The sequence below is a fragment of the Podarcis muralis genome, chromosome 12 (assembly GCF_964188315.1).
Source record: "Podarcis muralis chromosome 12, rPodMur119.hap1.1, whole genome shotgun sequence".
NCBI classification, from domain to species: Eukaryota; Metazoa; Chordata; class Lepidosauria; order Squamata; family Lacertidae; genus Podarcis; species Podarcis muralis.
In genome coordinates this window covers 51,222,135-51,366,313 of record NC_135666.1, presented here as the reverse complement: position 1 = coordinate 51,366,313, position 144,179 = coordinate 51,222,135, and the positions used below count along the sequence as shown (strand labels likewise).

Here is a 144,179-nt window from a genome sequence, read left to right as displayed (position 1 = left end):
CAGGACTAGAAATCAGCCCTCAACAACTTAACTGGCGAAAATTTTTTTTTTGAAAAAATCCCTAAGCCCCGGGGTCAGAATTTCAGCAAAAATCTGACTTTTGGCAATTCACTCAAAAATGATGCCAGAAGCTTGGAAATGCTCCCTTGAAAGCTTTGGCGATGGAAACAGAAGGCTTTTTATCACAGGACAAGAAATCAGCCCTCAACAACTTAACCGGCGGAAAATATTTTTTTGAAAGAATCCCTAAGCCCCGGGGTCAGAATTTCAGCAAAAATCTGACTTTTGGCAATTCACTCAAAAATGATGCCAGAAGCTTGCAAATGCTCCCCTGAAAGGTTTGGCAGTCGAAACAGAAGGCTTTTTATCACAGGACAAAGAAATCAGCCCTCAACAACTTAACGGGCGGAAAATTTTTTTTTGAAAAAATCCCTAAGCCCCGGGGTCACAATTTCAGCAAAAATCTGACTTTTGGCAATTCACTCAAAAATGATGCCAGAAGCTTGCAAATGCTCCCCTGAAAGGTTTGGAAGTTGAAGCAGAAGGCTTCTTATAACAAGCAAAGAAATCAGCCCTCAACAACTTAACCGGCGGAAAATATTTTTTTGAAAAAATCCCTAAGCAAAAATCTGACTTTTGGCAATTCACTCAAAAATGATGCCAGAAGCTTGCAAATGCTCCCCTGAAAGGTTTGGCAGTCGAAAAGAAAGGCTTTTTATCACAGGACTAGAAATCAGCCCTGAATAACTTAACCGGCGGAAAATATTTTTTTGATAAAATCCCTAAGCCCCGGGGTCAGAATTTCAGCAAAAATCTGACTTTTCGCAATTCACTCAAAAATGATGTCAGAAGCTTGCAAATGCTCCCCTGAAAGCTTTAGCGATGGAAACAGAAGGCTTTTTATCACAGGACAAGAAATCAGCCTTCAACAACTTAACCGGCGGAAAATATTTTTTTGAAAAAATCCCTAAGCCCCGGGGTCAGAGTTTCAGCAAAAATCTGACTTTTGGCAATTCACTCAAAAATGATGCCAGAAGCTTGCAAATGCTCCCCTGAAAGGTTTGGCAGTCGAAATAGAAGGCTTTAAATCACAGGAAAAGAAATCAGCCCTCAACAACTTAACGGGCGGAAAATATTTTTTTGAAAAAATCCCTAAGCCCCGGGGTCACAATTTCAGCAAAAATCTGACTTTTGGCAATTCACTCAAAAATGATGCCAGAAGATTGGAAATGCTCCCCTGAAAGTTTTGGCGATGGAAACAGAAGGCTTTTTATCACAGGACAAGAAATCAGCCCTCAACAATTTAAACTGCGGAAAATATTTTTTTGAAAAAATCCCTAAGTCCCGGGGTCAGAATTCCAGCAAAAATCTGACTTTTGGCAATTCACTCAAAAATGATGCCAGAAGCTTGCAAATGCTCCCCTGAAAGGTTTGGCAGTCGAAACAGAAGGCTTTAAATCACAGGACTAGAAATCAGCCCTCAACAATTTAAACTGCGGAAAATATTTTTTTGAAAAAATCCCTAAGCCCCGGGGTCAGAGTTTCAGCAAAAATCTGACTTTTGGCAATTCACTCAAAAATGATGCCAGAAGCTTGGAAATGCTCCCCTGAAACCTTTAGCGATGGAAACAGAAGGCTTTTTATCACAGGACAAGAAATCAGCCTTGAACAACTTAACCGGCGGAAAACATTTTTTTGAAAAAATCCCTAAGCCCCGGGGTCAGAGTTTCAGCAAAAATCTGACTTTTGGCAATTCACTCAAAAATGATGCCAGAACCTTCAAATGCTCCCCTGAAAGGTTTGGCAGTCGAAACAGAAGGCTTTAAATCACAAGAAAAGAAATCAGCCCTCAACAACTTAACGGGCGGAAAATATTTTTTTGAAAAAATCCCTAAGCCCCGGGGTCAGAGTTTCAGCAAAAATCTGACTTTTGGCAATTCACTCAGAAATGATGCCAGAAGCTTGCAAATGCTCCCCTGAAAGGTTTGGCAGTCAAACAGAAGGCTTTAAATCACAGGAAAAGAAATCAGCCCTCAACAACTTAACCGGTGGAAAATATTTTTTTGAAAAAATCCCTAAGCCCCGGGGTCAGAGTTTCAGCAAAAATCTGACTTTTGGCAATTCACTCAAAAATGATGCCAGAATGTTGCAAATGCTCCCCTGAAAGGTTTGGCAGTCGAAACAGAAGGCTTTTTATCACAGGACTAGAAATCAGCCCTCAACAATTTAAACTGCGGAAAATATTTTTTTGAAAAAATCCCTAAGCCCCGGGGTCAGAGTTTCAGCAAAAATCTGACTTTTGGCAATTCACTCAAAAATGATGCCAGAAGCTTGCAAATGCTCCCCTGAAAGGTTTGGCAGTCGAAACAGAAGGCTTTAAATCACAGGAAAAGAAATCAGCCCTCAACAACTTAACCGGCAGAAAATATTTTTTTGAAAAAATCCCTAAGCCCCGGGGTCAGAGTTTCAGCAAAAATCTGACTTTTGGCAATTCACTCAAAAATGATGCCAGAACCTTCAAATGCTCCCCTGAAAGGTTTGGCAGTCGAAACAGAAGGCTTTTTATCACAGGACTAGAAATCAGCCTTCAACAACTTAAATGGCAGAAAATATTTTTTTTAAAAAATCCCTAAGCCCCGGGGTCAGAATTTCAGCAAAAATCTGACTTTTGGCAATTCACTCAAAAATGATGCCAGAAGCTTGCAAATGCTCCCCTGAAAGGTTTGGCAGTCGAAACAGAAGGCTTTTTATCACAGGACTAGAAATCAGCCCTCAACAATTTAAACTGTGGAAAATATTTTTTTGAAAAAATCCCTAAGCTCCGGGGTCAGAGTTTCAGCAAAAATCTGACTTTTGGCAATTCACTCAAAAATGATGCCAGAAGCTTGGAAGTGCTCCCCTGAAAGCTTTGGCGATGGAAACAGAAGGCTTTTTATCACAGGACAAGAAATCAGCCCTCAACAACTTAACCGGCGGAAAATATTTTTTTGAAAGAATCCCTAAGCCCCGGGGTCAGAATTTCAGCAAAAATCTGACTTTTGGCAATTCACTGAAAAATGATGCCAGAAGCTTGCAAATGCTCCCCTGAAAGGTTTGGCAGTCGAAAAAGAAGGCTTTTTATCACAGGACAAAGAAATCAGCCCTCAACAACTTAACGGGCGGAAAATATTTTTTTGAAAAAATCCCTAAGCCCCGGGGTCACAATTTCAGCAAAAATCTGACTTTTGGCAATTCACTCAAAAATGATGCCAGAAGCTTGCAAATGCTCCCCTGAAAGGTTTGGCAGTCGAAACAGAAGGCTTTTTATCACAGGACTAGAAATCAGCCCTCAACAATTTAAACTGCGGAAAATATTTTTTGAAAAAATCCCTAAGCCCCGGGGTCAGAATTTCAGCAAAAATCTGACTTTTGTCAATTCACTCAAAAATGATGCCAGAAGCTTGCAAATGCTCCCCTGAAAGGTTTGGCAGTCGAAACAGAAGGCTTTTTATCACAGGACTAGAAATCAGCCCTCAACAACTTAACTGGCGAAAATTTTTTTTTTGAAAAAATCCCTAAGCCCCGGGGTCAGAATTTCAGCAAAAATCTGACTTTTGGCAATTCACTCAAAAATGATGCCAGAAGCTTGGAAATGCTCCCTTGAAAGCTTTGGCGATGGAAACAGAAGGCTTTTTATCACAGGACAAGAAATCAGCCCTCAACAACTTAACCGGCGGAAAATATTTTTTTGAAAGAATCCCTAAGCCCCGGGGTCAGAATTTCAGCAAAAATCTGACTTTTGGCAATTCACTGAAAAATGATGCCAGAAGCTTGCAAATGCTCCCCTGAAAGGTTTGGCAGTCGAAAAAGAAGGCTTTTTATCACAGGACAAAGAAATCAGCCCTCAACAACTTAACGGGCGGAAAATATTTTTTTGAAAAAATCCCTAAGCCCCGGGGTCACAATTTCAGCAAAAATCTGACTTTTGGCAATTCACTCAAAAATGATGCCAGAAGCTTGCAAATGCTCCCCTGAAAGGTTTGGCAGTCGAAACAGAAGGCTTTTTATCACAGGACTAGAAATCAGCCCTCAACAATTTAAACTGCGGAAAATATTTTTTGAAAAAATCCCTAAGCCCCGGGGTCAGAATTTCAGCAAAAATCTGACTTTTGTCAATTCACTCAAAAATGATGCCAGAAGCTTGCAAATGCTCCCCTGAAAGGTTTGGCAGTCGAAACAGAAGGCTTTTTATCACAGGACTAGAAATCAGCCCTCAACAACTTAACTGGCGAAAATTTTTTTTTTGAAAAAATCCCTAAGCCCCGGGGTCAGAATTTCAGCAAAAATCTGACTTTTGGCAATTCACTCAAAAATGATGCCAGAAGCTTGGAAATGCTCCCTTGAAAGCTTTGGCGATGGAAACAGAAGGCTTTTTATCACAGGACAAGAAATCAGCCCTCAACAACTTAACCGGCGGAAAATATTTTTTTGAAAGAATCCCTAAGCCCCGGGGTCAGAATTTCAGCAAAAATCTGACTTTTGGCAATTCACTCAAAAATGATGCCAGAAGCTTGCAAATGCTCCCCTGAAAGGTTTGGCAGTCGAAACAGAAGGCTTTTTATCACAGGACAAAGAAATCAGCCCTCAACAACTTAACGGGCGGAAAATTTTTTTTTGAAAAAATCCCTAAGCCCCGGGGTCACAATTTCAGCAAAAATCTGACTTTTGGCAATTCACTCAAAAATGATGCCAGAAGCTTGCAAATGCTCCCCTGAAAGGTTTGGAAGTTGAAGCAGAAGGCTTCTTATAACAAGCAAAGAAATCAGCCCTCAACAACTTAACCGGCGGAAAATATTTTTTTGAAAAAATCCCTAAGCAAAAATCTGACTTTTGGCAATTCACTCAAAAATGATGCCAGAAGCTTGCAAATGCTCCCCTGAAAGGTTTGGCAGTCGAAAAGAAAGGCTTTTTATCACAGGACTAGAAATCAGCCCTGAATAACTTAACCGGCGGAAAATATTTTTTTGATAAAATCCCTAAGCCCCGGGGTCAGAATTTCAGCAAAAATCTGACTTTTCGCAATTCACTCAAAAATGATGTCAGAAGCTTGCAAATGCTCCCCTGAAAGCTTTAGCGATGGAAACAGAAGGCTTTTTATCACAGGACAAGAAATCAGCCTTCAACAACTTAACCGGCGGAAAATATTTTTTTGAAAAAATCCCTAAGCCCCGGGGTCAGAGTTTCAGCAAAAATCTGACTTTTGGCAATTCACTCAAAAATGATGCCAGAAGCTTGCAAATGCTCCCCTGAAAGGTTTGGCAGTCGAAACAGAAGGCTTTAAATCACAGGAAAAGAAATCAGCCCTCAACAACTTAACGGGCGGAAAATATTTTTTTGAAAAAATCCCTAAGCCCCGGGGTCACAATTTCAGCAAAAATCTGACTTTTAGCAATTCACTCAAAAATGATGCCAGAAGATTGGAAATGCTCCCCTGAAAGTTTTGGCGATGGAAACAGAAGGCTTTTTATCACAGGACAAGAAATCAGCCCTCAACAATTTAAACTGCGGAAAATATTTTTTTGAAAAAATCCCTAAGTCCCGGGGTCAGAATTCCAGCAAAAATCTGACTTTTGGCAATTCACTCAAAAATGATGCCAGAAGCTTGCAAATGCTCCCCTGAAAGGTTTGGCAGTCGAAACAGAAGGCTTTAAATCACAGGACTAGAAATCAGCCCTCAACAATTTAAACTGCGGAAAATATTTTTTTGAAAAAATCCCTAAGCCCCGGGGTCAGAGTTTCAGCAAAAATCTGACTTTTGGCAATTCACTCAAAAATGATGCCAGAAGCTTGCAAATGCTCCCCTGAAAGGTTTGGCAGTCGAAACAGAAGGCTTTAAATCACAGGAAAAGAAATCAGCCCTCAACAATTAACGGGCGGAAAATATTTTTTTGAAAATATCCCTAAGCCCCGGGGTCAGAATTTCAGCAAAAATCTGACTTTTGGCAATTCACTCAAAAATGATGCCAGAAGCTTGCAAATGCTCCCCTGAAAGGTTTGGCAGTCGAAGCAGAAGGCTTTTTATCACAGGACTAGAAATCAGCCCTCAACAATTTAAACTGCGGAAAATATTTTTTTGAAAAAATCCTTAAGCCCCGGGGTCAGAGTTTCAGCAACAATCTGACTTTTGGCAATTCACTCAAAAATGATGCCAGAAGCTTGCAAATGCTCCCCTGAAAGGTTTGGCAGTCAAACAGAAGGCTTTAAATCACAGGAAAAGAAATCAGCCCTCAACAACTTAACCGGTGGAAAATATTTTTTTGAAAAATCCCGGGGTCAGAGTTTCAGCAAAAATCTGACTTTTGGCAATTCACTCAAAAATGATGCCAGAATCTTGCAAATGCTCCCCTGAAAGGTTTGGCAGTCGAAACAGAAGGCTTTAAATCACAGGAAAAGAAATCAGCCCTCAACAACTTAACGGGCGGAAAATATTTTTTTGAAAAAATCCCTAAGCCCCGGGGTCACAATTTCAGCAAAAATCTGACTTTTAGCAATTCACTCAAAAATGATGCCAGAAGATTGGAAATGCTCCCCTGAAAGTTTTGGCGATGGAAACAGAAGGCTTTTTATCACAGGACAAGAAATCAGCCCTCAACAATTTAAACTGCGGAAAATATTTTTTTGAAAAAATCCCTAAGTCCCGGGGTCAGAATTCCAGCAAAAATCTGACTTTTGGCAATTCACTCAAAAATGATGCCAGAAGCTTGCAAATGCTCCCCTGAAAGGTTTGGCAGTCGAAACAGAAGGCTTTAAATCACAGGACTAGAAATCAGCCCTCAACAATTTAAACTGCGGAAAATATTTTTTTGAAAAAATCCCTAAGCCCCGGGGTCAGAGTTTCAGCAAAAATCTGACTTTTGGCAATTCACTCAAAAATGATGCCAGAAGCTTGCAAATGCTCCCCTGAAAGGTTTGGCAGTCGAAACAGAAGGCTTTAAATCACAGGAAAAGAAATCAGCCCTCAACAATTAACGGGCGGAAAATATTTTTTTGAAAATATCCCTAAGCCCCGGGGTCAGAATTTCAGCAAAAATCTGACTTTTGGCAATTCACTCAAAAATGATGCCAGAAGCTTGCAAATGCTCCCCTGAAAGGTTTGGCAGTCGAAGCAGAAGGCTTTTTATCACAGGACTAGAAATCAGCCTTCAACAACTTAACCGGCGGAAAATATTTTTTTGAAAAAATCCCTAAGCCCCGGGGTCAGAGTTTCAGCAAAAATCTGACTTTTGGCAATTCACTCAAAAATGATGCCAGAAGCTTGCAAATGCTCCCCTGAAAGGTTTGGCAGTCGAAACAGAAGGCTTTAAATCACAGGAAAAGAAATCAGCCCTCAACAACTTAACGGGCGGAAAATATTTTTTTGAAAAAATCCCTAAGCCCCGGGGTCACAATTTCAGCAAAAATCTGACTTTTAGCAATTCACTCAAAAATGATGCCAGAAGATTGGAAATGCTCCCCTGAAAGTTTTGGCGATGGAAACAGAAGGCTTTTTATCACAGGACAAGAAATCAGCCCTCAACAATTTAAACTGCGGAAAATATTTTTTTGAAAAAATCCCTAAGTCCCGGGGTCAGAATTCCAGCAAAAATCTGACTTTTGGCAATTCACTCAAAAATGATGCCAGAAGCTTGCAAATGCTCCCCTGAAAGGTTTGGCAGTCGAAACAGAAGGCTTTAAATCACAGGACTAGAAATCAGCCCTCAACAATTTAAACTGCGGAAAATATTTTTTTGAAAAAATCCCTAAGCCCCGGGGTCAGAGTTTCAGCAAAAATCTGACTTTTGGCAATTCACTCAAAAATGATGCCAGAAGCTTGCAAATGCTCCCCTGAAAGGTTTGGCAGTCGAAACAGAAGGCTTTAAATCACAGGAAAAGAAATCAGCCCTCAACAATTAACGGGCGGAAAATATTTTTTTGAAAATATCCCTAAGCCCCGGGGTCAGAATTTCAGCAAAAATCTGACTTTTGGCAATTCACTCAAAAATGATGCCAGAAGCTTGCAAATGCTCCCCTGAAAGGTTTGGCAGTCGAAGCAGAAGGCTTTTTATCACAGGACTAGAAATCAGCCCTCAACAATTTAAACTGCGGAAAATATTTTTTTGAAAAAATCCTTAAGCCCCGGGGTCAGAGTTTCAGCAACAATCTGACTTTTGGCAATTCACTCAAAAATGATGCCAGAAGCTTGCAAATGCTCCCCTGAAAGGTTTGGCAGTCAAACAGAAGGCTTTAAATCACAGGAAAAGAAATCAGCCCTCAACAACTTAACCGGTGGAAAATATTTTTTTGAAAAATCCCGGGGTCAGAGTTTCAGCAAAAATCTGACTTTTGGCAATTCACTCAAAAATGATGCCAGAATCTTGCAAATGCTCCCCTGAAAGGTTTGGCAGTCGAAACAGAAGGCTTTTTATCACAGGACTAGAAATCAGCCCTCAACAATTTAAACTGCGGAAAATATTTTTTTGAAAAAATCCCTAAGCCCCGGGCTCAGAGTTTCAGCAAAAATCTGACTTTTGGCAATTCACTCAAAAATGATGCCAGAAGCTTGCAAATGCTCCCCTGAAAGGTTTGGCAGTCGAAACAGAAGGCTTTAAATCACAGGAAAAGAAATCAGCCCTCAACAACTTAACCGGCGGAAAATATTTTTTTGAAAAAATCCCTAAGCCCCGGGGTCAGAATTTCAGCAAAAATCTGACTTTTGGCAATTCACTCAAAAATGATGCAGAAGCTTGCAAATGCTCCCCTGAAAGGTTTGGCAGTCGAAACAGAAGGCTTTTTATCACAGGACTAGAAATCAGCCCTCAACAACTTAACCGGCGAAAATTTTTTTTTGAAAAAATCCCTAAGCCCCGGGGTCAGAATTTCAGTAAAAATCTGACTTTTGGCAATTCACTCAAAAATGATGCCAGAAGCTTGGAAATGCTCCCCTGAAAGCTTTGGCGATGGAAACAGAAGGCTTTTTATCACAGGACAAGAAATCAGCCCTCAACAATTTAAACTGCGGAAAATATTTTTTTGAAAAAATCTCTAACCCCCGGGGTCAGAGTTTCAGCAAAAATCTGACTTTTGGCAATTCACTCAAAAATTATGCCAGAATCTTCGAAATGCTCCCCTGAAAGCTTTGGCGATGGAAACAGAAGGCTTTTTATCACAGGAAAAGAAATCAGCCCTCAACAACTTAACCGGCGGAAAATATTTTTTTGAAAAAATCCCTAAGCCCCGGGGTCAGAATTTCAGCAAAAATCTGACTTTTGGCAATTCACTCAAAAATGATGCCAGAAGCTTGCAAATGCTCCCCTGAAAGGTTTGGCAGTCGAAACAGAAGGCTTTTTATCACAGGACTAGAAATCAGCCTTCAACAACTTAACTGGCGGAAAATATTTTTTTGAAAAAATCCCTAAGTCCCGGGGTCAGAATTTCAGTAAAAATCTGACTTTTGGCAATTCACTCAAAAATGAAGCCAGAAGCTTGCAAATGCTCCCCTAAAAGGTTTGGCACTCGAAACAGAAGGCTTTAAATCACAGGAAAAGAAATCAGCCCTCAACAACTTAACCGGCGGAAAATATTTTTTTGAAAAAATCCCTAAGCCCCGGGGTCAGAATTTCAGTAAAAATCTGACTTTTGGCAATTCACTCAAAAATGATGCCAGAAGCTTGCAAATGCTCCCCTGAAAGGTTTGGCAGTCGAAACAGAAGGCTTTTTATCACAGGACTAGAAATCAGCCCTCAACAACTTAACCGGCGAAAATTTTTTTTTGAAAAAATCCCTAAGCCCCGGGGTCAGAATTTCAGTAAAAATCTGACTTTTGGCAATTCACTCAAAAATGATGCCAGAAGCTTGCAAATGCTCCCCTGAAAGCTTTGGCAGTCGAAACAGAAGGCTTTAAATCGCAGGAAAAGAAATCAGCCCTCAACAACTTAACGGGCGGAAAATATTTTTTTGAAAAAATCCCTAAGCCCCGGGGTCACAATTTCAGCAAAAATCTGACTTTTGGCAATTCACTCAAAAATGATGTCAGAAGCTTGCAAATGCTCCTCTGAAAGGTTAGCGATGGAAACAGAAGGCTTTTTATCACAGGACAAGAAATCAGCCTTCAACAACTTAACCGGCGGAAAACTTTTTTTTGAAAAAAATCCCTAAGCCCCGGGGTCAGAGTTTCAACAAAAATCTGACTTTTCGCAATTCACTCAAAAATGGTGCCAACCTTTTGCAAATGCTCCCCTGAAAGGTTTTGCAGTCGAAACAGAAGGCTTTTTATCACAGGAAAAGAAATCAGCCCTCAATAACTTAACCGGCGAAAATTTTTTTTTGAAAAAATCCCTAAGCCCCGGAGTCAGAATTTCAGCAAAAATCTGACTTTTGGCAATTCACTCAAAAATGATGCCAGAAGCTTGCAAATGCTCCCCTGAAAGCTTTGGCAGTCGAAACAGAAGGCTTTAAATCGCAGGAAAAGAAATCAGCCCTCAACAACTTAACGGGCGGAAAATATTTTTTTGAAAAAATCCCTAAGCCCCGGGGTCACAATTTCAGCAAAAATCTGACTTTTGGCAATTCACTCAAAAATGATGTCAGAAGCTTGCAAATGCTCCTCTGAAAGGTTAGCGATGGAAACAGAAGGCTTTTTATCACAGGACAAGAAATCAGCCTTCAACAACTTAACCGGCGGAAAACTTTTTTTTCAAAAAAAAACCCTAAGCCCCGGGGTCTGAGTTTCAACAAAAATCTGACTTTTCGCAATTCACTCAAAAATGGTGCCAACCTTTTGCAAATGCTCCCCTGAAAGGTTTTGCAGTCGAAACAGAAGGCTTTTTATCACAGGAAAAGAAATCAGCCCTCAATAACTTAACGGGCAGAAAATATTTTTTTGAAAAAATCCCTAAGCCCCAGGGTTAGAATTTCAGCAAAAATCTGACTTTTGGCAATTCACTCAAAAATGATGCCAGAAGCTTGCAAATGCTCCCCTGAAAGGTTTGGCAGTCGAAACAGAAGGCTTTTTATCACAGGACTAGAAATCAGCCCTCAACAATTTAAACTGCGGAAAATATTTTTTTGAAAAAATCCCTAAGCCCCGGGGTCAGAGTTTCAGCAAAAATCTGACTTTTGGCAATTCCCTCAAAAATGATGCCAGAATCTTGCAAATGCTCCCCTGAAAGGTTTGGCAGTCGAAACAGAAGGCTTTTTATCACAGGACAAGAAATCAGCCTTTAACAACTTAACCGGCGGAAAATATTTTTTTGAAAAAATCCCTAAGCCCCGGGGTCAGAGTTTCAGCAAAAATCTGACTTTTGGCAATTCACTCAAAAATGATGCCAGAAGCTTGCAAATGCTCCCCTGAAAGGTTTGGCAGTCGAAACAGAAGGCTTTAAATCACAGGAAAAGAAATCAGCCCTCAACAACTTAACGGGCGGAAAATATTTTTTTGAAAAAATCCCTAAGCCCCGGGGTCAGAATTTCAGCAAAAATCTGACTTTTGGCAATTCACTCAAAAATGATGCCAGAAGCTTGCAAATGCTCCCCTGAAAGGTTTGGCAGTCGAAACAGAAGGCTTTTTATCACAGGACTAGAAATCAGCCCTCAACAATTTAAACCGCGAAAAATATTTTTTGAAAAAATCCCTAAGCCCCGGGGTCAGAATTTCAGCAAAAATCTGACTTTTGGCAATTCACTCAAAAATGATGCCAGAAGCTTGCAAATGCTCCCCTGAAAGGTTTGGCAGTCGAAACAGAAGGCTTTTTATCACAGGACTAGAAATCAGCCTTCAACAACTTAACCGGCGAAAATTTCTTTTTTGAACAAATCCCTAAGCCCCGGGGTCAGAATTTCAGCAAAAATCTGACTTTTGGCAATTCACTCAAAAATGATGCCAGAAGCTTGGAAATGCTCCCCTGAAAGCTTTGGCGATGGAAACAGAAGGCTTTTTATCACAGGACAAGAAATCAGCCCTCAACAATTTAAACTGCGGAAAATATTTTTTTGAAAAAATCCCTAAGCCCCGGGGTCAGAGTTTCAGCAAAAATCTGACTTTTGGCAATTCACTCAAAAATTATGCCAGAATCTTCGAAATGCTCCCCTGAAAGCTTTGGCGATGGAAACAGAAGGCTTTTTATCACAGGACAAGAAATCAGCCCTCAACAACTTAACCGGCGGAAAATATTTTTTTGAAAGAATCCCTAAGCCCCGGGGCGAGAATTTCAGCAAAAATCTGACTTTTGGCAATTCACTCAAAAATGATACCAGAAGCTTGCAAATCCTGCCCTGAAAGGTTTGGCAGTCGAAAAGAAAGGCTTTTTATCACAGGACTAGAAATCAGCCCTGAATAACTTAACCGGCGGAAAATATTTTTTTGAAAAAATCCCTAAGCCCCGGGGTCACAATTTCAGCAAAAATCTGACTTTTGGCAATTCACTCAAAAATGATGCCAGAAGCTTGGAAATGCTCCCCTGAAAGCTTTGGCGATGGAAACAGAAGGCTTTTTATCACAGGACAAGAAATCAGCCCTCAACAATTTAAACTGCGGAAAATATTTTTTTGAAAAAATCCCTAAGCCCCAGGGTCAGAATTTCAGCAAAAATCTGACTTTTGGCAATTCACTCAAAAATGATGCCAGAAGCTTGTAAATGCTCCCCTGAAAGGTTTGGCAGTCGAAACAGAAGGCTTTAAATCACAGGAAAAAAAATCAGCCCTCAAGAACTTAACGGGCGGAAAATATTTTTTTGATAAAATCCCTAAGCCCCGGGGTCAGAATTTCAGCAAAAATCTGACTTTTGGTAATTCACTCAAAAATGATGCCAGAAGCTTGCAAATGCTCCCCTGAAAGGTTTGGCAGTCGAAACAGAAGGCTTTTTATCACAGGACTAGAAATCAGCCCTCAACAATTTAAACTGCGGAAAATATTTTTTTGAAAAAATCCCTAAGCCCCGGGGTCAGAGTTTCAGCAAAAATCTGACTTTTGGCAATTCCCTCAAAAATGATGCCAGAATCTTGCAAATGCTCCCCTGAAAGGTTTGGCAGTCGAAACAGAAGGCTTTTTATCACAGGACAAGAAATCAGCCTTTAACAACTTAACCGGCGGAAAATATTTTTTTGAAAAAATCCCTAAGCCCCGGGGTCAGAGTTTCAGCAAAAATCTGACTTTTGGCAATTCACTCAAAAATGATGCCAGAAGCTTGCAAATGCTCCCCTGAAAGGTTTGGCCGTCGAAACAGAAGGCTTTAAATCACAGGAAAAGAAATCAGCCCTCAACAACTTTACGGGCGGAAAATATTTTTTTGAAAAAATCCCTAAGCCCCGGGGTCAGAATTTCAGCAAAAATCTGACTTTTGGCAATTCACTCAAAAATGGTGCCAACATTTTGCAAATGCTCCCCTGAAAGGTTTTGCAGTCGAAACAGAAGGCTTTTTATCACAGGAAAAGAAATCAGCCCTCAATAACTTAACGGGCAGAAAATATTTTTTTGAAAAAATCCCTAAGCCCCAGGGTTAGAATTTCAGCAAAAATCTGACTTTTGACAATTCACTCAAAAATGATGCCAGAAGCTTGCAAATGCTCCCCTGAAAGGTTTGGCAGTTGAAACAGAAGGCTTCTTATAACAAGAAAAGAAATCAGCCCTCAACAACTTAACGGGCGGAAAATATTTTTTTGAAAAAATCCCTAAGCCCCGGAGTCAGAATTTCAGCAAAAATCTGACTTTTGGCAATTCACTCAAAAATGATGCCAGAAGCTTGCAAATGCTCCCCTGAAAGGTTTGGCAGTCGAAACAGAAGGCTTTAAATAACAGGAAAAGAAATCAGCCCTCAACAACTTAACGGGCGGAAAATATTTTTTTGAAAAAATCCCTAAGCCCCGGGGTCACAATTTCAGCAAAAATCTGACTTTTGGCAATTCACTCAAAAATGATGTCAGAAGCTTGCAAATGCTCCCCTGAAAGGTTAGCGATGGAAACAGAAGGCTTTTTATCACAGGACAAGAAATCAGCCTTCAACAACTTAACCGGCGGAAAACTTTTTTTTGAAAAAAATCCCTAAGCCCCGGGGTCACAATTTCAGCAAAAATCTGACTTTTGGCAATTCACTCAAAAATGATGCCAGAAGCTTGGAAATGCTCCCCTGAAAGCTTTGGCGATGGAAACAGAAGGCTTTTTATCACAGGACAAGAAATCAGCCCTCAACAATTTAAACTGCGGAAAATATTTTTTTGAAAAAATCCCTAAGCCCCGGGGTCAGAATTTCAGTAAAAATCTGACTTTTGCCAATTCACTCAAAAATGATGCCAGAAGCTTGCAAATGCTCCCCTGAAAGGTTTGGCAGTCGAAACAGAAGGCTTTAAATCACAGGACTAGAAATCAGCCCTCAACAATTTAAACTGCGGAAAATATTTTTTTGAAAAAATCCCTAAGCCCCGGGGTCAGAATTTCAGCAAAATTCTGACTTTTGGCAATTCACTCAAAAATGATGCCAGAAGCTTGCAAATGCTCCCCTGAAAGGTTTGGCAGTCGAAACAGAAGGCTTTTTATCACAGGACAAGAAATCAGCCCTCAAGAATTTAAACTGCGGAAAATATTTTTTTGAAAAAATCCCTAAGCCCCGGGGTCAGAATTTCAGCAAAAATCTGACTTTTGGCAATTCACTCAAAAATGATGCCAGAAGCTTGCAAATGCTCCCCTGAAAGGTTTGGCAGTCGAAACAGAAGGCTTTAAATCACAGGAAAAGAAATCAGCCCTCAACAACTTAAAGGGCGGAAAATATTTTTTTGAAAAAATCCCTAAGCCCCGGGGTCAGAATTTCAGCAAAAATCTGACTTTTGGCAATTCACTCAAAAATGATGCCAGAAGCTTGCAAATGCTCCCCTGAAAGGTTTGGCAGTCAAAACAGAAGGCTTTTTATCACAGGACTAGAAATCAGCCCTCAACAATTTAAACTGCGGAAAATATTTTTTTGAAAACATCCCTAAGCCCCGGGGTCAGAGTTTCAGCAAAAATCTGACTTTTGGCAATTCACTCAAAAATGATGCCAGAAGCTTGCAAATGCTCCCCTGAAAGGTTTGGCAGTCAAACAGAAGGCTTTAAATCACAGGAAAAGAAATCAGCCCTCAACAACTTAACCGGTGGAAAATATTTTTTTGAAAAAATCCCTAAGCCCCGGGGTCAGAGTTTCAGCAAAAATCTGACTTTTGGCAATTCAGTCAAAAATGATGCCAGAATCTTGCAAATGCTCCCCTTAAAGCTTTAGCGATGGAAACAGAAGGCTTTTTATCACAGGACAAGAAATCAGCCTTCAACAACTTAACCGGCGGAAAATATTTTTTTGAAAAAATCCCTAAGCCCCGGGGTCAGAATTTCAGCAAAAATCTGACTTTTGGCAATTCACTCAAAAATGATGCCAGAAGCTTGCAAATGCTCCCCTGAAAGGTTTGGAAGTCGAAACAGAAGGCTTTTTATCACAAGACTAGAAATCAGCCCTCAACAATTTAAAGTGCGGAAAATATTTTTTTGAAAAAATCCCTAAGCCCCGGGGTCAGAGTTTCAGCAAAAATCTGACTTTTGGCAATTCACTCAAAAATGATGCCAGAAGCTTGCAAATGCTCCCCTGAAAGGTTTGGCAGTCGAAACAGAAGGCTTTAAATCACAGGACTAGAAATCAGCCCTCAACAATTTAAACTGCGGAAAATATTTTTTTGAAAAAATCCCTAAGCCCCTGGGTCAGAGTTTCAGCAAAAATCTGACTTTTGGCAATTCACTCAAAAATGATGCCAGAATCCTGGAAATGCTCCCCTGAAAGCTTTGGCGATGGAAACAGAAGGCTTTTTGTCACAGGACAAGAAATCAGCCCTCAACAACTTAACCGGCGGAAAATATTTTTTTGAAAAAATCCCTATGCCCCGGGGTCAGAATTTCAGCAAAAATCTGACTTTTGCCAATTCACTCAAAAATGATGCCAGAAGCTTGCAAATGCTCCCCTGAAAGGTTTGGCAGTCGAAACAGAAGGCTTTAAATCACAGGAAAAGAAATCAGCCCTCAACAACTTAACGGGCGGAAAATATTTTTTTGAAAAAATCCCTAAGCCCCGGGGTCAGAATTTCAGCAAAAATCTGACTTTTGGCAATTCACTCAAAAATGATGCCAGAAGCTTGCAAATGCTCCCCTGAAAGGTTTGGCAGTCGAAACAGAAGGCTTTTTATCACAGGACTAGAAATCAGCCCTCAACAATTTAAACTGCGGAAAATATTTTTTTGAAAAAATCCCTGAGCCCCGGGGTCAGAGTTTCAGCAAAAATCTGACTTTTGGCAATTCACTCAAAAATGATGCCAGAAGCTTGCAAATGCTCCCCTGAAAGGTTTGGCAGTCAAACAGAAGGCTTTAAATCACAGGAAAAGAAATCAGCCCTCAACAACTTAACCGGTGGAAAATATTTTTTTGAAAAAATCCCTAAGCCCCGGGGTCAGAATTTCAGCAAAAATCTGACTTTTGGCAATTCACTCAAAAATGATGCCAGAAGCTTGCAAATGCTCCCCTGAAAGGTTTGGCAGTCGAAACAGAAGGCTTTATATCACAGGACTAGAAATCAGCCTTCAACAACTTAACTGGCGGAAAATATTTTTTTGAAAAAATCCCTAAGCCCCGGGGTCAGAATTTCAGCAAAAATCTGACTTTTGGCAATTCACTCAAAAATGATGCCAGAAGCTTGGAAATGCTCCCCTGAAAGCTTTGGCGATGGAAACAGAAGGCTTTTTATCACAGGACAAGAAATCAGCCCTCAACAATTTAAACTGCGGAAAATATTTTTTTGAAAAAATCCCTAAGCCCCGGGGTCAGAATTTCAGTAAAAATCTGACTTTTGCCAATTCACTCAAAAATGATGCCAGAAGCTTGCAAATGCTCCCCTGAAAGGTTTGGCAGTCGAAACAGAAGGCTTTAAATCACAGGACTAGAAATCAGCCCTCAACAATTTAAACTGCGGAAAATATTTTTTTGAAAAAATCCCTAAGCCCCGGGGTCAGAATTTCAGCAAAATTCTGACTTTTGGCAATTCACTCAAAAATGATGCCAGAAGCTTGCAAATGCTCCCCTGAAAGGTTTGGCAGTCGAAACAGAAGGCTTTTTATCACAGGACAAGAAATCAGCCCTCAACAATTTAAACTGCGGAAAATATTTTTTTGAAAAAATCCCTAAGCCCCGGGGTCAGAATTTCAGCAAAAATCTGACTTTTGGCAATTCACTCAAAAATGATGCCAGAAGCTTGCAAATGCTCCCCTGAAAGGTTTGGCAGTCGAAACAGAAGGCTTTAAATCACAGGAAAAGAAATCAGCCCTCAACAACTTAAAGGGCGGAAAATATTTTTTTGAAAAAATCCCTAAGCCCCGGGGTCAGAATTTCAGCAAAAATCTGACTTTTGGCAATTCACTCAAAAATGATGCCAGAAGCTTGCAAATGCTCCCCTGAAAGGTTTGGCAGTCAAAACAGAAGGCTTTTTATCACAGGACTAGAAATCAGCCCTCAACAATTTAAACTGCGGAAAATATTTTTTTGAAAACATCCCTAAGCCCCGGGGTCAGAGTTTCAGCAAAAATCTGACTTTTGGCAATTCACTCAAAAATGATGCCAGAAGCTTGCAAATGCTCCCCTGAAAGGTTTGGCAGTCAAACAGAAGGCTTTAAATCACAGGAAAAGAAATCAGCCCTCAACAACTTAACCGGTGGAAAATATTTTTTTGAAAAAATCCCTAAGCCCCGGGGTCAGAGTTTCAGCAAAAATCTGACTTTTGGCAATTCAGTCAAAAATGATGCCAGAATCTTGCAAATGCTCCCCTTAAAGCTTTAGCGATGGAAACAGAAGGCTTTTTATCACAGGACAAGAAATCAGCCTTCAACAACTTAACCGGCGGAAAATATTTTTTTGAAAAAATCCCTAAGCCCCGGGGTCAGAATTTCAGCAAAAATCTGACTTTTGGCAATTCACTCAAAAATGATGCCAGAAGCTTGCAAATGCTCCCCTGAAAGGTTTGGAAGTCGAAACAGAAGGCTTTTTATCACAAGACTAGAAATCAGCCCTCAACAATTTAAAGTGCGGAAAATATTTTTTTGAAAAAATCCCTAAGCCCCGGGGTCAGAGTTTCAGCAAAAATCTGACTTTTGGCAATTCACTCAAAAATGATGCCAGAAGCTTGCAAATGCTCCCCTGAAAGGTTTGGCAGTCGAAACAGAAGGCTTTAAATCACAGGACTAGAAATCAGCCCTCAACAATTTAAACTGCGGAAAATATTTTTTTGAAAAAATCCCTAAGCCCCTGGGTCAGAGTTTCAGCAAAAATCTGACTTTTGGCAATTCACTCAAAAATGATGCCAGAATCCTGGAAATGCTCCCCTGAAAGCTTTGGCGATGGAAACAGAAGGCTTTTTGTCACAGGACAAGAAATCAGCCCTCAACAACTTAACCGGCGGAAAATATTTTTTTGAAAAAATCCCTATGCCCCGGGGTCAGAATTTCAGCAAAAATCTGACTTTTGCCAATTCACTCAAAAATGATGCCAGAAGCTTGCAAATGCTCCCCTGAAAGGTTTGGCAGTCGAAACAGAAGGCTTTAAATCACAGGAAAAGAAATCAGCCCTCAACAACTTAACGGGCGGAAAATATTTTTTTGAAAAAATCCCTAAGCCCCGGGGTCAGAATTTCAGCAAAAATCTGACTTTTGGCAATTCACTCAAAAATGATGCCAGAAGCTTGCAAATGCTCCCCTGAAAGGTTTGGCAGTCGAAACAGAAGGCTTTTTATCACAGGACTAGAAATCAGCCCTCAACAATTTAAACTGCGGAAAATATTTTTTTGAAAAAATCCCTGAGCCCCGGGGTCAGAGTTTCAGCAAAAATCTGACTTTTGGCAATTCACTCAAAAATGATGCCAGAAGCTTGCAAATGCTCCCCTGAAAGGTTTGGCAGTCAAACAGAAGGCTTTAAATCACAGGAAAAGAAATCAGCCCTCAACAACTTAACCGGTGGAAAATATTTTTTTGAAAAAATCCCTAAGCCCCGGGGTCAGAATTTCAGCAAAAATCTGACTTTTGGCAATTCACTCAAAAATGATGCCAGAAGCTTGCAAATGCTCCCCTGAAAGGTTTGGCAGTCGAAACAGAAGGCTTTATATCACAGGACTAGAAATCAGCCTTCAACAACTTAACTGGCGGAAAATATTTTTTTGAAAAAATCCCTAAGCCCCGGGGTCAGAATTTCAGCAAAAATCTGACTTTTGGCAATTCACTCAAAAATGATGCCAGAAGCTTGCAAATGCTCCCCTAAAAGGTTTGGCAGTCGAAACAGAAGGCTTTAAATCACAGGAAAAGAAATCAGCCCTCAACAACTTAACCGGCGGAAAAATTTTTTTTGAAAAAATCCCTAAGCCCCGGGGTCACAATTTCAGCAAAAATCTGACTTTTGGCAATTCACTCAAAAATGATGCCAGAAGCTTGCAAATGCTCCCCTGAAAGGTTTGGCAGTCGAAACAGAAGGCTTTTTATCACAGGACTAGAAATCAGCCCTCAACAATTTAAACCGCGGAAAATATTTTTTGAAAAAATCCCTAAGCCCCGGGGTCAGAATTTCAGCAAAATCTGACTTTTGGCAATTCACTCAAAAATGATGCCAGAAGCTTGCAAATGCTCCCCTGAAAGGTTTGGCAGTCGAAACAGAAGGCTTTTTATCACAGGACTAGAAATCAGCCCTCAACAACTTAACTGGCGAAAATTTCTTTTTTGAAAAAATCCCTAAGCCCCGGGGTCAGAATTTCAGCAAAAATCTGACTTTTGGCAATTCACTCAAAAATGATGCCAGAAGCTTGGAAATGCTCCCCTGAAAGGTTTGGCGATGGAAACAGAAGGCTTTTTATCACAGGACAAGAAATCAGCCCTCAACAATTTAAACTGCGGAAAATATTTTTTTGAAAAAATCCCTAAGCCCCGGGGTCAGACTTTCAGCAAAAATCTGACTTTTGGCAATTCACTCAAAAATTATGCCAGAATCTTCGAAATGCTCCCCTGAAAGCTTTGGCGATGGAAACAGAAGGCTTTTTATCACAGGACAAGAAATCAGCCCTCAACAACTTAACCGGCGGAAAATATTTTTTTGAAAGAATCCCTAAGCCCCGGGGTCAGAATTTCAGCAAAAATCTGACTTTTGGCAATTCACTCAAAAATGATGCCAGAAGCTTGCAAATGCTCCCCTGAAAGCTTTGGCAGTCGAAACAGAAGGCTTTTTATCACAGGACAAAGAAATCAGCCCTCAACAACTTAACGGGCGGAAAATATTTTTTTGAAAAAATCCCTAAGCCCCGGGGTCACAATTTCAGCAAAAATCTGACTTTTGGCAATTAACTCAAAAATGATGCCAGAAGCTTGCAAATGGTCCCCTCAAAGGTTTGGAAGTTGAAACAGAAGGCTTCTTATAACAAGCAAAGAAATCAGCCCTCAACAACTTAACCGGCGGAAAATATTTTTTTGAAAAAATCCCTAAGCCCCGGGGTCAGAATTTCAGCAAAAATCTGACTTTTGGCAATTCACTCAAAAATGATACCAGAAGCTTGCAAATCCTCCCCTGAAAGGTTTGGCAGTCGAAAATAAAGGCTTTTTATCACAGGACTAGAAATCAGCCCTCAATAACTTAACCGGCGGAAAATATTTTTTTGAAAAAATCCCTAAGCCCCTGGGTCAGAGTTTCAGCAAAAATCTGACTTTTGGCAATTCACTCAAAAATGATGCCAGAATCCTGGAAATGCTCCCCTGAAAGCTTTGGCGATGGAAACAGAAGGCTTTTTGTCACAGGACAAGAAATCAGCCCTCAACAACTTAACCGGCGGAAAATATTTTTTTGAAAAAATCCCTATGCCACGGGGTCAGAATTTCAGCAAAAATCTGACTTTTGGCAATTCACTCAAAAATGATGTCAGAAGCTTGCAAATGCTCCCCTGAAAGCTTTAGCGATGGAAACAGAAGGCTTTTTATCACAGGACAAGAAATCAGCCTTCAACAACTTAACCGGCGGAATTTTTTTTTTTGAAAAAATCCCTAAGCCCCAGGGTCACAGTTTCAGCAAAAATCTGACTTTTGGCAATTCACTCAAAAATGATGCCAGAAGCTTGCAAATGCTCCCCTGAAAGGTTTGGCAGTCGAAACAGAAGGCTTTAAATCACAGGAAAAGAAATCAGCCCTCAACAACTTAACGGGCGGAAAATATTTTTTTGAAAAAATCCCTAAGCCCCGGGGTCAGAATTTCAGCAAAAATCTGACTTTTGGCAATTCACTCAAAAATGATGCCAGAAGCTTGCAAGTGCTCCCCTGAAAGGTTTGGCAGTCGAAACAGAAGGCTTTTTATCACAGGACTAGAAATCAGCCCTGAATAACTTAACCGGCGGAAAATATTCTTTTGAAAAAATCCCTAAGCCCCGGGGTCAGAATTTCAGCAAAAATCTGACTTTTGGCAATTCACTCAAAAATGATGCCAGAAGCTTGCAAATGCTCCCCTGAAAGGTTTGGCAGTTGAAACAGAAGGCTTCTTATAACAAGAAAAGAAATCAGCCCTCAACAACTTAACGGGCGGAAAATATTTTTTTGAAAAAATCCCTAAGCCCCGGAGTCAGAATTTCAGCAAAAAATCTGACTTTTGGCAATTCACTCAAAAATGATGCCAGAAGCTTGCAAATGCTCCCCTGAAAGGTTTGGCAGTCGAAACAGAAGGCTTTAAATAACAGGAAAAGAAATCAGCCCTCAACAACTTAACGGGCGGAAAATATTTTTTTGAAAAAATCCCTAAGCCCCGGGGTCACAATTTCAGCAAAAATCTGACTTTTGGCAATTCACTCAAAAATGATGTCAGAAGCTTGCAAATGCTCCCCTGAAAGGTTAGCGATGGAAACAGAAGGCTTTTTATCACAGGACAAGAAATCAGCCTTCAACAACTTAACCGGCGGAAAACTTTTTTTTGAAAAAAATCCCTAAGCCCCGGGGTCACAATTTCAGCAAAAATCTGACTTTTGGCAATTCACTCAAAAATGATGCCAGAAGCTTGGAAATGCTCCCCTGAAAGCTTTGGCGATGGAAACAGAAGGCTTTTTATCACAGGACAAGAAATCAGCCCTCAACAATTTAAACTGCGGAAAATATTTTTTTGAAAAAATCCCTAAGCCCCGGGGTCAGAATTTCAGTAAAAATCTGACTTTTGCCAATTCACTCAAAAATGATGCCAGAAGCTTGCAAATGCTCCCCTGAAAGGTTTGGCAGTCGAAACAGAAGGCTTTAAATCACAGGACTAGAAATCAGCCCTCAACAATTTAAACTGCGGAAAATATTTTTTTGAAAAAATCCCTAAGCCCCGGGGTCAGAATTTCAGCAAAATTCTGACTTTTGGCAATTCACTCAAAAATGATGCCAGAAGCTTGCAAATGCTCCCCTGAAAGGTTTGGCAGTCGAAACAGAAGGCTTTTTATCACAGGACAAGAAATCAGCCCTCAAGAATTTAAACTGCGGAAAATATTTTTTTGAAAAAATCCCTAAGCCCCGGGGTCAGAATTTCAGCAAAAATCTGACTTTTGGCAATTCACTCAAAAATGATGCCAGAAGCTTGCAAATGCTCCCCTGAAAGGTTTGGCAGTCGAAACAGAAGGCTTTAAATCACAGGAAAAGAAATCAGCCCTCAACAACTTAAAGGGCGGAAAATATTTTTTTGAAAAAATCCCTAAGCCCCGGGGTCAGAATTTCAGCAAAAATCTGACTTTTGGCAATTCACTCAAAAATGATGCCAGAAGCTTGCAAATGCTCCCCTGAAAGGTTTGGCAGTCAAAACAGAAGGCTTTTTATCACAGGACTAGAAATCAGCCCTCAACAATTTAAACTGCGGAAAATATTTTTTTGAAAACATCCCTAAGCCCCGGGGTCAGAGTTTCAGCAAAAATCTGACTTTTGGCAATTCACTCAAAAATGATGCCAGAAGCTTGCAAATGCTCCCCTGAAAGGTTTGGCAGTCAAACAGAAGGCTTTAAATCACAGGAAAAGAAATCAGCCCTCAACAACTTAACCGGTGGAAAATATTTTTTTGAAAAAATCCCTAAGCCCCGGGGTCAGAGTTTCAGCAAAAATCTGACTTTTGGCAATTCAGTCAAAAATGATGCCAGAATCTTGCAAATGCTCCCCTTAAAGCTTTAGCGATGGAAACAGAAGGCTTTTTATCACAGGACAAGAAATCAGCCTTCAACAACTTAACCGGCGGAAAATATTTTTTTGAAAAAATCCCTAAGCCCCGGGGTCAGAATTTCAGCAAAAATCTGACTTTTGGCAATTCACTCAAAAATGATGCCAGAAGCTTGCAAATGCTCCCCTGAAAGGATTGGCGGTCGAAACAGAAGGCTTTTTATCACAGCACAAGAAATCAGCCCTCGACAACTTAACCAGCAGAATTTTTTTTTTTTTTTTTTAAATCCCTAAGCCCCGGGGTCACAATTTCATAAAAAATATGACTTTTGGCAATTCACTCAAAACTGGTGAGCAACGGTTGCAAATGCTCCCCTGAAAGTTTTGGCGGTCGAAACAGAAAGCTTTTTATCACAGGACAAGAAATCAGACCTCGACAACTTAACCGGCAGAAGAAATTTTTTTTAAAAAAAAATCCCTTAGCCCCAGAGTCACAGTTTCAGAAAAAATCTGACTTTCGGCAATTCACTCAAAACTGGGGCCCAACGGTTGCAAATGCTCCCCTGAAAGGTTTGGCGGTCGAAACAGAAGGGTTTTTGTCACAGGACAAGAAATCAGCCCTTGATAACTTAACCAGCAGAAAAATATTTTTTTGAAAAAATCCCTAAGCCCCGGGGTCACAATTTCATTAAAAATTCTGAATTTCGGCCATTGACTCAAAAATGGTGCCCAACGGTTTCAAATGCTCCCTTGAAAGTTTTGGCGGTCGAAACAGAAGGCTTTTTATCAAAGGACAAGAAATCAGACCTCGACAACTTAACCGGCAGAAAATTTTTTTTTAAAAAAAATCCCTAAGCCCCGGAGTCACAGTTTCAGAAAAAATCTGACTTTCGGCAATTCACTCAAAACTGGTGCCCAACGGTTGCAAATGCTCCCCTGAAAGTTTTGGCGGTCGTAACAGAAGCCTTTTTATCACAGGACAAGAAATCAGCCCTCGACATGTTAACCGGCAGAATATTTTTTTTGAAAAAATCCCTAAACCCCGGGGTCACAGTTTCAGAAAAAATCTGAATTTCAGCAATTCACTCAAAAATGGTGCCCAACGGTTGCAAATGCTCCCCTGAAAGTTTTGGCAGTCGAAACAGAAGGCTTTTTATCACAGGAATAGAAACCAGCCCTCGATAACTTAACCAGCAGAAAAATATTTTTTTGAAAAAATCCCTAAGCCCCGGGGTCACAATTTCAGAAAGAATATGACTTTCAGCAATTCACTCAAAAATGGTGCCCAACGGTTGCAAATGCTCCCCTGAAAGGATTGGCGGTCGAAACAGAAGGCTTTTTATCACAGCACAAGAAATCAGCCCTCGACAACTTAACCAGCAGAAATTTTTTTTTTTGAAAAAATCCCTAAGCCCCGGGGTCACAATTTCATAAAAAATATGACTTTCGGCAATTCACTCAAAACTGGTGAGCAACGGTTGCAAATGCTCCCCTGAAAGTTTTGGCGGTCGAAACAGAAGGCTTTTTATCACAGGACAAGAAGTCAGACCTCGACAACTTAACAGGCAGAATTTTTTCCCCCCCAAAAAATCCCTAAGCCCTGGGGTTACAATTTCAGAAAAAATCTGACTTTCGGCAATGCACAAAAAAATGGTGCCCCATGGTTGCAAATGCTCCCCTGAATGGTTTGGCGGTCGAAACAGAAGGCTTTTTATCACAGGACAAGAAGTCAGACCTCGACAACTTAACAGGCAGAATTTTTTTCCCCAAAAAAATCCCTAAGCCCTGGGGTTACAAAAATGGTGCCCAACGGTTTCAAATGCTCCCTTGAAAGTTTTGGCGGTCGAAACAGAAGGCTTTTTATCAAAGGACAAGAAATTAGACCTCGACAACTTAACCGGCAGAATTTTTTTTTTTTGAAAAAATCCCTAAGCCCCGGGGTCACAATTTCATTAAAAATTCTGACTTTCGGCAATTCACTCAAAAATGGTGCCCAAGGTTGCAAATGCTCACTTGAAAGTTTTGGCGGTCGAAACAGAAGGCTTTTTATCACAAGACAAGAAATCAGCCCTCGACAACTTAACAAGGAGGAAAAGATTTTTTTGAAAAAATCCCTAAGCCCCAGGGTCACAATTTCATTAAAAATTCTGAATTTCGGCAATTCACGCAAAAATGGTGCCCAACGGTTTCAAATGCTCCCTTGAAAGTTTTGGCGGTCGAAACAGAAGGCTTTTTATCAAAGGACAAGAAATCAGACCTCAACAACTTAACCGGCAGAAATTATTTTTTTTTTGAAAAAATCCCTAAGCCCCAGGGTCACAGTTTCAGAAAAAATCTGACTTTCGGCAATTCACTCAAAACTGGTGAGCAACGGTTGCAAATGCTCCCCTGAAAGCTTGGGCGATGGAAACAGAAGGCTTTTTATCAAAGGACAAGAAATCAGACCTCAACAACTTAACCGGCAGAAATTTTTCTTTTGAAAAAATCCCTAAGCCCCGGGGTCACAATTTCAGAAAAAATCTGACTTTCGGCAATTCACTCAAAAATTGTGCCCAATGGTTGCAAATGCTCCCCTGAAAGGTTTGGCGGTCGAAACAGAAGGCTTTTTATCACAGCACAAGAAATCAGCCCTCAACATGTTAACCAGCAGAATTATTTTTTTTTTTGAAAAAATCCCTAAGCCCCGGGGTCACAATTTCAGAAAAAATTCTGACTTTTGGCAATTCACTCAAAAATGGTGCCCAACGGTTGCAAATGAAAGTTTTGGCAGTCGAAACAGAAGGCTTTTTTATCACAGGACAAGAAATCAGACCTCGACAACTTAACCGGCACAAAAATATTTTTTTGAAAAAATCCCTAAGCCCTGGGGTCACAATTTCATTAAAAATTCTGACTTTCGGCAATTCACTCAAAAAGGGTGCCCAAGGTTGCAAATGCTCCCTTGAAAGTTTTGGCGGTCGAAACAGAAGGCTTTTTATCACAGGACAAGAAATCAGACCTCGACAACTTAACCGGCAGAATTTTTTTTTTTGAAAAAATCCCTAAGCCCCGGAGTTTCAGAAAAAATCTGACTTTCGGCAATTCACTCAAAACTGGTGAGCAACGGTTGCAAATGCTCCCCTGAAAGGTTTGGTGGTCGAAACAGAAGGCTTTCTTTCAGAGGACAAGAAATCAGACCTCGACAACTTAACCGGCAGAATTTTTTTTTCCCAAAAAATCCCTAAGCCCCGGGGTCACAGTTTCAGAAAAAATCTGACTTTCAGCAATTCTCTCAAAAGCATTTGCAACCGTTGGGCACCATTTTTGAGTGAATTGCCGAAAGTCAGATTTTTTCTGAAATTGTGACCCCGGGGCTTAGGGATTTTTCTGTTTCGACTGCCATTGGAGAGGAGGCAAGAAGCTGGGACTCTGCCTGATCCATACTAGATAAGACCTTTATTAGGCTTTCTGGTGACTTTTTGACAAGTAATGCTATCTAGAGGTTCAGGCAGGGTAGACGAATGATTCTTCCCCATGGTATGGAGGCAAAAGACCCAACCCAAGCTCTCCAGTAAGAAGCATCCCTTTACTAGGAATGTCTTTCATCAATATTTGGCAAAACTTCAGGGTTTTTTCTAAAGTTAATTATAGCTCTATGCCACTTCTTTTACACAAACATGCATATAATTCACACATACTTTCACTAATGGGATAATCTGAGTCCTAGCAATAGCTAAATATCAGCCGTGGTTTGGAAAATAAACGCAAGGACATACTATAATATACAAATTCCAAGGATCTGTTACTACAACATCATTGTTTATTTGTATGCCACCTTTTCATAGTTAAGCCATGCTGAAGGCGGCTTACGATGTGAAAAGATTTACAAAATACAACAAAAGTCATAAGCAATAAAAGTCAAAGGCCACAAAACACACCTGTTCTTAATCAAACCTGCCACAGTGAGGTTTGGGGGGGGGGAATCCTATGGGAGCCAGCAGGATGCTTTTTTCAAGCCAAAATATGTGGGGGCATTTTTGCTGAAGAGGGCTTCAAGTGCACAGGGAGGGAAGATTTGCATCAATTCACATATTTTGCTAGCATTTGAACCCACCATGAAAGGTAGGTTAGAAGTAATGTTCTCATATTGCAGATAGATCATGGTGAGAATGCAGGGAGTGGGATCCTTTGAGCTGGGAGTAAGAAGTTTTGAAGCAGTGGCTTTTACGTCACTTCTTTTGCTCTTAACAGTTCTTAAAATGTAGCTGCTTTTGCATTGGAAAACTTTTATAACCTTTAAAGAGACATTCAGGGTTTCTCCTGTAAATGCATCTAAAGATAACCTCTTAAAAGCCAGGAAGTGAATGAAAACGTTATCATTTGCAACCTTATTTTTCTTTTTTCTTTTTTTTAAATAATTTTTATTAACCGGCCAATCAAATCACATCACATAAATTCCGAATTACAAAGCCGAATTTTAAATTTTGTTGAGGGGACCCATATTTCAAGATCCGAAGGGGGATTCTGATCATCTTGCTACTGCTTTAATGTCCAAATCAGTCCAAAGTTCATAATTCTATCCAGTCTTATCTTGCTGTTTCCACATCACCTCTTGTTCATATATTTTCTCTTTTTTCTTTATGATCTCTTCTGATAGTCTCCTTAAGCCGATAAACACCAATAATAATCCTGTGTGAATTTTTCCGTTCTTCCAATCCTCAAATCGAGATGGTTTCCATATATCATCGCCTTCATAGATAACATCACTTTTCCCATCTTTAATTACAGAACTGTTGTTCTTAAGTCCCTCTGAGGAGTTTCACCCACAATATAAAAACAGCTCTATTTCTCCTCCCAGACTTAAGTCCTCCGACAGAACTTCCCAATATGGCGACGGCACTTTTAACTGCGTCATTCCAAAGCAAGCCCTTATACATTCCATGCTCTTTGCAAAACATGCTTTGGTTCGAAAGTTTATCTCCACACAGCCTTAAATCCACAGCTTAAGTCCTTAAAACGACATTTCTGACTTGTGGGGGGGGGTTCTTGTTTAATCACATAAAAGAAAGAAAGGAAGGTTTTTTCCCCCTCCCCCATCAGTCCCTTTGCCATACCGAGTCTTGGTGTATCTTCTCGTGATTTATACTTGCTCCTTCGACTCTTCTTGTTTTATCAGAGATCTCTTCTGTTAGCAGTCTTTACTCCCCCTTCTTCCTTGAAATATGTGCATTCGCGTCATCCAAATTGTTTCTTTTGAAGTTCTTGCAGCTAGTGGCGCGGATCAGAGACGGGGCCCAGGAGCACCGAAATCCCACAGGAGGGCATTGTGCCTAGTGCCCCCATCCCCACAAATTCGGGGGTGGTATAGGGCACAGCAGGCAAGGGCAGTCCCACCCCACAATCCTGGGGGGGGGGGGTAGGGAGGCTATTTACTCCCATCACAGCCTCCAAATTACCTTGTGTGGGTCAGAGAGATGTTATTATCAGCCATCTTCTGATGGCCCCTCCCATTTGCAACCTTATTTTTCATGCTTCTTGCCTTCATTCCTAGGTCTATATTTTCAAATAATAATAATAAATTTTTATTTATACCCCGCCCTTCCCAGTTCAGAAAACGGCTCAGGGCAGCTAACAACAAATTTAAAACAACTGATGCAACAAAAAACAGCATAAAATACAATATAAAACGTGAATAACAATTCAGAATTCAAAAATCAATTTAGGGGGAAAATCCATCCAATAAACATTAGATAATCACCAGGGCTAGCTGGCTAAATTAGTCCTATTTGGGCCAGCGAGGAGACCAGGGGAGAATTAGCTGTGGGATCCCAGAGCGGGTAATCTTCATAAAAAGGGGGAAGGAAGGAAGGGGAATAAAAGAATAAATGGGGCACCTGTTGTCTTAGCATTGCTCATTCTGAACCCACCTCAAAAAAGACATGTTCCTGATGGTTTAAGCACTGCATATGCTCAAAAGGAAAAGGGTTTGGAGACGTGACCACAGAAGGCTGTTTTTATATGATGGACTTTTGACAGTGACGTACTTTAGACCTCAAATGTGGAGGTGTAAAATTTCTACTTGCAGGAATTGATGTGCAGCATACATTTCCAGTGCACGTAGATGAATTGTATTTTAATGGTAGTCAATGAGTCTTACCCCTTCCCATTCCAGGGGGTGGTCCCCTAGGTTGTGGCATCTTTGGATTTGCTCTTGGTTGGTTAGGCAGCCCGCCTCTTGGGCTTGGTGGCCGAGTCACTACAACAGCAGGCTGGAGTGTGGCTCCTCTTGCAGGGTTCTCAGGATTACTGTTTCTGGTGGTGCTTGCCTCTTCCTTCATTGCAGGAGTGTTTTTAATGTTGGCAGACTCAGGCTTGTTATCTTGTAAAAGGAATGGAACATTCAGTGCTTTTTCGCATATGAACTAACCCATCCATCCATCCATCCTTCAAATCCCATTTAGCTGTTATTTTTGTGCACAGAAAAGCCACTGAGGCAAGCAGTGAAATTCCCCTTGATATCTCTATTAGTTGTTGCATTAGCCAAACTTCTATAATAGTTCAACATCAACCTCCAGAGGGACTGCAGTCCACCTTACCAGATGCATGGAGGGACATCCTCATGAATACACAGGATTTGGGTAAGTATCAGTGAGGTCAGAGGGCAATGAAATGCTAACAAGTAACACCTGAGAATTACATAATCAACTGTGATATTTTACCTAATTGGTGGGCGTAACAGACAGCCTGGCACTGGCAGCTAATACAATGCTAAAAATCCTTTGTTTAGTCCAGAAATGATAGCATTGAAGTTGTCACCTGATGTCATAATGATGTTTAAAATGATCTATGTCAAGTGAGCCAGACTATAAGGTAAAAAGGGTAAAGGACACCTGGAGGGTTAAGTCCAGTCAAAGTCGACAGTTTGCAGTGCTATTCTTGCTTTTCATGCCAAGGGAGCCAGCGTTTGTCCGCGGGCAGCTTTCTGGGTCATGTGGCCAGCAGGACTAAACCGCTACTGGCACACGGAGGACCGTGACGGAAGTCAGAGCGCATGGAAACACCGTTTACCTTCCCACCTCAGCGATGCCTATTGATCTACTTGCACTGGTGTGCTTTCGAACTGCTAGGTTTGCAGGAGCTGGGACAGAGCAATGGAGCTCACTCCGTTGCGGGGATTCGAACCGTCGACCTAAAAGGTAAAGGTAAAGGTATCCCTGCCCATACGGGCCAGTCTTGACAGACTCTAGGGTTGTGCGCCCATCTCACTCTATAGGCCGGGGGCCAGCGCTGTCCGCAGACACTTCCGGGTCACGTGGCCAGCGTGACAAGCTGCATCTGGCGAGCCAGCGCAGCACACGGAACGCCGTTTACCTTCCCGCTAGTAAGCGGTCCCTATTTATCTACTTGCACCCGGGGGTGCTTTCGAACTGCTAGGTTGGCAGGCGCTGGAACCGAGCGACAGGAGCGCACCCCGCCGCGGGGATTCGAACCGCCAACCTTTCGATTGGCAAGTCCTAGGCGCTGAGGCTTTAACCCACAGCGCCACCCACGTCCCTCTGAACCGTCGACCTACTGATCAGCAAGTCCAAGAGGCTCAATGGTTTACACCACAGCACCACCCACGTCCCATGTAGGTGTATCCTCATGAATACACAGGATTTGGCTAAGTGTAAAATCTGAGAATTACATAATTAACAGTGGTATTTTACATAATCAGGTGTAACGGACATCCTGGCACTGGTCACCTAATTAATACAATGCTAAAAATCCTTTGTCTCTGTTTAAGCCAGAAATGATAGCACTGAAGTTGTCACCTGATGGCATAATGATGTTTAAAATGGTCTATGTAAAGTGAGCCAGACTATAATCCAGTCATTGGTCAAAAAAAGGTTTCTCACCTTTGAGAGAGAGAGAGAAATAGTGTCACCAAGAATGCTGATTATATTTCAAAGGCCTGGGTAAACCTAGTTTTCACCTAGTGCCTAAATGAGGCCAACATGGGACAACCTGATGTCATTTAGGGAGGGGGTTCCTTAATATGGGGGGCACTGAGAGCACCCTGTCTCATGCAGTCACCTGTCCAACAGAAACTAAAACTGGAATAACAGCCAGGGCACCCTCAGTAAATCCTAGTCATTTTTTCAGGTTACTGATTCCCAAGTTGTTTAAACCTTTGTATACCAATACCAAAACCTTGAAGTGAGCCCAGGGATTTACCAAAAGAATTACATGGACAAGCATTGATGGAAGGCCAGTGGGTTGGGCCGTTTTTACCTTCTGTTGGTTTGGGTCCATCCATGGCCTTTGCACGTGGAACAAGCAAGTCTTCCAAATCTTGCATTGCAGGATTGGTGGAAGCTTTGTTGTTCTTCTTGTTTTTCTCATCTTCACGTTGCTACAGAGCATTGCACATAAAACCGTTAGGGTCATATCCTTTGCAATTAATGGACCTAAGCTCGTCCTGCTGATTAATTTCAGTTGGCCTACGCTGAGTAGGACTAGCGTTGGACACAGCTCTCAGGCATCATCATAATTTTTTAAAATAATTATGGTAAAAGCTACAAATTAAGGGAGAACTAAAACAGAGGCCGAGACTTGAATGTACTCAATATAATCCTGATGTTTTGAAAACTGGAAAATTACCTGAAATGCAGCAATATTATCTATCTATACATACATACATACATACATACATACATACATACGAGAATGGAGAAACAGGACAGGAAAAATGGTTTAAAACAACAGCACAGGTTTGAGTAAAGACGGGATGGAGAAACATTGAAGGGAGGGAAGTGGCAATTTAAAACAATTCCAGGGTAAACAGAATGGGCAGGTTGGGACATTGGCAGTTTAAAACAATGTTTGGGTATAGCGAGAAGGGTGTTTGAAAAAGCTCTGTTGTGTTAGCTTTTTGGGGTCAGCTTCTGTGTTGTGCTCATTGCTGCTATTTCCCCTTTAAAAAACCTATTTGTTCGTTTTAAAAAAACGACCTCTCAATGTCCTGCCATCCCTGCTTTTCAAACCTCTGCCGGTGTTTAAAACTGCCATTTTCATCTCAGAGTTTCTTTCTCCCCGCTTTACTTAAACTTCTGCTGTGGTAAGAGAGCTACTGAGAAGGAAATTGTGGTTTAAACAGCAGCAGAGGTTTGGATTAAGCAGGGATGGAGGATCGTGGAGAGAGTGAAAAGTGGCAATTTTAATAATAATAATAAATTTTTATTTATACCCCGCCCCTCCTGGTTCAAAAACCGGGCTCAGGGCGGCTAACAACAAATTTAAAACGCTTTAAGACACTTAATTCTAAAAGCAGCATAAAATATGGTATAAAGACATGAATAACAATAAAATTCAAAAATCAAAAATCAATTAGATAATCCCCAGGGCTAGCTGGCTGAATTGGTCCTACTTGGGCCAGCAAGGAGGCCAGGGGAGAATTAGCTGTGGGGTCTCAGAGCGGGTGATCTTCATAAAAAGGGAGGGGGAGGGAAGAGAAGGGAAATAAAAGATCAGGCTGAATTCAAATTAAAGGCCAGGTGGAATAGCTCTGTCTTACAGGCCAAACGGAAGGAGGTTAAAACCTGCAGGGCCCTAGTCTCATGGGACAGAGCATTCCACCAGGTCGGAGCCATCACTGAGAAGGCCCTGGCCCTGGTGGAGGATAGTCTGGCTTCCTTAGGGCCCGGGACCTCTAAACTATGGTTATTCATGGACCTTAAGGTCCTCTGCGGTGCATACCAGGAGAGACGGTCCCGTAGATACGAGGGTCCTAAGCCACAAATTTTAAACAGTGTCAGAGTTTTGAGGAGAGTGAGCAGGGATGACACTGGGGAGGACTGGCAGTTTAAAACAAGATCTGACTACAGTGTGAAGGGAATTTGAAAAGGCTCTGTGTTGTGTTAGTGTCTGTTGTGCCCAACGTTTTTCCTAGTTCTGCAGCTGGGGTGAGACATTCATTTGGAGAGTTTATTTATGCCAGTGGAGTGGGGTTGGGGGGCTGGATATATCATATATTTTCAAATGCTTGCCCCTAGATAGAGCTGCACATGGGTAGATTTCATATTATGAAAACTGAAATATACTCAGAGTCGAGAGTGGATTTCATGCTCTTTATTCAGCTCATAGTGGTGAGGAGGAATGAAAGTTTCCCCAAAGTATCTGCTTTATATACATTATTTACACAATGGGCTGCATGTGATTGGCTAATTCCAGAATTCTCCTGTAGACCAATCAGGTTGTGGATTCACTTCCATCTGGAGCTGGATTGGGTGGCTCCTGCAGACCAATCATACTGCTGCATTGTTCTAGGACCAATCAGACTGCTGCATTCTGAATCCTATTGTTCTAGGACCAATCAGACTGCTGCATTTTGGATCCTATTGTTCTAGGACCAATCAGACTGCTGCATTTTGGATCCTATTGTTCTAGGACCAATCAGACTGCTGCATTTTGGATCTTATTCAACTCAGTACATAACAAAAATGTTGCAGTATTTTTTTATATCAGTGTTAAGTGCATCTTAAAAGTTAGGAATATGAGAATTAATTATGTGGTTTTAATATATAAAGAAGAAACAGGTAATTCAGGATGTGCTAATATGTACTTAAGGAATGCTAGGAATGTAGCAATTAGCACATGAACTGGCACATGGATTTTTGAACCATGTGGTTCAACAATGGACCAAAACACCTGTGGTGTTTTCATTTGTAAGTTAATTTGATAAAATACAAACATACCATTTGCATTTTCTTCTTCAGTTCTGCATTGGCGTGTTGATAAGCTTCAGCCACAGCATTCAGGTAATATATAGCAAGGCTACAAAATCAAATATCTGTTAAATTTCTGTGACACCTTACGATGTCTTAAAAGTAGACAAAAGAGGCAGGTATAATTATTTGGGAGACCAAAACACATTGCCTAATTCATGCATTCTCTCAATACTGATCTAAGAAATGCAGTATCAGTTAAACACTTTCATAAGTGTTTTGGTTAATATCCACATTTTCCATCAGTTATTAACAAAAAAACAACAACAAACAAACCCCTCTTTCTTTTACAACTCTAGTAAAAAATATCAAAGCAGTTTACGAGAATCTATATATAATAAAAACCACAGAAAAATTTAAAATCAGAGGCCATCAACTATTAAAGATATACATTGTCTTAATTGCCTGGATAGGTTTGGCAGCATAGAAAAGTTTTCAGCAGGCATTTAAAGGTTAAAGCAGAATAGTTCTAAAATATATATATAAGCATATCATTAAAAATATCAAAGTGGCTTACAAAAAAGTATTGTTGTTTTTGCTGCAGTGGAAAAATAATTTGTATTATGGATATAAGGAGTGGAGATGATTTAGGGTGAGAAGACATTTTTGACAGGTTCTGCATAATCCATTAATGGTTGGTTTGATTTCAGGCTACACGCACAGCACGACATTTTAAATCCTAGCAAATTTTAAACCAATAACCTAAGGATACCTCTTGCTAAAATAAAACTCTTCTTCGCTCTCAGGTCTCCAGACTATTGGAACAACTTACATCATAAGTAGAATGGCAGGTATAATTAGTCCTGGATTTGCCACATAACCGAAGATCTTGGCCACAAAGGGTGGGAAATCGTGTTGGATGGTCTCTTGGATTACATCGTACATTTTCTTTTTCCCACTGGAATGGTAAACAGGTACATATAAATGACAGCATGCAGTGCTCATTAGAGGCCATTATCAACTTCTTCAGAAATGCACCATTCAGAGGAATTCCAAGATTGTGTAGTTCTTTTTGAGTATGTCAAGACGCAGGTGCATGCATCCATTTTGTCTTTTTTCCAAACATAATATTTAATTGAAATTTGTTTTCAGTTATGTTAAGTTGTGGGTAAACATATCAGACGACACAGCAATTTTTCAAACAGCTCTTGTTTATTCACAGGCCAGAACAGAACTGAACTGAAGGGTTCAGCCAGCCTGCTTATATAGAGCTCCACTAGAACGCAACAGTAACCATTTTCTGTAACTATCCAATCACTGAACGTCACTTTCAATCCCTTATTTGCATATGTGGACCTGAATGAAAACTATCTACAGTATCCCCCTGCTGGCCCAGGGTGAGAACCTCAGTACATAACAAGTTACATAAAAGGTAGTGGAAAGTCCACTTACATAGACTTGGGGGGGGGGCAGCATTCAATTTTCTTTTCTAAAGGGAACATGACAAGCAATCCTCATCTTTGGAAACTTTTGTACACCGTGTTATGTTCAGCAGGAGCTGGATCAAGAATGTCTTTTTATCAACCTAAACCATTTCACAACTATCAAGAGTGTGGTAGGTTATTTACCAGCTGGGATTTAACGCAGGCATCTAGTTACTTCAGGATAGCAGACATTATACAGTACCATATTCTTCATATGTGCAAGGTCAAGTGGCCCACAGACCAGTGTGCCATGATGCAGTCTTAAAGGGTACCGCTACATGCAAAGAGACTTGTCTAAAATAATCTAAAGAAACTTCGTACGTTCCTTCTTCCCTCAAAAGTCTGAGAAGAGATTGCTACTGACACCGCTTATTAACAAAAGAATGGTCCGGACAGTGGAGGAAAAGGAACAATTTGTTCTGAACTGGCTCCACGCTGAGTCAGAGCCAGCAGTGCAGCGAGAAACAGTTACTAAATCAAATTAGGGCTCATTGACATGTTAATCCAGTCTGTGGAGCAATTTGTGTAGAGCTGATGCAGAATGGCAGTAAGAAATGCTTATTAATACAGTGATAGTGGAGCATATTCTGAAGAAGTCAGTTTCTGTTTTTCTTTTACCATCTACGGTCATATTACATTGCAGATTTTGGATGGGGAGGCGATGGAAAAAGTTGCTTTGGAAAGCAGGGCTTTATTTCTGAAGCTTGTCTGACTTCTCTGGTACTTTGAGTTTTCGTCTATGTATTGATCCATTTCCATCTTCCAGGTTAAGTGCACAGTCTTATATAAAGACCCTCCAAGTGTCCCTATTTTCCAGGGACGTCCCTGATTTAGATACTCTGGTCCCAGTTTCTGATTTCAACCCGGAATATCCCACTTTCCCTTAGGATGTCCCTATTTTCATTGGAGAAAAGTTGGAGGGTTTGGAGATATCTGACCACCAAGCCATCTGAAGGCAATCCTGTATAGGGAAGTTTTCCTAATGTTTAATGTTTTATTACGTTTTCATATATGTTGGAAGCTGCCCAGAGTGGCTGGGGCAACCCAGTCAGAACTGTGGGGTATAAATAAATAAATAAATAAATAAATAAATAAATAAATAAATAAATTATTTGTACCCCGCCCATCTGGCTGGGTTTCCCCGGCCACTATGGGTGGCTTCCAACAAAGATTAAAAATACATTAAAATGTCACACATTAAAAACTTCCCTGAACAGGGCTGCCTTCAGATGTATTCTAAATGTCAGGTAGTAGTTTATCTCTTTGACATCTGATGGGAGGGTGTTCCACAGGGCGGGCACCACCACCGAGAAGGCCCTTTGCCTGGTTCCCTGTAGCTTTGCTTCTCGCAGTGAGGGAACCGCCAAAATAATAGTAAAATTATCATTATGGAATGGGATGCCCCTATTTTCATCGGAGAAATGTTGGAGCATATGTTATATAGTTCCCCATAGGGCGGTTCCCTCTGCAACAAGGGAATATCAAGGCACCTAGGGCACACCAGACTGCTCACTGTCCATGGCTTCTCCTTTAATATATCAATTGCTCACCCTGGATGCTGTCCTACTCTTCAACAGCTCATCTCTTTTCATAGAGGTAAGGCAGGGAAAGGAAAGAAAGAAAACACTGGTCAGGAAAGTCAGGAGAGACAGCAAGTGTCCAATGAGCTAGTAGTAGCTGGAGTAACAGAGTACACTTTCTTTAAAACTCTTTAAAGTTACACAACAATTGATGCTCCTCTACCTATTAAATATGCAATTATGGGGCTGATAAGAATATCTAGGGCAATAGCTAACATTGCGCCAGCATATTTGTTAGGGCTACCCTCTGTAGTCCACTGCACACACCCAAGGTCTGCTCCAGAGGATCTGCAATGGTCTGGAGCAGATTTAGGAGGCAGGCATGCTGCAGGGGAGAGGCATGTTGCTTCCATTGTGGAAGCAGCATGGCATTGTTGGCCGTCACCCTGAAGATTAAGAGAAATTCTTTATTATGTATGTTCTTCTATGGGAATAAGGCCCACTAAACACAGCAGTAAACGTGCATAGGATCGGGTCTAGTGTGCATGGTAGGACAAATGAGCAGGAGTCTGGTCTCGGGGCCACTAGGGGCGCATTGGAAGATGGCTGACAATACCATCTCTCCGGACCACACGGGGTAATTAAGAGGCTGCTATGGGAGTAGGCAGCCTCCCTTGTTGCCCCAAGGGAATGGGGAACACCGCCCTTGCCTGCTGTGCCCATAAATCACCACCAAATTCGAAAGAAGGGGGTGAGGGCACTAGGCAGAATGCCCCTGTGTGGACTTCGGCTCTCCTGGACGCTGTCTCTGATAGCGCACTAGCTGCAGCAATTTGGAATAATTAATTACAAAAGAAGCAAATGCACATATTTCAAGTGAAGAAGGGGAGTTAAGACTGCTAATTGAAGGGACCTCTGCAAAAGACGACGACGGGTCGGAGCAACAGGAATATTTTACAATGAAGATACATCAAAGGCTGGGTATGTTGACAACAGGACTGAATGGGGGGGGGGAGAAACCTTTTTTACTTTTCTTCTCCCCCTCCTCATTAGAACCATCGGTTTAACTGACCCAAGCAGGATGATTAAGGTCTGTGTGCAAATAAACCAAAAGTATGCTTTATGGAGATCGAGAAGGAATAAGAGCTTTTGGAATGGCGCAGCAATTAATTCAGAGTCGCCATCTTGCCAAAGGATTTATAGCTGGGAGGAAGAACGGACTTGTTTTCAGACTGCATTCCTGGTGAATCTCCTCAGAGGTTTTGAGAAAGGAGGCAGATTGGTGAAGATTAATGACGCTAAGACTGTTTTGATGTATGAAAGTGATGTTATCTGGAAAACGTCTAGATATGGCTACTGGATTAAAAAAAAATATATCCACGCAGGACTACAAACTGTTTTAACCAGCTTGTGGAGACTATCAGAGGTCACAAAGAGAAAGGAAAAATATATGAAAATAACAACAAGAGATGTGGAAAAACAATAAGAAAGGACTGGATAGTACTGTGAACATCATATGGTCAGATTTGTGGACATTAAAACAGCAGCAAGAAGCAAGAAGTTGATTGGATCCCCTTTGGAACTTGAAATATGGGTACCCCCAACAAAAAATTTAAAATTTGGCTGTGTAATTTGGAATTTATGTAATTTGGTTTGATTTGATGTGATTGGTCGATTAATAAAAATTATTCTTAAAAAAAAAAAAGGAGTCTGGTCTCACGCTAAGGAGTTGTTCTTTACCAGGATCCCCCAATACCTGAATGGTCCGCAGTCGAAGGAGGGAGGCAGGGACATTATGGTGTAGGCAACCGGCAACAGGCTTAGGAACAGGATCAACAGCAAGAGCCCCATATAAAAATTATTGGATTTGGAGGCCTTGAACACTCGCTCATGGGGAACATTGCTACTCATAACAGCCCAGCTCTGGTAATACATGGAGGTTAATAGACGTAGCACATTTATGCCGACTAGTCCTGGCGCATAAAAGGATCCCATCCTGTAAGGAAGGGAGAAAAGGGAGAAATATAGAAAGCTTTTCAGGAAGGCTTTAGCTTCATCCACTTCAGAAACAGCCAACTATAGAAGAGCATGCTATTAAGGATGGACTCGCAAGTTCTGCCAGGAAGGAAGTCGTTAGCGACTACAATGGGATCGTACTATAAAGCAAACTCTTTAAAAATAGAGCTTCCCCCTGCCTGGCTTGCAAAATGGAACCATAGCTACTTATTATGACAGTCCCTTCGGTTTCAGCATTAGGGATACATCCAGATGAGCTGTCTCCACCCACTACCCAGATCAGACAGGATAGTAATGTGAGATGGCTTGGGTGACTTGAGCAGGCAGAAGAGGCTCCAGCTTAGTTCCTTTGTAGTGCATAAGACAGTAGAAAGGTTGGATGCCGAAGGGAAAATAAGGTCAGCATATGGATAGCCTCCTCTGAGATAGCATGGCAGAACCAGACATCTTGAGCTCTATCACATCAGCAGCCACCTACTGCAGTGGGTCTGGGTGTCTCCTTCATGCTGGACCAGAACTGACTTTCACAGTAAGTAGCCAATGTCCCATTCAATGTCCCAGGATGAGAGAAACATCTAGGTGGGATGTGCACCAATAAAATTGCCTTGGTGGGTGAGATGAAGGAAGGTAGCCATGTGTTTTGGATGGATGGAGGACATGTTGGAACACCAACAGGAGCTTATAGAAGGTGTGGGCATGGAACCAAGCCTGATAAGGTCTCCACACCCCTTTCTGTTTCTAAATAAACTCCCTGGTGTTGGAGTGACAAAGTGGGCTGCAAGTGGCCTTTGGATCGTACCTATGGGACCGCCTCTCCTGGTACTGGTATGTCCCAAGGAGGACCTTCCGGTCTTCAAATAAAAACATCTTGGAGATCCCAGGCCACAGGGAGGTTAGGCTGGCCTCAACCAGAGCCGTGGCCATGGCCCCGATCTGGTGGAACTCTGTCACAAGAGACTAGGGCCCTGCGGGACTTGACATCTTTCCGCAGGGCCTGCAAGACAGAGCTGTTCCAGCAGGCCTTTGGCCAAGGCACAGTCTGACCCCCTCCTTCTGTACTCCTCATAGAACTCTAGCCCAATGGTTGCCATTAATTTGACTTTGAATTGATTTTAGAATGAATTGATTTTAGAATGTATTTCAATTAATTGATTGTGATTTTATGTAAACTGTGTTATTTTTACTGTTGTTAGCCGCTCTGAGCCCGGCTTCGGCTGGGGAGGGCGGGATATAAATAAATAATAATAATAATAATAATAATAATAATAATAATAATAATAAACCTTTATTGTCACTACACCACCTGTGTGCAGAGAAATTAAACGAGCCCCCCTTCCCCCCCACATACACTCAGTCTTGTTCACGCTCTATGTGCTTGTCGGAAGTCAATTACACCACTACTTTTTCCCATTCAGCAGCCCAACAGCCCACGGATAAAAACTGTTCTTTAACCTGTTGGTGTGGCGGAATGTACTTCTGTATCTCCTGCCCGAAGGCAGGAGATTAAAGAAGTGCTAGCCAGGATTTGAGTCATCCCTAAGAATTTTCCTCGCTCTCCTGAGGTAGCGGTCTCTCGCGATGTCATCTAGCGAACTCCGAGCACAACCCATGATGTCATGTGCTGCATTCGTCACCCTCTGTAGGGACTTCCTGTCTGTGGCTGTCAAACCAGCATACCACACTGTTATACAGAATAAAAGGACACTTTCTATTGTGGCCCGGTAGAAGGAGATCATCAGTTTTTGTTTGACATTGTTCTTACGCAAGACCCTAAGGAAATGGAGTCTCTGTTGGGCCTTCAAAAATGCACAGCAGACCTCAGTCTGATGCATTTCTTAAGTTTTAATTTAGCATTTTCTCTAGCAAAGGGCTACAGTAGACAAGAATATCTCACCAGATCATTCCTTGGTTGAAGATCAAACCAAGCACATTGCCACTAATATCGAACTCAGCATATGAAGGCTGTAATGAAAAAGAGGAAATATGACTGAATGCTAAATTTTGGTATTGGGGGACTACAGAAATATCAAGGGAAAAATAAAGGATTCTCACCTGAAATAAAACATTGGGTTTCCATTCACTTTTACCCTTTGGATTATTTGAATAAATATAAAAGGGGCCTTAGGGACGGTGGTGGCGCTGTGGGTTAAAGCCTCAGCGCCTAGGACTTGCTGATCGAAAGGACGGCGGTTCGAATCCCTGCGGCGGGGTGCGCTCCCATCGTTCGGTCCCAGTGCCTGCCAATCTAGCAGTTCGAAAGCACCTCCGGGTGCAAGTAGATAAATAGGGACCGCTTACCAGCGGGAAGGTAAACGGCGTTCCGTGTGCTGCGCTGGCTCGCCAGATGCAGCTTGTCACGCTGGCCATGTGACCCGGAAGTGTCTCCGGACAGCGCTGGCCCCCGGCCTCTTGAGTGAGATGGGCGAACAACCCCAGAGTCTGTCAAGACTGGCCCGTACGGGCAGGGGTACCTTTACCTTTAAAAGGGGCCTAAAGATTGCTGATATCTCATTTCAAAAACGAGTACCCTAATTCAACTATTGTTGCATTAGATATAAAATTATCACTGAATGGCTGTAAAAAGCTTCCTGTACATTTATCGTCTTTGAAACTAATACCTGTAGGGTGGAGTTAAAAGTTAACAAACACACAGTAGTCATTTTCTATCCCTGACATTATGGTCTGTATAGACATGCACCAGACATGTCTATGGTCTGTATAGACATGCACCCTTGTCTCCCAGATTCTGCATTTTCGATCATTTGTTTTTAAAGTGGATTAAAAATAATAATTCCTTCAAATAGTGACCTAGCGAAATGCTGGTTGGATGCAGCATATGTTACGTTTCTCGGATCCCTTATTTCTGCATCTCAGGTAAAATGAATTCTACTTGTATTTCTGCAAACAAGCACATAAAGACACACGACCCTCCATTCCCATCTCTTGGTAGGGTTTTATGTATCCTCCTGCTGAACCAAGCCTCCACCTTGTTAGAGAAACTGATGGCAGCGCCAAAACTGGGGAGTGGGTGGAAAGCAGCAAATTGGGAGTACAATAATAGGATTGCTGAAACAATATGCGTGACTCAGGACTGCCTGTCTTCCGCTGGAGTGACAAGCGGGAACAATGTGACCCCATAGATGGAGAATTACATAATGTTGGGCTTGTCAGGAAAGAAGAATTACAGATGCTGTGTAAAAACTGGGAGATATAATGAGCTGTCTAATAATGACTCAGTTTTCTCTCTCTAGCCTAATGTGACTAGCATCAGCGCTCATATATTCCATCTGTGTACTTACTTACAGAGGACAACTTTCATTCTTTGGAAGCTGTTGCTGGCAAATATGTGCTGCTTCTATTTGTTGTTGTCCCAGTTTTTGCCTTGGGGGTGGGGGTGGGAATGCCCAAATGTTGTTAGTGGGATGGGAAAGATGTAATTAGAAGCCACATCAGTGTTTTGTTTTTTAAATAGCACCCATTGGAAGGCCGAATTTTATTATTTAATATTATTATTGTCACATTTACATCCCACTTTTTCATCTGGGAGCTTGGTGGCACACACACTTATCTTCGTAATAACCCAGGGAGGGCAGGTCAGCCTTCATGACTGGCCCAAGATCACTGTGATCCCAACGAAAATCACCCGCCCTGCTGTGGTTATGAGCCTTAGGGGGAAATGTTCCCATTGACAACACTGGGAGTCGTCCCCCATGACTTATAGCAGGAAAAGGGCCCCCCCCCCTTTAGGTCATGATTGTGGAGGGAACGGTTAAACTTCTCCATGGGCTGGGCTCCCAGTTAAAATTGCCTCCCCACACTTCTGCCATTAAATTTTAAAAACTGTTGGCATGGTTTATCGTGATGCATTTGACATCAAATCAACTCGGGCAGTTGGTAGAGTTCAGCTTCCTCCGTATCCCTGCAAGTTCCATCTCTGAACAGGGTGGGGTAGAGCGCTGAGAATAATCTTGTCTTTCTTATATACAGTGGTGCCTCGGGTTACATACGCTTCAGGTTACATTTGCTTCAGGTTACAGACTCTGCTAACCCAGTAATAGTACCTCGGGTTAAGAACTTTGCTTCAGGATGAGAACAGAAATTGTGCTCCGGCGGCGCGACGGCAGCAGGAGGCCCCATTAGCTAAAGTAGTGCTGCAGGTTAAGAACAGTTTCAGGTTAAGAACGGACCTCCGGAACAAATTCAGTACTTAACCCGAGGTACCACTGTATGCGCATCAATGGTTCCACATGACAGTACCATGCACTGCACAGCCTGATGTTCTGGTGAGTCCTGGACTATTGATAATCTGAAATTTTGGGACTTTTAAGTTTTTTTAGCATATCTTTACCTTCCTGGCTTTTAAGTCCATGCAGGATAGATTGCTGCAGACTAGACAAAGCCTTTTGCCAACTTCAACTGCTGCTGAAGAGACAAGAGCCTGGCTATAGTGATCAATGCATTGGCAATCTCAAGGCTAGGTTACAGTCATTTGCTCTGTATGCCACTGCCCTTAAGGCAAGTTCAGATGCTGCAGCTGTTGCAAAATGAAATGTCATGTCACATTTATAAGTCATAACATGCCCCAGCCTGCCTGAGCAGTTACACTAGCCTTATCTGCAGTGTGGGGATTCTAAATTTACATTTCAGGGGGGCGGGGACAGAATTAAAATGTGGCTCAAAGCATTGGTTAAACTCTATTATAAGACAAGAACTTTGCTTCATCTACAGTTCATTTACTTACGAATCCAGCCTCCAGGTCCCAGCACCAGCAATAGTTGACAAATCTGACAAAGCAAGCACGGAGGAAATCTCCCACAAGTATGGTTACAAATGTCACAAGTATATCAGACACAGTGAGCCTCACAAATTCCTGGGGGGGGGGGGGGAACGACAAAAAGTGATAAGTATTTAGTTAGCATGTTCTCCACTTTGTATTCTAAGACTCCCCCACCCGCCATATATACCGTATTTTTCGCTCTATAAGACACACCAGACCACAAGACGCACTTAGTTTTTGGAGGAGGAAAACAAGAAAAAAAATATTCTGAATCTCAGAAGCCAGAACAGCAAGAGGGATCGCTGCGCAGTGAAAGCAGCAATCCCTCTTGCTGTTCTGGCTTCTGGGATAGCTGCGCAGCCTGCATTCGCTCCATAAGACGCACACACATTTCCCCTTACTTTTTAGGAGGGAAAAAGTGAGTCTTATAGAGCAAAAAATACAGTATTATTTTAAGAGGAAATAAACATTAAAAACAGAAAATTGTCTTTCAGAAGTCACTAATTCAGTAGCCACCAAATTTCCCCTATAATGTTCCTTAGAAAGACTGCATTGGGACTTTGGGCCAATCTAAGTGTCCGGTTATACCTGGTGCTGAACCAAGCTCACTTTTTGCCTCAGAACTCCTTTGCCTCAATTGCATTGGTCCAAGTTGCAGCCCGGCCAACTGGTTATTCAAGTCCCCAAAGGCCTAGCAACACTCCTTGGGCAGGGTTGAAAAGATATTTTAGGACTATGGCACTGGAGGGTTTTACAGCAGAAGCAAAATTTGGAATTGGAACCACTCTTGCCTTGAGATCTTATGACGAAGGGCACTATATAAATCTAATAAATGAATATAAATACATAAAGAAATGGAGCTGGACCAAGACTGTGCTGGCTTTCCAATGTTCCTCCTGTTTTCCTGGCCAAGGGAGCTGGCCAGCTTTTGTGTTGTTCAAAACATCTGCCTAGTTCTAACTGAGGCAGTAAACCCGTGTGCCTGCTGTAGCACTTCAGTCCGTAGGTGAGGATTCATTTGATTGACTGCTGCAAGTGCAGAGTTTTTCTTTCGATGCCATGAGAGACTTCTCCACGACAAGCTCCCTCTTGCTGCCTGAACTGGCGCAGCCCAGATGCAGACTTGTCGCCTCAGAAGGAGCCTTGAGTCTACTGCTTCCATCTCTTCCTCTTCTCTCGTAGACTCCCATGTCTTTCCTTTAGGTTAGGACACAATTTGTGTTTCTCAAGCAAAGCATCTGTCTGCTGGTGACAGGACTATAAAGTAGCAGGACAGTGGTGTGTGTGTCTTTTGGGCATCTCCCTGAAATACGAGCACCATGAGCAGGGGGGACCCACTTGAATAAAATATTGGGGGGTTGGTAAGCCCCACCCCTCATAATCGATCATGTGAATGTCCGTCAACTGTTTTGGGGGAAGGCCGTCAAATATTTTACTGGGCAGAGCCAAAGGGACCTCGGCCCTCTAGGAGCTGGCTCCTCTGACCACCATGAGGCAAACAGGAGACTAAGAACCCATATTTGTTTCATAATCCCTTAGCCTTCTTCGCCCTGCTCCTTCTTGCTTCTCCAACTGTCTTTTCAAGTGCTCTTTTCTTTTTCAAATCCCCAAAGTTCTTAACTTCTTCTTCAAACCTGCTCTCTCTTATTGGTCAGGCAAAGAAAGATTCCATTGCAGGAACCTACTTCTCATTTCTGCTGTGACCACTAGATGTCTCCTGTACTTTAGATTCACAAAGCTGCATTGTATCTCCCGCCACTCCTTTGTTCTTATGGAGAAAAATATACCGTATATAATCGAAGTAATTTTATAAATATCTTCCTCCCTCCGGCCCCCAAATGAGGAACGAAAACTGAGCCAGTCAGGGGCACTTTGGCACTAATCTTCCACCTGCACTGTTCCAAGGAAGCAATCAAATGGGTTGAAGCTGCAGGGGGGGAAGCTTTTAATTTAAAGGAGGAATTCCTAATGGAGCCTGCAGACTCTGCCTATTGGTGGTTGAAATACAGTGGGAGATGGTCAAGTTGAAAACAAAAGAGACATAAACAAAGGTAACAGCTGGGGTGCTATGTTGTTATTTTCTTACATATACCCAAACCGCTACATCTCTGTGGTGTTAATTCCTGTGGAAAAGCACACCTATATTCAATGTCTTTAGTTATGTGACCAGAAGAATGCAAAGGTATCAGCCTTATAAGTTTTTTTGTGTGTCCTCCTTTCTGGCTTCCCCTAGGTATTTGGTTGGCCACTGAAAGACAAGCTCCACCATTGGAGATGGGATTCCAGAACATTCCAGATCTGCTGTTGATATAAAGTTCTGAAAGTGGTCAGTTGGTTCAAGAAGAGAATCTACATTTTTTTTGTGCTTCCTAGTGCCCTTTGCATAGGATAAAAGCTGTGGTTGGGATGAAAATGCTTTTTTCCAAAACGTTTTTAAAAAATACATTGAATTTGGCATAGCTCACTGTCGCCGTCTAGTGCCACATTTGTATATTGCACATTTAAAATGTTTTATTTGCAGCTGTATAGCTGAGTCCTAGGTCTACAAAGTGAGGCTGCCTCTTTAGGCTGTCTTGAGGGGTTATTTGTTATTATTGTGTTTTATTCCTACGGAGAGGCCTTGCCTGTGGTATTTTCCAAAATAAATTTGCCAGCCTTAGTATGTCCACTTTGAGAAGGGTGAGAAGGTTTTGTTACTTCACCTCAGGCACCAAAACAACTTGAGCCAGTCCTGTGGAAGGAGAGTTCTTACTTTAGAGTAGTCATAGGGTTGCTATCTAGAAAACCATGGGCCCTAAATGTCCTATTAAAGAAGGGCTGGATGTTAGGTACCCTGAGGAAAGAGTACCAATAAGGAAGTTACTGTTTTGCTCCTGCAGACGACCGTGATATAGATTTCATCTGTTGTGAAAGGTGAGTCATGAAGTTTGATTTTTGATTCTTAGACTATTTGAATTATTGATTGTGTTGGACTTAGGTTAGGATAACCTTTGCGCACTGAACACTTGACCCGGTAAATAAAGAACCTTTGTGCAACTGCTGAGACTACGAGGTCCTGGAAAGAGATAGCTCTGAACAGGAGAAGGAACAGTTTAGCTCGGACAGTATTCTGACTTAAGAAGCTGGTGACAGCGGCCTGGTCATTGCTCTTAACTGCAGCCTGTGGTTAGTGAGGAGAGAGCTGAACCATGAGCCTGGGTCCGAATGGTATGCTAACCTTGGTTTAGCTCTGTGTGGCATGGGATTATATAAGATTGGGGAGGAGCAAAGTCACTGTGAGATCTCCTCTGGGACCTCTACATTTGGGTGGTTCCAGTGAGTCACGGTTTGGCTTACCATGTTGAATAAACCTTATGTTTCCTTGTGCATTTCTGTTTTGGAATCGTATAAATAAAGCAGAAAAAAATACTACTGCTGACACTTTTCTTACGTACCGTCCAACCTTGGTTGTCGAACGTAATCAATTCCGAAATGTTTGACAACCAAGGCGAGACTTCTGATTGGTTGCAGGAGTTTCCTGCACTCAAGCGAAAGTTGCGCCAGACGTTTGGCTTCCGAGAATTGTTTGAAAACCAGAGCATTTACTTCCGGGTTTTTGGTGTTCAGGAGACAAAACGTTCCAAAACGGAGGCTTTTGGGAGCCGAGGTTTGACTGTATTTGGAAACCTCTGTCTTTTGAGGAAGTGCACCGGGCTCTATGGCAGAACATTTGGTCCTCAAGATGTTGCTGAACTACAACTCTCATCAGTCCCAACGAACATGGCCAGTGACCAGGGATGATGGGAACTGTTATGTACTAAGTTGAATAGGATCCAAAATGCAGCAGTCTGATTGGTCCTAGAACAAGAGGATCCAAAATGCAGCAGTCTGATTGGTCCTAGAACAAGAGGATTCAGAATGCAGCAGTCTGATTGGTCCTAGAACAATGCAGCAGTATGATTGGTCCGCAGGAGCCACCCAATCCAGCTCCAGGTGGAAGTGAATCCACAACCTGATTGGCCTACAGGAGAATTCTGGAATTAGCCAATCATGTGGGGCCCATTGTGTAAATAATGTATATAAAGCAGATATTGTGGGGGAACTTCCATTCCTCCTCACCACTATGAGCTGAATAAAGAGCATGAAATCCACTCTCGACTCTGAGTATATTTCAGGAACCTTTGGCTCTGCAGATGCTGCTGAACTATAACTCCCAACACCTACACTATGAGTTCAGGCTACAAAATGGTACTGAAGTTCCATGGGTGCACAACACAATTCAGTTTGACGGATTGTGTAGCTCTGACCTCGGTTAAACAGGGCTCACACTACCAGGCCCTGTCTGAGGCGTGCTAAGATAAGAGTCTCATGGAAGGACTTACTATTCCCACAGTGGTTTCCCAGCAAGGTCCTCGAGGGACATCGGCTGGATCCATGGAAGGTAGAGAAGCAGCACTTCCATTCGCCACAGACGAATTATGATAATTTAGGAGGGTCCAATGTGTTATGTTCCTGATGCTGACTTCTTCAACCAGCTACAACAGAAGACATATTTGTATTAAAATAATCATATTTAATTCTCATAAAATGTATGCTGGGTAAAAGAGCATCCTCATAATGGCGACATAAATGATTTAAACTTTAAATGGAAGCAGTTAAAAGTTGTTAACAACAACAGAGAAGATGTACCATCTAGGATAAGCACCTGGAAAGCATTTCCCAAGAACTATCTACAGTGGTACCTCAGGTTAAGTACTTAATTCGTTCTGGAGGTCTGTACTTAACCTGAAACTGTTCTTAATCTGAAGCACCACTTTAGCTAATGGGGCCTCCCACTGCTGCCATGCTGCTGCCATGTGATTTCTGTTCTCATCCTGAGGTAAAGTTCTTAACATGAAGCACTATTTCTGGGTTAGCGGAGTCTGTAACCTGAAGCGTACGTAACCTGAAGCGTATGTAACCTGAGGTACCACTGTATTGAAGATATGCCAGAATGGACAAGGCAGTCCAAAGGCACTGGCTGAGAATGAAAATCAGCTAGCTACATTACAGTGCACACTTGGACTGTGAGTGTGGCTGAGAAAAGGGGCCAAATGTGGGTGTCAAGATGTGCAAACAAGTATTCATATTCCAGACATATTGCAGCTCTGTAGGGCTTCTTCCTTCCAAAGCCCTGGTCTGTTCTGTTTTAAATCCCTTGTTTCATCTCCTATAGCAAGACTGAAGTCATACAACATTTCTCAGTAAGGGTGTATGGAGAATTAACCAGTTTTGAATGGTGCTAAACCTGACTCACAGCCATGGGGGTCTGAATAATTCTCCCTCTTTGGGGTAGATTGTGTAAGAAGCCTAAGAGCTAGGCCATGTAGAATAGCTGTCAAGAAGTCTCCTTCCTTCTCTCCAACCATTTCTTTGACATGTCATGTTGAACGGGGACAGACAGACCTTCCAGGGAATCTTTTAGTCAAATGCAGGACACTTCCATTTGGGCCTGATGGGCACACTGGCTAATATTTCTACAGAGGAGGAGTCTTGACAAGGCCTTGGTTTTGCTTGAGGGTTTATTTGCCTCTCGTACACCCCCCTGCCTTGCTTGATGGACTCTGACTCATGAATAGATCTGATTTTCCAATACGCTCAGTCTTTTCTGTGGCTCAGCCCTGTCAGCCACTTCCAGATGTCCCTGACTCCTCTGCAGCTAGACCTTCACACCAGCCTACAATTTTTTGTAATTGCTGATTCAGCAAAGACTCTTTATTTCTAACTGACTGATTTCATCTCCTCCAGTGAGTCTGGCTGCACTTTCTGCTCCAGAGCAGATAGATCTGTCTGGATCTTTTCCCCTCAGGGAATCCAAACCACAGAGTAAGAGTCGATATAATATAGTGGGAAGAGACTGGTTTGAATCTCACCACAACCATAATAAACTCACTAGCAGGGGCAATATTGGCTTTACTTAGGTGCCACAAGAATCTTCTGTTTTTGCCACAGCAAACTAACGCAGCTACCCCTCTGGGAATCAATGTACGGATATTCTTTTTAGATTCCCACCTTTTCTTTGACATCATCCATTAAGGCCAGCAAGAAAGTATAAAGGTTCCCAAGGAAGAGTGCAAAAATGCGTCCAAGTTGCCATTTCAGTCCAATCCGAGGATGATACTCCTCTAAGTTCGCAATGGTTTCAAACAGCGGAGGGCAAAACATTCCTAGCAAGGACATAACAATTTCAACCTGTCACACCGAAAAAGAGAGCTTTGTTATTTTGCAATGTTATAAATAAGCTGACGCCCACCCTCGACACCAGTTCTGCCCCTCGACACCCGTCCCCAGCCTCCAGTATCTCCTGCCTGAGGTGGCTGCCTCCCTTTACCAAATGGTAGGGCCGGCCCTGTGCATCTCCTTTGGCCGTTCTGATTTGCGGGGATGGAGGCAGGGCGAAGGCTGCCTTTGTCCTTCTGTGGGCACAGCAGGATAGATCTCTCACACCACCAAGCTCTTATAGGAAAATCCTTGGGCTCACTTGGTTTGCCAAACAAAGACACCAGCCAGGAGTATAAGGAGCAAAACAGCAGCCTGTAGGCCTGATCTTTATTCAACGACTGTTGCAACACGACTTCCCCCGACCACATGGAAGAAGCAGGAAGAAGCCCTGAATAAAGGGATAGAGGAAGGGATGTTTCCTCTTTTATAAGTTTTCCCTTTTCCCATAAACACCTTTGCTGAAGCATCATGCATACATCATAGATACATCATACATATGTCACAAAGAACCGGTTCATCAGGTTTGCCCCCATCTCTCCCTTGCCTTCCACCTCACACCCATCAAGTGCTACAAAGGAAATATTTACAAGCTCCTGGGTTTCACACTTCTTTGTCCTGACTGAGAACCCAATCCATTCCTGGATGGTTTGCTATTGTCCATGGGATGACTACCTGTCTGGCACGCATTTGCCAGGATGCCAGTGCTTATCTCTTGTGCAAGAGGCTGCTGTGTAGTTATCACACATTTCAGGGATTATGGCTGCCCTCACTCATGTCCCAAGCTCCCTCCTTCGGTAGTCCTTTGTTCCCTGAGTAAAATGAAGTTGGAACGGTGTCGATCTGGACATGGGACTGATTTTATATGAATATTTGAAGGTTTTGTGACCTTGAACAAGATACAACGCAGCAAAACTGTGGTGAGTTTTTATGGGGATACAGTAGTACCTCGGTTTACGAACTTAATTAGTCCCAGAAGTCCGTTCTTAAACCGAAACCATTCTTAAACTGAGGCGTGCTTTTCCTAATGAGGCCTCCCTCCGCCAGTGCCCTTCCACCGTGTGGATTCCTTTCTCAGACTGAGGTAAAGTTCAGAAACCAGGACACTACTTCCGATTTTGAGGCGTTCGTGAACCGAATCATAAACAGGGCTGTTCTTAAACTGAGGTACCACTGTATTTACAAAATTGAATGGGGTTGGTTTGGGGGATGGTCTGGGGGTGCAGTGTCCCGTTTAACTGGAAACAAACCATTTTAAAAATTCCGGTAACAAAGCTATAGCGAGATGGCCACTTTAGGTTGGTGTTTTTGAGTGTTATGGAAAGGTAGAAATTACTAGTTAGAGCAAATTTATTATTGTTACATTTTTGATGCCAGTGAGGAGGAGTAACCCTTGCTAGATTTTCTGCCTCAGGTACAGAAAATAACTTCGCCGGCCTTGAGGTCACTTGCCTTGTGTGCTGGTGAAGAGCTATAACCTACTTCACCTCAGTCAGCAAAATGTCTTGGGCCTTGTCTCCAGGCCCAAATATTTTCTCTCAAGAGATTCAGGAGGGGAGCAGTTTCACTCCCATGCTGCCGGGCATTGACAGGATGGATTATTCTGCTTCAGCCTTCTCTCCCTCAGGTGAATATAGGGAAAAGGGAAATTGCACCAGAACTTTTTGAATATATTTAAAAATGGTATTTTAGGAATAGTATCCAATATCTATATTGTTTTGGATGCTTGCTGAAAACGTTTCTGTTCCGATATGTCCAGGCACCTGATTTACTTATCTACATTTAAAGTTGTGTTGAGTTTTTAACTTGGAGAAAACCACCAGTGTTTGTGGATTTTGCTGTGTTACTTTGTTTGTAACATGCTTGGAGGGCTTTTTTATCAAGCGGTTTATACATTTTCTAAACAAACAAAATGCCCCTCAACACTTGGGCTAAGCTTTTCGTGAATACAGTGTGGGAGATATTAATAGTTGCAATGCTGCTCTGAAAGCATCTGTTTTCTGAAAGCATCCTTTTGCAGAAAGGCAAGGTGTAAATTTAATAGTAATAACAAAAAAGTAAACCAATAAAGTAGACTATTATCAGGTTTGAGGGTCTGGTGCCCTCAAAGGATACCAGTACAAGTAGTATGACTTAAATCAAAATACAGAGTAGTATCTAATGTGAATCCTACTCAAAGCAGACCCACCAAAATTAATGGGCCTGACTAACCTTGTCCTATTAAATTCAGTGGGTCTACTCTGAGTTGGACTAAGTTGGAGACAATCCACATGTTTGAATTGCGCAGGAGCATGTACACTCCATAAAATGAAAGTGTGAAGCCTGCTGTAGGAACAATGTGAAATCACTTCTTACGCCGAGTGGATACACGGCTTATTCTTGCTGAGATGGCAAGGGATGAAACCGACAGTAGGCATTTCTGTGTGAGACCGTAAGAACACAAATGTCACAAATATCTGTATCTTCAAATGAAATTATTGACTCGGGGAATAAAGTTGTATACCTTTTATAAGGCAAGTGGGACAATCCCTGGCATAGCTCAGTTGGCAGAGCATGAGACTCTTAATCTCAGGGTTGTGGGTTTGAGTCCCATGTTGAGCAGAAAGATTCCTGCTTTGTAGGGGGTTGGACTAGATGACCCTCATGGTCTTTTCCAGCTCGACAATTCTGTTATTCTACCTGTGTACTGAACTCCGATCCTGGCTTGGTCAGTTTGGCGGGTGGCAGCAGGAAAATGGAAAAGAAGTACTTTGGCTTTGCTTAAATACACACAGGACAATTCCCAGTACTTTTTGATTGTTTGACTAGGAGGGCGTGTGTGTGTGTGTGTGTGTGTGTGTGTGTGTGTGTGTGTGATGAGAGCTTTCCCAGGGTTGCCTAGCAACCCTAAACCACAACGGGCTTATTTCCTTCTAGGTCAGATCAGGATATAGGCTGATCATTATCAAAAGAACAGAGCTGGAGGAGAGACCAGAGAACCAGGATGAGCAGATGCTAAACTAGGTTTCTATTCAGAGAACTCTAAATCTTGGGTCTGGCTTGTGATGCACCAATCTTATTTTTAATAGGCCAATAAATTTTGCAGTACAAAAAGCCTAGCCATAAGCTGTGTTAAAGAAAATTAGTTTTTTCCTCTTGAAATGGGCACCTTAAGTCATCACGTGCCTTGACCATGGTGTGGTGTCATGTCTGAATTGTGGTGATGGCTTCCCAGAAACTTGGGAATCATGATAGGAATGTGTCTGTAGTGAGGGTCTGGGTGTTACTGAATAATTACAGTACTGGTTGCCTCATATTGACTTGACCCATTACATGAAGTGACAGAGGATATAAATGATAGCAGGGAAGAATTTTTCCATTTGTCAGGTTACTACAGACCGAATTCTTCAACCCTGGGTCTTCAGGCGATGTGGGACTACAGCTCCCACCATCCCTGGTAATTGGCTCAGTTGGCTGGGAATGATGGGAGTTGTAGTCCAACAACATATGGGGCCCAGTGTTGGAAGAAGGCTGCTTATCACAGGCTGTGTGCCCACTATAAAGTACATTCAAAGCACATTCTTTCCCCTCAAATAATTATTGGTACTGTAGTTTGTTAAGGTTTGCTGGGAATTGCAACTGTGTGAGGGGTAAACTACAATGCCCAGAATTCTTTGTGTTAAGTTGTGGATGAACATATCAGACGACACAGCAATTCTTCAAACAGCTCTTGTTTATTCACAGGCCAGAACAGGACTGAACTGAAGGGTTCAGCCAGCCTGCTTATATAGAGCGCCACTAGAACGTAACAGTAACCACTTTCTGTAACTGTCCAATCACTGAACGTCACTTTCAACCCCTTATTTGCATATGTGGACCTGAGTGAAAACTATCTACAGTATCCCCCTGCTGGCCCAGGGTGAGAACTTTAGTACATAACACTTTGAAGGGGGAAAATGTGTTTCAAATGTGCTTTAAAGGCATAGTGAGCATACAGAGCAAATTGGTCAAAGCTCCCACTATTCTCTTTGTGGTGACCGTGCACTGCTGCCGAATATGTGTTTCTGAAGAATGGGATCGAGAAGGAAGCTTGATAACCTTGCTTTCAGAATGACGCCATGGGCTTTATAGCAGAAAGGTTTTAGGAGCAAAGAAAAATACGTGGTTCTACAACTTTTGAATCCCCACCCCTCATAATTATTTTGCATCATTGCAGGTTGTCCATCTGAGGGTTTCACTAACTGATTTGCCAGATCCAAGAACAATTCTGGGAGAAAGAAGGTAAGCCTATAGACTGCAGTCAGCTGTGAGTTGGCCCATGTGTCCATCGTGGCAACAAAGGGCACACAAGAGGCATGTTTTTATCTTTGCATGTATTGGTATAAATGTTTTAAAAAAAAAAAAAAAGGCTGAGCAAATTCATATGTCGTTGGCCACTGGGAGAGCAGAATGCTGGACTAGATAGGCCTTTGGCCTGATCCAGATTCTACCAATGTCTGTGAGCCATGATAGCTAAATAGAATCTCCACATTCAGAGGCAGTAAATTGCTGAATACCAGAGGTGGGGATAAACAACAGAGAAATGCAGCGGAACATTGACTTCGACTCGACTGAGGCAGTTTTAAAATGCTTGCACTCTTCTTACCTCATTTCTTTCATACCAGCCAATGTTTTCCATTTTTGAAAAGGCCTGGGACCGCTTAACGACAAAGTAAATAAGATAGCCACTTCCACATAAGCAACATATAATAAGTACGTTGGCCAGAACCCTCAAGAATCTTCTCAGATGGATGTTCTCATCTTTGTTGCTTTCTTGCTCATCCACAATTGACTCCTAAAGAAATGCAATAAGCCACAGGGAGAGATGATTTGCAGCCCGATCATATATATGTGCTTGCTTGGACATAAATCCCCACCCGTTAGTGTGTTTTGGATTGTGGAGCCGCTTGTGGAACAAATGCATTGGTGGTTTCTAAACAAAGCATTCCATATGCCCCAAAGATGCACTGAAGTGTTGAATTTAACCTTTAAAGTCTGGAATGGTTTGGGTCTTGGTTATCTGAAGGACTGTCTACATCCAAATCAACCAACCCACACTTTGAGATCAATGATGGAGGCCCTCCTTGGTTGCCCGCTGCAATGACTGGTAAAATTGGTGGGCACAATGGAGAAAGGGGCTGTTTCATGGTGGCCCAATGGCTTTGGAGGCTCCTCAAGACAACCTCTTTATTGAGCATTCATCTTGGTTTGCTTGCACAAATCTGATGTGGACGCTGGACAATAACTGGTCCTTAATGAGGATTTGTTCTGCTTTGTTTGTGAAGAGGTTATGTGAAGCTTGCGTTTTCATCCCGATTTGCTTGCGCAGTGGTTATACGCTGTCCCATTAATACATTTTTCTAATCCCACACTTTTTAGTGCATTTTCCACCACTTTTTTTTTAAAAAAGCTTCCTCACTCTGGTCTTTCAGGAAGGCTTTGACGATCTACTTGTTTTGGGTAACCAATGCATGCATGAGCGATATTTTCTGCCTGTTATGGCATTCCTTTTAGCTAACATCGTATTATATATTCTGGGCAGGTTGTGTGGTGTTTTTTTTAGTATCGCCGGTTTATTATGTAAGCCACCTTGAGAGAGTTTTACTCTGAAAAGCAGCCCTATAAATATTTTAAAATAAAGTTAAACTTTAGAAAGACTGAAGCTTGTTAAGGAGAAGCTAAAGTTTAGTAGTATTGGGCATTGTCCCTGAGAAAGCAGGAAAATATCTGAATCAACTGCATTATTATATGGGTTGTGTTCAGTTCAAGAATCATAACTGATTTTTTTTTAAACCCACAAAGAAGTTAGGATGTTTCTAATGCGTCTTTTGGGTTTTCAGCCTCCACTGTACAATGCAACAATACTGCCAAGCTTTCCTTTGTGAAATGGGATAACTAGAAAGTGCAAAAGAAGAGACTGATGGATGATGCCAGTAGCTGGGATATGAAAAGAAAAAACACCATTAAGCTTTTGATACAATCACAAAAGTGTGTCTAAACGTGACTCCCTAGCTAGATAAAATGAGTATTCTTCCCTCATTGAAATTCTGCCAAAGGTGCAATGCAGTAGCATCTCGAGAGACAAGGATCTTGCTGCAGAGAGGAAAGTTAAGGTGGTGATTACCTTGAAACTAGTTGTAATGGATGCAAACTTGTTGTCGGCTGTCTCTGGGTTGCCTATGAGGTAGTCCCAACTAGTGAACATTTTCCAGCTAAAAATGAAGCTCTCATCATCCCCGTCGCCCGTGTCTTCATGGGCATTCCGGGCCATTCTGCAGATCAACAAAGTCATACACGGTTGCTTACAATATGCTATTCAGCCACTAGATGCCTCTCTTCTGCGAGCAGAGAGGTCTGTGTTTTCCAGGGCAGCACAGCTCTTTGAGACTTCTACGTGGGCATTTCAGGCAGCAAATATATATAATTGTGAATACACATCAGGGCGCGCTGATTCAGGAGTCCTACATGCGTGCATTTATGATGCCACAAAACTGTCATTTCATTTTGCCTCTGAATGGGAAGATTCCATTTTAGGCTGCTACCAGTAAAACAACTTTGGTTAAACCTTTTAATCACAATTTTATGTTTCATATTCTTAAGAGGGTCTCTTCTCCAGTCTTCAGAGAGTGGCTGGAAGTGGGGAGGCAGAAAAAGGCCCTCCTTTCCTTCCACTCTGCAGTTTTAATCTGAAATCTTAGGCGCAGTACTGCGCCCAGAGCTCAGAAACTGCTCGCACTAATGAAATCCCCTGTCACAAAACGCGCCTAGAACAATGGGAGTTTCGAATGCTAGGTTTGTGGGATTAAGGGTTGGAATGAGAGTTGTAAGATAAAGAATCTATTCCTGGCTTTGTTTGTGGCGCATGAAGCTCACTTTAAATGCTTGATGTTCCTATTTTTAGCTTTCTGATAGCCTTCAATGTACTTGCAAGCCAGGGAAAATGTTCCCATAGTGTGCTGAGGGCATCTTCACATGTTATGTAGAAGCATTAAAAAAAGAAAAAAGGATGTGCAAGGTGACCCAGGCATGCTTTGTTCAGAATTCCAGTGTGATGGCCAAAGAGAAAATGTGTGCCCCTTCGCCACAGTGATAAGCATGAATGTGCATCTTGATTTTCCACTTTGTTGGGACTAAGTTCCCTCTTTGCACAAAGAATCCACAGGGGGGGGGGGGCGTAAGGCACTCAAGGCTAAACTCCCACAGGACATTAAGCATGTGGTTTCATACTGCACACATCTTTTCAAAAGTTCAAAGAGGGTCAGTTCCTTACCCGCGATCTCGGTCTCGCGCACGCGGATCCCACTTATTCTGAAGCTCGCACCACTAGCCGGGGCTCTCACACCGTGCCAGGGCGAGGCGGCGCGGCCCACTGATGTCATCGCGGCTCGCCGCCGCCCTCGACTTCCCTGTTCCCTCCCCTCCCTCGGGTCGCCGTGGTTACCGAGGACTGCAAGCTGCTCAGGCGAGCGTGGGGCATTAAGTGGGAGAAGGAAAATTAAAATTAAAACTCGCCTGAAGGCCGCCTCTCTGGATACAGTGGTGCCTCGCAAGACGAAATTAATTCGTTCCGCAAGTCTCTTCGTCTTGCGAGTTTTTCGTCTTGCGATGCACGGTTTCCCATAGGAATGCATTGAAAATCAATTAATGCGTTCCTAGGGAAACCACCTTCAGACCAGGTCCGGGGACAGTCTGTCCCCCGACCTCTTCTGAAGGCTGGGGGGGGGGGGACAAGGGCTTTTCTTCCCACCCCCAGCATTTTAAAAAACCCTGGGACAGCGGAGGACTTCTCCGCTGTCCGGGGCAATCTTAAAATGCTGGCGGGCGGCATTTTAAAATCGCCCGGGACAGCGGAGGACTTCTCCGCTGTCCGGGGCGATTTAAAAGCCCCTGGGAAGGCAGGCAGGGGGGACAAAGATTTTCGCCCCCCGCCCGCCTTCAGAAGAGGTCCTCTTCTGAAGGTGGGCGGGGGCGAAAGTCTTTGCTCCCCCCTGCCTGCCTTCCCGGGAGAGCGGAGAAAGGCAGCGCGTTTCACCACTGTCCCGGATGGCTTTAGAAGGTCCTTGACCTCTTCTGAAGGCGGGCGGGGGCGAAAGCCTTTGCTCCCCCCTGCCTGCCTTCCCGGGAGAGCGGAGAAAGGCAGCGCGTTTCTCCGCTGTCCCGGACGGCTTTTGAAGGCAGGCTTTTGAAAGCCGTCCGGGACAGCGGAGAAACGCAGCGCGCCCTTGCCGCTGCCCCCCAACTTGGCTGGAAGGCTGGCGGGGGGAGAAGCCTGCTCCTCCCCATCGCCAGCCCCGCAAACTCGGGGGACAGCGGGAGAGGCGCAGCGCGCCCTTGCTGCTCCCCCCCGACTTGGCTGGAAGGCTGGCGGGGGGAGAAGCCTGCTCCTCCCCATCGCCAGCCCCGCAAACTCGGGGGACAGCGGGAGAGGCGCAGCGCGCCCTTCCCGCTGTCCCCCGACTTGGCTAGAAGGCTGGCGGGGGGGAGAAGCCTGCTCCTCCCCATCGCCAGCCCCGCAAACTCGGGGGACAACGGGAGAGGCGCAGCGCGCCCTTGCCGCTCCCCCCCCCGACTTGGCTGGAAGGCTGGTGGGTGGAGAAGCCTGCTCCTCCCCATCGCCAGCCCCGCAAACTCGGGGGACAGCGGGAGAGGCGCAGCGCGCCCTTGCCGCTGCCCCCCGACTTGGCTGGAAGGCTGGCGGGGGGAGAAGCCTGCTCCTCCCCATCGCCAGCCCTGCTAACTCGGGGGACAGCGGGAGAGGCGCAGCGCGCCATCCCGCTGTCTCCCGACATGGTTTGGAGGCTGGCGGAGGGCTTCCTCCTCCCCCAGCCCCGCAAGCTCCCAGAGCGATGCCAAAGCTGCGCGCAGCTTCGGCATGGCTCTGGGTCCCGTTCTGGGGGAGGGGGAAGCTCGGGCTTCCCCCGCCCCAGCCCCACGCCTGGCGGTGGGGGAATAATTTTTTCCCCCCTTTATTCCCCCCCCCCCCCGCCAATTTTTCCCGCGGCACACCAGGCAACGTCTCACGGCACACTAGTGTGCCGTGGAACACCGGTTGGGAAACACTGATCTATGCACCATGTTTTGGAGCACCACAGTGACACTTTCTGTTTCCTTGACAAACTTGGAGTTTTCAAACTTGTTTTTGCAGTTTAACTGTAAAGGATGAGGAGGCAGTTGTGGAGGGCCGTGGGGGGGGGGGGACGGGGCAGGAGATGCTTAACCCATTCATATAATCCCTCCTAAAATGCATTTTCCCTCCTTGCTGGGCTTAATTCCAGTCCTGTACCTGGCCGAGGGGAAAACTGCAAGAAAAAACTGAACTGCTTTGCCAGAGATGTACCCACATGTCTGAATTGTTCATTACATGCAAACGCCGCACTTCAATGCACCACAGGCAAAGCCATATTATGAAAATATGTGATAGTGCTGTCTCAGAGTGCAAAGGCACTCCAAACTCCCCAAATCTCTCTCAGAGCTCAAAATCCAATTGAAGAGTTGGAAGGGAACTCAAAGAACGTGCTGGTCTCTTATGACTCTCATTCTAAACTTTAAGTCGTATTAATTCCAAGTGCCTAGCTAGACACAGGGGGATTCTAGAATCCTGATGTTGGCAGTTGCACACAGTTCAGCAGTCAAACTGTGAAACTGCATTTGAAATGAAACATTGGGGGGGGGGGGGGAGGTAGGAAGTCAGAACAGAATACAAAATAAAGCAGAGCATTTTGGCTCTAACCCTGGACGAGCCCTAACCCTAGCTGCTACAATATGATAATTCTAGATGTTAGGCAGCAAGGATAATCAGCTTCCTGCTGATATGGCAATTGCAGTCTGGACCATGGCGATAGGAGTGACCTAGAGGCAAGACAGCTCAGCGTTTGAAAGGCTCTCTCCCCTGCCTTTGAGAGAGTGACCTCTGACCAGTGGGGCACCAAAGCCAGTTGGCCAGGTCTTCTTTCAGGTAGGCATCTTAAGTACCCTTTTTGCAGCATTTGTGCGGGGCTGTCTTATCAAAATAGTAGGGGGGGGTGATCAGGGCATGCCTTCACAACCTTAATGTAGGATTTATCAGCAGGTCCCAACCAACTGGAAAATCTGGAGGGGAGATTTCAGGCTTGTGAGTCTGGGGTCTACCTTGTGTTTTCCTCCCTACATCCACTTTTTAAAGCAGCTTGTTCTTAGGAGCGTTTCTTCACGCCGTGTACCTGGTGCGGTTAAAACAGAAGTATGTCAGCTTTATAAACTGCCAGGGGTTTCAGTGCACTTTCCTGCTTGCTAAAACGATGCCGTTAAAAAAATAATTGCATCGAGTGACAATGGAACTGCTTTGTTAGCACTCCAAGAAAAGAACTGAATGGATGAGAGCAGCGACTTGCCCTGTTTCAAGAAGCTTCTCGGGGACAGAATTGGAGAGAATTACGGATAACAATAAGCAATTTGTGCCAGGACAGAAAGCACTGCTTGGAAAGAATGATTCTTTTGTGGGAATTGTAATTAGGGGGCTTTAATGTGGGGCCGTCCTTGCATGCATTTGAAGATGTTGCTTTTAACTAAGGTGCAACCGCATATTTTCATAACATGGGTTACCCGGTGGTGCAATGAAGCGCGGCATTTGCGTGTAATGAACAATTCATGGGGTGGGGTGGGTGCCAAGTTGGTCTTTGAACCGGGTGAAATAAAGCCTACTTCTGCCCCTGCTCTGAGTAATTTATAGGGGACTGTCTGGGAAACACAGGGTGTGTTGGCCTTAAGAGTTCCTAGGTTTTATGAAGTTTAGAGGAGGAGGTCTGCCATGGAAACGAGCAAACTGCTTTGATCTCAGAGTAGCAGGGGCAGACTTTGTTGCTATGTCACCTGTTAGCGCTCGGATACGGATTCTGAAGATCCATTATTGGTTAAAACTTATCTTTATCCTTGTTGTGTTGGCACCCTTAACCCTACTGGATTCCTCCCAATCCAAATGGGATTTTCACTGCATGAAAAGCTAAGAGGCCTGGGGTTTTCCCCACAGGCCCTGATAGTTGTAGGTTATGAGAAAGCTAGAGCAATAATCCGCCAACGAATTTGGGATGTGGAACTGCAATGCCACATGAGCGAGATGAATAAACACCCAGCAATAAAAGATAATGGGAGAGGATGTACCCCAGCAAATTATTTGTCAAAATTACAAATACCTAAATACAGACGGTCATTTACCCTCGCTAGATTCAATGTGCTGCCATCTGCCTTATTGCAGGGCAGATTTGAGGGTAAACCATACGTGGAACGAGTCTGCCCCTGTGGCTTGATGGAGGTAGAAACTGTCTCTCATGCCTTGTTATGCTGACATTTCTACGGGGATATACGCTCAGTATTTATTACCCCTGCCATGCAAAAATCTCCATATGAATCTGAACTTCAATGTCTAAAATCCCTGGTAGAGGACAAGGATCCTGAGATCACGTTAAGGGTAGCCAAATTCTGTGCGATTGCCATAAAACTTAGGGAACAAGCTGTGCTATCATAATGATTAAGATTTTAAATGATAATTTTAGGCTATATGTTAGTGACTAAGTTTTAACTTATATATTTTTAAACTGTTGCTATATCTGTACTAGGGACGCGGGTGGCCCTGTGGGCAGTGGCGTAGCGTGGGGGGTGCAGGGGGGGCCGGCCGCACCGGGCGCAACATCTGGGGTTAGGGCAAATCCACAGGTTAGGGGGCGCAAATCCACGGGTTAGGGGGCGCTAATTACTTGCCTTGCCCTGGGTGCTGACAACCCACGCTACGCCACTGCCTGTGGGTTAAACCACATAACCTAGGACTTGTTGATCAGAAGGTCGGCGGTTCGAATCCCCATGAAGGGGTGAGCTCCCATTGCTTGGTCCCTGCTCCTGCCAACCTAGCAGTTTGAAAGCACGTCAAAGTGCAAGTAGATAAATAGGTACCGCTCCGGCGGGAAGGTAAACGGTGCGCTGCTCTGGTTCGCCAGAAGCGGCTTAGTCATGCTGGCCACATGACCCAGAAGCTGTACGCAGGCTCCCTCGGCCAATAAAGCGAGATGAGCGCCGCAACCCCAGAGTCAGCCATGACTGGACCTAATGGTCAGGGGTCCCTTTACCCTTTACCTATATCTGTACTGTCCCTGTTATACCCAATTGCAAATTCAAATGTATCCCTATCGTGTTTTATGACTTCCTTGATATTGTATGTGGGCTGGAACTGGTCTGTGACCAAAATAATAATATTCATTCAGCCTAGCGTGAGGCCAACATTTGACACCCTCTGCAGCCCTCGCCCTGCCTTCCCAAAGTCAGGTAAGAGGTGCCAAGCTTTGGGAAGGAGGAAGGAGGGCTCTAGGACCCTGTCAGAGCCCTCATGCTTCCTTCCTGAATCTGGGCAAGCACTTAATGGGCTTTAAGAAGGTGCCCTCCCTGACTTCATACCCAATGTGGGCGAACTGCTGGCACTGCCCTAAAACCGCCTCTAGGTGTACAATACGGCAGCTGGAAGTTCTACCTGTGTTCCCTAGTGAGTTGTGGGACCAAGGAGTGCAAAGAGCAATGGCTCAGAGCCTTTATTTGTAAAAAAAATAATTGCTTTGGTGCATTCCAGGTCCCCTCCCACCAGGGCTGCAAGATTAGGGGGGGGGGGTGTCAGCAAATAGCAGAGAAAACTCAACTGGGAGTGTTAGGGCAAGGAAGGTGGGCGACAGGCTTTTCTGAGCATAACCTGTTCACCACACAAGGCAAGAACGCACCATACGCTAACACTACCAGTTTGTCAGAAAAAGCCATGCTAAAGTAAGAGCTGGACTTACGATCTTATGACAACTATTATACTGTATCCGTATACACCGACAACGCCAACCATGAAATAGGCCATTGGTAGCCTGTACTTTAGCCAGCCAATTGTCCTTTGGTTGTTGTAGTAGCCATAGAAAACAGCAGAATACTTAATGTAGCCCTAGGAAGGGGAACAAAACAGCCTAAATCAGTTTGAGCATATTAGATGTTCATTTTTATGCATATCAGATCGAAACATAACTTCGTAATCAGCACTGGATGCAAGCCTAGTGAGGGCGACAACCTGAATTCAGCTTACTCCTCATTGCGGAATGAGATGCCCATTTATGACTTCGCTGGTGTGCTGATTGATGCCTACCATTGTGGCAGGCGCTTTTGATTGGGCACAAGAGATCATATGAGCATAAGCTTTAGTTGCATTTCCTTTTGGGCTGTGCTAAGCAATTTTTCAGCCCATTGCTTATTCAAACTTCCCACTGAGTTCAATGTGTCTTACACCCCAGGAATTGTGCTTAGGGTGGCAACAGTCCTAGTCTGATGAGCAACTCCTCGGCATTAGGAGATGAAATGTATTGCATTGCATCTCCCTCTTGCAGGGATCAATTTTTCACTCCTGCGTACAGCCCCAGTGAAGCAGCATCCAGGAAAGGCTGCTAAAATTAATTTTCATTATCCCTTTGCAAGTTATCTGTGGGCTGCTACCTCTGCTGTGTGTGCGAGAAAAGAAGCAAAAATAGAAGTCGAGCAGAGAGGTCACAGATTGCTATTTCATAGACGTTACTATGTCAGACAGAATTCTCGTACAATCACCAGATCAGCTCCATTGTCCCTGAGACAGCGAGATAGATTTCCTTTCCCAAGTTATGCCTTCATATCTCTATGAGTGTGACATGTCTGTCTTCTGAAACAATATTGGAAGAGACTCTAATCTCCCCCCTCCACCTTCAGTCAAAGGGTGATACACAGAGTAGACTCACTAAAATCACTGGGCTTAAGTTCACTGATTTCAATAGGTCTACTCTGAGTCCAAGAGCTTATCCACATTTACCTTTCCTTCGTTCTTTCCAGGCATGGTCTGCACTTTAAAAATTCTGGGCCCAGGTGTCCTTTTTTTTTTTTTTTTTGCCACAGAGCTTTCCCCACAAAGCCCGCTCTTTAAAGCTCAATTGGAACAAACATCAATTCATGGAAAACCCAAATTCCCATGAACTGCCAGGATGACGGTGAGGAGGAAGAGGATCCTGGCAAGGGATGTTGCCGGACTGGGACACACAGGGGAAAGCAGGGGACAGGGAAGGAAGTACTCATGGGGTGACAGAGGATGATGAGGGGATGGGGGGGGTCAGTGCACAGGAACCAGAGCAGCAGGACCCATCATGGGCCAGAGGGCCCCATGTCACCATGAATGTGATGGGCTCTGAAGAATAGGGAGCAGCGGAAGGGGTGCTCCAGGAGGCTGAGCAGACAAGGGCCCACAGACCATCTCCCTAGCTGGCCAGGTAGGGCTTGCTAGCTCTGGGAAGATGGGTGTGATTCCTCAGCTGGAGTAGGCTCACAACAGGTGAGGGTCACAGGCCTCATCAAGCCCAGGTGCTGCAATCAGCAGGCCAAGAACAAACTGGAAGTAGAGCTGAGGTCTTGTGTCTGCTCAACTGCCCATGTTGATGAACCTTGGCTTAGATGCTCCAAGACTATGTTTTGGGTTTGACTCTGGACTGTGTCCTGACTGCTGGACTTCAGACTTGGCTACTTGGATTGACCCTGGATTGCATTTCCTGACTTTGCTCATGTGATTTGACCCCCGGACTTGCTGCCAGGTAGGCCAGGGATTCAGGACACATATTGGCAATTGCTAAAGAGCAGTTTTCCACAGGGAAAGGTCAGGGGCAAACCCTCCCCCACCCAAATAAAAGACCCCCCAAGCACAGACCTGTGCCTGGAAAAAGTGGGGCAAAAGTGTGGATAAGCCCTAACTTAATATATTTTATTTATGTCTTGAATTTGTATACAACCCTATACCCAGAGGTCTGAGGGCGGTTCACAGAACAAAATCAAAATATAAAACCACAATATATAATGATTACATATATAAAACCACAATATATATATAGTCAGAATAAAAACAACAACCCAATACCCCCCCAAAAGAACCACATTTTAAAAGGGCGTAGGATATATCAGCCAAAGCCTCTTTTGTTTTTGCGTAAATTGTTTGGAATATACCGTATTTTTCGCCCTATAGGACGCACCGTCCCATAAGGCGCACCTAGTTTTTTTGGGGGGGGGAATAAAGGGAAAAAAATTATTTCCCCCCCCCCAGGCACGGGGCTGGGGCGGGGGAGGCCCGAGCTTCCCCCGACCCCAGCCCCCAAACAGGCAGCTCTCTGCAAGCCGTGGGAGCCCAGCGCTGGCTCCCACTGCTTGCGGAGAGGTCTGCGAAGCCTGGACGCGCTGATCTCAGCGCGTGCAGGCTTCGGCATGCCGGCAACTCTCCCAAGCAGCGGGAGCGCTCCCGCTGCTTGCGGAGAGGTCCACGAAGTCTGGAGAGTGAAAGGGGTCAGTGCGCACTGACCCCTCTCGCTCTCCAGGTTTCAGCGAAAGCCTGCATTCGCCCCATAGGACGCACCCAGATTTCCCCTTCATTTTTGGAGGGGAAAAAGTGCGTCCTATAGGGCGAAAAATACGGTACAACCATTTCAGTATGATATCTACCAGTGGCTGCATTCAGACCTAACACTGATCTACAAAGCATTGCTTGTTGAACCATAAGCTGCTGGCTGGTGCGTGCTTGAGCTTTCGCACTTTATGATGGAATGGCTGACTTAGTGTTACATCTGAACCAGCACTTGTGGTTGGTTTTTCCCAATCAAGCAAACCATCACTGGGAAGCAAAAAATAAACACTGGCTTCAGTTTGTGCTTTGTTTGGAGAGGAAACGAACCATGATAACCTCACATAATACGAAAGTCAGCTGGTCTATGGTTTGTCCCCCCCAGCTAAGGGAGGAGCAGAGCAGGAGCTGTGTGGACCATAGTTTGTTGACCTAGCATGATGTCTGAATGTTCTCTTGCTGTGTACAAAAGGCTCTTTTTGTTCTTCTCTGCCTCAGCAGAGTCGCTGCTGAGGCTGAGGCCGTGGGAAGAAGGCAAATAAGGGGCACCATGCAGCCCTGTGGATACACGGTCAAAATCTATTGTGTACATTGTTGGGACAGCTAAAGGCAAAAAGCACAACGGGAAGTCAAACACAAACGAGTTCTGTTTCGGTGTTCATTAGAAAGTTTATTTTCAGCTTGGGGTCTCGCTCTGTGCTTACATTTTATTTTGCTGGTTTTCCCCACTGCAAGAATAAAATGAAGATTATAGCCTCCAGAACACTCTGTCAGAAATGCTGTCTTGAGCTCAAATGAAGCCTATTCTTTTTCCTCCTCTGTCCTCTTTTATGTAACCCATTTGTTGAGAAAGTCTTACAGTCTCTCTCCAATACGCACTTTCAAAAGCAGGGTCTGCCGGGATCAGCGCTGCTGGCTGTTCATCTACTTCCATGCTTAAATCTCATCTCAGCATTTCCCAGATATTATGCTTATGGTGCAGTTCGTGCTGAGCTTCAGTGCCTTTGCAGACAGATTGGCTCTGTGGACCTTTGAGGCAGCAATGTGGTGTATGGATCCCTACTAAGGGGAAGGCTAATGTTATTCCACCCATACACATAGGGAGGATTCTTGGGACTGGTTCACACATACATCTACATTGCTTGATTTGAGTTCAGCCCAGACACTGAGATGCAGCTCCAAAGGTCTTCTGGTGGTTCCCTCACAGAGAAGAGTGAAGTTTCAGAGCACCAGGCAGAGGGGTCTTCTTGGCAGTGATGCCTAAACAGCTTGAGGCCATGAGACTTGAAGGATTGCCTTCTCCCTTAAGTCCTTGCCCCAAACTTAAGATCTTCAATGATCCTCCAGACCCTCCCTAGTATCTAGAGAAATGCCCTCCTAGAGAGGTTTGGCTGATGCCCAACACTTTGGTCTTCTTGGACCTTGGTGAAGACATTTTTGTCCTTGGACTTTCAATTATAGTAGGCATATTTATTTTAGTGCTTTCAGATCTTTTGCACTACATTATATAAAACCTCTCTGGTTTTATATGCTGGTTTTAGTTTGTTTTTGTATCATTTAAGTGTTGCATTGTGTGATGGGATAATGAGCTGCTTGTGCGTAAATTCGCAGTCCCTCAGAGTTTGTTCAAGCCCACAAACTTCTGTCTGTGACAGAGCCCCTCAGACATGGCTGCTCTAGTCACTTGCAGATTCCGACAGTGGTTGCTTTCGGAATCGTTTCCAGCATAAAAGCTCCTTAACGGAAACACGTCTTCTGGACTCACGGCGTGACAGTTTCCGGCGAGGAGTGGGTCTCCCTATGGGAGCTTCAGATACATCCCCACTGTTCTCGCTGGACGTGTCCCTGAGCCCTCCCTCCTGCTCGCTTTCCCTCAGAGATCCACCTCTCCCCTTGCTAGTTCCTGCTTCAGCTGCTGAGTCTCTTTCAGCCTGCGTGAGCCCTTCCACCAGAGACCCACCTCTCCCTCTGCTGGTTCCTGCTTCAGCTGCTGAGTCCCTCCCAGCCTGCGTGAGCCCTTCCACCACCGGTTCCTCCGATGGCAGTTCCCTGACACATTGTATTTTGTATATTTACAGTGGTGCCTCGCAAGACGAAAAGAATCCGTTCCGCGATTCTCTTCGTTTAGCGGTTTTTTCGTCTTGCAAAGCAACCCTATTAGCGGCTTAGTGGATTAGCGCTATTAGCGGCTTAGCGGCTTAGAAAAAGGGGGGGGAAGCGGGGAAAAAATTGCAAGACTAGCAAGACATTTCGTCTTGTGAAGCAAGCCCATAGGGAAAATCGTCTTGCGAAGCAACTCAAAAACGGAAAACCCTTTCGTCTAGCGGGTTTTCCGTCTTGCGAGGCATTCGTCTTGCGGGGCACCACTGTAATGGCTTGCGAATCACCCAGAAAATCAGTTCTATGGGTGGTATACAAATGAAGTACCGGTAAATAATTGAGACAAATCTGAAGACACCTACCTCAAAATCCCAAAGAACAGAGAAATCCATGGCAGTTTTTTGCTCAGCCCTGGGTACAATTTTTCTTGGTATGCTTCCATATGGTGCTCCCATTAATATCTGGAACAAGTTAATCATAATTTTTTTAAAAGATAATTTCTGAAGCATTGAAAATGTCCTTTCATTTCCTGACCCATCAATAACAACACAGCAACTTGCCTTTCCTGTTGTTAAGGTGTGTTGTTTTTAAAATGTGAGACAAATGGGCTGATTTATATGAAAAGAAATATCTGTCCCTCTATCTAGAAAATATTCTGCACTCCAGCTGTAATAGATGAGGAAAGTGGGTTTGGGGCTAGCTATAAGAGGAAAGAGGTGGGAAATTGAGAAGGTCTAAAGGTGGAGCTGGCAAGCAATGTGAGCTTGTGGTGGCAGCCCCTAGTTTTATTTTTAAAGAAAGTCTCTAGCCCTCCTAGAAAGAAAGTTTTGAGGCAAAATGTAGAGATTCATTCTAAGCCAGTGTTATCCTCAATGTTATCACCAATTACTGTTGGTGTGAATAGTCTCTTTACTGAATTGTCAGGGACTGTGCTTTTTTGCATTTTGTTGTCATCAGACCCCACTTTTTACAGTTTTTCTCCCAGTGTTTCCCAACCTTGTGCCTCCAGCTGTTTTTGGACTACAATTCCCATCATCCCTTGCCACTGGTCTTGCTAGTCAGGGATGATGGGAGTTGTAGTTCAAAAACAGCTGGAGGCACAAGGTTGGGAAACACTGCTCTAGACCCACCTATGCCAAAGTAATTGTGTTAGTCCAGTGGTCCTCAAACTTTCCCCCCTCTGGGCCACACTTTCAGAATAAACATTTGCTTGCGCCACACCAACTTTTCTATTGGTAAGAAATACATTGGAGAACAAAGAGGAAACAACTAGCAGTGCTTGATTTATAGAGCGCAACTCCTTTATAATATGATCGTGGGACCTCCATAAAATATAAAACAATGCAAATGCATAAGAACACAATCTGTTCCCAAAATATAATTATAATGAGCCTCTTGCATATGTATCTTAAGGTAAAGGTACCCCTGCCCGTACGGGCCAGTCTTGCCAGACTCTGGGGTTGTGCGCCCATCTCACTCAAGAGGCCGGGGGCCAGCGCTGTCCGGAGACACTTCCGGGTCACGTGGCCAGCGTGACAAAGCTGCATCTGGCGAGCCAGAGCTGCACACGGAAACGCCGTTTACCTTCCCGCTAGAAAGCGGTCCCTATTTACTTGCACCCGGGGGTGCTTTCAAACTGCTAGGTTGGCAAGCGCTGGGACCGAGCAACGGGAGCGCACCCCGCCGCGGGGATTCGAACCGCCGACCTTTCGATCGGCAAGCCCTAGGGGCTGAGGCTTTTACCCACAGTGCCACCCGCGTCCCTTTATATGTATCTTACGTACGTATATATAACTCAACGAGAGGTGTGAGCTTGCTTTCGTTGGCTAATCTCATTTATATCAAGTCTAATTTGAGACAAACTCTCATCTCCTCATCAACACAAAGAAGCCTTTCTCTTTTCTAATCTTTCATCTTTGTCAGAGTTGAAAATCCCTGTTCACAACAATTTGTCATGGAGAACTGTCAAAGAATACACAAAGCTCTGGGAGTGAGGCATGGATACTGTTTCTGGTTGTATATCCATTCTCCACAGAAATGTTCAAATGTTTCTTTCATAGTCCTTGAATATTCCTGCCACATTTGCCAACCTCTCTTGCCACACCAGTGTGGCATGCCACATCCTCCATTGAGAGCCACTGCTTTGGCGTCACAAGACTGTTGTTTCTGCTGCAACTGACTAACACAGCTGCCTCTCTGAATTAAATTATGCTTCTTACCCTTCCCCTGTTTTAAGCAGGCTTAGTTGTGAAATATTCACAGTGCCAAAATTATATCTGGGCACTGCAATCTATATAAATATGGAATTTTACTTGAATACATTAAGGGAACTGGTAACCATTATTTTATGAACAGATTCCTTCTGATTTTTTTAGCAACAAAACATTGTACAACACCGTTTAAAACCAAATCCACACCAGAATGGCATTGTTGATGTTGTATATGGATGCCATGTTCAAATTAACAAAATCTATTAGAATAAGGGTGGGTAAAAATCTGAAGGCTAATTTTTACATGCAGTTCTTTGCAGTATATTAGACTAGGAACCAGAGAATGAGAATGATGTCTCCTATTAGTTAAGAAATATTGTGATTTTACAGTGGTCTCCCATTTCATATAGTTAACACTGATCTGTTGCCTTGCATGGCTTGTAGCTGTACTGTCCTTCCTGCTTGGAAATAAAATAAAATATTGAAACTAAGATAATTCAGAATAAAACCCCAGTCACCCATACACTTAAACATTCTCCTTTCACAATTAATGTGTGAAGATCATATTTTACATAGCAGTAATCTGTATTCTGCTCATTTTCGGCTGATGGCAGAATTCTTGGGGGATGTGATGGGTTATATTTCCCCTGAATGCCGTAAAGGGATTATGTTTATCTCTCTATGCAGCACACATTCCTCTACAAAAAGCTGGATCAAGTTGGGGGCATTGTTCATGCCTGGAGAGAGGCTTTGTAGTACAACATCCCAAAGATTGTGAAGTAATCTTTGTGCTGTGCTGTGTGTGTGTGTGTGTGTGTGCGCGCGCGCGCATGCAAGAATTCAGGATGATGGGGCTGATAGATGATAGCAGCAAGATGCTAGGGTGAATCTGATAGCTCCATGCAGAGAAATGTGCCGTTGCTGCCTGCACATATTAAAATTAGGAAGCAATGTAAGGCGGGGTCCAGGGTCCAGACTAAGGTTTGTAGGTAAAGGTAAGGGAATCCTGGATGGTTAAGTCCAGTCAAAGGCGACTATGGAGTTGCGGCACTCATTTCGCTTTCAGGACGAAGGAGCTGGTGTTTGTCCATAGACATTTTCCCGGGTCATGTGGCCAGCATGACTAAACCACTTCTGGCACAATGGAAAACCGTGCCGGAAACCAGAGTGCACGTAAACGCTGTTTACCTTCCTGTCATTGTGGTACCTATTTATCTACTTGCACTGGTGTGCTTTCATACTGATAGGTTGGCAGGAGCTGGGACAGAACAACGGGAGCTCACCCTGTCATGGGTATTTGAACCACGATCTTCTGATTGGCAAGCCCAAGAGGCTCAGTGGTTTAGACCACAGCGCCACCCCTGTTTGTATCCAGTGCTGTGAGAGCAGATTTCTGCTTTCCTCTCCTCTTCCTGGGCACTCCAAAAACCTACTTTTGAGGGTCCCCATGCACATAAAAAGCTGGCTCTAGGCCACTGGCCGGTCTATTTCAATATTGTCTACACAGTGTGGCAGCAGTTGTCCCAGCTTTCAGACTGGGGTCTCTCAACGTACATGGAGAATGAACCTAGAACCCTCTGAATGCAAAGCAGATGCTTTCTGCCCCTGAGCGACAGCCTTTCCCTAGAGGTCTGCCCCGGCGGTCTATATGCAATGTATTAAAAAAGCCCGTGTAGATGGTATGGCTTATTGCAACATGAGCTGATGCAACTCAATGTCTTCTGGGTCCAAACCCTTTTTTTTTTTACTGAGGATTATTATTTCCATACTTACCTCTGGAATTATAACTAATCCAAATATCAAGCCAAACAGGACCAAGTTCACTCCATACATCCAACGCAGAAATATGAAATAGGAGGCCACTGAAGACCCAAAATGACCTTAAATAATGAGAAGGTGTCATTAGAAAAGTGCTGAGTTCAGACAGAATTTTCTGTGGTACAGGTACATCGTTCAGCCCGGACACTGAGATCCAGCTCCGAGGGCCTTCTGGCAGTTCCCTCATTGCGAGAAGTGAGGTTACAGGGAACCAGACAGAGGGCCTTCTTGGTAGTGGCGCCCGCCCTGTGGAACACCCTCCCTTCAGATGTGAAGGAAATAAGCAGCTATCTTCTCTTTAAAAGACATCTGAAGGCAACCCCGTTTAGGGAAGTTTTTAATATTTAATGCTGTATTGTTTTTAACACTTGATTGGAAGCTGCCCAGAGTGGCTGGGGAAACTCAGCCAGATGGGTGGGGAATAAATAATAAATTATTATTATTATTATTATTATTATTATTATTATTATTATTACACACAGGGCTGGCCCAGGATGCTTTGCCACTGGAGGCAAAACCTTGCTGGAGGCAAAACCATAACTGTGTCCTCCTGCCATGGCCTGCTCCTGGCTGCCTTTTCTTCAGCCTGCCGGCAGCTTCCCAATTTATCTCACAAACCATGCCTGGCTCTGACACACTGAGCAGGTGGCCATCCTCTTATCGCTGGTGAACTATCGACACTCCTGTGTCAACCTTCATTCTGTCAAATGCCTTTGGTGCCGGGTAGCTCTCTCCCCTGTAAGTAAAGCCCTATAACAATGGAGGCACCTGCCACTTAACGTTCTCCTTGCCTGATGCTTCTCTGCCTAGAGCTGTGCCTAAAATAGGGAAAGAAACTGTGCCCACATGGTTCTACCTGCTTCAGAGGGAAAGGTTGTGCCCACACACTTTCTGCTTATGCTGCCTGTATCAATGAGAGAAACTGCCTCAAGGGAAACTGACTGGCCATTGTGACTGCATTCAGATGCAGTCCAGATCAGGAGTGCCAACGTGGCCCTGTGACTGAGGGTGCCAGGGGCCATGGGTGTCATGCCCTGGCACCATAATTTGTGGGTGCCCAGCCCCTTCATGGGGAATTTTGTGGGTGCTCAGGCAGGGAGTTGGCACCTATGGTTCAGATGGAGAAGAGACAATGGTGACAATAATGGAAGTTGGAATGGACCCTGAGGGTCATCTAGTCCAGGCTTCCTCAGCCTTGGCCTTCCAGATGTTTTTGGCCTACAACTCCCATGATCTCTAGCTAGCAGGACCAGTGGTCAAGGATGATGGGAATTGTAGTCTCAAAACATCTGGAGGGCCGAGGTTGAGGAAGCTTGATCTAGTCCAACCCCCTGAAATGCAGGAATTTGCAACTGACCCATACAGGAATCAAACCTGCAACCTTGGTGTTATCAGCACCACAAAACTTCTCAAAACACAAGTTTGGCATCTCCTCAGGCAAGCACACACCATACAGTGGTACCTCGCAAGACAAAAAACTCGCAAGACGAAAGGGTTTTTGGTTTTTTGAGCTGCTTCGCAAGACGATTTTCCCTATGGGCTTGCTTCGCAAGACGGAAACGTCTTGCAAGTTTGTTTCCTTTTTCTTAACACCGTTAATACAGTTGTGACTTGACTTCGAGGAGCAACTCATAGCACGCGGTGTGGTAGCCTTTTTTGAGGTTTTTGAAGACTTCGGTGATTTTTGAAGCTTTTCCAAAACTTTTCCGAAACCGTGCTTCGCAAGACGAAAAAAATCGCAAGACGACAAAACTCGCGGAACGAATTAATTTCGTCTTGCGAGGCACCACTGTACTCATGTTTTTGAGGACATGGGACAACTGCCCTTGCTGGCTTCAGTGAATAAATGGAAACCATTGATGAGGAATAAGCAGCCAGCATGTGAAAAACTAAAGAAATATCAGGGAATCAACCTGAAGAGGGTTGTAGTTATTCCCATAGAACAATGAAAAACTAAAATCGAAACCTTAGGACTAATATTAAAATGTTATTTCCTGCACATCTTCAATTACCCCTGTTTGTACTGGACAAGCAAAGAAATCAGCATATGTTGAAATCCTTGGTGCATAGCGATTGGCTGTAGACAACAAGTTTTTAAGTGGTCAATAAGTAGCATTCTCCTTCCACACTGAGAACGAAATTATTAAGTCTGTTATCTTGAAGTTCTCCAAAATAAAGCATGCAATGTAGCTTTGAGGCTTGCTCTTTTAATGAAATCTTTTTTATCTGTACACTGCTTTGGAAACAGAAGTTGAAAAGCAGTGCTTAAACTTAGTAAACAAAAGAAGTGTTTTGTGAAACAGCGAGCATGGGATGTTTCAAATGAGGGAAAGGTCATTATTTTTGGGTTGTGATGTTAAGGTTGGTCTATGAAGATTCTTTTCAGGGATTCCAGAAAAGTATTGACAAACATTCTATTAAATAAGTAGAAATGTTAACTTACTTTCCACTTCTTTTATCTTCATTTCCCATGGTATACATTGTGTCTTAAAATTGTCAAAATCTCTCTTGAACTTGACCCATTTCTGGAAATAAACACAGTAGAAGGTAACGTTGCTCTGGCGCTGCAGGCAGAATTTTGGAATTGTTAAAATTATTTATTGCTGCCCTGAAAGACTAAAGATGAGCCCCTCATCTAAAACTGCTGGATTTCAACTAGACAGTGACATTGAGCTCTTTTGATCAATGACAGGGAGAACAAGTGGACTTTACTTTGACTCTTCTTTCCAGCAGTATACTTTACCATTAGACAGAGTGAGGCAGCTGATTTCTGAGTGCCATGAAAGGGCAGCAAATTGATTGATTATTATTGCTATTACTCCCAAGGAGAGGTGTATGTGGGTTGAAAAGTGCCAGAATAACTTAACTGGCCTTGGATACTCTGCACCTTGACCTGAAAGAGGCCATTTGCTTCTTTGCCTTTGGCAACAAATGCTGGGAAGTCCTGTTTAAAGTGAGGGGACACCTAAGTACTGTAAGGAACCCTTGTTCGTACTGCCTTCCCTATTTAGCAGCGGTTTGGTTCTTCCATTTATTTCAACATTGACTGTGCTTAAAATATGTATTTCAAGTACAGTGGTACCTCGGGTTAAGAACTTAATTTGTTCCGGAGGTCCGTTCTTAACCTGAAACTGTTAGAATCATAGAATCATAGAATCATAGAGTTGGAAGAGACCACAAGGGCCATCGAGTCCAACCCCCTGCCAAGCAGGAAACACCATCAGAGCACTCCTGACATATGGTTGTCAAGCCTCTGCTTAAAGACCTCCAAAGAAGGAGACTCCACCACACTCCTTGGCAGCAAATTCCACTGTCGAACAGCTCTTACTGTCAGGAAGTTCTTCCTAATGTTTAGGTGGAATCTTCTTTCTTGTAGTTTGGATCCATTGCTCCGTGTCCGCTTCTCTGGAGCAGCAGAAAACAGCCTTTCTCCCTCCTCTATGTGACATCCTTTTATATATTTGAACATGGCTATCATATCACCCCTTAACCTCCTCTTCTCCAGGCTAAACATGCCCAGCTCCCTTAGCCGTTCCTCATAAGGCATCGTTTCCAGGCCTTTGACCATTTTGGTTGCCCTCCTCTGGACACGTTCTAGTTTGTCAGTGTCCTTCTTGAACTGTGGTGCCCAGAACTGGACACAGTACTCCAGGTGAGGTCTGACCAGAGCAGAATACAGTGGCACTATTACTTCCCTTGATCTAGATGCTATACTCCTATTGATGCAGCCCAGAATTGCATTGGCTTTTTTAGCTGCCGTGTCACACTGTTGGCTCATGTCAAGTTTGTGGTCAACCAAGACTCCTAGATCCTTTTCACATGTACTGCTCTCAAGCCAGGTGTCACCCATCTTGTATTTGTGCCTCTCATTTTTTTTTGCCCAAGTGCAATACTTTACATTTCTCCCTGTTAAAATTCATCTTGTTTGTTTTGGCCCAGTTCTCTAATCTGTCAAGGTCGTTTTGAAGTGTGATCCTGTCCTCTGGGGTGTTAGCCACCCCTCCCAGTTTGGTGTCATCTGCAAATTTGATCAGGATGCCCTTGAGTCCATCATCCAAGTCGTTGATAAAGATGTTGAATAAGACCGGGCCCAAGACAGAACCCTGTGGCACCCCACTAGTCACTCTTCTGTTATTAACCTGAAGCACCACTTTAGCTAATGGGGCCTCCTGCTGCTGCCGTGCCACCAGAGCACGATTTCTGTTCTCATCCTGAAGCAAAGTTCTTAACCTGAGGTACTATTTCTGGGTTAGCGGAGTCTGTAACCTGAAGCGTCTGTAACCTGAAGCGTCTGTAACCCGAGGTACCACTGTATGGCTTTAAAAACTCAACTTCAACATTTTGAATTCCTGCGTTTGCATTTTCTTTCTTTCTTTCTTTCTTTCTTTCTTTCTTTCTTTCTTTCTTTCTTTCTTTCTTTCTTTCTTTCTTTTTGTAAAACAATACAAACAATACAGAAATACACAAGAATACAAAGGGGGCACAAAACAAAACCAAAACCAAAAAGATAATATAAATAAAATTACATATATAATCCACCACCCACCCTTGACTCCCCTTCACCACATCCCGATTTCTGTTATCTATTATATTGAATCTTTACATTACATTCCTTATCTGAATTATCTTTCATATCTCATTTCAAACATCATTCTTCTTGTAAACTCTACAGTCTTAATCCGTACATTTCAACATATTGTTTTGTGAACAGTGTTTATCTATATAATCTTCAAAGCATTTCCATTGTAATCTTAACTTTTGATTACAGTAACTTTATGGCTGCTGTAAATTTTGCCAGTTGTATATAATGACTCATTTTACATACTCTTTGGAGGGAATTATTTCACTTTTCCATTTACTGGCTAATACTGTTCTGGCAGCTGCTGTAGCATACCAGGAAAAATACTTTCTTTTCTTGTGGAATATCTTTCCCCAAAAGGCCTCAGGTTTCTTTTCTATGGGGCTCCTAAGCATCTTTTAAAATTTCTTCATGTATAATATTCCAGCAATGTTTTACCTTTTTGCAGCCCCACCAGACATGGTACATCGTCCCTTCCAATTCTTGACACTTCCAACATAGGTTGGATTTTAGTTTGTAAATTTTAGCTAATTTCGATGGTGTCAAGTACCATCTAAAAACATTTTCATGAAGTGCAGCAGCAAAGATGCACCATACAAATTACGGAAAAACCTTACATTCATCAGAGTTCCTCATGTCGCTTACCTTTGCCATCATCATTTTGTAGGCATACAACTTTTTTCCTTTGCCTTTCCCCAAGGCACCTTCAAACTTTTCAACAAAAGCTTGAGCCTCCCTAATTTAAAGTTTGAAAAAGTGGTTATATTAACAACAACAACAGCAATAATAGTGCATCTTGGAAAGTTGGCAGAAGCTTTAACACTTACCGTTGTGTTGATCACAAATGCAGTACAACCATTGAAGTCACAGTGCTTGAGTTCTAAAGCAGTGCCAAGGCCTGAATTTCATCATGAAGGAATCTGAAGTCATGTCTGCTGTCATGTTATACAAAGGGGTTCTTATCCAACATTTCTCCTCCATGATGATATTTACACTATAAATGTAAACTGGTTTAATTGCCATGGTTTCTCCTCTCTCAGCACAGTGACTTGGTCATTGTTGCATCATTGTCCATGAACAACTTTCTTAGTAAGATGGCAAGCCACATTATGTTGAGGTAGTCCTCTCTATGTCTCCCTCCCTAGGTACTTCAACTGACAAACTCCAAATGTCAGCTGACCAGTTTACTCAGATTTGAAACTTTCAGTGAGTACTAAAGGATGTATCTTCATCACAAAAGCTACATTTTTTTCCATGAGGGGTTACTGATCTACATGGTTCTCTGTGGTGCCTTGAATTGGTAGGGGCATTGAAGTTACTGGACATGACTCACTTGAGTTCACTAATTTCAGTTGGTTTACTCTTGAGTAGGGCATAATTACAAATAACGCTAGTGGGATTTCAAGAAGTTCTGTAAATGATAGAGGACTATTGTATTGATGAAAACTAAGTGTGTGAAGGTTTATAAAATGCAATATAAAATTAGGAAATGCGTATTTACAGATTTAATGGATGATTGTCAGAGAGGTTGAAGGAAGTCTAAAAGAGAAAATATGTGATTAATTTAGATTGGATACTATAAATGTATGTTGGAAAATTTAATAAAAAAATTAATAAAAAAAGAGTAGGGCATAATTAACTACAACCCTAATTCCTTCTGGTGTGTTTCCTTGATACTTTAGCATCTAGTAACTTGCTCTGCTTTCTCTTCTAGCTCTACATCTGGGTCTTTGTATGAAATAATTTGGACATCATTTTGCACTATATTATTATTATTATTAAAAATATACTGCCCATTTTTCAGTTGAAATTGATGGTGAATATAAAATAACCCACAGTTCAACTGAATCATAAATCAAAATATCAGCAGAAAAATCAAAACTATAATAAAACAAAATGACTAAACATAAATATGCCAAAAAGAGAAAATATTCAGCCAAGGGCCTTCTTAAACAGCCATAATGAACCATTAGGTTTTAAAACAGTTAATGTACACATGAAGCCCTATAATGAACCAGACAATTGGCTCAGTTGTCTGGTCTGAGTGGCAACAGCTGTCCCAGGCAGAATGCTCTCCTCTCACCTGCTGAGATGCCAAGGGCTGAACTTGAGACCTTCAGCAAGCAAGCTGTACGCTGTACCATTGAGCTTTAGCCACTCCCTGATGCTGGCCAGCAAACATTATTAGCTGAGGGCGCATTGCGTCATTCGCTGGAAGAGCCTGGCAGCTGCACTCCACAAATCAGTAATTGGTGCATTATGTTTCCCCTAACTGTTTCCAAATGTCTAACACCTGAAAGCTCTTGGGAAAGGATCACTGTGATTCGTATATATAGCAAAAAGCATAAATAATCAAAGAAGAGCAGAGAGCTTACTTCAACAAGGTTTCTGAAAGCCAGGCATTTAGGCCTGTGTGTTTTAATTGATGCAATAAAATGAGCCAAAGCTGGATATCAGTTGAAGAGATTTCTACTCATCATCTGGCCTTCAGTTACAAAGACCGATAACAGATTCCTGCTTTCAGTGTTCTTCTTGTTAAGGCAACCGATATGGCAAACATTGGTTGCTTTCCCAAAGTGATATAGTGGCTGCAGGGCAGTTTTTGCAGTTTTGAAAGAGAAGCCTAAACACATACCTATCCCTTGTGAAAATGGACATCACTGGGGGGGGGGGGGTGTTGCAGGTTACCTCAGCACAGCTAATTTCTTTGCCATCCGCCAGGGTTTGTTTCTCATGATCGAAATGAGTTTCTTCTTCTCCTCCACTTGCTCCTTTAGCTTGGCCAGTTCCTCTTCGCATAGAGACTCATCGTCTGAGGAGTTGGGAGATGAGGAAGAACTAGGAGCAAAAAGACAAGACCAGGACCAGGGACAGTTCATTCCTTTGTTGATGTGGTGAGTGCTTTGAAACCTTGCATGTATCAGCTCATCAAATGCGTTCAGCTCACCATGTGCAGTCATGTGCACAGGGTCGTGTTTTGTGTTCCATTGCAAAAACATGAGTAACATGTGCAAAAACACTCTGCATTGTAAAACAACGTACAACAATAAATTTAGAAACAATGTACAACAACAAACTGTCTCAGGGAGTTGACTCAGAGTCACCCATGGAACCGAGTTTGGGGTTTTTCATGCCGGACTATTTTGAGTTGGGCGATGGTCTGCGCCTACAGATTTGTACACAGAATCTGGCGACCATCCAGGTCATCTTCTGATCTTTGCCTAACAGCAAAAGGTCATTTTTTTGCTTTTGCGGGAGGTCGGTAAGCCTCGCCAGTAGGGGATCAATGATCTTACTACGTGCCTCTTCATAAAAGGGACATCTAAAGAACAAGTGTTCTGGGCTTCCTATCTCTCCCAATAGACAGGTGCAAAGTCTCTGAGCATAGGGGACTTTTCTAAAAGCTCCATCCAGGACTGGCGAGGGAAGAGCCGAGCTTTTGTCGATTGTAAAGGCCCTCCTTGCATTTCTAGATACAAGAAAGAAGAGATATGCTGCCGGTGCGGCTATCTCTCTCTCGATTTCTCCAATTTTATAGTTGGGGCACCTTGTGCAGTCCTGTTGTCTCTCGGTATCTAATATTCTTTGCCTGACCATGGCTTTTGCCTGGCCCAAGCCCAGACTTAGAAGGGCTTGAGGGGCAAAACCCAGTTTTTGGAGGGTGTTCAGGACTGCAGTCTGCCAGCCTGACTGGAATTGGTCACAAAGGATTAATGGGGCTATCCCTCGGGGGAGCAGATTCAATGTCAGCCATTTGTAGACTGATGTTAGGCAGATGCTAGCCTCCACTCTCATCATCCCCGTTTCCAATCTCACCTATGCGTTTGAGACACATCTGGGGACTTGGAGGAGAGCTCTAAAAAGTCTAGATTGGACTCTCTCAAGGGGGGAGAAAGCAGAGGAAGGCGGACCCAAAAAGGAACCATACAGGAGTTGTGCCAAAGTTTTAGCCTTGTATAATTTTAGAGCTGCGGGGACAAAGAAGCCCCCTTGTGCTCTAAAGAATTTAAGGATACAATTTGCGGTTTTTTCCACTGAACTCCCGATGGAGTTTATGTGTAGTTTGTTGGTTCCTGAGGCCTGTACCACCTTTCCTAGATACTTGTAGTTTGTGACTTTTTCTAATTTATGGCCTTGGAGTTCCCAGCTTCTAAGCTTTGGTTTTTCCCCAAAAGCGAGTATCTTGGTCTTTTGATAGTTGATTTTTTGAGACATTCAGATTCACAGTATGCTGCGAGCTTTCTTAGAGCTCTTTTGAGTCCAATGGGGGTTCTAGATAAAATTACCGCATCATCGGCATATAAGCAGGACCGAAATATGCCGATTTGCAAGCTTCGGTGGGTGGAGTTCTGAGTCATTGAGTGCAGATTCTATGTTACTTAGATAGAAATTAAATAGTAGAGGGGCCAATAGGCACCCTTGCCTGACTCCTTTGAAGGTTTTAATAGGGTCCGTTAGGTGTCCTAGGCGGCTGCACCTGACTCTAAGAGCCGTGCTTGTGTGCAGTGCCTGAATTAGGAGCAGGAGCCTTCGATCTATATTGGTACCCTGTAGTCTGTCCCAGAGTCTGGTTCTGGAGACTGTATCAAAGGCTGCTTTTAGGTCAACGAAGGCAGCGTATAGTGAGGCCTGCCCACCTGATTTGTATTTGTCGATGAGATGTTGTAACGTTAGGCAGTGATCTGTCGTGGACCTTCTGGGTCTGAAGCCCGCTTGTTCTATTGCCAGGATATCTTCATTCTCTAGCCATTCTGTAAACTTATTAAGGAGGTGCTTTCCATAGAGTTTACTAATCACACTTAATAGGCTAATCGGCCTATAATTCGCTGGGTCCCCTCTGTTGCCCTTTTTATAGGGTCTTTTAGTTCTTATGCTCCTACAGTTTTTTTAACTGCGTGTTTTTATTTCTTTTTAGTTCTTATCTGTTTTAATTATCAGTTTTTACCCATCCATTATCCGTGTTTAATCTTGTATTTTATTCAGATGTTTTATCCTATGCTTGTTTCTTTGTCCTAATATGCTCTAACAATTATCGGTTTTAAAAAAACAACCCTGCTATTTTATTTATATCTTTTTTGTTTTGTTTGTTTGTTTTTTATCCTGGTCTGTGACCATAATAAAGTTCATTCATTCATTCCCACTCTGCATTTGATGACAGAGATAGATGGTGTTGACTATGGATAGATGGATAGCTTGTCATGTATCACATACTTTTTGGCTATTGTGTGTTCAGTAAACATGTGATTTGGCTGTAAACATGTGATGTGATGGTAGATGTAAGATACTGGGTGACTTGGTCAATATTATCCATTATTGATAAAGGATGGAAATAAGGATGAAATGTGGACACTGATGCCTGAATACACAACAGACTACAGTGGTACCTTGGTTCTCAAACGCCTTAGTTCCAAAATGCCGAAAACCCAGAAATAAGTGTTCCGGTTTTTGAATGTTTTTCGGAAGCCGAACATCCACTGCAGCTGTCAGCTATTGTTTCTGGGGCACCTGCACCAATCAGAAGCTGCACCTTGGACTTCCGGAATGGATTAAGTTTGGCTCTTTTGTTTTTGCTATTTATTTTTTGTTTTTGAGGCTTTTTCGGTAAGTTTGTTTTTGTTACTGTGTGGAACCCAGTTCAGCTACTGCCTGATTGTGTGACTGCGGAAATGGATAAAAGCCCCCCATCCAAACAACGACTATCAGTGCAGGTAAGAATTTTTTAATTTTTTTTTAATCATCTACAATACTGTCTTATTTATTTTATAGTACTGTACATTGATTATTGCTTTCATTTTATGGATCAATGGTCTCATTAGATAGCAAAAATCACAACAGACTACAGTGGTACCTTGGTTCTCAAATGCCTTGGTTCCCAAACACTGAAAACTCAGAAATAAGTGTTCCGGTTTTTGAATGTTTTTCGGAAGCTGAACTTTCAATGCGGTTACAGGTAGGTAGCCATGTTAGTCTGCTGTAGTCGAAACAAAATAAAAAAAATCCTTCCAGTAGCACCTTATAGACCAACTTAGTTGTCATTGGTTTGAGCTTTTGTGTGCATGCACACTTCTTCAGATACACTGAAACAGAAGTCACCAGACCCTTATATATATTGAGAGGGTGGGAAGGGGTATTACTCAGAAGGGTGGTGGGAATGGGTGATTGGCAGATAGGTGTGGTAAACCTGTTGACGACTGTTAGTGACTGCAGATGGTCTTACAGGAAAAAGCAAGGGGTGAGATGGCTAAAAATAGCTTTTTAGTGGTTAAGAAAGCCCAACAGAGACTCCATCTCCTCAGAGTATTGCGAAAGAAAGATGTCACATCAATATTTGATGATCTCCTTCTACCGGTCCACAATAGAAAGTGTCCTTTCATACTGCATCATGGTGTGGTATGCTGGTTTGACATCAACTGATAGGAAGTGCCTACAGAGGGTGGTGAATACAGCACAATATATTATGGGCTGTCCCGTGAATCTGCTGGATGAAATAGCGGAAGAACATTGCCTCAGGAGAGTGAGGGAAATTCTCAGAGATGAGTCACACCCTGGCCAGCACTTTCTTGATCTCTTGCCCTCAGGCAGAAGATATAGAAGCATGATTAGTCGCACCAACAGGGTAAAGAACAGCTTCTATCCATGGGCTGTTAGGCTGCTGAATGAAAAGATAACAACAGGGCAACTGACTTTCGGGTTTGGTGGGTGTGCATCAGTAAATGAGGGGAATTAAGACTAAGAGAGCTGAGTGGGAGGTGCTCGTGTACAAGTGACAATAAAGTATTTCAATTTCAATAATGAGATAAGAATCCAATGTCTCTATTCAGACCAGGTCTCTCCATGGTTTTAAGTTTGGTAATAAGTTGCAATCCAGCAACTTCTCTTTCCAGTCTATTTCTGAAATTCTTTTGTAATAAGACAGCTACTTTGAGATCTTGTATAGAATGTCCTGGGGGACTAAAGTGTTCTCCTACTGGTTTCTCTGTCTTGTGATTCCTGATGTCAGATTTATGTCCATTTATCCTTTGACGTAGGGTTTGTCCTGTTTGTCCAATATAGAGAGCTGAAGGGCACCATCCAATAAAGTTGTCGGCTATTGTTTCAGGGACCCCAGCGCCAATCAGAAGCCGCACCTTGGTTTTCGAACATTTCAGAAGTCAAACAGACTTCCGGAACGGATTAAGTTTGACACTTTTGTTTTTGCTATTTATTTTGCGTTTTAGTTTTTGAGGCTTTTCCAGTTAATTTGTTTTTGTGATTGTGTGGAACCCAGTTCAGCTACTGATTGATTGATTGATTGATTGATTGGGTGACTGCGGAAATGGATAAAAGCCCCCCATCCAAACAATGACTATCATCAGTGCAGGTAAGAATTTTTAATTTTTTTTATCATCTAGAATACTGTCTTATTTATTTTATAGTACAGTACATTGATTATTGCTTTCATTTTATGGATCAGTGGTCTCGTTAGATAGTAAAATTCATGTTAAATTGCTGTTTTAGGGGTTGTTTTTAAAAGTCTGGAACAGATTAATCCATTTTGCATTACTTTCTATGGGAAAGCGCACCTTCGTTTTGAAATGCTTTGGTTTTGGAATGGAATTCCAGAACTGATTAAGTTTGAGAACCAAGGTACCACTGTATTTGCATTACTCCTGAAAGGCACACATCATTAAATCTCATTTTATCTTCGTGGAGTACACAGAAGTGGTGCTGGGAAAGCAATGGACTCCACAGATGTTTATTTTGCTAAGAAAAGCAGTGATTTAAATGTTTGTGTGCCACTCAGAACTGATAGAAAAGCATAGACTTTTTGTAAATAGTTATCTGTACCCAAGGCCCAAATATCAAAGTCCTTAAGCATATTTTATGCTCTTTACCTCTCATCTGCATTTTTCTTTTTCTTCTTCTTCCCTTTTGTTTTCTTGTTTGCAGCATCTTTTTGCTCTTTGCTGGAAACAGTTTTTCCTCCCTTATTCTTGCCTTTTGCTGTTTCCTCCATTTCACTTTCTTCATCTCCATCAACATCATCCCCTGCTTTCTGATTTTTCTTTTTATTTGTTTTCTTCCTCCTGGAACTCTCTCCATCATCCTCATCACTTTCATTATCAGCATCCCTCGCATTTTCTTTTTTTGTTGCCTTAGCAGTTTCCTTTGTATTCCTCCTTCTGACTATCGTTTCATCCTCTTCCTCATCTGTATCTAAGGGAGAAATGCTTGTTTTCAATAAAACTCCCATCAGTTAATACGGAATAGCCTACTAGTACAGACAAGTAACCAGATGCATGAATATACATCCTCAATGACTGTCGTGGTCTCTGGATCAGTCTTGTTTTTGTATCACACCACTATAACAGACTTGTGCATCTATCGTAATAGTCAAGTGCCCTAAAAGTTAATAATACTATTATTTCAAGTATGTTAGGAGAGACTTTTAAGACATTCACATAGTAGGCGATACCATGGGTGATTCCCTTATAGGAAATTTGTGGGTTATTTTTTTAAATTGCTAATTACAATAACTGAAAACAAATAGAATAGACAACATCAACAAAACAAAACAAACAAACAAAAAAAGCCACAAATGAAAAAAAAGAAAATTATCAATCCATAATACAAAAGTCCAAACAAAATTACATATAATCTTGTCTTTCCTCCACCCGTATATGATTTCCCTCTCTCATTTTAAGTTTGATTGTTGTGTTATTAATATTATTTTACCTTTATACCTCTTATAACCAATTCCTCCTTATCTTTACCCTGCAAACTTCATTCATTGCATATCGATACATTTATACCAGAACAATATTCCTATCGTATACCCTTGACTGAAGAACGGTACACTCCTTCTATCTGGGATGGTCGTCCTCTTCCATCGAGCATGGAGCTTCGGGAGGGACACACATGGAGCGGTGAGGGAGGAAGGGGATCTAGCCAGCCAGATCAGCTGAATCAACCCTGGCGATCAATGGGGTGACAGATGTCACAGCCAGATTGCCCTCACATCCATATTTTTTCATATACTCCTTTACACAATCCCACTCTATGAGTTTTTGGTCTGTTTCTCCTCTTATCACTGCTGTAAGTCTTGCCAAAACTATAAATTTGTGAATTTAGTACTCCATTGCAGCTCCACTCCCATGCTTAGCCCTCCAGTATTGATTTAGTATTTCACCAGTGCCACAGCACAAAAGTATCAATGCAGTATTACAAAGAACTCCCTAACTGTAAGTGGAGTTCATTGGAATCAGCTGCCTTTGAGTGGTGATGGAATCTCCTTGCTCTCAGATTAACGGGTGGGCATGTGTCTGATAGGATGCTTCAGGTCCAGCACACTTTGATTCTTCTTTTGGGATGAAGTACAGTAGACCCTTTACTTACGGCCGCCTCTACTTGTTTTTTCATTGGGGGAGTTGTTGCAGGTTGTAAAGGTGAAATCCCCAGTTCTTTGCAACATTGTCTTGTAAGTACCATCTTCGTACTCGGAAATAAATAGGGCTATTTTATCCAGCCCACAGCTTTATGGGCTTTTCAATGGAGGTGGTTCAAAGTTGATTTAAGTAGCTTTAAAAGGGAGGGGAGGTTTAAAAGTTAACCCAACAGCTCCCAGAGTCCTTTACTGATAAAAGTTGGCAGATATTTTCAGGGTAATTTGGTCATTAGAGTTCCTACTCATGCAGCAGAGACTCAGTTGAGACTTGACCCGGTGCCATCTTCCTCCCATCCCCTACTTGGGACCGATCCAAGTTGTGACCGCGGCAAACCCGAAAGTAAATACCGGGTTTGCTGCGATTCGTGCACGTGCATAAGCGGCTTCTGCTGTTCGTGCACATGCAGAAGCGGCTGCCGTTGTCTGCACATGCGCAGAAACATGCTGCCGCCGAATGTGCCTGCACACAGCGCTGCTTCTACTAGCGATCCGGATTAACTTACGGACGGACCTCCAGAACTGATTACGTCCATAAGTAGAGGTTCCACTGTAGATGATCTACTGTACCCCTTCCAAACCACTGACATTGTCATTTACACTAAGAACGTTTGACTCAGCCCATAGAATAGAATCCCATTGATCTAATAGGCAAAAGTACTTCTTGATAAGAACCAGAGACTGTGTATTAAGGCAGAGGTAGCCCATGAAGGTCAGCGGTTCAAATCACCACGACGGGGTGAGCTCCCGTTGCTCTGTCCCAGCTCCTGCCAACCTAGCAGTTCGAAAGCACGTCAAAGTGCAAGTAGATAAATAGGAACCGCTCTGGCGGGAAGGTAAACGGCGTTTCCGTGCGCTGCTCTGGTTCGCCAGAAGCGGCTTAGTCATGCTGGCCACATGACCCAGAAACTGTATGCCGGCTCCCTCGGCCAATAAAACAAGATGAGCACTGCAACCCCAGAGTCGGTCACGACTGGACCTAATGGTCAGGGGTCCCTTTACCTTTACCTTTTAGCCCATGGGCTGCATCTGGATCTGCAATTTTATTTTTCTGCTCCTCCAGTTTGTCACTTTGATTTCGCCTATGGTCCTGCATTGTTATGCCATAATGTCAAAAGGCTATGTGGTTTTGTAGCCTTCCAAGAGCCTTCCACCCCAGTTTTTAACCATTTCCATTTTGACAAAAAACAAACAAACTTTATGGGTCTTCCATTATCATGCCATGATGCCAAAAAAATGTTTTGTGGGCTCCTAAGGAACCCCCAGATTTGTCCGTATTTTACAATTCTTATTTCCCCCCTAATAATATATATATGTTTATACTGACCACCCCACGAGTTCCCAGCTGCAATTGTGTGACGCCAAAACATTTTCATGGAAGGCGAAAGATATATACGATCTGAAGAGAAACCAGAGCATTTTTGGACGCACCCCACCGCCACCCCCAGTTCCTTTTGGTCTCGCTTTTGGCCCAAACCATCAGCCTGAAAAGGATTAGCCACCCATTTTAAGGCAAGCGCGCGCGCACACCCCCCCCCCCAATGTCTGGCAATCACTGAACAATTGCTTATGTCACTGCCTGTATGCATCAGTTTATACACACTGCATATAATTCTTGGGAAAATAAATTCTTTAACACCATTAAAGGCAGTTGCTATTAATCTATCATTTACCTTCACTTTCTGAGTCGCTCTCCAGTTGGCCATCTATCTCCATCCCGACTGCAAAACAGCAAACGGAATGATCACGTTTATTGTTAGTACTTCAGCAAAACAGTAGATAAAAGGGGGTGGGGAAAACATCTCCTAACTTTGGGCTAGAGAAAATAATAATAATAATAATAATAATAATAATAATAATAATATTTTATTTATACCCCACCCTCCCCAGCTGAAGCCGGGCTCAAAGCGGCTAACAACAGTAAAATAATATAACATTCTAAAATCATTTCATTATAAAATCAGTTCAAATCAAATCAAGTTTAAAACCATGTACAATTCTATTTTTTCCTGCTTTGCTATTCTTAACAGTGTGCAAATTACTGATTTTCCTTTTTCTTGCAAAGGAATCTCAAATACATATTCATTGAGCATTGGGTATGAATTTAAAGCCAAGTTATTTCCCACAAGGTCCAAGAAATGGTGACCAAATACAGGTGATTCCATACAAACCATCTTCCATAATGACCTCTAATTCACATTTCTCCTTCTTCTTCTTCTTTGGCATCTTTTTCTCTCTGGCTTGAGGATATTATGGCCACCAGTTATATATATGCAGTTGCGTCCTAGGCTGCCTTCTTCGACTACCTACTGCTGTTCACAAAGCACTGCCGTCAAGTCAACTTGCCACTACTAGTTCTCCCAGACATTGTTCTTCTGTTACACAGCCGCTTCAGCTTACAGACTGCCGGCTGAGAGGAGATTCGCGGTACCAATCCTATCCAGCCACTTTCAGCTCTGATCTTTTTTCGACATGGAAAGCACCTGTTGGCATTACATTGCACAACATTACTTAAACATGAAGGAAAGCCCTTTGGAGAATGCTCTGCGATGTCTTTGGAGAGCAATGCAAATTCTAGTGTACACAGCACTGTGATGGCTTGAGGTTCTCATTCATGGCAGAAATGTTTGCCAAACCCTTTGCGAAACTTGAGGTGTTCCTGGAGGGGCCGGGCCCATGACTCACAGGCCCCAGATCTTTTTATCTAAGGGTCTCCAATATTTCTGGGTGAATTATGAAGAAATGGAGCATATGGAGGGTATTAGATGAGCGTAATGGAATTGTTCCGGAGCAGAATCTGTTGGAAAATTGGGAGCAAATGAACAGATTTGGGGTGATCTGGTTGGCATTCAAATTAAAAGAAGAACTTAGTGGGCCACAAGAGTACTTCAACACAGAACCCTTGGCCCACACACTGAATTAAATTTCTGTATCACAAATTAAATTTTTTGTAATATAGTTAATATCGAATATACACAATATATTTAATTGAATATATATAATTAATTACAAAATATGAAAGCAGGTGAAGACTCAAGTGATGTCGTACGTATATGTAGCCATCATAGGAGCCAAATCCTAGTTGCTGAGGTCCCTTTGGCTCCCCCAATAAAATATTTGAGGGGGCTGCCCCCCAAGTTGATGGGCATTGCCATTCAAATGGTGTGCGTGCACCACATCTTGGGATCAATTATGTGGGGTGGGGCTTACGCTGCTCCCCCCCATATTTTATTGAAGTTGGCATCCCTGGTAGTCATGCCATGTTTCAGTGCCATCTGTTGGCACTGAAAGCTATTGCTTCTGATACCGTACTCAAGGTATTCAAAGATGATCATACTTACATTTTTTTTCTAATAGTTTACGTTGTTGCTGAGGACTGCTAAAAAGTAGGCCTTGTGTGGCCCAAAGGCAGAGGGTTGGACGACCCTGTGTTACACCATCCTTGTGCAGCCTCCTGGAAGCAACTGGCTGGCCTCTATTGGAAACATATTGCTGTGTGGCAGATGGATTTTTGAACTGATGGAGCAGGCAGGAATCTTCTTATACCCTTTAAATCAGGAGTCAGCAAACTTTTTCAGCAGGGGGCCGGTCCACTATCCCTCAGACCTTGTGGGGAGCCGGACTGTATTTTGAAAAAAATTAATAAAATGAATGAATTCCTATGTCCCACAAATAACCCAGAGATGCATTTTAAATAAAAGCACACATTCTACTCATGTAAAAACACGCTGATTCCTGGACCATCTGCAGGCCAGATTTAGAAGGCGATTGGGCCAGATCCGGGCCCCGGGCCTTAGTTTGCCTACCCATGCTTTAAATGATGCACCCTTTGTATGGTAGTCCTTCCTCCATGGCACAGATAGATGGAAATGTAAATATTCTGTAGAATCTGTCCAGGCAAGATAGAAGACATGATGGTGCGTGAGAGCAGGGGAAAGAAAGGGGCATGATTTAGCCAGGGGCCACTGAAGCAAAAAATAAGGCAAGACAGAGAATCTGCATTAGAAGATGGGACATACACGCTAGGGATTGCTTAATTAGAATTCAATGAACAATTTTTCTCTCTCTCTCCCCTCATCAAGTACAGACCTTGGGGTCTATGCAGACCCACATGACAGAGAAGAGGCCATGTCTGCAGTAGTGAGGACTAGTGGTTGTTTGTCAAAGGAGACCTAGAAGATCGATCTCCTAAACCACAGGTGTCCATGAGGTTTCTCACCTTCGTTTTTATTGCTTCACACACCGTCCAAAGCTGAACGTGGCTTTGTGAAACGGTTCCCTGTTTATTCCCCTGCTCAGAAGGAGACCCTGCCCAAAACCTTCCACAGATAGTTGGTACAGATTTATGCCTTCAGTGTGGCTCATAATTTTACTCACCCGTTTGTTAAGCGGCGAGCATTTACATCTTCTGTTTTTTCCACTCAGCATATGGGATTAGTTTTCCTAGGAGGATAAAATGTCTTGCTGCCTTTCTTTCTTCCTCAGAGTTATGGGCTGATAACTTAACAGATTGCTTTTTTTGCCTCCAGAGCTTGCTCTGTGCAAGATATAAATTAGTAATGTGCAACTGCGAACCTAAACAATTACTTATGTAAATGTCAGACTAGTGCATGAACAATTTGCAGGGCTGTAGCAAGGCATTGGGGAAGACTGGACTGGATTACACAGTGGGTGGATCGGAGGGTGGCAAGAAACCACCATCTCTTTTTGAGTGGACACCAGCACTTTCCAAGTTACCTTATGATTTTTAATAAACTTCAGACATAAGGGTTTTCTGACAACTTTGTACCCCCTCCCCTTTACGTTGTGTTAGCAGAGAAACTGCAACTGGATCCTGAAAGCACACACAACAGACTCCTTAATATTTAACCAGATAGTGTTGCCTTTCTTTCTTCGTTTTTGGTTAACATAAGGCTTTAGCTAATTAATCCTTGGGTTACGTTTATTCAACATTCAGCTTGTCTATAAATAATCCCTAGCTGAGCAGGTTTCCCAGTGCTAATACTTGATTCCTGCATATTCACAGAAATATGCAGCTCCTTTTTTCCCCTTTTGCTCATTAGACTTTCAGTGGTTGGTGGTAGTTATATGTTCGAAGTACGCAATCTGAAGTGCAGGTGTTTGCCTTGAAAGCCCTACAAGGCTTAAGAGCTATGTAACAGAGGTTAGAGTGGGAGGTTGTCCTCTAGGTCCCTGAGGTAAATTGAGACAGAGAGCCTTCTCAGTGGTGGCACCTCATTTTTGAATTTCCTCCCTAGAGGCACCTTTGTGGCACCACCATTGCTACCTTTTCAATAAATATTATATATATACACACATACATACATACATACATATGTGCTTTCGTAGATTTTCACGGGTACACCAAAACCTGCATACATACATATATGTATACACACACACCCCTTGCTTTGATTGATCATCCTGGAAGTGTTGCCTGACTGTACATAAATCTTTAAATTGAGTGATCAATTAAATACTTTGCTAGGAAGAAAACGAAGACTAGTTTGGAACCAGTCAAATTTTCCAGTGCAGCGCCATCTGTATGTGCTTAATTGGTTTTAAAACCAAAGTGCCGTAGATCAAGGAGGCCCCACAAACTTGTTCCCTATCTTGGAAGCCCTGCTGTCATACGTATGTTCGTGGACAAAGGGCTAGTTGTGGTAAAGGCACTTTTCCTGTTCTCAAAGTTCCTCCATATTATTTCTCCTCTTCCAGCCTTGCCTCAGCCACCTTCTGTATAGCTCCCACGAAGCTTCGCACATAGAGAACAATTCCTAAATTTGTCTCATGAAAACCATGGGACAAATTTATTAGATTCTGGCTATGTTCATGCACACAGAGTGAGGCCTATAAACAAGTGTGATGCTGCTGTCAATGGTGTCTCGATTCTGAGACTTGTTTTGAGAACTTAAGATGAAAAGTGCTGCTCCATCTGATCAGACTTGATCCATCTGGTTCAATATTCTTTTTACAGTTATGGCCAACCAGATGCATCTGGGAGCTCACAGGCATCTGGAGATACTTATCATGGACTATAGCCAGCGACAGACCTAGAGACCATTAATTTACCTAATCCTTTTTATAAGCTACCTAACGGCTTTAATATAAGTGCTTGGAACTCCGATATAAATGTGTTAAATTGAATTTTCTCTTGATTGGGGAAAAAAATGTCATGTTTACTAGCAGTCCCTCCAAGTGCCCCTATTTTCCAGGGACAGTCCTGGATTTAAAGAAGCCGTCCCGGTTTCGGAGTTGATCCCTGAATGTTCCGCTTTCCCTAAGGACATTCCTATTTTCATCAGAGGGTATGGAGTTTTGCCACCCCTGAGTCAAGGAAATAAGTAACTATACAACCTTTAGAAGACAGCTGAAAGCAGCCCTGTGTAGGGAAGCTTTTTTTTTTTTTAATGTTTAATGTTTTATTATGTTTTTATATATGTTGGAAGCCACTGAGTGGCTGGGGCAACCCAGTCAGATAACCAGTGTATAAATAATAAAAATATTATGATGATGGAATAAGGTACCCCTGCCCGTATGGGCCAGTCGTGTCCGACTCTAGGGTTGCGTGCTCATCTCGCTTAAGAGGCCGGGGGCCAGTGCTGTCCGGAGACACTTCCGGGTCACGTGGCCAGCTTGACGAAGCTGCTCTGGCGAGCCTGCACCAGCGCAGCACACGGAAACGCCGTTTACCTTCCTGCTATAAAGCGGTACCTATTTATCTACTTGCACTTAAGAGTGCTTTCGAACTGCTAGGTGGGCAGGAGCTGGGACCGAATGACAGGAGCTCACCCTGCCGTGGGGATTCGAACCGCCGAACATACGATCGGCAAGCCCTAGGCGCTGAGGTTTTACCCACAGCGCCACCCGCATCCCTATGATGATGGAATAGGGTGTCCCTATTTTCATCGGAGAAAGGTTGGAGAAAAGATATATAGCATGTATCTTCATAGGTAGCTTTTTCTGACTTAAATACAAAGGCATTTGGGTGTGTGTCTTTTTCCTAGAAAGACAGAATATGGCTATACCATTGTTATAGATCCATACTTATGTTCAGCTGGAAAAATGAGAGAACATTAGAGTATCAGTTTCGATGTAAAAAACAAAACATTTCCCCTCCTTAACATAGGGAAGGAAAGCTTGAAGGCACACCCTGAACATATGCCCACTTCTGTAAAGTGAATTTTGGGGGGTGTCCCCGAACAACACTCAACAGCTTTAAACTACAGTTCCAAGAATTTTTGGGGCCCTTAGAAAACTTTCCATATGATCTAAACCACCCACACTGGGCAAAAAAATCCCTGCATTGCAGGTGATTGGACTAGATCAGCCTTTCTCAATCTTGGGTCCCCAGATGTTGTTGAACTACAACTCCCATCATTCCTAGCTAGCAAGGCCAGAGCTCAGGGGTGATGGGAGTTGTAGTCCAACAACATCTGGGGACAAAGGTTGAGAAACACTGGAAGATGGTCCTTGTGGTCCATTCCAGCTCTACACTTCTATGATTCTGTGATTCAGGCACTGAATAGAATGACTTCACTAAGAAAGCAATTAAGAGCTCCCTCTTGTGATGGCAAATTTACATAGCAAAGACCTGCTTGCAAAGAGCCCTGTGTTCTGCGATGATAACCCTGGATTTGCCCCCTCTTCTTGCAGAGCAAGGTGTTACTCTCCTATCAGGACACCACTGGGTGTGTTAGAAAGTTGGTGGGGCTCTTTAGGTGATTGACAGCGGGACAGCCTAGGGGGGAAAGTGTTTTGAGCCGCTGGGAGAATCAGTTAAGCCCTATTCATGCATCAAAAGCTGTAAGCAGAGCTCACCTGCCTCAGTTTCGAACATCCACATGTCGGGCGTTGATGTCTGAGCTAGAAAAGTCCGCATACATAGACCTCTCCATGAATTGGGGCCCTATACAGTCAGGGGTTCAGCTCACTGGAAGCCCGTGTGTAGACAGCCCCCCCCCCCCCCCGTTCAACCATCCACACTAGACCCATGTAACCTTAAAGGTATGGCCAACTCTTTGACTCCACTGCCCTTTTCACAGTGTGGACCCATTTTATGAATTAGCATATATGAGGTGGGAATCCATAATGGAAGTGAAGTTAGAATCTGGGGGGAGGGGAGGAGAAAGAAGAAAATAGATGGGGACTTTTCAGTTGTTTATAGTCTCAGAATTTACAGTTAACAGGTTTAAAAATTCTGGATTATGTGTTTGAAGGGAAGAGTTAGGCAAGCTGTCTTATTTTTCTCCCAATATAAATAGAAACTTCAAGAGCTGGAAATCTTGATCACAGACTGAGACAGATGTCACTTCCTGGGCATATATTCAGTATGTGCCTTCAAGCATCCATTCCCTATCTTAAAGAGAGAGAGAATTTTATTTTTTACATGGAAACTGAGACTCTAGTATTCTCTCATTTCTCCAAGCACAAGTATGGATCTGTAGTGATGCCCATTCTTTGTGTGTGTGTGTGTGTGTGTGTGTGTGTGTGTGTGTGTAATATAACCTCACTTGGAGGTTTTAAATTATGTATCTCAAATAAAGAAAACCTCACAACTTAGGGTCCCACAAGAGTTTTTTCTTCCAATAACTGCTACAAATACTGTGAGGTCTAAAAATATGTTATATATTGTCGTCCTGACCATAATACGATGCTTAGCTAGATTCTGAATTCTGTGCATGGATCATGTTTTTGTGATGCTTAAGTCCAAGGTCATGTAATTTTACCCAGTAGTTTTACTATCCACTCTACACATTAATCACAGGTAAGCTGCACTAGTCAATTTCTCTTAGCCACTCCAGAGTTAGCATCTTTGCTCAGACACAAATATGTAAAGGTCCGGCCGTGAAAGGGGCCCGCCAGATCGATGTGCACCCTCAACCAGGGTGTCTTTGGCATCTCCCAGGTGTGTCCCTTAGCTGCCGGTGGTGCAGGCCTCGATTCTTGGCACACTTGACAGGCGGACACCCAGGCAGTGATGGCATCGTCCATGTTAGGCCACCAGACGTAACACCGAGCCAACGCCTTCATTTTGACAATTCCCGGGTGGCCAACGTGCAGAGCCTCCAGGACGCGTTGACAGAGTCTTGTAGAAGCCCAGTATTGCCTGCTTTGACTTGCAATGGCTCCCCAAAATCTCAAGTAAAGAGCTCTCGCATCACTTGCCACCTGGTCTTTCCAACTGGGAATGCTGGAGATGCTTACTGGGGACCACTTTCTGGCAAAGCATGTGGTGTATTACTGAACCACATCCCTTCATTAGAAGGGGAAATTGCCTATTGTATATAGAAGTCAATTCTTGGATATGTGACTCAAGGTACAGGTAAAGGTAAAGGGACCCCTGACCATTAGGTCCAGTCGTGGCTGACTCTGGGGTTGCGGCACTCATCTTGCTTTATTGGCTGAGGGAGCCGGTGTACGGCTTCCAGGTCATGTGGCCAGCATGACTAAGCCGCTTCTGGTGAACCAGAGCAGTGCATGGAAACGCCGCTTAACTTCCCGCTGGAGCAGTACCTATTTATCTACTTGCATTTTGACGTGCTTTCGAACTGCTAGGTTGGCAGGAGCAGGGACCGAGCAACGGGAGCTCACCCGTCGTGGGGATTCGAACTGCCGACCTTCTGATCGGCAACTCCTAGGCTCTGTGGTTTAACCCACAGGGCCACCTTTGTCCCATATGTGACTCAAGCGGTAGACACAAATTAAACCCTAAATCTGTAATTAAGTTGAATCTTGATAAACAAAAATAACTCTGATATTATGAAAAGTTGCAATGAGACTGGTTGCAATGTTTTGTCATGGAGTTCTACCCAGGGTTCATTTCCTCCAAAGCACTTACGCCTGGGAATGTTTCTGTTCTTGCATTTCATTCTCCCTCTGCCATTTATGTATTGCTTTAATGAGTTATGCAGTTCTCAAACTGACCAGCCCAACTGAGTGCTCTTATTGCTAATCTCATTGAGAGAAGCATCAGAATCTCTTCCCCTCTGTAGTTAATCCAATTCACTGAGGGAAATGTTGCATTCTTTTTACCAGCCAATCAAATATGTATGAAATGACAGGATGAGAAAGCGTTTCTTACCAAGTAAAGCATACTCCCGTTTGGTTTTTTTAAAAGAAGACTTTTCATTCTGTGAATATATGAGCCAGAAATGCCTGTGGAGATGTTGTGATATAAGCAGTATGAGTTTTTGCATGGCCTGCAGAGTATCGCCGATGTGACTGGATTATAAAAATCCTCCCCTGTTCTCCACATACAAAACCCAGAATTATCTTAAAATGTGCTCATTGCCCTTCACTCCATCTTCATATATATATAATTAGAACACTACAATGTTATTAATAATACCTTGGGATTAACACCTTTTGTGTAGAAACTTCAAAATCATATACAGAGGAAGATTTACTAGGCCTCCTGGGTAGAGAAGAATTTACTAAGCAAATTACCCACAGGTTCCTGTGGAGAGTGACAGAAGAACTGATGAAATAATCAAGGATTCTACTCTCAAAGATCTAGTAAAAAAAAAAGTTATTAGATCACTATGTATTGTATACGGAGAAAAAAACAAATATAAAGATAGATTATTGTCCCTGAATAAGAAAACATTCTCTGCTTTCTAAATGCATTCAGTAGGAGGCATATATATGTTTTTAGGAGGCATATATATGTATTTAATTTTGACTAATTTGGCAATGGTACCATCTGGCAACGGATGGGTGATCAGGGTCTTAACAAAGGGGCTTTATTTTTTTATTGACTGGAAATCTTTTCTCAGTCTTTAACTACTGGGCGGGGCAGAAAAATAGCACTTGAAGTTTGACTGCAGACAGAGTCCAGAAGAAAGAGGAGGAGATAGGAGAGTCTAGTTTGGCTTGGCTTAATTGAATGAAGCATTAGGGGGAAATAATAATAATAATAATAATAATAATAATAATAATAATAATAATAATAATAATAATAATAATAATAATAATGTATTATTTGTACCCCATCCACCTGACACAGTTGCCCGAGCAATCTAATGATGATTAGTGGTTATGCTGTTTTCTTTAGGAGTCTGCTTGCTTCCAAAATCATACATTGTGTGTGTGTGTCTGTGTGTGTGTGAACAAAAAGATAAAGACGCAGAATTGGATAAGCTGATAGGAAGGATTCGAAACCTGCGGTACCAGAGATTCACAGAAGATTGGAATAAATATGCGAATTATTTGAGGAACAAATGTAATCAACAAATTACGCTAGTAGGACTACAAGAAGTTTTGTAAGGAGGAATATATGAAATATTGCAAAGGAGATAAAGAAGAGAGACATTAGTTATGATATTTAACTATGACAAAAAGTAATAGTGAAGTAAGAAATGTAAATTAAGTGGAAAAATTTTCAGATGTGACAAAAATTGTATAAGATATAAAAGTATGTTTTACAATGTTGAAAATGATATGCTGGAAAAATATCAAAAAGATAAAAGACGCCATAGTACATTCTCATCAAAAGGAAGATTCCGTAATGAGGCTACCCATGAACCTTCTAACTATAGCCCATTTTTGTATCTATATCAGGAGGCATGAGTTTTGCATATCAAAATCTGCATTACATTTAAAATCCATGGCCATGATCCAGCCTCCGCTTAGGCGGATGAGGAGTAATATAAATCCCCAAAGCTTGGAGCAGATACCTGTGCCCATCAATAAGGATGTTTTGTCATCATCTAATATCAGGTTATTAGAGAGACAGGAGAAGACTTGGGTTAACCAAAGGGCATCTTTGCGTCACCAGTCTGACCAGATTTTGTGTTTGGAGGAGTACAGACTCCAATGCATAAATAAAAGTGAACCCTGCCCCCAGTAACCACAGCCTTCCTTGCACCCATTCAGAACTTGTGGAAATGGGGGTGACACTGAATTAAAAGATGCAGACGGAAAAAGGAAACCAAGAGGAAAAGGCTTTTTGCCGCAGACAAAAAACAAAATGACATGTTAGCAATCAGATTCCAGTCAATCATCAGACAAAGAAATCAAATTTGATACTCTGCCAAGCTGTACTAGGAGGGGACTTTCAGTATTTCATGTGCAAAAATAGGCATTTCAGCGTCTGCTTATACACAATGGAATGCCGAAAGGAATTGCTTATCGGCTTCACAGTCCCCGTTTATCCCTTTTGTAGACCGCAACTTTGGCCTATTTTTATCTTTACCCTGACATTAGAAACTGCCTTCTTAAAAATGTATTAAACGACGTATCTGAACAAACAGCACCAGGGAAATTTTGCATTTCTACCCAACAAAAAATAGTACCTTGAAATGTAAAACTTGGGGGGGGGGGGACCAATGTTGCAGTGCACCCTCATTCTCCAAAAGGAATGCTCCTGTTCAGGGTTCCAGCCAGCCAGCCAAGTCCTCTTTCAGGATATTATAAGCTCTGAGTCAGGTAAAGGGGACCTTGACTTAGCTCAGTGTAGCAAGCAAGTAAATAAGGAATAAAGCATCTTCCAGACATCAGGAAATAGCACCATTTTACACTCTCTCTCTCTCTCTCTCTCTCTCTCTCTCTCTCTCTATATATATATATATATATATATACCGTATTTTTCGCTCTATAACACGCACCCGACCATAACACGCAAATAGTTTTTAGAGGAGGAAAACAAGGAAAAAAATATTCTACACGAAACAGTGAATGTATGATTTTTGTGGTTCATGCTGTGGCCACAGACATGTGATCTGACGGTGAGTTTGGGGTAGCCCAATGCAAAAATCCTGAGGATCCATGTGGATCCATGCTTTGTAACCACGTTTTAAGTGGGGAGGGAAGGAAAAGCACTCAAGGGACAAGGAACACGCGTGGGGTAGGTGAAGAAGGATGCTGTTAATAACGCAGAAGAGGGGTATAAGAGGAGAAGCAAGCAGGCTCTGCTTCTCTCCCTCCTCCCTGGCTCGCTGAAAAACATTGCTGCTATTTAGCCAGCTGAGTGGGGAGGAGAGAGGGACAGAGAGCCTGCTTGCTTTAAAGGAGCCAACCGGACAGGAGCCGCTTACACTCGTGTTAGCGGCTCCTCTCCTCTCCCTCTTTGCTCCTTTAAAGCAAGCAGGCTCTCTGTCCCTCTCTCCTTCCCACTCAGTGGCTCTTCTCCTGCTTTGTTGTTTCAAAGCGAGCCACGGAGGAGGGAAGGAAGGGGAACCATGGATCCTCTGCTCATGACTGCAGCAGATCCCCCCGCCATCCGTAGGCATTCGCTCCATAACACGCACAGACATTTCCCCTTATAGGAAATGGAGGAAAAAAGTGAGTGTTAGAAGACTCTTGAGAGTCCCATGGACTGCAAGAAGATCAAATGCATCCATTCTTAAGGAAATCAGCCCTGAGTGCTCACTGGAAGGACAGATTCTGAAGCTGAGGCTCCAGTACTTTGGCCACCTCATGAGAAGAGAAGACTCCCTGGAGAAGACACTGATGCTGGGAAAGATGGAGGGCACAAGGAGAAGGGGGCGACAGAGGACGAGATGGTTGGATAGTGTTTTCGAGGTTACCAGCATGAGTTTGACCAAACTGCGGGAAGTAGTGGAGGACAGAGGTGCCTGGCGTGCTCTGGTCCATGGGGTCACGAAGAGTCGGACACGACTAAATGACTAAACAACAACAACAAGTTTCTGGGTTATGATTACAAAGAATAAGATGATGCAATTTCCTTTGGGCTCCGTGTTTGGAGTTCGTTATAAATGCAGATGCCGATTTGGAGGCTGAGTAAGGATCATATAGAAATAGTTCATAGTTAGAAGTTGGAAGCTTGCCTGAGGTTGGAAGCCTCACTGATCTGCCTTCCATCTTGATTGATATTTCAAATTAATTCCAATATAAGGCAATACTGCTTGGTGAGGATATTGGTGAAACTTGAAAGCTGGCATATCCTTGGGTCAATGAATGTGATATACATTTCCAACTGCTTTGCATCTCCTACGCTTTGGAACTGATATGGCAACGACTATCTACTGATTCATAGTTTTACATTAAGAGGCAGCCCAAAAACCTGTTCTGTATTTATCGTGAACCAGGGCAACAGGCTCATTATGGACAATTGTAAGGATATAATTTAGAGTTCCTGCAATCATCTGAGAAACAGCAGCAGCAGCAAGCAGCTGTGCTAAGGAAACTTTAGAGAATACTTAGAATTATTCCGTGTAATCATTTCCCATTCATAGTCATTCTGATGAATGAGCTACATCCTGTTGAAGTCAAATGGTAAATAAAACCTTTCATTGATTTTTATGCATATGGATTGCCCCTCCAATTCAAATTTGGACTCTTGCATAAGAGCACCAGGTCTATGCAAGTGAATTTATCTGTTGCCCATTCAGAGGCCCAATAACAGCACTGGGGCGGGGGGAATAATTAAAAAAAATAAGGATAGTTCTTTTATTCTATTGACATATATTTCATCTCTCTCTGTTACCAAAGAAATTTGCTTTTATGTTACCCCATCATCTTGATAAATGTGTGTGGTGGTTTAGATGTATTGGCAAGCCATGTTTTTAATATTTTGCAAATAAACCTTGAAAGACTCGCAGGCACAGACTTCTTCTCTTGTGCACCACAATTCCTCATCATTTCCTGATTTGTGGCACACAAAAGTTTGTTGTTTAGTCCAAATTCACAAACTCTGATTTGTACTTGACCTGCACACAGGGACTGGCAACTTGGTTATGCTCACTCACTGTATGAACAAAACTGCAACTTCACAACCAATATAGCACATTTATTCAAAATAAAATTAAATTTTTTAGAAACCTCCAAAAAATACAGGATGAGATCTCCAGGACTGGAACTCATTTTGTACTTCTTCAGCAAAAAGGGAATATGCATGGGTGGCAGCTCTTAATCCCTTAATGACTCAATTTTTCTTTCTTTCTGGATTTTGATTCCCCCCCCCCCCAAGTTAACATCATTGCTGTGAGCCCTGTTCTATCCTATTGCATGCCCCTGTGCACGTAAAAGCAACCAAGAAGGTTATAACTGCAAGCACTGTAGTCCAAAATTGAAGTAATTTCATTCATCAAGCCAGGGTAAATATATAAAAACTGCTTATCCTGAAAATTATGCAGAGGCCTTACACAGAAGCAAAGTGGCCAATTCATGCATTTACAACAGCTGTGATTCTAACAGTTGCCTTATCCAAAGAGCTGCTTCTTCTGCTTTCTCTTCTTTGTCGATCACTTGTAGCTGAGTAAGATTGTCTTCCATAAACATGGTTTTAACAATGAGTCCGTAAGTGACTGTGGAGGCCAATTCTGGATCCTTCCACATTGGTTTCCGGGTGGGAGTTGATCACGGTGTGGATTTGCCAAGCATGCCTTCCTCTGAGCACGTTTCTGCCTTGCGTCCTGAGTTTGAGTGTCTTCAAAGCCCATGACACCTTTGGTAAAGGCTGTTCTCCAATTGGAGTGCTTGCAGGCCAGTGTTTCCCAATTGTTGGTGTTTATACTACATTTTTAAAGATTTGCCTCGAGAGAGTCTTTAAACCTCTTTTGTTGACCACCAGCATTACGCTTTCCATTTTTAAGTTTGGAATAGAGTAGTTGCTTCGGAAGACGATCATCAGGCATCCGCACAACATGACCAGTCCAACGAAGTTGATGTTGAAGAATCATTGCTTCAACACTGGTGATCTTTGCTTCTTCCAGTACACTGGTATTAGTTCGCCTGTCTTCCCAAGCGATGTGTAAAATTTTTCGGAGACACCGTTGATGGAATCTTTCGAGGAGTTGGAGATGGCGTTTATAAGTGGTCCATGTTTCAGAAGTATACAGTAAGGTTGGTCGTACAAGAGCTTTGTAAACAAGCATTTTGGTTTCCCTGCGAATGTCCTGGTCCTCAAACCCTCTGCACTTCAATTGGGAGAAAGCAGCACTTGCAGAGCTCAGGCGATGCTGAATTTCGGCATCAATGTTGGCCCTTGTGGAAAGACATTCTTGGAAAGGAGAGGTCTTGAGGGCGCAAAGGGATTCTCCGCTATGAGTTTAGAGCATCGACTGGCAAGTCCCTGCATGCATCAGCACTGCTGAGTCAAGGCCATTAGGTGGCAGCAAGTCCAATTACTTTTTCACATAACATACTTCATATTCCGAGAGCAGATAACCATTCCAGTTTTTAACTTTTTCTCCTCCCCCACCTTCCAGTTGTACTGTTGCCAATTTTGATTTAAAAAATCAACAGCTTTCAGACGCAGGAAGCAAAGGAGAAATGCCCATAATCTTTGAGATTGTGCATTGATGTTCTTCAGGAAAGCAGACCCCAGACAGGTCCATACCACAAGAAGGGAGGGCAGCTGGCTGCCATAGAGAGGGAATTATGTGTGTTAGCGACAGGGAAAGGGTAGGCTGTGTATTTAAAAAGATGGACTAGTGAAAGAAATGGGCAGCACAAGGTGTGGAGGGAAATAATGGGAGGCATTTGGGAAGCAGAGGGAGAATTCCTATTGGAATACAATGCCCAAAGTAACCCGTCTCCACTTCTCCCATCCCAATCCAAAGATGCGAGTGACAGTGTTGGCCTTCCAGGGCCTCAAACAGCCATAGTAGAAGTGCTGGAATCGAATCCATTTTTAAGGACTTGCCTGCAATTATGTGGGTGACATAAGAGCATATTAACAAGCAACAACATTGTTTTTAACTTCATCCATTGGCTGAAGAGTGGTATAGAAATCAGCCGTGGTATAGAAATATCTAAAGTTATTAGGAAAGTAAGAACATAAGAAGAGCCTGCTTGATCAGCACCCTGTTTTCTTTCATTCATATATATATATATATCAGTCCTGTCTGAAAATTTTCTAATCTAATCTCTTAGTATGCATTTCTTAGTTTCCCTATTACATTTCAAACTCATAACCAATATCTCTATCTTTTTCTACTTTGTAACACTTTGTATATTTCTCCTTACAAAACTTCTTGTAGTCCTACTAGCGTAATTTGTTGATTACAGTTGCTCTTCAAATAATTCATATACTTCTTCCAATCTTCTGTAAATCTCTGGTTCCTCAGGTTTCGAATCCTTCCTGTCATTTTGTCCAATGCTGCATAGTCAATAGCTTCCATTTCTGGGCTAACAGTACTCTTGCCGCTGTTGTTGCACATAAGAACCATTTAACATTTTGCCTATTAATGTTTTGGCCTATAATACCAAGTAACAATGCTTCTGGTTTTTTTTAAAGAATGTATATTTCAACATCTTTTTCATTTCATTATATATCATTTCCCAGAAGTTCTTTACTTTCTTACATTCCCACCACATATGATAAAATGTTCCTTCTTTTTCTTTACATTTCCAACATTTATTATTTTATACGTTTTAGCTAATTTCACTGGTGTAATATACCATCTAGACATCATTTTCATCATATTCTCTTTCAAAGCATTACAGGCTGTAAATTTATTCAGCACCCTGTTTTCACACCCAGACACCTGCGGGAAACTCGTAAGCGGGACCTGAGCATGAGAGCACACTCCCCTCCTGCGGTTTCCAGCAACAGATATTCAGCAACATTACTGCCTCTGAACATGGAGGCAGAGCATAGCTACCGTAGCTAACAGACAGTGTTAGCCTTATCCTCCATGAATTTGTCTTATTCTCTTTTAAAGCCATCCTGATTGGTGGCCATCTCTGCCTCTTGTGGCAGTGAGTTCCATAGTTTAACTGTGTGCTAAGTGAAGATGTGCTTTCTTTTATCTGTCCTGAATCTTCATCATTAAGCTTTTTGGCATATCCGTGAATTCTACTGCTATGAGAGAGGGAGAAAAGTTTTTCTATTTCCACTTTCTCCGTGCCATGTATTATTTTGAACTTGGACTTGATATCCTGCCTTTCACTCCCCTTAAGGAGTATCAAAGTGGCTAACAATCTCCTTTCCCTTCCTCCCCCACAACAAACACTCTGTGAGGTGAGTGAGGCTGAGAGACTTCAGAGAAGTGTGACTGGCCCAAGGTCACCCAGCAGCTGCATGTGGAGGAGCGGGGAAGTGAACCCAGTTCACCAGATTACAAGTCCATCACTCTTAACCATTACACCACACTGGCTCTTTTTATAAACTTCTATCATGCCACTTCTTACTTGTTTTCCTCCTCTAAAATAAAAGCTCCCCAATACTGCCATTGTTCCTCACAAGGCACTCCCTTGATTGTTTGGGTTTTCCAACTCCACAATATCCTTTTTGAGTTGAGATGATCAGAGCTGTACATGGTAGTTCAAATATGGCCACACCATAGATTTGTATACAGTGGTACCTCGGGTTACAGATGCTTCAGGTTACAGACTCCGCTAACCCAGAAATAGTACCTTGGGTTAAGAACTTTGCTTCAGGATGAGAACAGAAATCTAGCTCCGGCGGCGCGGCAGTATCAGGAGGCCCCATTAGCTAAAGTGGTACTTCAGGTTAAGAACAGTTTCAGGTTAAGAATGGACCTCCAGAACAAATTAAGTTCTTAACCCGAGGTACCACTGTAATGCCATTAGGATACCAGCAGTTTTATTTTCACTTCTTTTCCTAATTGTCCCTAGCATGGAATTCGCCTTTTTCACAGCTGCTGCACACCGGGTCGACATCTTTGTCGAGCTATGTGCTACGACCCCAGGGTCATCAATTAAATAAGCCCACAAATAAATAACATGTTAGCTAAATGGGCATTTTGTCTCCCTCTGCCTTTATTTATTTTTTATAACAACCTCCAGCAACTTCTAGTTAATTTCTCCCACCCATCATTGTGGGGGTTTTACAGTAGCACAAGATGGATGAATAAGTTTAAAATGTTTCTTGCTCCTCCACTGAGGAAGAAGGAGCAAACTGATGGGCTCTCCAAGCAAGAGAGTTGCCATAGATGATATTGCCTTGTACGTGCTTGCCCATTGGGCCATTGCTTTTATTGCATTTGACGTTTATTCATTGATGAAGTTAAAAATAAAGCTCTCCTCTGAAGCTATTCTTCTGTAAACAATACAGCAATCATATTGCAAGGCAGAGAATTTGTATTAGCCACATGAAAGTTCCTGTATCAAAATTATGACAACATTCTAGCAAGTGGATGTCTTGCACAGCTTTGTTTCCATGACACTAGCCAGCAGAAGGCTGTGTTCTGATTAAGATCCTAAACAGGTTCCCCATCTCCGTTGGCTTCAAGCACTCTTACTTTACAAATGCATTCCTAGAGAACTATATTAATTGTACATCCATCCCAATTTCAATGAAATAGGCGGTGTTTGAAGACTTAGCAGGGGGTTCAGAGAAGCCAAGAATATGACTTCTTCTCCTTTATAATCAGGTAGGCTCTCCTACCATTAAATACTGTTTTAGGGAAATGCAGAATTTATTCTCAGAAGACAGGACCCAAGGAATTCCTTGCAAAAGCAAAAAAGTCTGTAAGGAGGAGCTTCTATTCCCCCACCTCCAGCTGTGTTGAATGTCACCCCTCCAGCCTTTAGGAACAGCTTTGGGAGGCAGGGTTGCCATGGGAATAGGGGAACTGGAAAAGTCCATGTGCACATGTGAAAACCACATGTGACTCTCTGGAACCTGATGGATATACTCCATGTGAAACACGCCAGATTACAGCTCATAGACTGCTTTTACATGGGGTGGAATTGCATGCCTGTGGGTTTTGCAGAGCTTCAGAATTACTGAAACGACAGCTGGCTCACACACAGCCACGGTGTGTGGCATGTGTACATCCAAGAACGAGCCCTGGATTCATGCATCCTGCCCAATGTAGAGGAAACCTTTAAAATGAACCAGAACTCATGTGTAAATTCTGCGCGAGTCAGCCCTGCTGGAACAACCTGTGCACTGCATTTTTTAAAAATTTGAGTGAACAAAGATGAGTGAGGCATAATTCATAGGGTTTAGTTCATAGTAAAGGCTTTAAGAGCAGTGAAGCAGAACAGGCAAACTTGAGGATCACTCCCAAACCTGCTCTATGTATGGTAAACAAGCCAAGCCCACGCTACTTTTTAAAACACCCTTTAGAAGTACTAAGAGCTAATTACTATTATGTAACCAGGGAGCTGTCCACAGTGCTGAAAAAGTAAGCAAAAACTATAGCACCCCACCCAACACCATTCTTGATTTAACCAGAACTGCCCACTACAAAAAGTTCCATGGGGTGAACAAGCAATAGTAAGGATATACAATTGGGGTTTTTGGGTCTTGGTTTGTCTGCTGTTCCACCTTTCTTAGTATCAATCTTTTTATATATATATAATAATATTTTATTAAGTTTAAGAATACAAAAACAAATAACCACAAAAAAAAAACACAGGGAAAAATATAAAACATCACAATACAGGGTTTCACAATACAAAAGTACAAACATTTAACCTATCACGGGAAAAAGAAACAGTCAATACACACACAGAAATATAAAACACAAATCACTCTTTTCTGATTTCTTATCTTTGATTAACTTATTTTCCTGACTTCCTCACGCCTCCCTTTTTTGTATCCCTTTTTAACAATTCATTCAGCAAATTCATATCATTATCCTTACTTATTTTACCTCCCAAATTTATAATTTATAATTTTTATCTATCTTGTTACTAGAACCCCTTCATTTCATTTCAATGTCATCAGCATTCATACATTTTATAATACTTCTGTAAATAAATTTTAAATTTCCTCCAATCTTCTTCCACCGACTCTTCTCCCTGGTCTCGGATTCTGCCAGTCATCTCCCTTAGTATCAGTCTTTTCTTTCGCCTTTTAGGTTTCTTGTTTTGGCTTCTACCCAGCAATAGCTTTGCTATTTGCTGTTAGCTCGGATTTCATCTGTTAGAACATTTGCCTTGGCTCTCATTATTGAACTTATGACTCCGTTACCTCCACTGACTTCTCAGTTTCTGATCTGGGTTTGTCTATAAATTGCTTTGTCTTCCATATACCTGTATATTATGCATTTAGAAACCTTCTGCCCATGTAGTGAGAGAGGGTCCACCTCAGCAGTTTGGGAAGGGAAAACTTTCTTGAACAGACAACATTCCAGAAGCCAGAAGTGGATTTTATTGCATAGCACATCACTGTTCATATGTGATCAGGATTTATAATAAAGGTGGTACCTCATTGCATTAAGTTTTAAAGTATACAAGCTTCCATATAGCCAGGGCATTATATTAAAAACCCAAGCAGAGAACAGACATTAATGTTTGGATTCTTTTTCAGATGTGCAACTTGTGAAAGCAATATTATTTTCAGTGAACTGATGGGTGACACTTTTTAGTCTTAGTTTAGATAAAATTAGACAGACCCACAAGATGGCAAGATAAAATTGCTTCATAGACCTGCTGGTTATCCCTGCTCTAGAAACTATCACTATGGTGACATTATTGGTAACTTCTCTTTATCTGAAAATTGGTGAGATTCTGGTAACTTCCCTTTATTTAGAATTTGGTGAGGGTTTTCCAAAGACATCTAATTCTTATTAAGGGACCAAAATAAACAGAAAAATGTGTAAGTATCCATCAGTTCATTAGTATTGATAGATTTTAGGGAACTGCATAATAGTAACTGGAATCAAATGCTTTGAAGCTCTTTTCCCTAAAAGCATTGAATAAGCTCACCAACTCTTAGCTTTCCTTCGCATGTTTAACTGCCAAGAATTGTTGCTATATTAAATTCTCTCACAAATACATCTTATGTTGAAAATATCTGTGTTTGTTTTGGGGCCAAAGTTAAGCTCATTTTGGCAAGACTGGTTTTTATCCTTCTTATTTGACTATGAAAATATGTTCGCTTGTCATTTGTTCTGCTGGATCTTTGATCCTCCTACGGCATTATCAGAAGGCTGCTGATACTGCTTATCAGCATGTGCACATATCACCACACTGTTCTGTGTGGCCTGTAGCACATCATTTTTGGAACGTCACAGGCCTCTGGGTGGAGATAAAGCTGTATCTCAAATGTAGTGTGTCAGCTGTGATGTGGGTTGTGGCATTCCTTCACAAATGCCGGCAAACCAAATGTGTTGTGCCTTTGAGAGTTGAACATACGTACCCTAGGTGCATCTGGTAATCTCCATGCTAATAAGCATTTGTTTTAATCTCCGCCCTGGGAGTTCCTTAAAAATGTGGCATCAGAATAGTGAAAGGAACATGGAGCTGAAAAACATTGACTCCCCAAATATGTATCTATAGATATATTATCTGTCAAGAGGAGTAAGAATGGGGGAAGAAAGAGAACAACAAGAACTACAACTGTCTCCAAATACTTTCTCTCCGTCACCTCTCCAAAGGTGTTTTCCACAATCGAAGAACAGCAAATCCTTCAATAACAGTCTTGGCTGACCACCGGAATCCAGGGAACCAAGGGTATGGTAAAGATATCTTCCATACTTGGTGTTGTAAGAGAAACTGCCATTTTTCAACATGACTGCAATTTTATTGCAGCAAGGTGTAACATGATGCCCTGTAGAAAAGAGACACATGTTTCTAATGTTTTTGCCACCAAGGCACCCTGGAAGTAGTGGTTTATAGTAACAAAAATTATAATATTCAAAATTCTTCTTCTTCTTTGGCGATCACTTGTAGCTGTGCAAGATTGTCTTCCATAAACACGGTTTTAACAGTGAGTCCATAAGTTACTGTGGAGGCCAATTCTGGATCCACACATCCTTCCACAGTGGGGACATAGGTTTCCGGGTGGGAGTTGATCACAGTGTGGATTTGCCAAGCATGCCTTCCTCTTAGCACGTTTCTCCCTTGTGTCCTGAGTTTGAGTGCTTCAAAGCCCATGACACCTTTGGTAAAGGCTGTTCTCCATTGCAGCACTTGCAGGCAAGTGTTTCCCAATTGTTGGTGTTTATACTACATTTTTAAAGATTTGCCTAGAGAGAGTCTTTAAACCTCTTTTGTTGACCACCAGTGTTACGCTTTCCATTTTTAAGTTCGGAATAGAGTAGTTGCTTTGGAAGACGATAATCAGGCATACATCAAAAGAAAGCAAGTATCAAAATATCAGAAAAAATAGGCTATGCAACCCAACATTAACAATGAGGAATGACTGAGCAAAGAGGTAGGGTTTCGACCGATTTAGGTTTACTAAACTATATTATATTTCAGTGTTTGCCCAGAAGCAGATTTAATATGATGAAAAGCCTAGCAAAATAGAATTACTCTGTGATCCTGACCAATTAAGTCCTATTGAATTCAGCAGGACTAATTTTAAGGTAAAAAGGGTTTGTAAGTGGGGTTAGTGTTAGGAAAAAATAGGAATATTTAGGATTCATTAAATTAATTGTGATGTTAAACAATCAAAGTAAATCTAGAGAAATTTGAAATAGTTGGAGCCCACTAATATACCACATCAGGTTTGGGATGGAATATGTGATATTGTAGCTTAGAACATTATTTACTGCGTAACTGGTGGAAATGTGGATACAGTATAAACATTTGTGTACAAGAGAGATGGTAGAAAACTGTATTTTGTTATGCCCCTTTAATATTTCCATGTGTTTTGCAATTTAAAAAATGTATTCCAGCTTCCACGGGAGTAGCTGTGATGCATTTAAAACCAATTACATTTAGTACTGTAGCTCTGGTGGCCAGATCTGGTCTGGGTATGACTCTCAGAAGAGTTCTGTTGCACCAGCTGAGATTAATCTTTACGTGGCAGGGTTACCGGTATATAAGAATCACTGAACCAGAATAGAAAACCTCTATGGGTGAGCCGGGAGCCTCCTTGAATTGTGAAAGAAGTTCTCAGATGTCTTCCTCGTCCCATCTGGGCAGCTTGCTAGTGACTTAACCTTTTGTTCTCTGATAGTGACAGCATTTGCTGTATGAAAAGCTGAAAAATTAGAAATAACATATAATCCAAACCAGGTATCTGATGCTCTGTAGCCATTTCCCTTATGGATAAGTTTTGTATGCACAGAGTGAACTTGAAATGCTTTTTAATAAGGGTGCAACTTTGTATTAGATGTGTGTGCCGTGTACATCTCTGAACTGGGCTGCAGTCAGTGGGCAGTGAAAGGAACTCGCAACCTTTCATTTCTTCATGGCCTTGCTTTGAGAGTGACTGCATATTTCTTCAAAAATGAGGACTAAGCCTTTTACAGCAAGCAGTGCTGTACATACCGAGTCCTGAGCTAGTTGCTATGGTAACAATCCTTTCTACTTCAATAGCAAAATCAATAATTGCCTAAAACCTGCTAAAAGCTGTTTTAGGTTTTTGAGTTTTAATCTAGTGAGATGCCTCCTATTTTAAATATAGGTTCAAGAGGAAAAGAAAGTGCTGTATAGGAGAGCAATACATAATACATTTTTGAAATTTCGGGGCCACATGATTTCCCCTAGATTATAACACTTTCCAGATAGAATGGTTAATTGTGCATTTTTATTATTTTTAGATAAAGAAAATGTGATTATGTCTTAGCAGCAGGTTCATAAGTTATAAAAAGATAATGACCCTAAGTTATTATACAATAATATAATATAAGTTACATTATACAATGTAACTTACATTACCATTTCTGGGAAGTCTGGATGTATTCATAGACGGAAGGCCACAATTTTAAACCTATTTACCTAGAAGTAAGTAAGAGTGGAAATAAGTCCTGTGGGAGTACATTTTGAATAGAATTAATGAGATCTGGGACTTGGATATCAAATACAGTGATACCTCGGGTTACAAACTTTGTTCCAGAGGTCTGTCTTAAACCGAAACCATTCTTAACTGAGGTGTGCTTTCGCTAATGGGGCCTCCCACTGCCGCTGTGCCACCGCTGTGCAATTCCTGTTCTCATCCTGGGGCAAAGTTCGCAACCAGAGGTAACTACTTCCAGGTTAGCGGAGTTTGTAATCCAAAGAGTTTGTAACCCAAAGCGTTTGTAACCTGAGGTACCACTGATTCTCGGTAAAGGTCCAGTCGTGGCCGACTCTGGGGTTGCGGTGCTCATCTCGCTTTATTGGCCGAGGGAGCCAGCGTACAGCTTCCGGGTCATGTGGCCAGCATGACTAAGCTGCTTCTGGCGAACCAGAGCAGTGCACAGAAACGCCATTTACCTTCCCGCCAGAGCAGTACCTATTTATCTACTTGCACTTTGACATGCTTTTGAACTGCTAGATTGGCAGGAGCAGGGACTGAGCAATGGGAGCTCACCCCGTCGCGGGGATTCGAACCGTCGACCTTCTGATCAGCAAGTCCTAGGCTCTGTGGTTTAACCCACAGCGCCACCCGCGTCCGCTGTATCTGGGACTATGCTTTTTTAGGAAGCTGCAACATTCCAGGGTAGTAAATGTCACAGATTGGTTTAGATGCAGAGGAATGGTGGGAGGAACAAGCTAGGGAGTCCCCAAGGGAAGAAGTCTCAGAGCCAGGAGACTGGTGCTGAGATGACAATGAGCAGTCAGACTATAGTTTAACTTCTCTCAGGGAGGGAACTACCAGAAACCCCCTCGGAGCTGGACCTCAGTGTCCGTACTGAATGACGGGGCTGGGGACGCTCCTTCAGTTATACAGGGCCAAAGCTGTTTAGGACTTTAAAAGTCAATGCAAACAATTTGAATCATGCTCAGAAACTTACTGGGAGCCAATGCAGATCTTTGAGGACCCGTATCTTATGATTTTGATGACACTTCGCAAAGTTGACCTTGAGTTTTGTGCGGCAGGTGAATAAATATGCACATTTTGCATGTTTAAACTATATGATGCATTTGGCAAAAAGGTTTTAATGACGACTACAGGATATAACTCCTAAACATTTGCCCCATCAGCTGGTTTTAAATAAACACTGACCTTTGGGTGGTGTTCCACCTGAGGACCCCAGGGAGAGTCTTAATCACTCTGCCGCTTTCAAACTGAATGAGCAGCATGCTAAACAAATGCCATCTCTCACCCCGGTCTTTAATTAGGTTTTAAAACTCTATGGATCATGGCACTGCCTGCGGTTCATCAAAATATATGGCAGTGTCTCATGATTCAAAACTCGGCGACAGCACAGCTGCATAAAATTTGATTTATAACTCTTATTTATCAGTTGTCAAATGGGAAAGTGACTGTACAAAAAAGTTAACTTTTATAATGATAAATGCATGAACCTGTGAGATTGCAAAAGCCTGGAAATACGGCTTCAGAAACACTCCCCTTGCTGTCTTCGACCCACTGGGAGTTGCTATGGGTGTTGACAACAGCAACTGTGTGTATTACAGTTTTATCCACACTTCCTCCGAGGACCTGAAGCTGGTGCACATGGATCACCTTTGCATCATCACATGAAGTTGGTTAGGATGAGACTTGGCAATGGGCTTGAGGTTACCCAGTGGCAGGGGCCGACATTGGTACTATGGTGCCCTGAGCTAGACCAAAATTTGGCACACATGCACACCCAGCCCTCGTGCCATGTCGGGCCTTGGAAAGGAGGTGTGAGGGCTCTGGCAGGGTCCTAGAACTATCCCACCTCCTTCTCAAAGCTGGGCAATCGCTAAGTAAGCTTTGGGAAGCAGACAGGAAGACTCTAGGACCCTGTCAGAGCCGTCATACTTCCTTACCATAGTCGGGCAAGTGCTTACAGCAGGGGTCAGCAAACTTTTTCAGCAGGGGGCCGGTCCACTGTCCCTCAGCCTTGTGGTGGGCCCGGACTATATTTTGAAGGGGGGGGGGGGGGAGAACGAATTCCTATGCCCCACAAATAACCCAGAGATGCATTTTAAATAAAAGGACACATTTCTACTCATGTAAAAACACGCTGATTCCCAGACCATCTGTGGGTGGATTGAGAAGGCATTGGGCCGCATCTGGCCCCCGGGCCTTAGTTTGCCTACCCATGGCTTACAGGGTCCCCTCTCAGCTCGGCTCCCAGTGGGGAGGAATCAGTCACACTGCTCAGGTCTTTCAATCATAGTCCAATGCTCCAGCTTCCATACCCCACTGACTCAAAGGCAGGGTGTGCTAAGTAGCATCCAGCAAGTACGAACACAGGAGAAATTTCATTTGGTTGTGGTTTTAATGCAACTCCCCTCGGATTCACACTTTCTGAAACAGTACAAAAACTGAAATGTAGCCCATCATTCAAAATTCACACTTCTCCAAATGTGCAATTTTGCATTATACAAAGGTCACCCACCCACCCTACATTTAAGGTACCCTTATCCTACACACACACACACACACACACACACACACACACATAGTGGTCTAAATCACTGAGCCTCTTGGGCTTGCCAATTGGAAGCTTGGCGGTTCAAATCCCCACGATGGAGTGAGCTCCTGTTGCTCTGTCCCAGCTCCTGCCAACTTAGCAGTTTGAAAGCATGCCTTTGCAAGTAGATAAATAGGTACCACTGTGTCAGGAAGGTAAACAGCATTTTTGTGCACCCTGGCACTTACCACAGTGTCCTATTGCACTAAAAGTGGTTTAGTCATGCTGGCCACATGACCCGGAAAGCTGTCAATGGACAAACACCGGCTCCCTCGGCCTGAAAGTGAGATGAGCACTGCACCCCATAGTCGCCTTTGGCTAGACTTAACCGTCCAGAGGTCCTTTACCTTTTTTATCCTACTTTAGCAGTCACAGAAAAACCTGGGAACAGTAGTTTGCTAAGGGAACTGGAAATTGTAGCTCTGTTACAAATTATAGTTTCCAAGATTATTTGAGGGAAGTCATGACTATTAAAGGGCTGTAAGAGTTATTTAAATGCGCACTGTGAATGTGAGCAAGGATTTCCTAGAACATCTGTTTTTGGACAGCACAGTTGAATAAACCACTAACGGAATCCAGTACACAATGCTCAGGCCTATCTTGCAGGCAATTTCCCAATAGAAACCACTCTAGCTTGGCGGTTGAGCTCATGTTTAACTTGCAGAAGTTTCCTAGTTCAATTTCTCGCATCTCTCGTTGAAATGATAGGGGAAACCTTTCTTTGCCTGAGACCCCAGGGAACTGCTTCCACCATTCAGAGTAGATAATACTCAGTTAACTGGATAAATGGTTGGACTTGGCGTAAGGCACATTTGCCACAACTACCAGCTCAACTGTTTCACCTTCTGAACATTTCTGATTTTTTTCAAATAAAAAAATCTGGCTAAGCATTTGCTTCAGTGGCTGGCAAATATTGTACTAAAATGAGCAGCTTTCCTGAACACCAAAATCCCATCTTGGACCTGATGCTCTCTACTTCAGTCGTCCATGTCTCCTTTTCATTCTCTCAAGGAATACTGTGTGGATAATGAGCATGGCCTCTAGCTGCAGAATGTGGCTCCCTGTGACAGCTTTGAAAATATATATGTTTTCACTATCCAGCTGTTATAAAATCTGACAAGCCTACTGGAAAACAAACAAACAAACAAACCCTCTGACACATGAGGCATAAAACTGACAAGCGGCAAACTCCAGCCAGTACATAAAAAATGCAGCCCTTGTTGGATGTCTGGATGTAATTGAGGTTTTGATGGATGGAGCGTGTTCTTCTCAGCTCGTCTTCCAGAACTGGTTAGCCTGCTTGAAATTCATAGAATCTCCTATCACTGAAACCATTTACTCAGCAGTGATAGATATACCGGTAGTTCTGCCTTGCTCTTATGTGTTGTCATGAGCTTCTTAGTTTTGCAAGTTCTGTATACTCTTTTTATTTTATTGTGGGAATGGGCTTTTATTATTTCCAGTGTTTGGGATTGGGATAAGCTTCTTTCCGAGTTGCATCCCAAGGTCCTCTGCACATGTCAACTACATGCCTTCAGCAGTGTCAGTTGCAAGGTTGAGTATTCCTTGCACCATCAACCCTCTAGCCAGTGTGGTGTAGTGGTTAAGAGCGGTAGTCTCATAATCTGGGGAACCGGGTTCGCGTCTCCGCTCCGCCACATGCAGCTGCTGGGTGACCTTGGGCCAGTCACACTTCTTTGAAGTCTCCCAGTCACCTCACAGAGTGTTTGTTGTGGGGGAGGAAGGGAAAGGAGAATGTTAGCCGCTTTGAGACTCCTGAAGGGGAGTGAAAGGCAGGATATCAAATCCAAACTACTACTACTACTACTACTACTACTACTCCTCTTCTTCTTCTTCTTCTTCTTCTTCTTCAACAACAACAACAACCTTTGGGTAAAGCGGGATATCAAATCCAAATGCCTCCTCCTCCTCCTCCTCCTCCTCCTCCTCCTCCTCCTCTTCTTCTTCTTCTTCTTCTTCTTCTAGTGTGGACAATCTTGCTGTCTACTTGATTGTTACCCAGAAACAGGATAGGCATGAGGAATACTGCTTTCAATGATAGAAGCAAGAAAAAGCCAGTATGGGGAAAAATAATTTCTCATATTCTCCATTTTACAGGGACCTAATCAGTGTCCTTTCCCCCCTTTTTCTTTTTTGGTGAAAGATTTCATTTCATTTCACTTTTAATCTGTATACCGCCTTTCTATATCACTATGCACAAGGCGGTCTGCAAGCTGAAGAAACAACAAGATCACATGAGCAACAATCTTATCCAATACAAAAAAAGTCACAATAACTTTAAAGTGAACAACTTATATCAAATAGAGCAATATTCAATAACCCATTAGAATATAATGTTAAACGGTAAAATTATATATCAGCAAATAATAATTAAACAGTTTACACTTAACAGTTACAATAAAGAGTTACTACACTATAATCAATCAAAATAATGGCCAGTCTAATGCATAAAACACCACAAAGCATACAGAACCAGCTAAAAGGATCCAACTGAGAAACAATGACACACATAAATTATTATAATTTACTGTATTTATTTATTGAAATATCCATGAACTCCTCTTCTCTCTTCCCAGCCGCTTCTGTTGTTTTCAAAGTCCTAGGGCTGGAGGTTTGGGGAAAAGCAGGTGGAAAAAGCCATTGCCTGATGGACAGCAGGGCTCGTATATTGACGAAAGTGCTATGGGTGCCAACACAAAATGTCTGCCATGGGTAGCAAAAAGAAAAGAAAAGAAGTGATAGTACTCCATACCAACAAATACTCTCTCTCTCTCTCTCTCTCTCTCTCTCTCTCTCTCTCTCACACACACACACACACACACACACACACACACAGACACCGGCCTAATATTGCTAAGGGGGTCAACAGTCATTCCTTCTGTCTTGAGAAATCCATTGTAAAGAAATGCCATTTTATTTCAGGACAGGAAGATTTTACAGTAAGCTTAACATTCAGTCTACTTAATTCACAGAAGTTCATACAATGAACCATATTGGAAACTTGATGTTTGAGTTGAGCACTCCCATCTATTTTGCCAGTCCTCCAGAGAGGACTTCTTCTTCTTCTTCTTCTTCTTCTTCTTCTTCTTCTTCTTCTTCTTCTTCCACACTTTGGGAAAATGATTGCTAACTACAGGTATTCAGCCGTGTGCAAATATGCGCATTTTAAAAAATTACAACTGACTGCAGCCCCAAAATGTGAAAAACAACCATATAAAGAAGTAGGAAGTAAAGTGAAGTGTCTTATGCCCAGCTTCCTCCTTCGGAGAGTGCTGTTTGTATTCCAGGAAGGCAGAGTGAAAGTCTCTTTATTTCAAGGTACAGCTATTCTCTTTAAGAGCTGCAGGGAACAGCGCAATCAGGCCTGTAGCTCTGAAGCACCAGTATTGCCTTTGAAAAAGGGGAAAAAAGAATGTTTGAAGCACAGCTCTAATGACTAGCAGTGTCAAAGCTCTCTGTGCCGTGGTCTTTGGCATGCAGTCTCTGCCGAGGCATTTTATGGTAAAGAGCAAGCCTGTGTCAAACAAGAAACGCCACGGCGAAAACGGAGATGTTGAGGCTGAAGTGGAGGGCACAAAGATTTGTCCTGAAGCCCTTTCAGAAGGAAGCAGATGCTACTTCGTTCTGAAACAGCAGAAGTTAACATTTAATGATCCTTTTTAAATAGATTTCAACTGATTTGAAGTGGCACCCTAGTGTGAGGGAAGTGGGGAGCTTGACCCTTTGCCATGCAGTGGTGCCTTTGCATACCCTCCAATATTTTTCTCTGATGAAAATAGGGATGTCCTATTCCATCATATAGTCCGTATAGTTAAAGCTGTGGTTTTCCCAGTATGGGAAAGTGATGTATGGAAGTGAGAGCTGGACCATAAAGAAGGCTGATCGCTGAAGAATTGATGCCTTTGAATTATGGTGTTGGAGGAGACTCTTGAGAGTCCCATGGACTGCAAGAAGATCTAACCTATCCATTCTGAAGGAAATCAGCCCTGAGTGCTCACTGGAAGGACAGATCCTGGAGCTGAGGCTCCAATACTTTGGCCACCTCATGAGAAGAGAAGACTCCCTGGAAAAGACCCTGATGTTGGGAAAGATTGAGGGCACAAGGAGAAGGGGACAAGATAGCACAAGATAGTTGGACAGTGTTCTCAAAGCTACAGCTTTGACCAAACTGTGGGATGCAGTGGAAGACAGGAGTGCCTGGCGTGCTTTGGTCCATGGGGTCACGAAGAGTCGGACATGACTAAATGACTAAACAACAACAAAATTCCATCATCATCATCATCTATGGATAATTCTAGATTAGATTTAACCGGCATCAGACCTGCTTACTCTTAGGAGCAAAGGAGTTGATACTCGGATGGCTCAGTTACTGAAACAGTGTTTTTCGATGGGAGAAGGAGAAAATTTCTATCACTCTTGCAAACAGCTCTTTAAATAATGTGCCCATTTAATTTGTCCCCCTCCAGTGTTCCATCTTCTCTCTCTTTGCTGCTCCTTTTTCTCACGTTCCTGAGGCTGGCAGATTGTACGCTTATTCAAATAGCATTCTCCCATTGGCTGTGCCTCTGGTTTGCAACGCATTCTGTAAAACCCCGGAATTTAAAGGGGGTTTAAATTGTTCTATCTACTTGGGAATGTCTGTTATCTTGAAAGACGGAGGGTCTGCAGCAAGAGGAGCATGCAGTCTGCAATCTAGATGCCTTTCTTTGATGGCATGGTAAGAATGTGCAGAAATGGAAGCATCCTGATTTGAATTTGCTGTTTTGAGTTTTGCATTTTAATTACACATCCCTGTATCCTTTAGGCTACCCTGAATCACACAGAAAATATCTGTAAATTGCTCAGTATTCCATGAAATGTTCTACTTGGCACATTAAGCTCCTGTTGCTCCAATATATTTAGAAAGGAGGGGAAAAGGAAGAAAATAAGGAGCAAGAATATGCAGAATTATTATTTTTTACTGACTTAAGAAAATGCAGGAAATCATGAGTCACAGTTGAACTGAACAGGGCTGATCTTCCTCCAATGTCTTCTTCAAGATAATGGACCTTCTCATTGCTTCAAAGAAGGCTGCCATTTTAAGGAGAGCCCATAACTTCAGCAGGCACTCTTCACCATTTAAAAATGTTATAAAAATAAAAAAGCACCATACAGCCGTACCTTGGTGCTCAAACGGAATCCATTCCGGAAGTCCATTTGACTTCTGAAAATGTTAGGAAACCAAGGTGCAGCTTCCGATTGGCTGCAGTAGCTTCCTGCAGCCAACCGGAAGCTGCAGAAGCCGCGCCGGATGTTTGGCTTCCAAAAAATGTTCGTAAACCGGAACACTCACTTCTGGGTTTGTGGCATTTGGGAGCCAAAACGTTCGAGTCACAAGGCGTTTGAGAACCAAGCTATGACTGTATATATCAGAGCTCCCATGCCCATAAAAAGCAGCCAGTCAGCCAGCACGGAAAACTATTTCAGTCCCTTCCCCAATGCTCTACTCCCAAAATATAACACAATGTTAGCACAACTAAAAATTAAAATAAAATAAAGACTCCTTTTTTCTACTGACGCCACTCTTCACCTTCATTCCCCCCCCCCCAAAAAAAATATCAGTGATACTACTGTGAGCTTAATTTTGCAACGCTTTGCCTCTTTTAGAAAGATGTCAATTCACTTTAGCCAGTATGCTCATGACACAGGAGAATTTGGCCTAAACCAAAAAATCCACCAAAATGTTCAGAAAGTGAATATTTTCTTCCGAGCACTTTTTGGCACCTGTTTGGTTTCTACTGCTACCTGGGATAGCCATTGGATTCCTGTTTGCCAGGAAGCTATCGCTGTTTCATAGAATTTGTTGTATCAGCAGAGCTGCTGCCTCCATCCCCCTGACAATTTATATCTAAGCATGAAAATGCCAGGTGTGTGCTGGTCCGAATGCAGAAAACAGCAGCTACAGAAATCCATTTCTAATGTCAAGCATGTTTGTTTGCATAGTGTCAGCAAGCCTCTGCCTTAGCAGAAGGAAGAGGCCTTCTCATTAGGAACATCCTAATGAGATGTTGTCCATGGAGTTTTCTTGGTAGGGATACTGGAGTGGCTTGCCGGTTCCTGCTCCAGGTGGATCACGTTTGGTCAAAACTCTCCACTATGACCTGTTCATCTTGGGTGCCCTGCTCGGCATAGTTCATAGCTTCTCTGAGTTCTTCAAGCCCCTTTGCCACGGCAAGGCAGTGATCCATGAAGGGAGGCAGTGGAAGACAGAAGTGCCTGGCGTGCTCTAGTCCATGGGGTCACGAAGAGTCGGACACGACTAAACAACAACAACAACAATGAGATGTTGCTAGACTACAACTTCCACCACCCCTGACCATTGGCCATGCTTACTGGGACTGATGGGAGTTGGGGTCCCACAACATATGGTGGGTACCACATCAGCTACCCCTGAGGCAAAGGTTAGCACAGGGGAGGGATGGAGAAGAGGGCTTCCTGTGCTCTTTATCCTGAGTGTTCTCCATGTGACAGTTCTACAAACAGCAGGAAGATAAGGCCACTTTTGTTCTTGCCTCGCTGGATTGAATAGTTCAAGAGTGAAGGACAATGCAAGAGGCTCTTACTTTTCCAAATCCACAAGGAACTACACAAGGAAGTAAAGGTAAAGGTAAAGGTACCCCTGCCTGTACGGGCCAGTCTTGACAGACTCTGGGGTTGTGCACCCATCTCACTCAAGAGGCCGGGGGCCAGCGCTGTCCGCAGACACTTCCGGGTCACGTGGCCAGCGTGACAAAGCTGCATCTGGCGAGCCAGCGCAGCACACGGAAACGCCGTTTACCTTCCCGCCAGTAAGCGGTCCCTATTTATTTACTTGCACCCGAGGGTGCTTTCGAACTGCTAGGTTGGCAGGCGCTGGGACCGAGCGACGGGAGCGCACCCCACCGCGGGGATTCGAACCGCCGACCTTTCGATCGGCAAGTCCTAGGCACTGAGGCTTTTACCCACAGCGCCACCCGCGTCCCTCACACAAGGAAGTACGAAGTCTAAAGTGAAAGGGGACTTCCTCTGAGGTGGGGATTTCCTACCAGATCTTCTCGCGGGTCCCTTGTAATTCGCCTACTTTTATATTACCAAAGTGTTACCAAACTTTTTTTTTTAAGCAGAAATTTTTGACATCTGTAACAAGGTTAATGGGGGACTTTCATCAGATTTCTCTTAATGTGTATGAAAGAGTTGGAGAGTTTGTAGGAGGAATACTCCCTGTAACAAACAAAGGGTATAATTTTAATTCAGAGATTGTTCCCCAAATGGGGAGTTATTCCCTCAGGTCTCTTCTTCCCCCCCCCTCCAATTTTTGCACAATAGAAATAGCATATTGCGTAACAAAAGAAACCTTAGATTCTGAGCTATCTCAGACACTTATATTGGGGGTACTGTGGGAAATTTAAATACTGAGCATGAGGAGGGGGGAAATCAAAGCAGGTATTAGGGGCCTGGTAGCGGTCTGCTCATGCTGCGTGGTGACTCCAGGCCTTGCTGTTGGTGTTATCATTTCTTCTTTGACCAAGCTACTATCCCACAGCCTTCTGGACATTCATCTGCAATCATCATCTGAAGCCCTTCTTCATGTTTCTCTTCCATGAGAGGCCTGGAAGACTAGCAACCCAAGAAAGGGCCTTTTCTGCAGTGGCTCCCTGCCTGTGGAATGCTCTCCCCAGGGCAGTTCGCCGGGCACCTTCATTACATATCTTTAGGCACTGAGCAAAAACATTCCTCTTCTCCCAGGCCTTTGGCTAATTATACAATCTGGGGTCACGAAGAGTCGGACACGACTAAACGACTAAACAACAACAAATGGCCTTTTAAACTGTGTGTGTGTGTGTTACGGTTATTTTTTGTTACTCTGTTGTGTGTTTTTATGTTGTAAACCATCTTGTTATCCTTGGATGAAGGGCGGTATTGAATTTTGTGTGTGTAAATGGATGGATTACCTACTGAGGACCACAGATTCAGAGCAGGGGTCCTCCAGATTTAGCATTCATCCTGACTGGCTTGCGCAAAGCTATACCCAGTTTTTATACTGAGGATTTGTTCCAATTTGTTTACGGAGTGGTTATATGGTTATATGGCTAAGGGACGCAGGTGGCGCTGTGCGTAAAAGCCTCAGCGCCTAGGGCTTGCCGATCGAAAGGTCGGCGGTTCGAATCCCTGTAGCGGGCTGCGCTCCCGTCATTCGGTCCCAGCGCCTGCCAACCTAGCAGTTCGAAAGCACCCCCAGGTGCAAGTAGATAAATAGGGACCGCTTACTGGTGGGAAGGTAAACGGCGTTTCCGTGTGCGGCTCTGGCTCACCAGAGCAGCAATGTCATGCTGGCCACGTGACCCGGAAGTGTCTGCGGACAGCGCTGGCCCCCGGCCTCTTGAGTGAGATGAGCGCACAACCCTAGAGTCTGGCAAGACTGGCCCGTACGGGCAGGGGTACCTTTACCTTTACCTTTATATGGCCACAGCCATTCATCTTTCTCTCATCCCATTGTGCTTGTGGGTTGTTTCCATCATGGCTTCACCCCACGCTTTTCAAAACATTGCCATGTGAATTTTCAAACCACAAGAAGCCTGCTTAATTTTTAAAAAATGGATTTTCGTGCTAGAATGCTTTAGTTCATTTAAGTGTGTGAACCTAATGTTTTAGTATGTGCTTGAATGCCTCCCACAGAACACTGTCAGTCTGGAGGCCTCTATAAATAACTTCATCTTCTTCTGCAGGAGACTCCTGGCCATTCTTTCTACCAGTTGTTTCTCTTCTGGTGTAAAAAAGGTAAAGAAAAGGTAAAGGACCCCTGACAGTTAAGTCCAGCTGCAGACGACTCTGGGGTTGCGGCGCTCATCTCGCTTTACAGGCCGAGGGAGCCAGCGTTTGTCCGCAGACAGTTTTTCTAGGTCATGTGGCCAGCATGATTAAGCCGCTTCTGGTGCAATGGAACACCAAAACCGGCGCACGGAAACGCCGTTTACCTTCCCGCCGGAGCGGTACCTATTTATCTACTTGCACTTTTTGGCATGCTTTCGAACTGCTAGTTGGCAGGAGCTGCGACCAAGCAAAGGGAGCTCACCCCGTCGCGGGGATTTGAACCGCCAACCTTCCAATCGGCAAGCCCAAGAGGCTCAGTGGTTTAGACCACAGTGCCATCTGTGTCCTCTCTTCTGGTTAGTTCTCATCCATTTTGAACCACGTGGGAGACATTTCAGGTAAATTGCTCCCCTTACGGGTGTGACACTTTCTACAGAATCACAAAGGAATCACAATGCTCCTATGAATCTGGTCAGTTCTACTTATAAATATCAACAAATATGTTCTTACTAGATAGGTTCCTTTCTAAAATAACCATCCTTCTGTACTCTTTCCTGACCATTTCCCTTCAGTCTCTTTAAAAGCATTGCTGATGTTCTCTCCCCCCCCCCCCCCATCTTAGTGGGTTTACAACATCACTATTCTGGGTCACCACTGCATGTTTCTTGGCTGCAACAAATGAAATTTCATTATCTCTGGTCACTGATTTGGCTGTCTCCCAAAGCAATTTTACATCAGTCTCTCCAAATGGCTGCGTTGCCCATAAAAAGTACAAATTTAATCTGTTTGGAAACATTGTATATTCATGGTTACAAAGGAAAAGACAATGGAAATGAGATAGCTCTTAGCTCCCAGGGTGACTTTAAAAATTTATGTGAATCTAGACCTATCACACGGGCATGGAATAAAAACAACACTAACTGCACCATTGCATATTTTGGAATGCACTTATCTTTTTTCAGGCTTTAATGGTCTTTTCAATAAGTAAAAGACAAAAATTCAAGTGGTCAGCCTGGATGTGGAGAGCGGTGGGGGAGGAATTTGGGTCAGTTTCCATTTTAATGCAAACAAACCCAGTTTGCAGTTCCTGAAGTGATACATGAACCAAATCTCCACTATCCTTTGAAAGTCACATGTCTCTGGATTGTGTGGTAGAGTTCTCTAACCAGCTTGTAAAAAATGCATTCATCGGGGGAAAAGAAAACTAAAATGCCGTTGAATTTTCTGGAATGCTTTTCTTTTTTTAATACAAAGTCGTGTAGAAATGTGGCAAACTAAAACTTAACATGGGAAAAATGAGAAACAGAAACCAAAATTAAGAGATTTGCCCATCTTTAGGTGTGGGGTAGTAATGGAGAAGCCTACTTGAAAGTCCTATTGTGCAGATAGCAGCCACGTGCTACATGCCTTGGTGTTATCCATTTACTTTCGAGAGCCTTCTCCCAATTTTAGTCAGAATGCCAGCTGCATCACCTTCTGGGAATAAAAAATGGCCTTTAGGCTTAGAGATTTCTAGGCTTAATTTCTATTCTGTGTTATATGTGAGGGTGCCTTGGGGAACATCAGCTGTTACAGAGCACTTCCAAAGTGGTAGCTGTGTTAATCTACAGCTGCAGAAACAACAGAGTTCTGTAGCAACTTTAAAGACTAGCTGTCACAGTCTGGTCTACGGGCGATCGAAGTCCCGGCTGAGGACGTCGGGACTGGGGGCAAGATGGCAGGGTGGGAGCAGGAACAAGAGTCCAGAAGCCAGGGGTCCGAGGGTCAGGGAGCAGGGAGTCACGAAGTCAAGGGTCCAAGGGTTGAGAAGCAAGGAGTCACAAAGTCAAGGGTTTCCGAGGGTCAAGAAGCAAGGAGTCAAGGAGCCCAGGTCCAAGGATCAGGAAGCAAGAAGCCAAACCAGCAAGGCAGGAAACGAGTTGCTGTGGCAAAAGGACGAAGAGAAATAATGACCTTATATCCCTTCCCAGTGAGTTACCAAGCAGCCTCACCTGCGCTCCAGAACAAACTTAGGAAGGCCCCAGTCCTGCGAAGCCCTACTGGTCACAGGGCCTGGCTCCTGCACGCACTCCTGACACTAGCCAGTTTATTACGATATATGCTTTTGTGGATCTGAGCTCATTTCATCAGATAGACAGAGCATTATCAGGCTGCTGCTATGTATATGCAGGAATGCAGAAGCAGGGGAAAGAGAAGTTAGCAGTAGGATCAAACACCTCCCAGTGCAGGAGTGGTGCGCCCTGTTTTGCCAAGCGAGGCACCTCGTCGCTCACCCCATCTTCTACTCTGGAGAAGCAGCGGCACCAGTTTCTGGCGAGATCCTGCCAAAAGACCTTGTGCACTCTGCGAGATCTTGAGAGATTTCAGTGAGATCTCAGCAGGAGCTGGTGCCACTTCCCTGGGTGGGCTGCCCATGGTGATGCTGCCTCTGGCACTTCCGCCACCCGAGGCAGCTGCTCCACTCTGCCTCATGGGTGGGCCAGCCCTGCGCTGGTGCAGAATACACAATGTGACAAAACAGGATTGAGCGCTACTATTTTCAATAGGTCTACTCTGAGCAAAATGAAGTTTGAATGCCGCCCATGACTGGTGGGTGGTGCCCATTGGGATGGGTTAAGCAGAATACAGGGAGACCAATAGTTGGTGCAGCCAGAACTACCGTATTTTTTGCTCTATAAGACTCACTTTTTCCCTCCTAAAAAGAAGGGGAAATGTGTGTGTGTCTTATGGAGCGAATGCAGGCTGCACAGCTATCCCAGAAGCCAGAACAGCAAGAGGGATTGCTGCTTTCACTGCGCAGTGATCCCTCTTGCTGCTCTGGCTTCTGAGATTCAGAATATTTTTTTTCTTGTTTTCCTCCTCCGAAAACTAGGTGCGTCTTGTGGTCTGGTGCGTCTTATAGAGCGAAAAATACAGTAACTAATTCTAGTTTTATCCCACAATACTCCATGCTGAGTTATACAAAGGCAGCACTGAGGCCAAGGGAAAGGAAGCAGTGCCTTCCCTGGAATGAAGGGAAGAAGGGAGGCAGGCAGGCAGGTGAGGGCTGGCTGAGAACAGGCTGAGGTTGGTATAATGGGAGAGTCCCCCCCCCCCTCCCGGCTGCAGGCAAATCCTTCTTGACATAATCTGTATTGGATGTCTCACGTTGCTGTTTTGTATTGGGGGGGAAAAAACATTTCCAAACATCTCAATACCTTTTAATCCTGTTAAGTGCAACCATGGGAAGTGTATGGCAACACAGCTGGTATAATTGTGCTAATGCCACAAATGGGGGAAATGAATGTCCTGCAGCTCTAATCACAGAGCAGAGGGAATGCTGAAAAGGTGAAATGCACAACCGAAGCAGGAGTGCTGCTTAAAAAAGGATGGATGTTTTAAGCAACTCGTTGATACAGCCTGTGTGGTTAAGCGTGCGCGTGTACGTACACACACACACACACACGCCATCCTGTTCCTATAACTTTTTGTTCTTGTTGTTGTTGTTGTCATCTGTCTGTCTTGAGAGGCAATGGAGTGTGCCTCTGGGGGTGAAGTCAAACCACTGCATTAGCAGTACCGAAGTGACCTCCCTGGGGCGCAAGCCTGAGAAGTGTGTGTGTAGGTCTTGAGCTGCCCAGAAGATAAGACCCCCCTCTCAGCCTCGCTGATGTGGTCCAAAGGAAAGCAGAGCGATATGTTTGGCACCAGCTGAACCGTGATAACTGTCCTGCTGGGATCTCCTAGCTCAATAACTTCCAAGGAACTTGAACCAAATCCCATTCCACTCCACTTCATAATGAGGTCTGCCCATTTTACCAGTTCACTCAGAGTCTAGTAAGCATCCTTGGCTCTCTTGACATCTTTGGCTAAAGAAGATGGGCTTTATTCTGGCTATCCTCTTTGGAAGCCATTTCATTATTCTCTGCCAGAAGCGAACCAAAGCAAGCCATCAATAAATCACACTGATTAAGTGAACTTAGAAGAAACAGGAACTGCTCAGGAACTGCACAGCAACTCTTCAGTAGATTTTGCCCCTATGAGTTGTGGAGCCTGAAGGTCCCTGTCTTCCCATAGCTGCCTAAGTCTCCTCTTCCCCAGGGTCTTTTTCAAGCAATTTGAGACTATGCCAGTGTGCCGGTCTTTGCTGCTCCCACTTCATACCTCTCCTGGTCCTGGGAGGCTGGGGTAGGGAGAGGAGCTTGTTAGAAGAGGAGGGGGAGACCTTCTGGCTTCTTCACCAGCCTGCCTCATCTCTGAATCTTGGATCCGCTCCTCTCCAGCCTCTGCTTCTGCCTCTGCTTCTGGGCTGCTCTCTGCCACAGCCTCTTCCTGCTCACCAAACCTTGTTATCTCTTCAGCCTCTTCCCAGTCTTCTCCCTCTGACCATCACCATTGTCCCACCACCAATCCCCCGGCTCTGAGCCTTCTTCCCTTGGGGGTTCCCCAGCTGGTTCCCCCCAACATTCCTCTGCGTCCAGCTAGTCCATGACATCCTCGCATTGTTCCTGATGGCTGGGGACAAACAAGTTCCAAAGACTGCTTAGAGCAGCTAATAACCCATTAATTATTTTCATTCACCATATCAAGAAGAAAGCAATTTCTCAATTCTCCATGACAGAAAACCAGAGTGTTTCTGGAAAAATCAGGACATGTGTGCAAAAACCAACAAAATGCCAGTTTATAAATTTAATTGGGGGGAGGGACTCTTTAATTGTCTTTTTTCCCGAAGTAATCCCCCCCCCCCCGTTCCCTGGGAAACCAGGTCAAGCTTCATATCAACCATTTCTGTTACTTACTCAATTTAAAAACCAATACGTTTTGCCCTACAATTGCTGGTTTAGCTGCTGGACATGTGTAAATACTACGCTGGCAAATGCATGAGATGAGTCTCACAGCAGGGTTCATAAACAGCAGGGACAGAGGGACCAATTTGGTGTCTTCTGTTGTATTGAGGTTTTGAGGCTGGCTATTTAGTTCCCATGCTTCCTTTTTAAAAATAAGGATGTTGCTTCTAAGGGGGAAATAACCTGTATGAGAGGCTGTTTATTTACCAGTCTTAAACAGAAGCACATGGGGGGAAGGACAGTACTCAGGCAAGCAAATAATAATGGAAGTGTGATGTGTGATGTGAACGGGAGCTTACTATGGCCAAAGAAGGCGTGTGAAAGACGCTTCAGACTCCTGCATTATGCTGAAATGTCAATGACAACCAAATCATTCCCAATAATTTGTGTGAAAGGCAAGTCAATCCACGTAACACTTCTAGCTTATATTGCAGTTTGGCATTCTGCAAATTGAATTTTACGAGGCTATTAAAGAGAAATGCCATTTCGGAGGTACAAAGTTATTTCTGCAGAATGCCCGGGGGGAGGGGAGACTTGAAATTGACAATGGTTTGTGAGGCTGCGTTATAGCTCATGGTTTAACTCTAGTTTAGGGCAGTGTCAGGCTTCCTCCCCTGGTGGCAGCAAAGAAGCAGATAAAAAGGGGAAGAGTTCTTACCAATTAGTTTATTCTAATTGGTGAGCACTTAATGCTCCCAACCCCCACAGGTTGCCATATGATTCCATTTCGCTTTTAACCTAATTTTAAGCTGTGTTTTAATCGATTGTTTGACTTAATGTTTTAGTGTATTATATATTTTGATGTTAGGGATGCGGGTGGAGCTGTGGGTTAAACCACGGAGCCTAGGGCTTGCCAATCAGAAGGTCGGCGGTTCGAATCCCCGTGACGGGGTGAGCTCCCTTTGCTTGGTCCCTGCTCCTGCCAACCTAGCAGTTCGAAAGCACGTCCAAGTGCAAGTAGATAAATAGGTACTGCTCCGATGAGAAGGTAAACGGCGTTTCCGTGCGCTGCTCTGGTTCGCCAGAAGCGGTTGAGTCATGCTGGCCACATGACCCGGAAGCTGTACACTGGCTTCTTGGCCAATAAAGCGAGATGAGCACCGCAACCCCAGAGTCGTCCGCGACTGGACCTAATGGTCAGGGGTCCCTTTACCTTTACCTTTTATATTTTGATGTTAGCCGCCCTGAGCCCGGCCTCGCCGGGGAGGGCGGGATATAAATAAAATTTATTATTATTATTATTCAGCCCCCCCCCATCTTCCCCTATTCTACATCAGTCCTGCACTGGTTGATCTGAGCTTTCTGCCACTGAGCTCTCTGTTCTACTACCCTCAATGCCTGTCTGGTCCTAGGAGAAGTGGGGTCAGGAATGCTTTCCAAGGACACTTAGTCTGTCAGCTGTCTCTCCCTGGTGCTTCTTCTTCTTCCTGCTGTTCCTCTTCCAATATTTCCCAGCTTCTGCCTCTGAACTATGCCCTTCTGCAAACCACTGATCTAAATCTATACTGTCCTCCTGTTCTTGGGAAGGTTCAGGAGAAGTGGGGCAGCCTCCACCATTCCTCCTCAGTCCAGCCCCTGACAGGCAAGTATCACCAACCTTTGTAGACCAAGGGCCCACTTTTAACCCAACCAAACATTTGTGGACCCATTTCTTAATCTGTAACTAAATTTTTGCATGGTGGTAGGGCTAGGGTTGCCATGTGTCCTCTTTTTCCAGGACACATCCTCTTTTTCAGGGGTAAAATTTCTGTCCGGGTGGATTTTTTTAATTTGCCAAAATGTCTCTGGCTATACTTTCTGGATGAGACATAGACATAACTGGTGGTTGAAGACCTGCTTTCCTCTTCTCTGCCCCTGCCCCTCTCAGCAATACATCACAACTTCTATACCCTACATATTGTAGATGTATCTAAAATGAGAGTCGTCGTCATAGCATCCTCCTTTTTTGCTCTTCAAAGTATGGCAACCCTAGATAGGGCTCTTGTTGAGAATGGTTAGTGCACAATTTATATTCAAAAACATTACTTTTTCGGGGGGCAGATGGGGAGGAGAGGCTGACTTAGGCAATTAGTTACCATGGTCTCACAAGGCTTTCCGTGGTTTCCTAGTTATTTAGCAACTATGCATGACACCTAAATGCATTTTTAATTTTAATTTTTAACCAGATTTCAAACACAATCCTGGGCTTATAGATGCTAAGATCCAACCCAAACTATATGTGAATAAGCCCGATAAACCTGTTGGAGCAAACACAGTAAAGCAACAAGTGGGGGAAAGCAAAACAAAACATTGGCACTCTGAGGCACGGATCTGGCAAACCAGATCTGTGTTGGGCATCTTGGGATATGAGTTAAGGTGAACGCGAGTGTCTGGGCTGAGATCCAGCATTGGCTCATTAGTATTCCAATATCACATCCAAAAAATGAAGGAGAATAAAAGATGAGACCAGAGTGGGAAGAAGAGTAATGGCAATAATAGCATGCTGTTTCTTCAAGTATCGAGCAATTTGTCCTGCTGCCCCCCCCCCGACCCAAATCCAACCTCAGACTAGTTATGGTAAACAGCCTGTTGTGTTCTTTAGATGCCTCAACACATGATATCAGAGTAGGAAACAGGAGTGCATTCTAAAGACGGGGATTGCAACCAAAGCGTCCCATTCTCCAGCCATCTCCTGCCCCAGGTTGTTTTCGCCTGTTCTGGAGGCTAGGACCTGGTTCTCCGATTCTACCTTTCTGGTATAATGGTCTGGCACACTGTCTATCTGCATAGACCGAGAGGAGGAAAACAGGGCTGCATTGAGAGAACTGAACTTGTGAGAACTGTACTTATTGAAGGTCTACATCAGGGGGAACCTGCGGCCTTTCAGATGTCCTTAGACTCTCATTCCCATCAGCTCCAACCAGTATAGCCAATGGACAAGGATGATGGGAGCTGTAGAACAATAACATCTGGGCCACATCTTTCCTACACTTGGACTAGAGTGTGCTCCTTATGACATGGGTTTTAGAGACGACGTCTGCAGATTAATTTATGGGCTCACTTTCTGATTGTGTTTTTCTTTTCTTTTCTTTTCTTTTTATTGATACAGTCATACCTCGGGTTACAGACGCTTCAGGTTGCATTTTTTAACGTTACAGACCACTGAAACCCGGAAGTACCAGAACAGGTTACTTACGGGTTTTGGCGGTCGCACATGTGCAGAAGCACCGAATCGCAACCTGCACGTGCACAGATGCTCAGTTGTGGGTTGCGAACGCTGCAGGATGCGAATGTGCATCCCGCACGGATCACGTTCGCAACCTGAGTGTCCACTGTACAACAAAAAAACCGAAAACACAGATACAGAATTACATGCAAGAATAACAATGAACACAAAATTTTCTTAACAAATAAAACATAAGTTGGTCTTAACACTATAGACCCCACCTCCCGTCTATTCCTTATTTCAATTTCATATTACTTATTACCAATACACACTTTCTTAATATATCTTAACTCTTATGTCTAACTTGCAACTATTACTGAAGTTCCTCGAATGCTGCAACAGAGTTTAAACTACTGCAATTATATTTCAAATATTCTTTGAAAACCTCCCATTTTGAAACAAATTCCTGTTTTGGTTTATTCTTTATTTTTTCTGATAGATCATCTAATTGTGCTTGTGTTTTGCCTTGGTTTCCATTATGTTAAAAAATGCAGATGTGAATGATGCACCCTTCCTGGCACTAATTTAAATATTGTAACTCATTCACAGAAATGTGTAATGAGACTTTTCCCATTCAGAAAGGTTTTGCTATTGGTAACAGTTCAGGGGGGGGGGGGCGTGAGAAAGGGGTGGAAGATACTTCCTTGTTTGCTCAGTTGAGACATCTGGCAGATTCAGCCTATCATCTCCCAACCATTTTGTAAAACGTTGTGGTTGCAGACAAAGGTCAGCAGCTATTACTGTTAACCATTATAGTGATGAGTGTATTTTTATTTGCATCTCATTAAAATGGCGTTCAGAAGCATTTACCCTATACTAGGTGACAACGTAGCATGACATGCTTTATTTCAGGGGCATATGTGGAGCCTGGTTTGAATTATAAGTAAGGATGTTATAAATTTTCCTCTGCATCCAGCATTGTTGATTCATCTGCCCCTAGTAAAAAATGGCATTATGGAAATGACTGGCTTGGTCATGACTGGCACAGATTCCGTAAGGGAGGAATTTCCTGTGCTCTTAATAGGTGTGCAGAACAGAGGATCTTGGCTAGGATCCAACCCTAACCCTAACCCTAATAATAATAATAGTAATAATAATTTATTATTAATACCCCACGCACCTGGCTGGGTTTCCCCAGCCACTCTGAGCGGCTCCCAACAGAATATTAAAAACACAATAAAACACCAAACATTAAAAACTTCCCTAAACAGGGCTGCCTTCAGATGTCTTCTGAAAGTCAGGTAGTTGTTTATTTCCTTGACATCTGATGGGAGGGCATTCGCAGGGCAGGTGCCACTACCGAGAAGGCCCTCTGCCTGGTTCCCTGTAACTTGGCTTCTCGCAGCGAGGGAACCGCCAGAAGGCCCTCGGAGCTGGACCTCAATGTCCAAGAATTTGGGGCTCTCCTGCTCAAACAGCAGTTCTTTATCAGACAACCACCTTTGGAAGTGTGAAAATTTTCAAAAGCAGTTCACAGTATAGCATGGGGTAGGGTTGGGCGATCCCTGGTTTTCAACATTGTGATATATGGCAATGTCTGAAATAAGGATGGAGCTATGAGGAAGCATTGACAGGCTCGCTGCTTTTCCCACATCGTGATTTTTGCCGGTGGCTGCTCCTGTGATTTGCTCTTGCACGAGGCAGGGAAGAGCTGAGCTGGCAGAGTTAACAAGGGCTGCAGAAATTAAGAGAAGCATTGGCCACCTTCACGGTTCTCCCCACATTGTGATTTTTGCATAGCACACACACGTCATGACTTGCAATATATTGCCAGGTCAAAAATTATGAAATTGATATCGCAATATGGACTTCAAACCGGTTCTGGACGATATATTGATACAGTCAAACCTTGGTTCCTGACCGGCTTAGTTGCCGAACGAATCGGCTCCCAAATGCTGCAAACCCAGAATTAAGTGTTCCGGTTTGCAAACGTTTTTTCAGAAGCCGAACATCTGACACAGCTTCCACTTGAGTGCAGGAATCTCCTGCAGCCAATTGGAAGCCACACCTTGGTTTTTGAACGGTTTTGGGAGTCAAACTGTCTCCCGGAACGGATTAAGTTCGAGAACCAAAGTACCACTGTATATTGCCCAGCCCTAGTGGTGCATGAGAAGAAATGATGTTCAGTGAAAACAGACAAATCAAGAAATTCACTCGACATACCGAAGCACTCCACAGTTAGCTTTTCAGGTCCTGATGCCTGACTGGTTAATTTCATCCATCACAGAGCAACTTCAGCTTAGCCAGAGTAGAGCTTCAGTGATGTGAAGGGTCACACAAGGCACTAACTTTTCCACAATTATTACATGCATTATATTGGGTGAATCTAATTATATCTCTATGTCGCCCTTCTCCAACCTTGTGGCCTCTACATGTTTTAGACCACAATCCCCAACAGTCCCAGCCAAAACAGCCAATGGCCAGGGATGGTGGAAGTTGTAGTCCAAACACCATGTTTGGACTACACCATGTTTAGGAAGGCACCTTGTTTAGGAAGACGCTTAAAAATTACATGCTTATTTGCCCTCCCCCTGGAAGCATGCCAGGATTAATGTATATGACAGTAATGCCATATGTCAAACACCAAATGTACATAATATCTATTCCAGTCCATTGGGATAGTTTCCTTCAAAATGTGTAGCATTACCTATTCTCTCTTAAGTGGCTCATGGGGAGATTATTTAAGCACAAATTAGAAATATACCCTTTGAAAACATCCTCCACAGATAAAGTGTATACGTATGTAATGTTATATCTATCATATCAAAGTCATAATTTTGGAGAGGGAGGTGAGGAGGTGGGGGAGCAAGAAGCGGTGCATTTAAATTACCGGTAAATTCCTGCTCTTCCAGATTATCTGAAATGACCTGAGATGTAGTTCAGAAATGGATTGAATAGGATACTGTGTATTTTGGCTCAGTCCTTAGAAGCAAATGCTTCTATAGTGGTGAAAAAAAATTCTGCTCTTTACCAGTTACCCCTGCAGCAGTTTACCATTCAACAGCAGATAAATAGCTCTTCTGAATCCTGCAGGCTAGAGTGCATTAGTTAAACAAACAGATAATTAATGTGGAAGAATTCAATTCTAGTGTCTGGACTCCTGCTCAACACCCTGAAGACTATATGGAAATAAATAGGGAAATTATCCTTTAATGTGACACTCAGAAGCGCTACCCGAAGGCATAATTGTCTTACCAGTGATTCTGCTGTTGTCTTTTCAATGTACAAAGACACCTGGAGATGCATAAATACTCGTCGGTTTAAATCCACAGCTGTCTTTCGATTATAAACTAGACACTCTTGCATCAGAGTCACACCATACATTTAAAGCACATGGCTTCCCACAAAGACTCTGGGGAACTGTAGTCTGTGAAGGGTGCTGGGAATTGTAGCTCAGCAAGGAACAAACTACAGTTCCCAGAATTCTTTGTGGGAAAACTATGCATTTTATATGTGCACCGTTTGGATGTGATGGTGGACTTGCAAACTCGACTTTCTGAAATTTGAGCTCTTCGTTTGATTATTGATCATTTAAAGGATAACATATTTCATTTCACTTTTCATTTGTAGGAAGTTGGGTTATTGAACCACTGATCAATCTCTACTTGACCTGAACAGAAACTCACTGAGTCCCTTTATTTATCTGTTATAGTTGAGTCTGATCTGTACTGGTTAAACTTCCTGTATAGATGACGGTATGGCTTAAGTGGTAAAGCATTTCCCTACACTGGAACAACTTGTACCAATTTATTTAGGATAACTTAGGCTGGGGTGTTGTTTGTTTGTATTTGTTGTGGGGCGTTGTTGCTGTTGTTGCAGATGGTTTTTTTGTATCTTTATTTTAGATACTGTGATATATGTGGAAATTGTTCAGGTTGGTTGCGTATTTTTCGATGTTGTATTTATTATTACTACTAAGTTGTAGTCAGTGCTTTTTTCTGGAGGGACACAAGGGTATGTCTACCCCTAAACCTTTTGTGAATCTAATTTTGGCCTCATTGAGGGGCAGTATTTCAATATGAGTAGGAAAATGAGAGTACCCCTAAACATTTTTTTTAGAAAAAAAGCACTGGTTGTAGTCATGTATTTTTTCCATGTTGTAAGCTGCCTTGGGCATGCTTTGAACTGTGGAAAGGTTGTATGCATGTATGTATTGAGTCTAGCTGTTTAATTTATTTTTAAGTTATCTAAGGTATCTGGAGGGACGCGGGTGGCGCTGTGGGTAAAAGCCTCAGCGCCTAGGGCTTGCCGATCAAAAGGTCGGCGGTTCGAATCCCCGCGGCGGGGTGCGCTCCCGCTGCTCGGTCCCAGCGCCTGCCAACCTAGCAGTTCGAAAGCACCCCTGGGTGCAAGTAGATAAATAGGGACCGCTTACTGGCGGGAAGGTAAACGGTGTTTCCGTGTGCTGCGCTGGCTTGCCAGATGCAGCTTTGTCACGCTGGCCACGTGATCCGGAAGTGTCTGCGGACAGCGCTGGCCCCCGGCCTCTTGAGTGAGATGGGCGCACAACCCCAGAGTCTGTCAAGACTGGCCCGTACGGGCAGGGGTACCTTTACCTTTACCTTTAAGGTATCTGGACCAATTTGGCAATTATTGCCTGTGTTCTATCAGCTATTCATTTTTACTGACAGGCCAGCTACTTGCTTCAGGTCTTCCAATACTTTATCATTCTGACCTTTCCAGATGACTTGCATTATAAATACTTAGCTATTACAGGAAATTCAGGTGTCTTCCCTCAAGGAAGCAGTTGTATTGCAAAGACGTTATACTGGAAATGTGGCAGAACTGATTCATGTAAAATGCAGCGGTCCTGCTGTGATGGTTTGTGATGTTTGAATTGCGGTGGCATAAATGAACTACTTAAGAGGAATGTAAATTTAGTGGTTAATGTGCATAACAACTGGACAGTATGCACATTGACCAGGCTTAGTCAATATGCAGAGTCTCCAGCAGGCCTTGGGGAAATGTGTATCCAGGAAGTGGAGATGCCCCCCCCCCAAAAAAGCTCAAACAACACAACAACATTTGGGAATATGGCAACCCTAGAAATGTGCATATAGTAACTGAACTTTGTAGTAGGCAGAGCTAAGCTTTCTTGGCTGGTTAAATCTCTCTCTCCCCCTCCACCCCTGCCACAATTCTGATGACTGACCTCAGGTGGGAAAACAAGTGGAAAAACTAGTGTCTACTCACAGTAAGCCTGTTCTTCCATGCAGCAAAACTACCTAACAATTTTATGAGAATGGGACATTGTGCCATTTTCAGGCCTAAAACTAATACACAATGAAGAATACCATTTGGTGAGTTTTGAAAAGAAAATTGACACTTGGAGAGGTGCCTTTCTCATCCCTGAATATTGCTGCTGCTTTCCAAATACTTTTCTTCTTTAAAGATTGCTGGTCTTGATTGGCATGTGTGTCTTCAAACTGTATACAATTCATCCATCCGTTGTGCATGTATATTGTCCTTTTCCGTCTCTGCTATAGCATTTGGGGTGGGTGGGTGGGTGGGTGTACACACACACACACACACACACACACACACACACACACACACACCAAATAAACCAAATAATAGGTGCAAGGGAAATATCTTTCCTGGCCTTAGTATGGTGATTCCAGGTGGCTCCCCCCCCCCATCACCATATTCTACCGTTCTTTCAGGCAATTATGCAACTTCTTGCTGCTGCTTTGTGAAGCCTTCAGCTTATCAGTGATGCTCCTGGTGGAGAGCCATAATTAAACATCCCTAAAGGGATTTCTTTCAGATATTCAAAACATTCAGCCTAGGATAGCAGCTCCCATGGAGTTACACTGGGTTGTTTTCATGCTTTCTGTCAAAATGTGCTTTTTGAAAAATATAAAGCAGTTATTTAGCTGTTTCGTACAGAGTCTGGTAGTAGCAACGACGCTACAGAGATGATCACAGTGACTGTGTGTAATGGTTCTAGGGGTTGCTCGTGCGTAAGCCTGTGCCAACACCTGGCTGGGTTGCCTGAGTGAACCTTTCCTGTCCGGACAGCCACTCACCCGTGGCTGTCTCAATTGCTGGCAGAATCCGTCAGTGGGCGTTTCTTAAACTTCTTCCAGCACAGAAGTTCTTTGATGCCTAGTCTTCTCCTACTCTCCCTGCGCGGAAGCCTTCTGTGCAAGGAGGGCGTAGGCAGCGGAGGACCCTTCCTCTCCCCGCTGGTCCCCGGCAAGGAGTCATGTGACCGCCTCTCTGATTCCCCCATCTGCCCCCTTCTCCACTGGAGCTAAGCTGATTCTCTTCCCCAGAAGATGGGCTGCCTCTCCCAATCCCGGGACGCTCTCTGGGATCCCTCTGGAGCTTGCTCTCTCCCTCCGGCACTGTGTGATCATATGAAAGACAAGCGGCTCCATAGATAAGGCTGCATGTTTATTTTAACAAAAATAAAACATAAAAACCCCAACCCCCAACATGACAGATCTGATTAAAACAAAAGTGGTTGCCTCTGGAGACTCACCCTGACTTTGTTTTCCCTTCAGGAATATGATTGTCACCATTACTGCTATGTGACAAATTGCAGTGTCGATTTATGAAACAGCAAGTATCTGCTCCCTTCCTTAATTCTAGGTACCTTTGTTCTAGTCACTATTATTAACTAAATCATTTGCTAAACTTAGCCAAGTCACTTTACTTGACTGTGTCCTTGAGTAACCTCAGCAGTAAACGGTGAATTGTAGTCCTTTTCATTTCTCCTTAGATCTGTGCATGAAAAGAATGATAGGAAGGGTTGTGCTCTGTTCCACTTTCAGATTTCAATTTCATAAATGTCTGCCAGCTTTGCTCCCTTAACAACCTTTCCTTGACATTTTTTTGGTAGGTGAATTGGGGGCAGATTCCTCCTAAGAAATTTCTGAGATCTAGGAGCCATCTTTTCTCAAATGTTGTTTTGAATAAGAGATGAGGAAAAAATATATTTCTTCTGGCACCTGCACTTTTCTGTGGAAAGGCTAATCTGGAATGAAATTCTGTTGGATTCATCAATATTCATTGGGTATTTGCTTCTGCCAAAGGCATTTGTTGGATTTATTGATTTAATAAATGCTGTTAATGACCAAGTGAAACATGCAGGCTCCTGAGAATCATCCAGTTTTATATAGACACCTACTCATGAATGGGTCCAGATATTAGTCCAGTTCAAACAGTTATTGGTTAAACATTCTGTTGTTTCTGTCTTTTAAAGATCCTGTTTATGTAGTGAGACTCTAGGTTTATAATCAGTTTCTCTCTCTCTCGCTCTTTCTCTTATACACCACCATACCCAACATTTCTCCGATGAAAATAGGGATGTCCTATTCTGCTTCATTGACTATGCAAAAGCATTTGACTGTGTCGACCACAGCAAACTATGGCAAGTTCTTAAAGAAATGGGAGTGCCTGATCACCTCATCTGCCTCCTGAGAAATCTCTATATGGGACAAGAAGCTACAGTTAGAACTGAATATGGAACAACTGATTGGTTCAAAATTGGGAAAGGAGTACGACAAGGCTGTATATTGTCTCCGTGCTTATTTAACTTATATGCAGAATTCATCATGCGAAAGGCTGGACTGGATGAATCCCAAGCTGGTATTAAGATTGCCAGAAGAAATATCAACAACCTCAATTATGCAGCTGACACAACCTTAACGGCAGAAAGTGAGGAGGAATTAAAGAACCTTTAAAGAGGGTGAAAGAGGAGAGCACAAAATATGGTCTGAAGCTCAACATCAAAAAAACTAAGATCATGGCCACTGGTCCCATCAATCTCCTGGCAAATAGAAGGGGAAGGAATGGAGGCAGTGAGAGATTTTACTTTATTGGGTTCCATGATCACTGCAGATGGCGACAGCAGTCACGAAATAAAAAGACGCCTGCTTCTTGGGAGAAAGGTGATGACAAACCTAGACAGCATCTTAAAAAGCAGAGACATCACCTTGCCAACAAAGGTCTGTATAGTTAAAGCTATGGTTTTCCCAGTAGTGATGTATGGAAGTGAGAGCTGGACCATAAAGAAGGCTGACCGCCAAAGAATTGATGCTTTTGAATTATGGTGCTGGAGGAGACTCTTGAGAGTCCCATGGACTGCAAGAAGATCAAACCTCTCCATTCTGAAGGAAATCAGCACTGAGTGCTCACTGGAAGGACAGATCGTGAAGCTGAGGCTCCAATACTTTGGCCACCTCATGAGAAGAGAAGACTCCTTGGAAAAGACCCAGATGTTGGGAAAGATGGATGGCACAAGGAGAAGGAGATGACAGAGGACGAGATGGTTGGACAGTGTTCTCGAAGCTACAAACATGAGTTTGACCAAACTGCGGGAGGCAGTGGAAGACAGGAGTGCCTGGCGTGCTCTGGTCCAGGGGTCACGAAGAGTTGGACATGACTGAATGACTAAACAACAACATTCCATAATAATAACAACAATTTTATTATTTATACCCCACCCATCTGACTGGGCTGCCCCAGCCACTCTGGGCGGCTTCCGACATATATAAAAACATAATAAAACATTAAACATTAAATAACTTTCCTATATAAGGCTGCCTTTGGATGTCTTCTAAAGGTTGTATAGTTACTTCTCTCCTTGGCTCGGGAGTCACATAACTCTAACATTTCTCTGCTCAAACTAGGGACATCCTAAGAAAAAACGGGACATTCTGGGATCAAATCAGAAACTGGGACAGCTTCTATAAATCCAGGACTGTCCTTGGAAAATAGGGGCACTTGGAGGATTGCTGTGTGTGCCAGTCCACTGCCTCACCCCATGTACTAGATCTGTGGCAAGTGACCCTTGAAATGGTCCTTCATTGTACATAATAATAATAAGGCTTGATTTTTACAGAATAGGTGTAATGAGATCCTAGGAGTTGTCCAAACCATAATGCACAACTTGTTGCTTGTTACCATCTGCGTAAATGCCTTTCACTTCCATGAGCCTCACTGCCCATTTTCTCTCGAACATCAGCTTCTGTGTTTAGCAGTGCCTTATTGAAAGTCGGGGAAGCTGGCAGCTTCCTTAGAGCTCTCTGTGTACAGAAACTCATAAAGAGAATGAATTATGGATAGTGACACCCTTGCGGAATACAAAGAGATCAGAGGAGGGAGGGAAAGAACAGGGCCGGAGAAGATGGCAGCAGAAGGCATGTAGACCCAGCCGCGAAGAAAGGAAAGGTGATAAACGATGCATGGTTTTAAGGTCTGAGTGACAGCGCTATGCTACGTGCAAGCATATCACAGGAAGAAATGTAGTCTGCAGTTGATTTTTGCAGGGAAGTATGTGGAGTATCTTGACGTAAACGTTGCTGCGAACCTTGACGCCTATCCTTTCCATTGGCGATATTTGTTGATTGTTTAAACCTTGCTTGACTTTGGAAATGAATATGGCATGTGCTGTTGCAGTTTCTGGTGCATTACTCAGTTACTGGTAGTGCTCACCATAATGAACGTTTTATAAAGGCTGCAATATTCAAGTTCCAGTTGCAGCAGTGCAGATGGCTTGTCTGAGCTCTTGTCCTGATGCTTCAGATAAGAAGCTGCTTCCCAGGCAGAAATGCTTGAGGTTCGACCCGCCCTCCTCCCCCCAGAGCCCATGCTTAATGCTAATAGTTTCTTGGGTACGATAATGTGCACACTAATGACCTACAGCAAAAGACTACGGCTTTAAATGGCTGAACAAAAATTTTAGCTCGGCTTTCAGACAGTGTGATTTCGCCGGAGGGTATTTTTCTAATGAACAAGCCAAACAAATTGCTATTCAGACAGAGTAGCAAGAGGTCGCAAAATGCGGTGCTCTTGCTTGAAAATCTGAGAGGAGCTCTGGCAGTAACAGAAACAGCAAAGGTGGAGGCAGAGGTGTTTGTGTGCGTGTCCTCTCACTGCCCAACTGCTTAAAATATGGAAATTATCTGTTGAGTGACCCCATGTGGACTTATAGGCAGGTTGATGTACACAGGAGTGTAAAATCAGTGTAGGATGTGGCAAGAATGCAGAATTCAGCCTCCAGAGTATCTCGGTGCTCTCTCTCTCTCTCTCTCTCTCTCTCTCTCTCTCTCTCTAAAACATGCTTCTATGTAGCTCTGAAGATTTCCTCAAAAGGAGCCTCAGGTGTTGGTGGCAATATGGTTTCTAGTGGTTTAGGTCCTTCATAGTCACCCTGGGAATTTATTGGAACCATGGGTATAAATTCCGAATAATAATCTCCCTATAATGGATGCTTCAGCCTTCCTCCGAGTGGGCGGCTGTTGCAGATCCTTGCTCTCACTCGCCATCCCCAGGCAGCTGGAATGGAATGCACAGGGCCAGCTGACCACTGGGGGAATTCCCCCAGGCTGCCTGGGTAGCTGGCCCAAGTTCCCCTGCCAGCTGTTGGATTACAAATTGGCCAGTGAGTGGCCTCTTCCAGGAGGTGTGCCTCACCAGCTGAAAGGGCATTGGCTCCTCACATGCCCAGGCAGCCAGCAAGGTATAAATTCCTAATGATAATCTCCCTTTAATGTATCTATGCTAGTCCATCATTGCATAGCTCCTTTTGGAGGATTTGTAGCACCACGTCGCAATTCCGGATTTGCATAAAGTCAGAGTTCCGGCCCCATTGGAAGGGAAAGGGTGTGAAGGTGAAAATGGAGAACTGCAGTTTTAAAAGAGTATATATGTAAAGCAGATGGATAAATGAGTAAATTAAGTTAATTTGGAATATGCGGGGGGGGGATAAAAAAAATTAAGGAACCGCAGAATGAGGGGGAAGGAAGTCGAGTTTTGAAATGTTCAAATGATTGTAAAATTACTGAAATGCACCCCCGGGTGCAAGTAGATAAATAGGGACCGCTTACTAGCGGGAAGGTAAACGGCGTTCCGTGTGCTGCGCTGGCTCGCCAGATGCAGCTTGTCACGCTGGCCACGTGACCCGGAAGTGTCTGCGGACAGCGCTGGCCCCCGGCCTCTAGAGTGAGATGGGCACACAACCCTAGAGTCTGGCAAGACTGGCCCGTACGGGCAGGGGTACCTTTACCTTTTTATAAAACTGAAAATCATTAGCAGCAGCAGCAGCAGCAGCAGCAAGGCCTCTCCTCCTTCCGGAGGGGAGGTGTTGTGGGCAGGATGCCATTCCTGCGTCACGCAGGGGGCGTTATGCCCCCTGGCCCACTCACATGGCTGGTGTGCCACGCCCCCGGTTGAGCACCCAATCGGGCGGCTTGGTGGGGGTGTGGTTTGCTGTTCAAGATGCAGTCGCGCCAGCCATCCTGCCCATTGCTTCACCTTCTCGCCGCAATGGAATGTGTTGTTGGTGTGTGGAAGGGCAAGGTGTGGCCATCGCCTACCCCTTCAAATTTGGGTCTTCCGTTAAAGGAATCTGGCGGTCGTGGATCCTGTCCAATGCCCTGTGTGGCGGGGGGCCATGGCACGACCCTCGGTGACATCAGGGGAGAGCTTATAGTTGTATTAGCATCAACAGGCTCCCCCTACTGGTGGTTAACCCCTCTTCAGACTCACCCCTCTCTGAGTGGGTGGAGTCAATCTTCTGTGGTCCAATGCCTAAGCCAATACCTTCTCACTTGCTGTAATCAATAAAGTTGTGGCCTTTTCTTGCCCATTAACCTTATACACTGTGTCCACATGCCTTTATTCCTCCAAGTGGGGATCGGGTCCTTGAACCACAACAACAAAACTTTTAGTCCTAAAAAGAAAAGGAAAGAAAAAAAAAGAAAGAGAGAGGGGGGGGAGAAGGAGAGAGAGAGAGAGAGAGAGAGAGAGAGAGAGAGAGAGAGAGAGAAAGAGAAGTGCAAAGAGGGGGTGCAAGAAGCAGGGCCTTCTTTCAGCCAGAACTCACTAGAACGCCATTCCAGCACCTCTCCAATGGGTGCCATTACCATTATAAGAGAACAAGGGAGGGATTCATGGGGAGTTATGGCACCTTTTTTTTCTAGAAAAAAAAATAGCACAGGAGAAGGAACGAGTAGAAGTCATGAAAAGAGGTGAAGGAGAAAGTGGGCTTCAGAAGATGGTGGCATCATAACTGGACAGAATGTGAAAAGGGTACCTAGTAGTTGCTGTGGGGAAGGGGGGAGGAAAAGATTCAGGGGGTTACCATGATGGTTGTCTGTATGCAAGGGGTGCTGCATTATAGGAGGCGAGAGAAGAGGGCATCAGCACAGGGGTGAAGGTGAAAATGGGTGCAAAATGGTTCTGCAGAACAGAACCAGGGAAGCTGGGGTGATTCCTTGAAATAGAATGTCTGGTGCAGTTGGCAAGCTGGTGGCTGACTGAACAGGGCGGGGGGCGGGGCAGAGCCCCACAAGTAATAACAATATTAATACTAGCACTAACATCTTTCATTGCAACTGGTGACGTGATTTTATCCATTTCTAAGCTTTCTGGTCACTGAAGAGCTGCAAGGGCAGAGCAGTGGGGAAAATTCGCATGTGACTTTCAGTTGACACGACCTACCTTTGTCTTTAGATCTGCAGGGAATTAAAATAGACCTTGAGCTAAGGTTCACTGTGTAAGGTTTATACTTCCGTTGTTGTGTATTTCCAAAATGCTTCCAAGATTTATTTAAAAATCAACAATTAGGAGGGGAGGGCAGCTCCCTGTACAGAGCAAGTGTATGATGGAGAATAAATTTAGTTCCTCCTTTAAATAGAGGTGCTGTGATAGCTGCAATGCACCTTGAGTGGAAATCAAGAAGGGTGTTCTCCAGGGACAAATGAAAACAAATCTAGTTTCAGGCAATAAAAATAAACAAAGGGAAGTCCTAAACTCTTACCCAGGCACACTATGGGGTCTTACATCATCTTGTAAATTGTGCAACGTGGGAAACTCAGCTAAAGCATCCATGAGAGATGGCCATCCAGCCTCTGCTTAGAAATATCCAAGGAAGGGGAGTCAGGAGGCTTCCGAGGGAGATCCATCTTCCATGTACAGTGGTACCTCGGGTTACAGACTCTTCAGGTTACAGACGCTTCAGGTTACAGACTCCGCTAACCCAGAAGTGCCTCAGTTTAATGGCAGATGAAGATGATTGACTGCATGGGATTGGCAGAAATGACTGGCAGAATTCGTGACCAGGGAGAAGAGTCGGCGGAAGAAGATTGGAAGAAATTCAAGGACTATTTACAGAAATATTGTAAAATTAATGAATGTTGAATGTTGTCGGATAGAAATTAAGGAGCTTCTAGCTGTAATGATTCGAGTGATATGGGGGGGAAAGGGGGGGTATAGAAATAGGTTAAAAATTACGGATAAGGATTTGCTGAACTAACAATTTGAACTGGAATACAAGAAGGGGAGGTATGAGGAGGTCAGGGAAATATGTTATTGAAAAATAAGTATTGTGAACTTTATGTGTTTTTAAACTTTTTTGCTTTTTCTTTTTTGATTCTTTTTTATTGTATTAAATTTGAAAACTTTAATAAATATCTTTTAAAAAAAACCAGAAGTGCCTCAGTTTAAGAACCTTGCTTCAGGATGAGAACAGAAATCATGCGGCGGCAGCGGGAGGCCCCATTAGTTAAAGTGGTACCTCAGGTTAAGAACTGTTTCAGGTTAAGAACAGACCTCCAGAATGAATTAAGTTCTTAACCCGAGGTACCACTGTACAGTCATACCTCCACAAATGTCCACCCCCTTGATCGTCCATTTCAGTGGACGTCTGCGGCAAACCCAGAAGTACCAGAACAGGTTACTTCAGGGTTTGCCGCTTCACGCATGCGCAGAAACACAAAACCACTCCACATGCATGTGTAGAGCGATGCTCTGTCAAGCGTCCGGGGCTCCGGATCAGATCCCGGATGCTCGACAAGGTACCACTGTATTATAAAAAGTAAACACTTATTTGACACCAGTTATTTGACACAGAGGGGGAAACCTGCAGATACAGTCCAAAAGGTGCAGAGGGAGTTCTGTATATATGGGAGAATTCTAAAAAGCAAGTGGTCTTCACTGACCTGGTGCAAAAAGATCTTGTCATCCAGAGGAGCCCTGGCTGCCTAGATAAAATACTATAGCCGTCCACACGCTTTATTTTATTTATTTATTTAGTTTAAAATGATGTTTTTCTTCACCTGTCACATCCCTCTGTGGCCCCCTAGCCTTGTGTTGTTGTTGTTTAGTCGTTTAGTCGTGTCCGACTCTTCGTGACCCCATGGACCAGAGCACGCCAGGCGCTCCTGTCTTCCACTGCCTCCCGCAGTTTGGTCAAACTCACGCTGGTAGCTTCGAGAAGACTGTCCAACCATCTCATCCTCTGTTGTCCCCTTCTCTTTTTTCTTTTTTTTTAAAGATATTTATTGAAATTTTCCACAATTACATTAAAAAGATCAAAAAAAGAAGAAAACAAAAAAGTTAAAAACACATAGAATTTGCAATCCTTATTTTCAATAACATATTTCCCTGACTTCCCCACACCTCCCCTTCTTGTATTCCAGTTCAAATTGTTAGTTCAACAAGTTCTTGTCCCCAATTTTTAACCTTATTTTATTTAATTCATTTTAGTTAACCAATTTTAACTTATAAACATCAATATTTGTACGTCAGTGCTCATTCTTAAAACCCTTCTCTAAAGTCGACCCAAATTCCCTTCCACGAATTCCCCAATTTTTATACTAATAACAAAACAGAATAAAAAGAAACAGAATATAATTGTACACCCTTTGGATTCCCAAACCCCACCCC

The 144,179-nt window shown here is 43.2% G+C and overlaps 1 protein-coding gene across 1 annotated transcript; it reads right to left on the bottom strand.

The window, feature by feature from the left end:
* Positions 1-29,318: 29,318 nt before the first annotated feature.
* Positions 29,319-87,898, bottom strand: TMC2 (transmembrane channel like 2). The gene is given in 20 exon segments (XM_077916358.1): positions 29,319-29,554; positions 31,450-31,570; positions 33,912-33,990; positions 34,714-34,839; positions 38,642-38,881; positions 40,796-40,863; positions 43,643-43,771; positions 48,040-48,192; positions 49,709-49,888; positions 54,540-54,728; positions 56,058-56,205; positions 62,728-62,873; positions 67,787-67,885; positions 71,408-71,514; positions 73,896-73,977; positions 76,677-76,767; positions 78,720-78,869; positions 83,888-84,227; positions 87,126-87,173; positions 87,624-87,898. Coding segments are annotated over 20 exon segments (2,787 nt in total). The 5' UTR covers positions 87,679-87,898.
* Between the last annotated feature and the right edge of the window lie 56,281 nt (positions 87,899-144,179).